The sequence below is a fragment of the Tyto alba genome, unplaced genomic scaffold (genome assembly GCF_018691265.1).
Source record: "Tyto alba isolate M040663 unplaced genomic scaffold, T.alba_DEE_v4.0 Super-Scaffold_45, whole genome shotgun sequence".
NCBI classification, from domain to species: Eukaryota; Metazoa; Chordata; class Aves; order Strigiformes; family Tytonidae; genus Tyto; species Tyto alba.
Window position 1 is genome coordinate 36408089 of NW_024881321.1, and position 144179 is coordinate 36552267.

Consider the following 144179-nt stretch of genomic DNA (forward strand, 5'->3'; position numbering starts at 1 on the left):
AATTAAGTTCAGAGATGAAGAGGAGAGAATGGTCAGGCTGCGGTTTTGTAGGTCTTTCTAGCGCTTTTCATTACAGAAGGTCTTCCTTTGCTGTAAGGTGTATTTGTTAATCAAGACAGGCAGAGTGTCACCAAAGTTCTGTTCTGAGAGGAGCGTGGCGTTAGCTGAAGCAGATCCTGATACTTGTTTAAAGGACAGTGATCTTGCAGAGTCTGACAAGTGTTTGTCAATCTGCCAGAAAAAAATTGCAACCAGTGATAAATGCGATGTGTATATGTGATTGCGAGGTTCTTTTTCAGAGTGCCAGTAATATGCCAAGTTAAATGTGTAGCTAAATTATAATTGAAGAAGTTGGATATGCCACTGCATTTACCCTTTTTCTTGACCTTGTACAAAACCAGATTTGAAAACCTTTTTAACAAAAGACAAAAACATGGTTTCCTTCTTAAAAGCAGAAAAAAAAAAATAAAGACAACACAGATTTGCTGTTTCAAAAAAAGCTCACTGCTAAACCATGTATGGAAAATACATAGCTTGATGGGGATCAGGTTCCTCAGAAAACTGACAGTGTGAAAATTAAGAATTAGTGTGAACTTTTCCAATAATCTTAGCTTTCATTCTTGCCCTAGCAAAAGAGCTGATGTGCACAGAGGCTCTGGTTGGAAATTATCCCTTGTCAGGAAAGCACTCAAGCACATGCTTAAATGTATTCCTGAATGGGATCTAGGCTGTACAAAAGGATAGACTATACGTTCATAAATGGTATTTATAACATTTCTCTTAACTGCCACTTTATGAAACCACTGGTGTTGCCGGGGGCAGAAAAATGTAGAACATGATACAGTGAGCTTGTTTCTTCTTACTGCCTCAAAACAGGAAACATTTGTGGTTGTATTACATGGTAGGTCCTGCTTCACATGCTAACAGTTTTCTCAAAGGTTTGGAACAGGCATTTGAGAATATGTGATCAAAAAACAGTTCCCCAATTTGGGAATACTGTTTTAAGTCAGCTCTCTGTCAGGATAAAAAGTCATCAATGCATCCATTCCTGGCTTAGTCCCTGTAAGGTGACATTTTTATGCAAGTCTTCTCTTGAACTGATACCTCTGTTGTCAAGGTGCTTGATGCTGAGCTCTGTTGGCCAATTTCTGACAGAAGCACTGGTCAAAGGTTAATGTTTGTCACCTCAGATTTGAGAGCTGAGTATGAGACATACAACTTCATCCTGCAAAGAAAGAAATATTCCCCTCTCAGGCACAAAGAACAGATAATTCCTATCTCAGTTTGAAAGCAGAGTTATATTCCTGACATATCAAAAAGGAGAGTAAGAAGGAAATTTATCTTCTTTGGGGACTTTAACAAGTAATCAATACCTTAGGCAGGATCTGGCTAGAGCTGGGTGTAGAGCCCAATCAATAGCAAGAGGAAGGCAAGTCAAAGTCAGGCAACAGAAAAGTAAAGATGTACAAGGCAAGCATCTAGGCAGGAACAGGGATCAGAAGCCAAGCCAAAGGACAGAAAACTGGATACAGCTGTACTGAGCTGAAGGGCAAAACAAGAGGAAGGTCAGAGGCAAAGGTCAGAAAGCCAGGGAATTACAATGCAAAGCAGAGAACAGGAAGGGGAGCAAGACACAAGAAGAGCCCAAGGCAGAATAAGCAGTAAGGGTGTGATTATTCCTTTGACACCCAGGGCAAAGGACCAGCTGAGCTCAGCTGGTTGTGTTCATTGGGTCTTTAGGGGGCAGCAAGGGCTGAAAAAGAGGGGCCTGGCAGGTCTCCTAGCTGGAGCTGGAGCTAGAAGGTCCTCTGCTTTCTAGTACTCAGTCAAACATAAGACTTAGAACATTTCACCCTGCAAATAGACATTTTTTTAAAACTGTTCTGAGACAAGCAAGGAGGGGGCTGAAAAAAGCACTCTGTGCATATGTGCCTGATTTACTCAGATGTACACGTGGAGATGTCAGTGTTGAACTAAGCAGCGTCCTGACCTTGGTCCCCAGACTTCATAGAACATCGCACTCAGAGACATTTGTTTCACTAGTAACTATATCCTAAGTACTTCTATGGTGATACAATACAACAATGAGTATAAAAGAGAGAAAATGGGGTGAGATACCTTGCTCTGTTGGTTTAAGAATTACAAACATAGGTTTTTAAAGTTACAGGAAAGGAGATCCCTTTGGCAGATGGTATAATGATGCGTAGGAAGGCATATATTCATGAAGTCTATTCAAATTTTTCCATGTTTTAGAATACATTTTGAAAGAAAAGTCACACCAAGAAGTTATATTACAGCAATATTGTGATGATGCTTAAATTGTACTTAAATTGATGCTTAAAGTCTGGAAATGATATGGTGATTGATTTTTTCCTAGGGAAGGAGACAGCTAGGGTCCCAGATCTCACTAAAAGTCAAGAGCCGTCAGGCCTTTCTTTCGCAGTTGTGTCTTAATCCCCATTTTCTTTCCTGATCCTGAGGCGCTGATCCTGAGAGGGGCTTCTCATGACCTTATGATCTAAGTTTTTCCTTACCTTCCATACATATTAGAGCACCATCCCTAATTTCATGATTACTTACCTATTCTCAAATCCCACAACATAAACAATATTGTTTCTATAAACACCTTTAATAATACATTGAAATGCTTGGGCATTCTGTTGTCCTTGGTGCTTACAAGTGGAGAGAAATATGAGCATTACAACTGATATGTTGTGGGTTTTTTAAATAGAGGCTTCTTGAAGATGCTCAAACCGGCATGTTACAAGAGGTTCCAAATGCTCTACTAAAATAAAATACACACAACATGGGTGTTGTTGATCATGTGATTAATCAAGAGTTGTATAATAAACTGAAGTCATAACTCCTTTCAGTTTGGAGAAGAGAGCAGGAAGGTGGAAGATGAGTGAAGTTCCACCACAAAGGTGATAGATTATGCAGAACTGTTGCTCACCAAATCCCACAGTATGAAAAGTAGAGTCTACTCAGTAAAAATAGTAGGAGTCTTGATTAAAGCAAAGAAGAGTCAATCCTTTTGCCCACTGGATAGTGAACTTCCAGAACTTGCTGCCACAAGAGGTTGTGGAGGCAGGCCCTAAGAGGGTCTTCAAAACACGAGTCAGAAAAAATCATGGACGGCAAGTCCATAAAGAGATATAAAAGGACTAGACAGGGAGGCGCCCTCTAAAATCCCTAGTATAGTAAGTGTGCTAGAGGAGTACAAAAGAAGTGGACTGCAAATAATGACTAGGCTCACATGCTGTCCCTGATTGATGTCTCCTTTTGCCGTTGAGACAAAATACTGGGCTAAATGGGCAACTGGTACAACCCAGTAGCTTCTCAAGTTCTCGTGCATTTCGCTGCTTGTTTGGGTCACTTTACCAACATGTTTTCTGTTAATCTACTCTTGAAGCAGCTTCAGCAGCCCTTTTCCATCATACACTAGGGATGTCTTTGCTGGCTGGCCATAGAGTATCTCTTGTTGTGAAACAGTTGCTTGGATGTAGGTGATGAAGTAACTATCTGACTAAGCTAATCTGGGAAGATGGAGTGTACATCCAGACTAAATCCTGCTCTATACAAATTAAGTGTGAACAGCTTGTCAGAGAGATAAAGAGATGGAAAGAAAAAGACCATTTAGACTCAACCTTGGGATAACTGCATTAAACCTGATTTTATTCTGTCACCAAGGGCCTTCATTTTCCTTTGTGACTATGTGGTCAAGTCTGGATTGAAAAAAAAAAAAAAAAAAAAAAAGGAAAGAAAAAGTATTTGCTTCTACATTAGCCAGTCTTGTGGTAAAGGTAATGTACAGATTAACTGGTACACAGCAATGTATAACATTCCTAGGAGTAAGGTGATTACAAAAGCTGAAATATTGGAGCATTTCTGAATTTCCCAGCAATGGGAGACCATTTGGTTGCACTGGCTGGCTTGAGCACTGGTGCTGCCAGTATCTGTGTGAAAGAAGCAACACCCTGCAAACATTTTTAGACAAATAAACTCCCTTAGCAATAGTAGGGTAGAGGAATGGTGATTTAACAGGGTTTGTAACAGCAACATGCAAAATCAGTGCAAAGATGTGAATTCCTAATGTTGGACTTAACTGACTGCTTTGTCCCAGTTCAAATTTTCTCATGTTTTTTATCATTCAGAGTGATCCGTATCATCACTTTGGTCATAGATTTCTGGTTGGGAATTATTTGACATTGGTTAACTAAGAGAATTCAGTTGCAGGTCTTCTCTAAGTTGAACAAAGTCTATAAGAGCAAGCTGGGAATGCAGATCACTGCAGATAGTGCCTGAGCAGGAATCTGGGACTCTTTGTCCTTGTTTTCCTACCAGTCTGGCGAGTCACTTCACTACTAGCCTCAGTCTTGCTTATGTTCTCCAGACAAGACGAGGGAGATCATAAAGCAGAACTTGTGATTAGATATTATCATTTTTTCTTTGGAATTTGGCTTAGGCTCTTTTCAAATTCAGAATTCAAATTCCTGTGTTCAGATACATGATTCATGCACTATGCTTCTGTCTCCTGATAGGAATAGGGAGGGATTTAGGAAGCGGTGCACTTCTGCTTACTAAGAACTCACTTCTAGTGAATATTGTGCAATATATATTTAAATAGTCCTGTTTGTTTGATATTCTTATCAATAACCTTAATTATTTGAACGTTTTTAGAAGAAAAAGTATATAAGCCTAGAAACAGCAAAATGAAGATGGCTTAAAACATTATTATTTGTGGGCATCTTCTTTAGATATGATGTTTAGTTTTCATTATTATCCCATTCTTGGCAAGCATACAAAGTTTAGGACTACAGACTTTGAAATGAGAAAAGCTTCCTGTTAAAGCGATGTCTGTAGGATGGAGCCCATGGTCTGGTGTGCTTTACAGGCAGGTGTGCACCGCTGGACCGGTCTGCACAGAGTGTTGTGGCCAGTTTCATCTAGTGAGTCAGAACCTTTTATTTGTGTAACACTGACTCCCATTTTTTGATGTGGGTCTGACTACCATTTTTTTATTAAACAGAGTTCTGTGATATCCAACACAATATAAACTGTTTCTTAGAGCCACAGTAAAAGCATCCTGAGCTACTTAATGTAGATGTTGTCCTTGTATGTTTTATTTTATTAGAATTTTATATAAGTTTAATATTAAACATTTATCAGAAGACTATGCAGTTTACATAAAAAGTATATCCTCTTACTAAGACCTTCATTCACCTGAAGAGTTCTGATAACATGTATAAACCACTCAAGTTCCCTTTTTGTTTGGTTATTACAATATCAGATCCTCAGTTGAACCAAACCTGCTTCTGCATTATCCCATATTAAATTTTTAAGCTTCCAACTTAATATTGTTCCTTCTTACTATTCATCAAGTAGATAACTGAAAAAGTGTTCCTGTTTTTATTGTGACTTATATGCACAGTAAGTACTTCAATCCATTTTCTCTTAGTTTCCTGAAATACTATGTTGAAAGCCAATTGAAATTCACTCACTGAAGGCCTGTGCTGAACTGCCTCAGCTCTCTCCCCAAACCATGTGTTGCTTTTTTTTTAAATCACTGCACCAAATTTTGTTAGGGCTCATCTGCAAGTGCTATGCACAATAAACTGGCAAAGCTGAGAAAAGCAAGGAGAGGAACTTAAGGTCATCTGATGGAGCACAGCAATTTCTCTTCTTACTCAGAGATCACTTTAACCATTCCCCTCGCTACCGTACATTGCACGTGGTAGCCTTGGCTCTGGCCTTCCGTCACTCTTTTGCACACACTCCCTTACCATGTCAGGTTCTTTGTTGGTGGTTTTTTTTTTTGCCTATAATTAGTAGTTGCAGACATTTTCTGTAGTCATTGGTTGTGCTGCGAAAGTGTAATTTGGTGAAGGGGCATTTGCACAAAAGAGAAAATGGAAGGCTGATTTCAGTAGTAGGGGGCCGAGTGATTAGGAGGCAGAAAGAGTTTATGTCAGTTCCAAAGAAGTGTAAGGTCTACTGACAAAAAAAAAGACTTTTATTCCAGAATAGTGTCTGTGGAGGAACACAGAGAGTTACACAAGCAGTAGCTGCTGCAGCATTATAATTATACTGCCATAGTTCTGCCAGTTAATTTTCTCACATGGACAAACCCTCAATTTTTTACTTGCAAGGTCTCACCAAGAATTCTTATTCTGGATAACGTTCACAAATTCCTGGCCTCTTTTTAAAAAATTATTGCTTTTTAAAACTTCAGTTGTTGGAAGAGCTGTGAAGTCTCTCCCAGCCATCACAATGTTTGTGATGCCCTGTGCAGATTTTATCATGTCCAGAAAACACCCTCTGGATTGCACTTTGTCATTGAAATGGTGTGCAGACATTATAAACCCCTGAGATGGGTGGATGGACCTGACAGCATTAATAATAACAGCAAGTCCCCTTTGCAAAAATTGGTGAGGCTGCTAATTGCTCTTTAGGCATTAGGCCCATTAAAGTAACAAAGTAAGGGGTATGCAACAGCAAAATGAAGGTGTAAGTTAAGAATGGGAGTGTGAAGGCTGAAGCAATGCTTGGATGGACAGACTGGCAGTTCCTTGGAAAAAAACAAAGGAACATTGCATTCATGCCTTCCTCAGCCCAGAGGGAGGGAAGGAGTAGGGAAGCACCACATTACCAGTCTTTTATCTACACAGAGATTTACTGTTCTTCCAGATAGGGCAGCAATACACACTCCACCCCTGAAGGGGTAAGCTGTCTCTCGCGCAAACCACTGGCTAGGAGACTGACGATATTGATGTAGGTGCCCAAAAGAGTAAATTTGACTTAGATAGTAGTACGCTATGACTGGAATTATTGGAAGAGAGCACCTTTCTAGGAGCATATGCAAACTTTTTAATGAAACTCTGGATTTGTTTATGCTATACAGCCAGGGCAACCTCATCTCCTTGTTGCTGCTAGACATTTTGTTTGCTTGGATATTTAGATATTGTGAGTGTTTTGTTCTGTTAGTGTAAGAAAGACAGATAATGACCTTGATAAAAGCATATTTCATTTAAAATATAGGATTTACTATGGAAGAAAATTGTTAAAAACCTGGACCCAGAAAGGAAAGCCAGGAAGTTCTACAGTCAACATCCTAAATAAACTTGAGTAAATGCCCATATAACCTTGTCAGTACAGCTGTACAAGGTGTTTTCACACTACTCTCAGGGGAGTTCACAGGCAACAGAGTGCCTCCCTTTTTTCTGCTTTACTGTATTTTGTTACATTTCAATGACAAATGTGCATTTGCTCCAACATAAAGCTCTGATGTGTTCTCCTGTTACATTAGGAGTGTATTTTCAAATGGGAACAGCCTTTACACTGGATACAACCAGCTTGAGAGCCTTCAGGGATCTTCACTGTCAGAGGGTGAGCTCTCAGGCTCCTTCAGGCGCCTCACCTACCAGCTACCAGCATCTGGTGTCACTGCAAGTGGAAGCCATATTTGGGCTTTTAGACTTATTTTTCAGAAATAGCTTTATAAAAAAGACTCTGTCTGCTTCAGCCAGCCCCCTTGGTAAGCAGAGATTCATTGCATTAATGACCACTTAACCCATCCTGATCCACTAGTTATTGCTGTGGACCTGGGCACAGCAGAAAAAGAAGCCACTTCTTTGAAATAGTGTAACGCTATCTTTATGAATAGGATCATATGCGTGGGGTCAGCTATACAACGTAATGAACCTGATGATAAACCAAAAGGTCACTTCCAGTGCTGTAACTAGCAAGAGAATCAAAAGATACACCTAGAATAACGCTAGCTTCAATCCATGGTCCCCAAAAAAGGGCTGAGGACACACTAGTCTGTAAGAAAAGTAATGTTTCAATAATGTTGCTTTTATTAGTCTGAAATAAGCTCTGTAAGGTGCATTGACTTTGGAGTCCGTTTTGCCTGTCTTGATTAAAAGGTTTTGCACTGTCTCCTTTGTTGGGTGAGCAGAGGGTGTTTCCCCAACTGCTTTGTCTGATTTTTCTGGGTAAAATTCAGAACAATTTAAGATATTTTGTAATTTGTCTGTCACAAAATATTTGGCAGTGGGAAATACAGTTTTCCATTATAAATTCACAGATAACAAAGTCAGAGCAACCACTGCAGTTGCTCACTGCCTTGGAGAAGCAGACCACAGAGTGTCCTGGAATTGTTCTATGTTTAATCAACATCCACTCTATTTAAAATTGCCGGTCTTGAGCAACCTGTCAGAATCCCTGGGCCAATAGGATACTTGCATCTGCTTCACCTCATTGAAAGAGAGAGGTAAAAAATGACTTAGTTTTGTGTTTTGTAGACCTGCTAAAAAAACTGTTTGTTTGGTTGGTTTTTTTTTAATCTTTAACAGTAGCATTGGGAGGGAAGTTGATTTTCTTTCTTGTGGTTTTACCATGGGGGAGGGGAGATAAGGTTGCATAAATAAAACAAATAGGAAACTACTTATTTTTTAAGTTCTGGTTTCAGACCCACAACTCCTTGATTTGGTGGGAGTTGTGGTGCCAGAGCTAAAGCTTGAGTTTGACAGTTTGCATTTGTTTTACTTGCAGTCGATGTTCCAGATAAAGACTTCTGGGAAGACAAAAAAATCCCACAATGTGGTGTAAAGATGACAAAACAAGAGAAAATGAGAGGAGAATAGTATCAGAGCTCATAGGCCTCCAGTTCTAACAGCTCTGCTCCTAGTGCTTTCTTCCTTCATTTAAGCTTCCAGTAAAGTCTCCCTGTATTTACCTCTAATTTAAGAAACTGTCCCTTAATCACATCCCTTCCTATTCCCTGTCATCCTCTTGTTACTTCCTTCCTCTTATCTTTTAAAAGCTTGCTCACTCGTTCTCCACCCCCACCTTGGCTTATTTCTTCCATATTAATAATAATCTTAGTACTGAGCACTTATATCGCTCTCTACATGTTCAAAGTGCTGTACAAACCTTAGCTAATTAATCCTCACAACACACTCCCCTCCCTCTGTAAGATAGGTAAGTATTATTATCTCAGTTTTACAGATGGGGAAATTGTCGCAATGACTCAGTGGCAGAGACACAAGCACAGTAACCTTGTTCTTGCAACCTGTATTTTGAAAATACCTTCTCCAACCCTTCTTGCCTCTATAAATACCTTCCCATCTCCTTTGTCTCCTAAATCGTCAAGACAAATCCGCTGCCTACTCCTGCCGCCACAGCTCCCTTAATTGTTGCCATCTCTTTCGCTCCCTCAGACACCTCCCGCAGGAGCTTTGCCAGTGCATTGCTCTCCTGGCTCTTTGAATACCTTCCTCTTACATCTGCAGTTTGTTTTCATCTCACTTCCACCTTGACAGCCTCACCAGTTTGTGGCTTGTCATGGTTTAATCCCAGCCAGCAACTAAGAACCACACAGCCGCTCGCTCACTGTCCCACCTCAGTGGGATAGGGGAGAGAATCAGGGAAACGAATGAAAAAAATAAAACTAACGGGTTGAGATTGACAGTTTAATAGGACATAAAAGGGAGGGGAAATAATAAGAGAATATACAAAACAAGTGATGCACAATGCAATTGCTCACCACCTGCTGACTGATGCGCAGCCAGTCCCCGAGCCAGCCAGCTCCCCCCAGTTTATATACTGGGCATGATGTCATATGGTATGGGATACCTCTTTGGCTCATTTGGGTCAGCTGTTCTGGTTGCGTACACTCCCAGCTTCTTGTGCACCCCAGCCTCCACTGTCAGGGCAGTTTGAGAAGTTCCAAAGTCCTTGACTTACTATGAGCACTGCTTAGCAACAACTAGAACATCGCTGTGTTATCAACATATTCCCATCCAAAATCCAAACCACAGCACTATACCAGCTACTAGGAGGAAAGTTAACTTCATTCCAGCTGAAAGCAGGACATAGCTCTTCTTTGCTTCTGTCCCCGGATCACATCAAAATCAAGGCATAGGTGCCTGACACAAGGCTGCACGTTAGGGATCTGGATCAAGATGGCTTGAATTCCCTCCACGTCTTTTCCTAGTACCTCATCATTTCAGAAGGCGTCCTTTACCAGCAGGAAAAGAGCAGGCATAGGTTTGTCATTGGGATTTATGCCCACTGTATACATGCAGCTCCTGCTCAGGGCCACGTGTTGGTTCAGGTGCAATCCACTGCTTTGTGTTTTCTGTCGCTGAGCTGCGACTCGCCCTGTAGGCCAGGATGCTGCTTGATGCCAACTTCTCCCACCTGACAGCTTTGTGTGCCTTAAACCACACGCCCAGGATATGGCATTTTTGATGCTTAAATAACCTTCTTAAAGTTGATGTCCTGAATGTGACCCTGAGAGCAAGTGGATTGACAAAGGACATTCTTAAATTTAGGAAAGAAGTGTCCACAGTTATTAGTAAGCACACCCGGGACTTAACTGCCTCTGCGGCTCCCTGAGGTAAGGCTTCCTTGTTCCTGTATGTTGTAGATGGGTGATCCTTGCTGTCACATCCCTGTGATCACAGGATATGTGTGTCACTTGAAACACTGGATCCAACTACTAATTACTCAGATATTACCCTTTACTTTTTCTCTCTGGAGTGGTGCTCTTGGTCTTATCTGACCAACGAGCAATGGTAGATTCTGACTAACTGTGTGTGTGGCTAACTGAGGATCTTGCTTAGCTGCAACCGTAAGTGTTGTCAGTCTCTTGTTTCAGACCAATTAATTAGACATGATTACATGAATTTGCTCTTTAAAAGACTCTGCCATAATGTCGTGCCCTGTCAGGAAAAATCTATTTAATGGATCAGTGCTCATTTTGTCATTTTCTATTCTGTCATATGACATGGTATCATACCTCTGCAGGTGAGCTATCAGTCTCTATGGTGCTGTACTGCGGATTTTTTTTTTTTTAAGATATCTTCGAAGACTTGTTTTGATGAGACTACACAGCAAGTTCTTACTCACACTCATGCTGATGAGAGGCTAACCACAATGAACTGAACTCAAAGGCACATCTCTGTTTTCATCTTGTATATGCATCAGTGTCATAGAGGTCAGAGACGTGGCCAAGGAAATTTCTGGCTTCTTGCAACTAAGTTTTGCTGACCCATACCCACTTGTACTGTTGCTTTTTTCATTATTTTATATCAGTTTAGTTTGTTCATGTGTTATCAGTCCATTACTTTGTTGTGGCTTGGGTCTTCACCTTCTGCGAAGAGTGGGCGAGGAAAGTGGCCTGCCTCAGCAGTGTTCTTCAGGAGTCTTGTCTCAGTGTCAAATGTTATTTACTCCGTGTTTGGCTTGATGCCCACAGCTGAGGTAACGGGGCCAGTGTGCACCTGAATGGCCTGCTTATGCATTTGTTCAGGTCTAATAAGGTCTCTGTTGTGCAAGGTTTCTGGGCCACAAAACCTGGCATGTCTGCATAATTCTGCGTGACTGTTCTCAAAAACACAAGAAACTTTGAGTGTCCCTTTCCTATGCTGTGCCCTCCTCTTTCTGCATAAAGTGAACGCTAGAGGGTGTAACCCACAAACCTCACAGCTCTCCAGGGGCCATTCGCTGTGGTGAGGATTGGCATCACTTTCGTACATGAGTGGTCTTACCAGTTTACCACCTGTACACTTTTGTGGGTGCTCTGCTTCCTCCTCAGCAGCAGCAGCACCCTCTGCATAGAGACCTCCATGCCTCACTTTACCTGCCAGACCAAGTGACCTTGACTACTAGCTCTAACGACATCTCTCCTCCTGTTCCCCCACTCTAGCCTGTTTTCTGACTCTAACTCTTCTCAATAAAAATGGAAACCAGCTACTTAGGCTAACAAATAGCTGGGTTGTTTGCCTGAGGGGTGGTGGGCTGTTTTTTCCTAAGGACCACAGGTTATTTGTTGGCCTTAGAGCCTCTTAAACCTGAGGCTGGAAGTCTCTGCATTATTATCTGGGAGCTGGGGCAACTGTTTGTGGCTCTAGGAGGTTGTTCTGCCCAGTAGCAAGTGCAAAGGTCCTTGGTCGTTTCTAAGCCTGCCTCTGACCTCAACATTCAATATTTTCATTGTGCTCTCTGACTACTCCGTGGAAAACCTTAATATGAAAAGAGCAATCAGGAATCAAACGAGCTCAGCGCAAGGCACAGGGAGAGAGTGCTACGAGCATTTGAACACCGGCTCTGGCATCAGCCCCCATGCCTTCAGTCAGTTCAATTGATTTTTATTTTTTTTTTGCCTTTCTTTCCTACCTGCCAGAGAATAATGAACAGAGCTGTGGCATTAGCCCATGTATATGTGCTTACTCATACCTATTTACCATGAGTATAGTTACTGCTGTCTGCTAGAGTGGGCCCAGGGCTTTCTAGATGCTCATTCAGCTGGGCAGCTGTCAAAACCTGTTGGAAAACAATGACTGGGTGAAACCTGTTCATTGCTGGGTTTTTTCAACTGTGTTTTCACAAGGAGTTTTATTCGGTCTTTCACTGAAGGTCTGTGTTCTCTAAAGTAGAGTTTTGATGGGAAATTTAGTTTATCTCTAAAATTCTTCCCTTTTCCCATTTCCAAGGGGTATTTTCCTATTTTGAAATTCCTTTATTTCCATTTTCTAAATTCAAATGCTATTTATTTTCCTTATGAAAAGTGTTAATTTAAGAAAAACCTACATTTAAATAAATTTTTTTATTATTATTATTTCAAATATTTCTATGCTTCTTTCTAGTTATCTCTTTAAAATGATAACAAGTTCTATCAGGCCTCCACATAAACAGTTTCAGCAGAAAGAATTGACTGTTTAGAAGTATTTTGTTACCTTCCTGAAGATGCTCCAAGAATAGTCTTGCTGACTCCACCAAAGCCCACAATGTCCTTTTGGAGCAGGCCTTGAATGAGCGTACCACACAGCCCACCGTACAGATTTGGCATTGATGTCTTGCTGAAGGTCTAAGGTGCTACTTCAGAGAAGCATACAGGCAGGTGCTTCATGTTAAAGTTAGGTCTCCCAGAGTTCAGGCAGAGGCTTTAAGCTGTCTAGCTCACGTGCCGACAGCAGCAAAGATGCAGCCACAGTGGCTGCAACTGCTCAGGACTGTGCTTTGCGCTTGGACGATTACGCTGTATTGCAAACCACATTACTAGATCTTCATTGCTCCCAGGGTCAGGTTGTTGTGTTTGTGTGTGTTGTAGTCAGACTTCTGCCTTCCTATAATCATGCTCTCCACGCCCACCATCCCAAAGCTGAGCTTCTGGGCCAGTCCAACCACAGGCTGCCCAGTGGGGCAGTACTGACACTCAGCCCTCCCTCCCAGAGCGATGCTCAGAGCGTTCCTCGGCACGATGTCCTCACGTGCAGTGTAGCCACAGCCATGAAGACCCATCAGATTCTTTCCAAGCCATGTCCATTATTAAGTACTTTGCTGGATCAGAGCTCAATGTTTAATAAAACCCACTATGAAATAACAAGGAGAATCACATGCTTTCGGGGCTACTTTAGACTACCTGCATTCAAAGAATAATGACAGTAACTACATCTCCTTATTCCACCCATATTCTGCCAGGGTATCTAAAAGCGCCATGGGCATTGCTGGTCTTTATACTGATTTCTCATCCCCAGTATTTACCTCTCAAAGTACTGAATATTTTATTCAAATAAGCTTTTTAATAAACATTGCTGTGGTAGAGGATTTTGGTCTTTTCCAGATTCTTGTATAACAGAAATAATTTCTGACGTAATTGGCTGGCAAAATAGAAAGTCTCTACAATTTATTTAAAGAGAATTTCTCCAAAAAGTTATCTGATATGACCAAAACATTAACATTTCATTCAGATAATTTGTTAACCTGAGTAAGCTGTCTTTCAGACTACAAATTCACGTTTAAATAGCAAACAAAGGGAAAAAAAAAAAAAGTCTAGAGAGGTCAGTGTTTTGTATCTAATATGCTTTTGCAGTTTACTTTTGTTCTGGTAAGCAGATGCTTTGAAAACTATTCAGCTGCAGTTCAGACAAAGGTCAGCATCGGGCCAGTCAATATATCATACAAAGCTTCAAATCAATATCCTATGAAAGGAGTCTCAGCACCTTCTGCCTAACAAAGTGTCTAAAATAGAACTTACTTCTCAGACTCAAGCTGTCCTGCGGGATTTCCTTCTTCGTGTTTCCACTGGAGGAGCCCATTATGATATTGCAGCAATTGGTAATCTTTTAACCATCTATCCATGTACTGAATTTTGTGATTTAAGTGAGCATATTGATAACCAACCTTTGCTTTTTTGTACATAAATGTTAAGGTGCCAGGCTTATATTTTCCACATAAAAGATCAGCAACTTTATTACCCGCAAAAGGTGGTTATTAGGGTCTAAGACTAGAATTCATCATAGTAAGTATGGTTATTTACTTTATACATTTATGCAGTATATCAGCCACAGCTTTGACAGTGCTCTGCAATTTTTTTCATGCGAAGGCATTCAAATCCAAGAAATATATTCATACCTGCTGTCAACAAGTGCAACTCCCTTGGAAAGCTCTGAGCCAATTTCAGCGGTGACGTGAACAGCAGCATAAATTTTAGGTCTAAATTGGTCAGAAAATATGTGAAAGTGGGCATAATTTGCATGCTGAGGACTGAAAGAGGAAAAGTAGCTAGCAAAAAAGAGTGCAATTAAGTGGGGGGGGGAATAGAGGATCTACTGGCATGAGTGTAGTGCATCGAATTTGGTTCTGAATTCAGACAACTACAGGCAAATGTAAATGTTATACTTAATGCAACTAGCTATTTATAGTGGAGCGAACACACTTTCTCTACCTGTTATGCTCATTGCTATGCTAAAGGATGGACTAGAGTATGCCATGCCTCGTCTGGCAAACATCCAGCACATACCTGTATGTATGTGCTGAGTATATGTTTCCTGGTTCCCCAACGGCTCTCCAGTATGATCAGAGATACACAGACTCTTTATGGAAGGGAAATCTTGAGAAAAAAAAAAAAATAAAAAATCTTTATTGCCTTGAATATATTTCAGGGGTCTTTTGCTTAAAGCAGCCTTTCCTGTATTCCAAGCTGCTGTGATAGATCATGGAAGGTGAGTGATATTTGTTGCAGAAGCATCACTTCCTTGGTACCTGCTGAAGGGAAATAGCTAAGAACTGTGTAATGAAATGAAGGCAGCATTCAAACTGCCAACAGGAACTGCTCAGTTTGGATGCCGCCGTGCTTCCAGGCAGCTCCTGGCCCAGCAGGATGATTCAGTGCATCTGAGGTAGACATCTCAATTCCATATACGATGGGTGGGGAAAGGTGGCCACCTCTGAAATCACTCAAAGTGGCTAGGACCCCATCTCTCTCCACTGCCTGAGCAGGTCACTGAAACTCCCACCTACCAATCACCTGGAAAACCTCTCAGTTTAGATCTGAACAAGTGTTGAACCTCAGTCACCTTCATCCACTTGAAATCCAGAGCACTGAGTCCTCTCTTGAGAGCAAGCAGCTAATGATGGAGGAGGAAGAGGCAGCAGCCACTTCAGAATAACTTCATTGTTTGCACACTCTTACAAGAAGTGGGAAACATGGATTTTAAGCCTTTCTCAGACTGAAGGGGTTTGAACCGCAATTCCCTTTTCCTCAGAGCTTATCCTACCCATCAAGCTAGAGAAGTTCTTAATTCTGCTCACTGTGCGAGGCCACGGAGCAGAGAGAGAATAGGTAAGAGGGAGCTTGATTTTGCAGCCCATTGGTAAGGGCAGGCATGAGAGAATCCTGAGGTTTGGTCCCAGCTGTCATTGCTGTTTAAGTATTCTCTACTGTTAATTTTTAATACGGGCACTCATAGTCGAGCAGCCACGGTTAACAGACTGTAGACACTGTAGTGTTTAATTCTGCCTGAATTTGTATTAAGCACCAGAAACACATGAACCAGATACTGCCCTAAGCCCTGAACTTCTCACACCCAATGATAAGCACCTAACTGAGACTGTAGCAGCATAGTTGCCTAATTAGGAGCAGAGTTGTTCAAGGCCTTCTGCAAAGGTAACTGAGAGAGGAAGGAAACCTCTGGAGGAAAAGTGAGACCATTCTTCATCTGAGTCATGTTCTGGAAGTGCCTGTTCTTCTCTGTTGATTACAAAGGGAGCCTGGGATGACAGTGTTCCCCAAATAAACCTCTCGGTTTAATTTAGCATGCCTAAATCGCAGGAATATAATTTCTTTCTTTGGTTGTTTTGCAGTTCATTGCTGTTAGTTTCCTTTGTGTCCACCTCAGAATGGTGTGCAACTCTGGAGATACAGTGGAGTTGTCTAGACACAATCTAAGTGCCAAGATTTCTACCTAGCACCAGCCTTTCAGGGTGAAGCGTGGGAGGTTTTTAACCTTCCCTTTGCCCCATGGAATTTGTGCTTAGCATAACCCTCACTCTTTCATGAAACCAGCATACCAAGACCAGATCCCATTGGAAAGATATGTTGCATCGTCAGTCCTGAGGTGTAATGTCAGTCAGCTAATCTACCCGGTTTTATATCATTAAATGCATCTTCTCCATCAAAGCATTGTGCAGTTTCAAAGTGTGAAATGCATTCATCGTGCTCTTTTTTTTTCACCTGATAATATTTTCATTATTCCAAACAGTAGCTCTCCTAAAAGTGAGAGGTCCTAGAAGGGTAGCAACAAGGTATGTAACACTGCTGGACTGCTGGTGTAGCTTGTGGAGTGATGTGCAGTGGAGAACTCCAGAAATCCCTTTTGAGGTTCTGTCTTGCTTATTTTCAGTATTTTATGACCTAGAAAAAACAAACTTCATATTATTAATGCGCTTATTTAAGAAAAGTTGCCAATACAAGAGAGGAAAAAACTAATTGCTCTGAGAGTATAAACTGGTAGAGTACCATTTAGCCAAATACATAGAGGAAAGATACCCTCAAATGCAGGTAATTCAAAGGCATAGCTGTATTACAAACTGAGCCCCCTGGATAATTCTGGGACCATAAGGTCTTTTATGGCAGACAATGCATCATTCTATATGCTTCCAAAAGCCCTCGTTTCTGGCTGGGGCCTCAAGTCATTATTGTAGTAGTAATGACAGCAAAACCAGTAACAGGCCACTATTTGTTTGTTTATTTATTTATTTATTTATTTTTGAGATGAGCCTTTTAGGAGCTTTGGGTGGAAGAACAACATTTTGTAACTGTAATCCAGAATATATACAGCTAGACACTGTCCCAAGCAAAAGACTTTTCTAAATCATACAGATGTCTTCAGTCCTCACCACCAGTGTAACTGGCCTGTCCTTCCACCAGTGGACCTGAAGGGCTGAAGGGAAACTCTGGCTATGTGGGGGTATTTTTCTTTTTCCTAAATAACAGGGGAAATAACAATTGTAGGGGAAATGGTGGTTGATGGTGAAAACCATATTAAATTTGGGTTATCCGACTTCAGCAAACTAGCAGAGACAGTGAGAAGGCTTGCCATTTTTGTTTGGGAAAGGTTTCAGTAATAATGTCACAGAAGTGACTCATCAGCCTTTATATCTCTCTGTGCAGCATTTTTCACCTTTCTCATTCAAAGGGGGATGTTAACCTGTTAGGGAGAACTGAATAAAGGTCAGGTAACTTGAGTTCTCTGATGGTCTCCATGTATTCATCACCGTCTTTCATGACCATAATGATCCTGTCATCTGGAGTAAATTATGCATGACCTAGCTGGCCCAGGGAGGCTTCTGGAGGAGCTGGTTACAACACAGATACCATGTCCCTGCAGGTAGTCGGCCATGTACCAGCACTTTTACTACAGTCTGAACACAAAATTTGAGGCTTTTTCATCTCGAGTGCCTTTGGGATTTAGGAGTTGTGCTTTCAAGAAATTTTCCTAGGATGTTATATACCTTTGCAACATTTAGATAAGAAAACTGACTGTATATCTTCCCCAAACCATTCACAGGGCTTGAAAGTGAACCATCCCTTTTGCTGATCAGTTCAAGAGCCATGGCAACAGTGTTTGCCTGCTCATTTCACTATATCACTTGACTTTACTCCAAAAATAAGTAGCACTGATTAGGGAGGAAGTACTAGGGAAGAAATGAGAATGTACTTATTTAATCTGTAACACAGATACCTCTTGTTACAGATAAAGAAAACACAGACTGTCTCTGATTTTCCTTAAACCTCCTCCTTCTTCTATGTTACCTTTAAAACCCTTCAAAACTATGACGGTAAAATACTGGGGCCAATGTGTTCCCTCCTGTACGATCTAATTTAAGTGTGAGTTTGAACAACTATTCATATTAATAACTTCAGGTTAAATCTACCAGCCTGGCCAGAAAGCTCAGATAGAGAAGCAGCAAAGGTACCAGTTAAATGCTAGTCTACATGGGGAATTTCCCCCCAGGGCACAGCTTTCCCCTCATTTGAGATCTCTTCCATACTGGTAGGGGTGATTTTGTCTACGGATTCTGGCAGCTTCCCTCCTCAACGTTTTGTTGTGCCAGTGTATTATGGGAATGCTTAATTTCCTTTAGCAGTTCTTGTTTCCTGTTTCAAATTTTCAGATTGTTTCACCAGCATTATGTAGTAATTAACACATCACCTTCTGTGTGGAGAGCTGAAAAGGTGACACTTTAACTGATAGGATCAATTCAGGAAGAGACTCTTTCTCTCTCTAAAAGTACCTGTTTCGAAAAAGTGTACTGAAGTTATCAATAATTTAATAATCTGTGTGCTAATTTAGTCTGTGGTTTCATCCTTATTATTCCTGCTGTTACTGTTGTTGTGAATCACTGCGGTTGCTTTCTACTGCTTTCCTTACTGTACTTCGGTGTCGTTACCTCTTGCACCTGGGCGAATAAACTTCGCCCTCCCCATCCCGTAAACCTCAGTGTCTCTGCCTCCGCTACCCTGTGCCGTGCTGTGCCGGGACAGCCGTAAGCACCCATGGTTGGGCCTCCTGCCAGCTTTCCGCCCCCCGGGCTGCTCCAGGCGGGGCCGGCGGCGGGGCCGTGCCCGCCCCGCGGTGCCCGGGCACCGGGGAGGATGCTGAGCAGTGCCAGGCTGCACTCGCAGGTTCGGGAATCGGAGAGCCTGGGGGGGAGGGGGGTGTTATGCCAGCAGCCTCAGGATCCCTGGAAAGGCAGGAAAATCCTAAAGCCACCGATGTGCTCCTTGGCGGCAGGATTTAATCCAAAGCCTCTTCCTCCTGATGAAAAAGCCAGGGTGGCTTCTGCACCGCGGTTCTGAAGGCAGAGGTCTGTACTCAGGCAGGATCTGCCACGTGATCCTTCCTATTCGGAAATTTTGGCTTATTCTAATCTACGGGTTTTTTCCAGGCGTGAGGTCGCTCCCACACCTCTTCTCTCACAGCGTCTGTTCTCTCCGTATGGCTACGTGCGTGACTGACAGTGTCCCATTGCTTTGTGACTCCACCGTGCTTCAGTAATGCAGATTATAGGTTCTCCTCCAACGCCTGGCAACCTGCTTTTTGTTTTTAGGCTTCCTGTAATGGTACGTACACATTTACAGGAATTTTATCTTTATCTACATAGCAGTGTTTATGTAGCTCCTTTATACTTTGATACTATTATTTTTATACAACCTTCCCTCTATGATCTTATCCATATTGCATGCATTTTTGTTGTTTTATGAGCTTTAGAGGGTTACATTTGTATTCCTCAATCTATCTGTAACTGTTGCAGCTTTTATCCTTGGGTGTTACCATTTCTAAAAAGTGCCATTACTTTTGAATCTCCAACAGATGTCTTAACAGGACTTCAGTGCTTCTCAGCACCTGTTTCTTCCCACTCCTGGTTTAAGTAAACGCACATAATAATTAGTTTTCCAAGCCAGTAATCTGTTTTCATTTCAGTTAGGCAAAAACCTACCCTTTCGGTACAGGTGTTCTCTTTTGAAGAGGAGCCAACATATCTTACAAATATGTTCTCTTTCTACCACTTTCCCTTCTAAAGTGAGGACCTTGACATCTCCTGTCTTTGCCAGCCCATTTATGGGGTCCTCTGCAAAGAACTGTCAGAGAAGACTACCTGGAGACCTGCAGCATCAGTGTTTGATAATATGAGCATAACTCTTAGATTTCTGCCTTTCTCTCTGTCACCAGTATCAATCTATACCTAAGAGCACAGACACTTGCTCTGTTTCCAAATCTAGACATTAAATGAGATCCATGTCCTGCATAGCATAAATCATGGAAATACTGATATTTCTACATGACTTAAAACACTTTTGCAAAAACTCATCTGTACCAGGACACTTTCTTGGAAAGTCCTCTTTGAGATAGAATGCACATTTGCTTTCCTCTGCTTGTCCAGTGAAGTGGGCTTGTTTCACTTGTATGTTTATGGTCCTCTTTCGTGATGAAAAAAAAAAAGGAATCTTTAGGATCAGCAAATCGAGAACCCTTGTTTTGCAAGCACTGCATCATGCAGCACCCTTGTTGACCTTCCAGGGACTTTTTACAAAGTCAAGGTTGCCAGACTGTGTGGGAATAAATGCCTAGAGTGTGAAGATTCAGTAGATTAAACTGTAAGTTTGACATATCAAGAAGAGGTAGGAACCAGTCATTTTTACACGGACGACTTTTTTAAAGATTCTTTGGCCCAAACAGAGCATCAGATCAATTCAAATGTCTTAGACTTGGTTGGAACAATTTCAGTGACCATATCAAGAGCTCAATACTTTCCCAACCTGGTTAAATTTGCAACAGTTTTATAACCGTTCTGTGGCGTTAGATCCAGCAACAACATTAGTGTATGACAAACTTAAAAATTAATTGAGATAGACAATAAATGAGCTAGATGAAAAATGTTTCAAGAGCTGGGATTCAAGATTCCCAAAAGTATCCTAGATACCTTCTACCGTGACATATAGTTAAGATACCATAATACAGGTAAGACATATGCCAAAACTGAATCTACTTTGTGTACTTAAGTAGAAGCAGAGAAGAGGGGAACTTTACTTACATTACTGTCAGCATAAAGAAGTATTACATTTATAAACAGTTGTTCACTAGAGAAAATAAAAATAAGAAGTATTCATGCCCCAAGATAGCTCTGGAGAATAAAATCATAGGAAAAAAGGTAAGAGTTGGGTTTTACTGCACACTGGAGATCAAAGCTTCATTCATGTTAGTGGTTTGATGGGGTGCTTTCTGTAATTGGTATTCCATTACAGAATATTAGAGATTTACATTAGCTACAAGTATGTAGAAAAGAAAGAGCTACTGAAGGGAGGAGGATGAGATATGTTGTTCAGCTGAAGAGAGGCCTAACCTTTTTTGTACTTGTGAAAGAGCCTTTTCAAATTTATGATCACATAATAAATACATTAATATATATTTGAACAGTTACAATTTTAACTACCTGTTTGCTGATGGCCATATCCCAGGAAAAGAGGCTGGTACCCAGAGTTGAATTGTGAGTGCAAAACATGAATGTTTCAAATGTCCAAATCACTGAAAAATGCAGTGGAGATATATTGAGGTAGTAATGCAGATTACAAAGCATAACATTACAGTGCATTCCCCAGATCAAAAGGAGACGTGCAATAAAACCAGCAGGACATAAACGCTTCTAAATAAACACCTACAAAATCTAACTTTAAAAAAGCTGAAGGTGTTTGAGAGCCTGTGAAATAGATTTCTCTTCAAGGAAGCCTATCACCAGCCCTAGCTACAGATAATGGCTTCATCTCAGTCCATATTTTTGAGTCAACAGTAAAAGCAAATCTAAGGCTTCTTAAGGCTAAAGATTTATGGGTCCTGCTCTGGTTGCTTCATGCATCACTAAGCAATGTAAGAGCATATTGCTCCCTGAGGATTTCTCTGTTCAAGACTACTTTGATATATACTGCCAATTTAGCAGTTCATACAGCAGGTTTGATCTAGGAACAAGATCAGGAAACACGAGTCCTCTTTCTGACTTTGGGACCACAGTATAAATCCTGGATATAGTCTACAAAACCAGCGGCTGGCGCAGTTGCTAAGTTTATGTAGTGTTGCTGAACTCTTGAACTTCCCAGCTGAAGAGCTGGTGTGGCAGCACCTGGCACGTGTCCAGGGTTGTTACTCCCTGGTCTTCCCTTGTTCCACCTACACTGGTGATGGTTTTCCAGCATCAGTTTCCTCTAGTGGGATTTACATCATCTGATTTTACATGTCCACATCTGAACTTGTTACCTCCTTGTCTCTTCATATCCAGGGAAGAAAAATAAGTTAATTTCTAGAGAACTACGTTTCAGACATGTACTTTAGGAAGAAACTAGTCTTGCCCTTGAAAAAAATCACTCAATTGAGTTTACAGAGGGTTCAGATCACCAGCTCAGATACAGACTTTGAGAACACAGACTTTTGGTGAGGTGCATCCTGCTCACTTTATCTGTATGTATTTTCAATCACAGAACCATCTTCAACTCGATTCTGATTATCTGAAAATAAGAAAATGGTATGTAATTTTTCAGTTTCTTCAATGCAGGTCATTGCAATGGCCATTCTTTGCCAGCTATTTCACTTCCCAGCATTGCTTGCAGTGCTACTGTTAAATTAAGCCCAGCTGCTTCCTTTTCTCTTCATTGACCTTCTAGCAATTACCATGTTCTCTTTATTACACCTTATTTTAACGTCAACAGTTTTATGCCAGAGCTCAATCATTTGGACGCTCAAATGACTTCACAGAAGACTGAGAAAAACGTCCCTTTAATATATTTAGATGGAAATTATAGTAGATAATTAACTTTAAAACACATTTGTATAAGTGAAATTTACTGAGTCCATACACCCAAACCAAACATAATTAAACATATTCCATTCATTACTTGGACTGTGGTTTTACTTTCTGTGTTCTCTAAGATATGCCATTGATTCTCATAAGATAACTTTTCAGCTTTTATTTCCAAGACAGGCCAACAGAAAAAAGGCATTCAGTGTGAGGGACTCTGAGTTCCTAAAGATTCTCTATGGACACCCATGTCTTTAGGAAATAACCTGGTTTCACTTTGAGATGCAGAGCTTAACACATAAACTATCTTTGGGAGGGGAGAGAGAGATAGATGAAGTAGAGATGGAGGTTAAGAATGGCCATATTTTGAACAAGATTCCTTTCTCTGTTCTGGGTATCAGACATCCTAGATTAGCCACTTCTGACTGCTCAGAGGAATCACAAACTTTTTGTTATCACAGGGATTTCAGAAAAGTACAATGCAAAGAGCCTTATCATTTATTTCAGTGTCTTTAAATAAATAGCATTAAAATCATGAACAACCATAGTGTTCCCCATAATGAATCTAATATCCTTGCCTGCATTTGTATTTTTTTCTGGTATTTGTTGGACATAGATGGAATAAGGGGAATCTTTATTTATAAATTTTTGCATGGAGTTTGCCTGAAATTAAGCACCCAAACAGAAATGCATAAGGACCAAAACAAACAAAGAAACAAAAAAACAGTCTAAAAACATTTTTTGTGGACCAACAGTATATTACACTATCTCTAGTACTGATTTTCACCTTCTCCTCAAGAGAACTTTAACTCAATTCTATGTGTATTCTAGTATACTCCACTTCATCTCCTCACACAGTTGTTTTCTCCCATTGAACTCTGTGTTGCATACAGCAGGAGCTCTTTGGAAGAAAGGGCTGGTGAATCAGGACCGTAAAATCCATTTTAGGGTTTGGGAGATATCTTTTTTTCTGAGACATCTATTTCAGTTCCTGTCCACAAACATTTGTTTGGGCTTGTGTTTCTCTCTGCCTCCTGGGTGAAAGCCAAACTTAGTGAAAGTGGCAGCAGCAGCATTTTACAGGCACAGCGAGAGATGGTATTTACTGCAGAGGTAATGTCTGGAGGGCATGAAGAATACCTCTTGGACTTGTTAGAAGTTCAGTTACATTGGTCGTCTATGCAGCAGTTATCATTGCTGGCCTTCAGAAAGAAATAGAGTCTCCTTGATTTACAGTACAACAGCAAAAAAACTTCAGTGAGTTTTTTGTGGTCTTGGTTGAGCAAACAATGTCAATGTTGATACAAAACCATATTGATACTTTCTTTTATTACTAAACCACCGTGGGTACATTCACATACATTCACTGACTTCCTTATGGAAACCAAGCATGAAATTATGTATCTGTTCTTCCACCACTGACAAGAAATAGAATATTGTCCCTTGCTCCCAAACAGAGCAGATGTGAGCCCTCGATCAAGGTGCTTCCACCTAAGCCTCACCTGAGAGACTGTATTTCATCTGAAAAGAACAGGAATCATACACGTAACAAGGATGAACCTCAATGGCAGCACACGGGGTTTTTATACAGCAAAGCCCAGCTGAAGAGTTGTTGCCAGAAATCTGTACATTCTATAAAGAATCCACAGTTCATAAAATTAATTGGTATTTGTCTCTGGGAAATCAGGACTTGCAGAGCCCAGTGGGGAAAAAGGTTAATCAAGCCTCCTGTAACTTTGCCAGCCACAGAAAGAACCCCTTTAGCTTCAAGACAAACCTGCCATCAGCTATCTGCTGCTGTTTTCTTTTAAAAGCATATGTACACATCTCACTGAGATCCATACATTCTGTCATCCAGTAAAGATTTCAATAAACAGAAATATGTATCCTCCCTCTAAAAATTTTAAGAATACGTTATTAAAATGCACAGAAAGCTGCACAATAGATGTTCTAGACTTTTGTAATAAAATATATTCCAGGAGAGATAAAATATAATGTAATTAGTTTTCTTTGTGGTAGTTTGGGGGTTTTTTTTAGAGAGTGCAACTAAGCTGAGATAGTAAAATTCTCAAAATCTTGTGTAATCACTTATACTTTTTGCCATTGTGTTCATTTCTACATTTAAAAATTATTTTTATGTACATTTTTATTTGTCCAAGTAAAGGTATGGATATTCTCTGCCAATAACTGCTCATACCCCTGCTGAGCAACAGGCAAGTTGCTTTTCTCATGTGAAGAAACACTTAGACATATAAAATATATATCCTAACATGGTAAAGCACACACTTAAAGCACTGCCCTTTTACAAGGACACAAGACAAAATATTATTTAAATGTTAAGACTCAAATAAGGAACCGGGAGTGAGATGACAACTCTGTAGCTTGTATTTCATAAACTCAATGAAAACAGCAGGGCTGTGTGGAGGGGGGAAAAAAAAAAAAAAAAAAAAAAAAAAAAAGAGGGAGAAAAAAAAAAAAAAACAACCAAACAAAGCAACACAGAAAAAAAGGTTGCCAGTAGGTACACAGGGTAGAACTGTCACTGTTTGTGACTGTAAAAGTCTTAACTGATGAGAGCTTAATTTGTGTTTTTCGTGTTGCACACGGGTATGTGAGTAGCTTGTTAGCCACCATAATGAACAGAACTGGAGAGCTGGTTGCTTTGTGGAAAATAACAGTCCGATGCAGCAACACCAGTGACAGGGAGGGGGGGGGAGATCCCCCAGCCCTTGCGATACCTCGGGAGCCAGCACTGCAGAGGGTTGGGCTGCAGCATCAACATCGAACCCCCCCCAAAACCTGCCTCTGGGGGAGACCTGGCCAGCGCAGCCCATTGCAGGGAAAGGGTGAGCTGCAGGCGGCTGTTCGCAGAATTCCCAAATCTTTGATTTCCTGTGATCAGTGGTGTGATTAGGCTGGATGTTGTTGAGTGGTGATTATCTAGTGAGGGCACCGTCATCTCTGTTACAAAGAAATGGCTGGGGAGGGAAGATTCGCATGAGACATCAATATGCATTTATACAAAATACCTCAGGGCATCCTTGCAACCAACAGGCTATAAGTTAATAGAGCTTTTTCTCTAAGTCAGTGGAAGGAAACACGCTTGCATTAAATCTATGTCATAAAGTGAACCTTAGTGTTAGCAGTTTTCTTTCAGCTAATGCATTTAGCAACACTAAGGTATGAACTTAATCGCTGAGCTATTCAGGAGGTATCAAGCACAGACATTAAATAGGATTATGCAACAGCCGTCTGCTCTTGCTAATTAAAATGTGGAAAACAGCCAGTATCAAATCATTTTGTTTAGACAATTCGTGGCTGGTTTAGTTACTTCAGCAGGTACTGCAGAGGTTTACACAATTTGGTAAGACTTTTATGATTTCACAATGACCTGTGTCATTCTAATATATAGATTTTAAGTACAGCCAATATCATTTTTCCCAAAAGGAACTTCAATTTTTTTTATCAAATTAGGATTTTTATTAATTAATTGGCATTTTATTTTTTATTTTGGAAAATATATTCTTAGGCCTGCACTCTGTAAATGATATTCACCAGTAGATTCACCTACCAATTTCACCTACATTTCAATTACATTATGGGCAAGCTGTGCGTTTAGAAGACTGTTATTTAGTTAAAAAAAAAAAAAAAAATTGAGCTATGATTTTGCTTTTAAATGGACTCACATGAATCCTATAGGTTTTTCTTTCTAACAGTCCCTTCTACCAACAGAATTCACTTTTGCAAGGCTGAGTTATATTAATGAGTTATACCAACGCGCTTCACATGTGTCCAGCAGGCAAGATCCTGTCCAGAAAAAGGCTCATTCAAACCTGTAGCCTCTCCCTTGTGACCCACCGCTTTGCGGCAGGGAGGGAGCTGCAGTCTGGGTGAATTGTTCTGGCAGTTTGTGTCCTGTAACCCTCTTTCCCAAGTGCCCCAGCACACACCCCTGCCCCGACAACACCACCGAAAGTTCACCCCTTGCGTGCACACACCGCACGCAGCCCCTGCTAAATGCCATGGACCCGTGGGAATGTGGGTGTCCGCAACGTGGTACGGGGACCACCTTCCTTTATGTTTTTTTTGTCGAACGTTCTCCCGCCACCTTAGGTGACTGCAGGTGTGTCCCCCGTTGCAGGGTGCACGTGCTCAGCAGCACACCCAGCAGCCGTAAGTCTAGATGTTTTAGATCAGGGAACCCCTCGGCACGCGTGTGCCACAGCTCTTTGCCAGTGCATCCAGTGAAAAGCTGAATATAAGGAGAGGATGGTGGATACCTCAGTCCCCCTCCACCATGGAGGTAGGCCATGCCTGAGTTGTTTCTCCATAGCAAAGGGCTGGGAAAGCACACCTGTGTTCTACAGCATGTAGGTACAGCTCATGTGGGCCACTGCAGCCAAAAGGTTGGGCATCACTTTGTTGCTGCTTGAGAGCTCAGTAGGTGCCATCTCTCAGGGACTTGTCAGGTAAATAAAATCCCCAAAAAAGCCATAGTGCAAAAATATATGTGATCATAGGCAGGGTTATGGTGACTACTGTGCTAACTTCAGTGGCCAGTGTAATAGGCCTGGCAGATCTGTTCTTCTCACGGTCATTTTGTTGGGCCCTGAGTTCCTCGTTCCTCTGAAGAAACTATCCATAGTAATTAGTTTTCTGTCAGACATACCACCCTTTGTCTACCTCAGCATTCAACCAGGCTAAGTAGGTTTGTATATTCATTAGACACGTCAGTGAAATGGTCAGCAGGAACACAGCTTCAAAAATAAAACTTATGTCGTCACCATTACAGCCTAGAGTCAATGTCTGCTACAGATTAAGACAACTCCTGCCGCTGTTAGGCTTGTATCTGCCCTACTATCCATAGGTGGTTTTGCATCCTCTTCACATTTGGAGTTACCATTATCAACCCAAGTATTAAAAACTTTTTAAATGAAATCTTGAATTTCACTGCACAGTTCTGTGGCAGAGTCAATTCAGTGACAAATCTGCAGCCCCTAAAAGGAAGTAAAAGGAAGCTGGATTTCTTGAAACTTAGGAGTTAGAAGAAAAGATGGTTTGAATAACCCTTCTAACAAAACAAGCTGGTTTTTAAGCAACATAGATTCAGTAGAGAGTCTTAAAATCAATGAGCAGAAAGCTTTAATAACTTCCCCAACCACTGTTTTCCTCCTTGCATGAAAATGACTCATTAAAAGGACACATCAAATTGCTCTCCATGTCTGTGAAAGTGAACACCAACTCAATTGGAGAATTTGCTAAACTATTACATTGAATGTGATATATAACAAGAGGGCTAGGAAGCTGCTACATTAACATATGGGAGATGTTAAGAGAAAAACACAAATGTTGATGTAAGAATGGGGAGGAAATTTGAAATTGCAATTATGCTTTAGATTTTTTGAAACAAACGTTGCAGTTTGTAAAACAGAAGGAAGCCTAGTTTGGTAGTTCATGCTCCAAATTTTCAGTATAATTTTAATGTATGTATACAGAATGTTTGGTTTCGCGCTTTTGGTTTGTTTAGGTTTTGTTCTAGTATTTTTGCCCACTGTTCTACACAGAGCACTCATTACATTCATCTATCAACTCAGCTGTTGTGGGAAACAGAACCACATTTTTAGGCCCATATATAGATACAGAGTAAGGCTTGACGTTTACATTCAGTGATTATAGACTGTTAAATATAGAGGTTTCACAGCAAAGAAGTCCTTCAAATTATCATATTAATCACAGAAAATAACAAAATAACTTCTACCAATCCTATTGTAGTCAAACCCCTAACAGGTCCAAGAGTGAGAAAACTGGGCTGTAAAAGGAAGAAAAATCTGCCTCTCTCACAAAATCACAAAGTCCCAAAACCACAATGGTCTTTTTTTTTTTTGTCTGAAAAGGGAAGTCCCACCGTGCTTGTGCTTGAGGCATGGGTAGGAGCATGACAAGCACATCCAGGAATGCTGTTACTTGACAGTCCAATGCTATCAGAGAACGCACATAAAACTGCATGCATGGTGCTTCTCTGTCCTTTAAAAAACTGTCGTCTAAATCATCTAGCAGTGGATCAAGCTGAAGTTTCACTTTCTCAAGCCCCATATATGTTTCCCCTTCAAGCATGCAGAACTCACACAACACCATTTATTTGAAAGAACCACAAAATACTCATATTGCTCCACAAACTAACAGGAAGAGCATCCCCTAGAGTCTGCTCCAACAGACTGCAGAAGTCTGGAGACTTCTCCAGCCCTCCTCCTTGCCACCTACCCTCTTGGGGACTTCTGTTTCAGGCTTTTGGTCAGGGAGAGGTGGGTGAGCTCCCAAGGACCTGAAGACAGCTGTGATCGATAGGAAATTGTGCAAGGGCGTCTCCTCTTGAGAGCACTGAAAGAGTGTATTTATGGACATTATTTCACACTCCATTAGAAAGGTGTAAACTTTGTGAAACTCAGCGCACTTATTCCTTATTAATATGTCTAGCTGAAAGCAGCAGTTGAATCAATGTTTTAACCAAACAGGCTGGTTACTCTGTTAATTAAGGGGAGTCAAACACTTAGCCTATCAATAAGAGTTGTCTCAGACAATTCAATAGAAGATCTCATTTTCATAAGGAATCCAGGTGGAAGACTCTGCATGCTTCTCTGTTTCAGGAAAGAATCTAGTAATACTGCATTAAATATATATATATATATAGTTATTGTTTGAAGCAAATATTTCATTAATTTGACCTATCTGTGATAACATTTTTTGTGACATAATAATACCAGTGAATTTTACGACTTGCTGAGGGAGGCATGTTGCTATCAGAATGTGTCCTGAATATGTTCAGCTAGTTCAGCTCAAAGGAAACAATGGAGCTTATAGACGCAGTAAGCTACCATTCCAATTGGCAAGGTTCCCGTTACAAATATTCCTTCCTTTGAATATGTCTTGCCATCCAAGTCCTACATGATGCATATAATTTAAGCGTTCGCCTTAACGAATCACAAATGGAGAGCAGTGTCTACAAGGGAATTTCAGGGGAGGCGAGGGTTGGATCCTGTGTTACACTGAGCATCTCCAGAGGAGGCAGTGGGAGTAGAGGCCCTGATCCAGAGACTCTTGGAGGGAATATGACCATAGAAAGCTTTGGATCTAGCCCAGAGAGAACACAGCACCTCTCTAGCAGTATTCAGCTACTAGCAGGATAAAACCTCAGCTAAGTGTATATAAAAAGTGTATATAAAGTGGCCTTTATGCCATTTTTGACATTTAAGGGTAGTCCTGCAGAGCTTGACAAGCCGAGATTTGTCTGATTTAAGAGTGTGGCGTGGGACCCTAAATTACTAAAAATAAAATGTGTATTGTTATATATTGCTACTATATGTTTTCTACAGTTTGTATATGAGAAAGTATGATTAAAAGTCGATGAGAGACTGTTTATAAATTTTGATTGCTTCATAATTTTAACTCTGAGCAACATTTTTATCATAATTATAGGCTTTCTTAAAGCATTTATGCAGATTGTTTTATTCAAAAGGGGTTTATTCCATATAAACTCCACTCTTTTATCTCTCCATAAAATCAGTGTGTGAATTCCCAGCAACCACAACTCCACTAGACAGTCATCACATTAGTGATATAGCAGAGATATTTTCAAACAAGGCAACGTTCCTCTGATACTCTGAATATTACTTTCCGCTTTCCCATCCCAGTGAGTGCCATGGTGGTAAGTGGTAATAAAAATCCTTAGCACATTTGTTACCTCTTTTTCTCTCTTTATAAGTACTAGCAAGTTCATCCTCATAATTCCTCTGTGATGTTCCTGTGTGTTATGGTAGCCAGTGTATCTATGGTTCAGTGGAGGCTTGGGGAGATAAAGTCAGTTATCTCATGTCTTCATCTGGGGGAGATTTAAATCCAGGGCTTTAGATGCAGAGCTTCTGTTCATTTCAGTGAGAGTCTTGTGTCTAAATATCCTGGATCCCTACAAATGCTGAAGTCTAAAGGACTTACCCAAGGACCTCAGGCTGTTTCTCAATCATTGTTAACATTTAGTTGATTGCACTTTTTCATTGCGTGTGAACTGCTTTTGTGGTCTGCAGCGGGGAGTGAATCCATGGCTCCCAGTTCAGATCGGCTCACACGTACATTGCCTGTGAGGAGAGGGCTCTGGAGAGCAAACCGCCCTCTCTCCTTCCTCCAGGTTTCCTCACAAAGGATATGAGATGTCCATCCCAGCCAAAAGCCCGGGATTTCTGCAGTGGGGACAACCCGGGCGTCAGGACACTTGGGTGAAGCTTGAGGCAATAAATTGATAGCACAGGTGGACCTAATGTAACCGAAAAGCAATTTAACTCACTGGGTGAACCAGTGGCAGTCCTGGTAATACAAGTGAGGAGCCCAGCTCCCCAGGCAGAGGAGCTGAAAGGTTCAAATAGCAGTCACTGTCTCAGCAAGCTATGCCTCATTACGATCTTCTCATCCTGATGATCTGAGAAGGCAGTTCTCCAGCACTGGAACATCAATGGAGTTAATAGAATTAAATATATACCCTCTATTTGCATGTACAGCTAGGGCATCAAAGGGACAATGTTCTATCACCTCCCCCATGAAATACAAATATATAATGTTAAACGTATATAAAATATGTGCCAACATTTTTGCCATTGCAGAAGAAGTCTGACCTCTTGGTACATGTGCTTGGATGCTCAGAAAGAAGCTGTCTTCTTAAAGCTGTAACACGTTCTGGTGGGCTCATGACAGGGATGACAGCATCTAAACGCTTCATTCCTCAATGAGAAGTGTTAGTTTACCTCAGTCTCTTTGGTAAGCCACAAGGCCTGATGCTAAGCCACGCTCCATTTTACAGCACTACCTTCAGTTTTAATGATTTCCTCAAATGACTGGATCGTGGTGCCATGGGATGACCTGACCCCCACCCTGTACTTTCTACTCACAAGCCACTTGAAAAACTGATTCGCACCTCAGTCTTGGAATGTATATTCTTCACTTGAACAGTGTGGTTCAGCTTTCAGACCCTATTCAAAGGGAAGACAAATCTAAGTCCTACCAAAAAAAAAAAAAAAAAAAAAAATGCTAGGAAAACAATTAAATTACTATCTGCTGCTCTGAAATGAAATAAGAGAATCAACACGAACAGTGTAAGTGCTGCGTTCTGTGCAGCAATGCAATTAGATTTCACCTGTTGATTTTTATAGCATGCAGCCTTTGTGTTACAGGTCTTGTAGCTTCCCTCTGATTTCACCCCAGTGTAGCTCGGGCATAATTCCACCACAGTCACGGGAACTGAGGCCATGGAAGACAGGATTTTAGCCATATCTGTGGTTCCTATCTACAGCACTAACCCCCTTTAATCCTTAAACAGTAAAATCATTGACATCGTTATTTCCGTTTCTCATGTTATTTTAGTCATTTTTCCAGATCTATCATTGGCATTTGTGCCACAATATTTCCACCCTGAAAGCATACTAATATTAATGTTTGAAGTACAGGAATAAATATAAGTGAAGTGCCCGGATTTCTGATGACACTGCAGTTAGCGAGGGTGCAGATCTGTATTTCAGGGCAATTTTGGGACAGTCAGATTGTCACTGGACTTAATTGCAAGACTTAATAAAAGCGCTGCGTTTCAGGAAACAATATTTATCTATGTCAATTATATTCTGACTTCTGAAGTTCAGAACTGCTTCATGGCAGAATGCTGGAAAAGGGACAGCTATGTCTATGTTGGAAAGTGATAAAATACAAATACACTGGTAAAAAAGCAATCACGTTAGAGGTAACAGAATGTCCATTTTCAGGTGGCAAGAGGAGTTTTTTAATATCTACCAAGGTGCCGTGGTTTGAGCTCAGAGGGCAACTGAGCAATATCAATAAATATTTTTACCATATTTGTTGGCGGGTTTCTTGTTTGCAAATAAGGGCCAGGGGTTTACCAGAGCCTTTCTTCGCAGGCAAATGGGCTGGCTCACAGCTCCAGGCAATTTTTCTGCCTGAGGGGATGGAATAGAGTGTCCACGGCTCCACTCGAGAGCCAGGGAGCGGCGGCAGAGCCAGCCCGGGTGTTTTCACAAGCTGCTGCTCACCGAAGTGGCAGCTACAACTGCCTTCGAACAACTCGGAGGCAATTGCTCCAGAATAAAACCTGATTTCTTCTTCGACGATTTTACCCGATGCTAGGCTGTAGTTGGCGTTGGCAAGGCGTGGAAGAGAGCTTATCTCGGGGCTGTGACTGGTGGCCCGAGGAGCCCCCAGAAACCTCAGCCTGGAGCCCTCTAGGCACCGCTGGGCGCTTTTTTACATATTTTTAAAAATCGGGGCGGGGGGGGGGGGGGGGGGGGGGAGGTTCTGAAGCAGCAACTCGCGGGTCTGTCCCGACAGCAGCGTGTCGGCTGTGCTGACCCAAGAGCCCTGGCAAAGGCTGGGGGGGGCTCCGAGCCCCGATCCGAAAGCCCCGGGGTGCGTTTTGCCGCCCGCCGCCCCCAGAGAAAGGGGGGGGGGGGACACGACACCTGCCCCCAGCACCGGCCGAGGGGTCTGCGGGCACCCCCCCCACACACACACACACTCCCCCTGTTTCCTGAGCACCTCAGGCAGGGTTAGCTGGGGTCTCAAGGTGTTGGTCGTCGTTGTGCCAAAGCAAAGGGTTGCGAGCCCCTGCAAAACAACACGCAAACGGAAACCTGCAAAGAGGAAAACGCTGTGATCAGGCAGCAAGAGCTTTCGGGCTTTGGGGGGGAGGGAGGGAGGGGGGAAATGGGGGGGGGCGGGAGGAGAGTTCAGATCAAATGGTACTTAAGGATAGCAGACAGTAGTAACTGCATATGATCAATAATCGTCCCGTGCGCATTCCTCTACTCATTTAACATCAGCTGGAGGGGTGCAAATGTTGCAACTGAGTACTCGACAAGGAAATCAGCTGAGCGTGTGTTTAACCTGTGGTTAATTATTAATATGAACAAATCTTCTCACTCAAATGTTTCATTTAATCACCTCATGTCGATTTGTTTAGGAAGCTACATGCTGAGCTTCCAAAACGATAATGTGGGTGCAGATTTATTCTAGGGAATTTGATACCATCCATATAATATCATTCGTGTGATGAATTATCATCTTTTCTCTTCTTGCTTCATTCTAGCCAGCTGAAGCAACGAACAATTTTTGGTATAAATATTTATGACAGTTTTTAAATGTTCAAAGGAAATTTGTCAGGGAGGTCCCTCAAAACACGGGGGGAAAAATCACATCTTGGTGAAGCTACGAGTCTTGGAAATACGAGCTCAAAAAAGAAAAGCAGCTCATATTTCGAATACTAACTTCAGAAGAAACTAACCGTGACTAGTATTTGTTCCTGCCACCGCTCCTGATCTCTTGCCATGTCCTCGGAGGGGACCTGCCACCCTTTGCAGTGGCACTACCACCTCCCTGCACTGTCCCTCGCTCATCCGACAGAGTCTGTGCTTCTGCAGCTGCCTCCTCCCTTCCTCCCTTCCTCCCTTCCTCCCTTCCTCCCTTCCTCCCTTCCTCCCTGCCTTCCTTCTCCTGCCTTCCTGCCTTCCCTCCTTCATTTTCCTTCCTTCCTTCCTTCCTTCCTTCCTTCCTTCCTTCCTTCCTTCCTTCCTTCCTTCCTTCCTTCCTTCCTTCCTTCCTTCCTTCCTTCCTTCCTTCCTTCCTTCCTTCCTTCCTTCCTTCCTTCCTTCCTTCCTTCCTTCCTTCCTTCCTTCCTTCCTTCATTTTCCTTCCTTCCTTCCTTCCTTCCTTCCTTCCTTCCTTCCTTCCTTCCTTCCTTCCTTCCTTCCTTCCTTCCTTCCTTCCTTCCTTCCTTCCTTCCTTCCTTCCTTCCTTCCTTCCTTCCTTCCTTCCTTCCTTCCTCCCTCCCTCCCTCCCTCCCTCCCTCCCTTCCTCCCTCCCTCCCTCCCTTCCTTTTTCTTCCTTGCTTCCTGCCTTCCCTCCTGCCTGCCTTCCAGCACTTCAGATTTGGAAGAGCAACGGCGAGTTGAGGAAATGAAGAGCCCTGGTTTTTCAGTATATACGGCAATCAGCCCCTTTCAATGAGCCATCATATTTGTCCTTAATTTCGACTTTCCCAAGCCCTGTTCTCATATTCTACTGTTTGAAATGTAGGAAGATTTAGCATAATTTGGAGGTCAGATTTCTAAATAAGCCTACTTTAAATAACAAGCCCACACGGGAGATTGTCAGTATATCTATTTTGTATACAGTTTACACACTGGCACCGCTTTTTAAAACCCTATATGTGGGTTAAAACTCAATTTTACAACCCCCATTTATATGAGATGTAGGTTTGACATCTGTTTGCCAGAGTGTTTTGCACTTAGCCTAACACCCACTATTAAATGACAAAATTGTGGCAGGCTGTCAAAGCCAGCTGACTGACAGCTGCTCTACTTTACAAAAAAGCCCCATTCAAATATTTGCAGGGTTTGAAGCTTTCTGTAACGCTGTCGCCATTCTCCCCGTTATTTAGCATGTAAAATACAAGTCAAAGTTTTAAAGCTGCTTTCCAAAATGTTGCCATTTTTCCATATAAAAAGAGCGAGCGGTGGTTGCTGGCGGGGATCCAGCGCCAAACGCATTGGATGGGTATTTCGCTGGGTCCCCGCGTTCCTCCTATCTGCAGAAACCCGATAAAACTGTCATTTAGCAGCGTTTCTTAATATTGCAGCTAATTAGAGCCGGCGTGTTATTGAAGTGAGAGCAAAAATCCACTTAAAAGAGAGGGGAGGGGAAAAAAAAAAAAAAAAAAAAAAAAGGGAGTGGAGGGGGGGGGGAGCTAAAATGTTTCCGCGCAGGCGGAGGAGCGCGGCCGGGCACGGCGCGCAGCGAGACCCCCCCGGGGAACCGGCCGGGCCCCGGGGAAGGGACACGGAGCGCACCCTTGCACCCCCGGTGCCGCACCCCTTCTGCCCCCACCTCCGGGGGGTGCCCCTGGGCGTTCGCCAGCCCCGGGCGAAGGACGGCGCTGCTGGGGGGCGAGCGCTGTGCCTTGGGCGGGGTGGCTCCTTCTTCCAGCCCCACTGGTGGGGATATAACATTTAATTCATGTCGTTAATACGCGCCCGCCCGTTCCCCTGCTCCCCCTCCAAACGCGAATACGAGTCCGTCAACGGCAACGGTGGTTTAAACTCAAAAGCCAACTGCTTTTTATTCCAACATCTCTAATGATTGTATGTGGCTGAGCAACGCAAAATAGCTGGCGAGGTAACCTCTGCATACTAAGAAGTCTTTGCAGCAATTGCTGGGGTTTATTTGAACCTCGGGTGCTTCCCGCAGCCTCTGCGAGACAAGCAGGGCTCTAGCTGTCAAGCGAATCGGAGGTTAATGTTTGGGGGGGGGGGGGGGGGGGGGGCAGGGGAAGTATTTCTTAATTTATTTTTTGAATGAGGACCAGATGCACACACCCCCCCACTCCCGTAAAAGAAGGCGGCACTCCGGCCGTGGGAAGGCGGCCGTCACCAGTGTCCGTCCCAAACGCTCTGGCCCCGGCACGGCTGGTCCCCACGACCAGCCGGCAGCAGCAAAACCATCCTCCTTGTGCCCCCCTCCCTCCCTCCCCGGCACACACCTCCCTCCCCCCGGCACCCACGGGCAGGCACCCACCCCTCGCACAGCCGGAGCGGAACAGAAAACGGGTTACTCTCAGCTTTACCTGGAAATCTTTAGCTGATTTGTGTCCATTTTAATAACCTCTATCGACTGTCTTTCCTACAGCGGTTGTCACGTTGATAGAAAGGGACTAGAAAAGAGTATCGGGGCGGGGGGGGGGGGGGGGGGGGGGGATGCTGTTGAGGATTGCAGGAGCAAAACTAAGGGCGCTGTCTAAGAAAGGAGAGATTATGGCAGTGAGCGGTACAGGGAGGAGAAGGTGCGGACCCTCCGCAGCGATCCCGGGTGGAGAAGGGGGCGGCTGCCAAAGCCCGGCTCCATCCCGGGGGGAAGCGAGGGGAGGCAGGGAGAGAGGGGCAGGGAGAGGAAGGGGGGGGGGGGGGGCGCTCGGAACCTCCCGGGGAAATCCAAGTTTATTGTCAACAAAGGAGGGTCTGGCCGGGCTCGGAGCCTCCGCCGTCCCGAGCTGGCGGGGAGCGGCGGGGTGGGGAGGGGGGGACGGGAGCGGGGGGACGGCGGGGGGGACCCCGCGGAGGTCACGGCGCCGCACAGGTACGGGGAGCAGCACCTGGGGGTGGCTCTTCCCTTCCCGGAGGCATCTCCCCCGGAGAGAGGGGCAGGGGCGAGCGGCCCAGCGGGGGCCCGGAGGGAGAAAGGCGAGGTTAGAGGAGAAAGTGCGTGTGAGAGAGGGAAAGGGGAAGAGAAAGAGGAGGAAGGCTCCGGGCTCCACCTCCCCGCTCGGCGCGGCGCTCCAGCTGCTCTCAAACCAACTGCTCAATTCTATTCACTGCCGCGACGGAACAAAAAAGTGGCTATTTATTAGAATACTTGTTTGGTATTGTTCGGTGCCACACAAAAGGCGTTTCATTATGTTGGGGTGGGGAGAAAAAGCCCCTCTTTCTTTTTTTTTTTTTTTTTTCCCTTTCCTTTTCTTTCTTTTTTTTTTTTTTTTTCCTTTTCTCTCCAGACCGAAACAATAACTTGAAATTGTCTTTAAAGTCTTTTCTATCAATAATAAATTTCATTTTCTTCTCTCTCGCCCGCTCTCCCTCTCTCCCCCTCTCCCTTGCGGGGTGTGCGTGTGCGTGTGTGTGTGTGTGTGTGTGTGTGTGTGAGGGAGAGAGAGAGCGAGCGAGCGAGAGAGCGCGGCTGGTGAGTGTGCGTGTCGCCGGGCACTCGTGGCTCGGGCACAGCCGCCTGGGAGCTGCGGCTGGGCGAGGGGCGAGGAGGAGGAGGAGGAGGAGGAGGAGGAGGAGAAGCCGCAGGCGGAAGGCTCGCCGGCCCCGCCGCACCCGTCCGGGTCGCGCTGCCCTGCGCCTGCCCGAGCACGGCCGGAGGAAGGTGTGAGCTAGGCTAGAGGAGAGGGAAAAAAAAAAAAAAAAAACAAAACAACAACAACAACAAAAAAAACAACAACAACAACAACCAAACCAACAACAAACAAACAATCCAAAAGCAAACAAAATAATAATAATTAATAATCATAATAATAAGGCTGCCCCTTGAGCTGATATGTTGGGAGGAGGCTGGAGCTGGAAGAGCAACTGTAAGTGTGCCTCTATAACTTTTGAGGGGGTCTTCACCCTGTCTTGGGAAGGGAGGAGGGGAAGCCGGCGAGGGGAGGGCTTCCGAGTTACTTTTGCTGCAAGGAGGGAAGAGCCGTTTGCAATCACTGGGTTATCGGCTGTGACACGGATTGGGGGGGGGGGGGGGGGGGTGGTGGAAGAAGAGAGGGAGAGAGGGGGGGTGACAGTGTTTTGGGCTGTCCCCCTCCGCCTTCCCGGGGCAGACGCCTCAGTGGGTTTTGAGGCGGGGGAGGGAAGCGGCGGCCGGGGCCGGGGGCTGCGGGCGGGCCGGGGCGGGGAGGGCGCCGGGGGCGGCGGGGGCCCGGCGCTGCCTTCCGAGCGCCGCGGTCGCCCCGCTTACACGTTCCAAAATTAACATGTCGGTGCGCGGGTGCCATTTAGTGAAAGGTGTCTCGGGCAAAGAATCAATTTCGCCGTGACTGACCGACGGGCTTGGCTGTATTAATACTGCCAAAAAAAAAAAAAAAAAAAAAAAAAAAAAAAGGGGAAATCAATAGGCATAGCAGCCTTCAGCTATTACAACTAATGCCTGCTTAATCTCTGCCCCTCGGAGCGAGCATTCACATGGGCTCTTAGCATTGTTAATGCGGCCGAGCGGAGCCCGGCTCCATCTTCCCAGGGAGCGAGGGATCCCCGGATCCCGTCCCCTGTGAAGGTGACAGCTTGCCGGGACCTTCCGACGGGGAGGCTGTGCCCAGCCTCTCCAAGCGGAGTCCCGGCGAAAAGAAACTCCCGGGGATTAGGGCTACCCGGGGCGGTCCGACCCGGGGGTCTTACCCTCCCTCCCCAGCTCCAAGGTGGTTGTACAGCTTCCCCCTTTCGCCATAAAGTATCGGGATGTTTAAAAAGTGGAATGGATTTTTTCCTCTCTTATTTGCCGGTGGTGTTTGAGGTCGATCAACAGGCAATGGAGCAAGGCTGTGCATCTATCGATCAGGGAGGGGACGGGTTTTGGCTGAATCTCTTTTCAGAAACAGGTGTTTAAACATGATAGCGGCTCCAGTCAATTAACCCATTAAAAACCCGTTTTATCGCATTGATTCCCGCAGGCTGCCATAAAGGGTTGTGGTTTGAAAGCCTCTTTGTTAAGGGGGGGGTGGGCGTATATGGGTGGATGGATGGATGGATGGATGGGGGGGGGGGGGGGGAAAGGATGCAAATTGTCCCCAAATGTACAGTATCGAGCAGTCAGAAAGATGCCAAACTACCGGGGATAACGTTCGTCCTTCCCACCAAGCCAGGCTGCCCCGGCACCTCAGCGCGCCCCGGCTCCGCGGAGGGAGCCGAGGGGCGGCCGCCCGCCCCACTCCCCCCCCACCCCGTGCCCGCCGTGGGCCGCCCGGCTGCGCAGCCCCGCTCGCAACAGTTGACACAACCCCCTCGGGAAAGGGGGCTCCCGTGGCGGGGGCAGGGAGACACCCCACCCCTACCCCCCCCACCCCCGGGGAGGAGGGGTCGGGCCGGGGGCGGGGGCTGCAGCCCTGAACAGGCTGCGGGGCGGGGGGGGGGGCTGGGGGTGCAACTGAACGGTAGCCCTAGAAAGTTGCAAGCGCTGTTTGAACAGGCTGCCCACCCTTCCACCCCCCAACACCCCCCACCCCAGCACCTTTTTCAGGTTTGGCAGTGAGAGCGCTAGAAAAGATGGATTTGCTACAGGCGTCAGTAGCTGGGCTGTTATCCCGCCCTACGGTGACTTCCAGGGAATCCGTGTAAGGAGAAGGTGAAGTCTCAGTCAGGGGTCTGGTGAAAAACAGATCTGTGAAAATCGTCCCTCTTCCAAAAGGCACATAAGCGCTGGGTCCCGGCTCCGGCCAAGCAACCGGGATCTCCGGTCGCTGGGAAGGAAACTTTTTTTTTTTTTTTTTTTTTTTTCTTCTCTCCTCACTTCCCGGGGGTTGGTTATCCGCCTTCCCATGGCCAGAGTGCTGCACTGGATGGAGCAAGAGGATCATGTATTTCCTCTGGTACCTTTAATTTCCAGACTAGCGGTCTGAGATTGTTTAGATGTTTCTAGTTTTCCCCTTGTTTGCTGTTTTCTGAAGTAAGCATTGGATGCGACTGAAAAGGTTTGAAATCGTGTCAAAGTGATGTTTTAATCTCATTGAAAAGTGTATTAAAGGAGAAGATGTAATTTGTGTGGGATGTTTCGATGAAAGGAGAGATTGGAGTGGATGATACTTTCGCTCTCCTGTGAACCTCATGTCATGTTTATATTGAAGCTTGTGTAGCTAATCTAATTTGCAATAACAGGATGGCCTGCAAGAAAGAAGCTTCTATATGATTTAATTTCTTTCTTTCTTCGTTTATTTTTTACACAAATTCATTCTGACTTGCCCTGAATGATGCCTCGGCAATTTGGGGATAATTGGCGGGGATGCAAACCAGAAATGTTTCCTTTATGCTGTCCTAAACCTCACTTCTCCAAGCGATGCGCCGCAGACACAAACAGCCAGGTTGCCCTGCTGTAAATGGGATGCCGCACTTTGGCTTACGAAGCTTTTTTTTTTTTTTTTTTTTTTTTTTTTTTTTCCCCGTGACTGACATTTCAACAGCGCAATTTTAAAGATTAACTTCGTAATAACTCCTCTGTCAGTATCAGTCCAAAGAGCTCCGCGTCCCCGCAGCTCTTCATTTTCCTTTAAAAGTTTACCGTTACAAAATTATACTTTCAAAATATTCTCCTTATGGTAGAAAGTAAATTGCTGGGAGATATTTTTTTGTCTACAGGGGCTCTCGGTTAACACATCTTGTAAAAAGTAAGAAGTCTGGCCATCCCTTTAGATGGAAAACCCGAACCCTAAAAAATAAGAGAGTTCAAATCCTCATCTCCCGCGAGATGTTTTGCCTTAGCACATATTCACGGCATGTGCCTTAATAATAATTTTAAAAATATATATATAAAAAATCTGAACAGACTTGAAAATTACAACTTTTGTGTAATGTAAAAAGGTGTATTCAGCCTGTTAATTACAGGGGATTGTGTCATTGGAATGTTATCAATGACCCGTTTAATTTTACTGTAATTACTGACAAAATAAGACAAGGATAGAGCACAATACAGGATATTCCTCTTTCGGAACAACATTGCGCTGGAAGTCGTGCTAATACGTAACATAAACAAACATTTTAGAAAATGCTCCTGGCTGGCGAAACTTCGTTAAGACCCGATTCTGCTTTCTCTACCCACTGGTAACTCCCACCGGGCTAAGGATCGGGCCCGTTTCAAGGCGAGGGGGCACCCAGCGCATCTTGCGAGGGGGAGGAGGGAGGGAGGAAGGAAATCTCTTCTTAGGCGGGGGCTGCCCGTCCCGCCGTCCCACCGAGGTGTCCCCCGCCGTTTGTCCCGCAGTGCCGGCCCCGGGAGCCGTGCTGGCGGGGTGACACCCCCCCCCCCCCCCCGGGCACAGCCGGCCCCCCCACCGCCAACCGGGCCCCGATGTCGCCTTGGGGCGGCCGGCGGCTGCCGCGGGGATCAAACGGGCGGGAGATCGATGCTGCTTCTTTTGGGCGCAACGAAAACATAAAGCTCATTTTCAAAGCCGGTAAAAACTCGAAAGGAAGAAGCGAAAACAAAAAGGCTGGGATATTGAAACTCTTCGGAAAGGGGCGATTTAGCGATACTGGGGAGCCGGGGGGGGGGGGGGGGGCGATGCAGAATTCCTTTAGAAAAATGGCTCCGGCCGTCCTTTTCTCTGACACAATAAATAAATAAATGGAAATACCTACGGGGAGCAGCCGGACGCTTTGATTTTGCCCAGAGCAGGCTGGCCCTGAGCGCAGCCCTGTGCTCCCCGTCGCGCCCCCTCCCCAGCGCCCGCTCCCCGAGTGGGGCCGGCTCTCGGGCGCGGGGGGCACCTGCCTGTCCTCACTAAAACTTCAGAAACCTCCCGGCCCCGTCCCGTCCCCTCCCTCGGTGTTCCCCCGCCGTGCCCCCCCGCCGTTTTCCCGGGGGGCACCCCCTCAGGACAGAGTCTCAGCGTCGGTAACCAGGGCTGCCCCTTTCCCCGCGTGTTCCCAGCGCGGCGGTGGGCGACCCGTCGGTTGAGGGCGGGGTGGGGGGGGGGACGACAGGAGGTAAGAAATACAGGGATAACGGCCTGGGAGCCGAGCTGCCCCCCCCGCCCCTCTCCGAGCCGCCCCGGGGAGCCGCAGCGAGGTCCCGCAGAGGGGCCGCTGCTCGGGTCGCGCTATGTCGCGACAGCCCCGGGCTGGCCGGGAGCGGGGCGCGGCGGGGCGGCGGCAGGACAGCCCTTACCCTCCTCACGCTTCCCGTTGGTTGGCACGGCTCTCCCGGGCGAAGGAGGGGGAGACATTTCTCGTCAGGGGATTTTAGCCCTTTCCTCCCCACCACCCCCCTTTCCTTTTTCCCCCCTTCCCTTTCATTCATAAACCTGGTGGCTATAGACGCAGCTTGAATATTGACGTCTCTTCCCCCAACCGCTCCTCCGTTAACCCAATTACAGAATTCATCAAGAACTGTGTTGAATTATCTCTTTCCATACAGTATCAGCATTAGCCTAATTAAAAGCTATAATGTCTGATATAATGATTAAATCGTTAGCTCTGCTGTAGGGAAGCAATATTTTGTTTTCCCTTCAATTAGAAGCTGATTGAGGTTTTCAGAGCAGGTCAGCTGTGAAATTTGAATTATATGTGTGAGTACCGTTCACAGGGTGAGCCCCTACTCGAAAGCTCCAGAGATTCTCCAAACGCTTTTACCCAGCAAGCTGGGAAAAGACAACAAAACGCACAGAGAAGCCTGTAGCTGATTTGGGACTGGGGCTGTAGGTTCCCCCGGAACAGTTGTTAGTGCTGGAAAAGAAAGCGGGACTTTATTCAGGCGCCTTTTTTCCCTCCAGCCCATCCCCGCCTGGGCAACTGTCCGTGTTCAAAACCGTCAGCCCCGAGTCGCCAAGTCACGGAGGCAGGAAGGGGCTTCCCCCGCCCCCCGTCCCTTGCCTGCCTTCCTTGCTCCTTCCCGGTTCCTCGCCTTGGCCCGGGCCCCGACGGAGCGGTTCGCGTTTCGCGCTGGCCCGGCGGGTTTTGCAGCAAAGGGCCAGAGGAGATCCAAGCGATTCCCCCCCCCTCCCACCCCTACGCACACACACCCACACACACACCCCGCGTGTCCCACGGGGCTGGCGAGGGATCAGCCATCATCTTCCCCCCCCCAGCACCGCCCCCCTCCCACGGGCATCTCGCCGCGGGGAAGCCTGGAGCTCGCCGGCCCCGGCCCGTGGCGAGGGAGTCACGGCGGCAGCCAGCAGACGGCGATCGCCGCCCGCTCCGGGGCTCCCGCCTCGGCCCCGCCGCCCCTCCGCCCCCTCCTCGGCCCCGGGGGGGGGGGGGGGGGCGCAGTGCCGGCGACCCCCGCCCCGAGGGGGCGGCCCTCCCGCCGCAGCCGGTACCGGGGGGAGGCGCCACCCGCCGAGGCGCGTCCCGCGGCGTGGCGTGGACGCGGACTCGAGGCGGGGGGAGAGGTGGCCCCGGGGGGAGGCACTCGTCGCTCCAGCCGGCCTGCGAGCGGGCCACGCCGGCTCCTGGCCCCTACGGGGGCCCGTGGGGGAGGGGGGCGGCCAGGGCCGCTGCCGCACCTTTAGCCCTCCCCGGCCCCGCTCCCAGCTCAGGATCTCCCCCCCCCCCCCGCCTCCCCTTTGGCTTCCCTGCAGCGTTCACCCACGCATACACCCCTTCCCCCCACCCACCCCCGCCGGGTCCCCCCTCATCCCCACTACCACCCGACTCCTGGCTGTTTGCAGCTCCATTTTGCTCCGGGGGGAAGTCCAAGGGCCTCTTATCTCTGGGTGCAGCCTCCCCCCCTGCACCACCACTCTCTCCCCCCTCCCCCCCCCCCCGCAGACCACTCCTGTCTTGTCGCCTCTGTCAACCAACACTCGCAAAACTGCTTTTGACCTCGTCCGGGTCCCGCGAGTCGGGGTCTGCACCACCCTCACCACGGAAGAAATGTCCCTGTTTGGCTCCCGAGCTGCTGGTTTTTAACCCCCACCCGCACCCCCTTTCCTTTCCCTCTCCCGTCGATGCCCTCTGGCCGCCGGGGCGCGGGGTGCACCTGGGGCAGAAGCAAGGGGCCTCACGCCGACAGCATTTTCTCACCCCCCCCACCACCCCCCCCCACCGGTCCCCGTTCGCATTTACCCACGCTAAAGGACCGTGATCACGGCAGTTTGACTGCTTTTAGGAGAGGGAGGGGACGCTCGGTGTTTATTTGCCGGCGGGGGGGCGGGGGGGAGAAGAGGGGGAACCCCCCACGGAGAAAAAGCCCCGGAGGGGGGCAGCTCCCGTGGGGGTGCGAGCGAAGGGCTGCCCCCGCAGCGGCACAGGGTCAGCCTCGGCCGCGGTTTCCCTGAGGGGGCCGGGGGGGGGGGGGTGGGGAAGCAGAGGTGTAGTCCCCATTCACAGGGATGAGAGTGTGCTCCCACGGGGTCCACCGGCTGGCAGGTAAAGGTTGTCCCACACCGATTTGTCCCATCTATTTGTCAGGAGGCCTTCAGGTACCTTTATATCAAATTTCAGGGAGAAATACCGCTAGGGCTTTGGGTGGATAATGTGCAAACCATGTCATTTCTCTCACGGTTTTTACTCCTAGTATCTTCGTTTGGCCATCCAAGTGGAAATTCGCCTTTCTGCAATAACCTTCTCTCCCCTTCCCCGCCTCTCCTACCCCAACCAATTGTATTTTTAATACATCATTTAGCAATCACGGCGGCCTCACTTGCTTTGCCCCTGCAGATGTGGCAACCCATCAGCTCGGGAAAATACCAGCAGGAGCAGTGCGGGCGCAATCCCGCACCACCTCCCCTCCCCTCTTTGCACCCTTAGGGCTGACTGGAAGGGAACAGAGCCCCCCCGCTCCCCCCCAAAGCATCCCCCACCCGAGCAAACAGCAACACCCTGGCAGAGCCTAAAGGGCCCAGAAGCAGGCCAAGCCCTCAGCCAGCAGAAACGGAGAGGTGCTTTTCTCTCCTCAGCAACGCCAGGTTATTGTGATGAGATCACTATTTCATGACGAGTTGTTGGAAATGGGGGGGGGGGGGGGTGTTGGAAAAAAAAAGTCTAATCTTAGCCCCGTGCTTAAGGCTGGTGCTCTGTGCATGGTGTGCGCTCCTCCTGCAGAAAACTTCTGGAGGTAATAGCAGTGGTTGGGGGAGCTGCGGCGTGATTCCAGCCTTGGATGGCCACTAGCGTCAGGGAAATGAACGCTCCCAGACGGAGAAAAGAGCTGGGGTGCCCCGTGTCCCCTTCCCCCCCTGCCGAAAGGCGCCGGGGGTGGCGGTTTGTGCGTGGGCATTTGTGCGAGGGAGCAGCCAGCATTCCGGTGGCTGCAGGTGAAGGTTGTGGCGCGGGTGTCGGTGTGGATCGGTTCCTCCCCCTCTATAAAATAACGATGATCAGGCTCACAGGACAGCCAAAAGATAGCCTTTTAATATTTTCAGGTTAAAAAAAAAAAAAAAAAAGCCGTATGCCCGTACTTTTTACACCTATAACATGTTTCCGTGTACCTTCGTTAGGCTGAGATGCTTTTAACTCCCCCGGGGACTAAGTGCGTAACGACCGCGTCCAACCCCCGCCTTGCGCCCGGGTTTAGGCCTGGGAGCAGTTTTAACGCTGGGGAGAGCCGTCTGCGCCCCCCCCCCCCCCCCCCAGCCCCCCATCCCGCCTCCCGAAAGCTCCAGAACGGGCGCAGTCCTGGGGAAGAGCCGTATTCCGGTACCGCTCGCACCGCTGCGGCACCGACGGGGCGGGGGGTGCCTGCCGGGCTCGGGGGGCGCCTCAGCCTCCCCAAATACCGCCCCGCCGCCGTCGAAGCGCCGGCCGCTCCCGGGGCAGCCCTGCCTGCAGTGGGGCTGGGGGGGGGGGGGGGGAACACACCGACCCCCCTTTCCCACCTTCCTGGGGGCGCGCCGTGACCCCAACCTCCTGTGTGTGTGTGTGTGTGTGTGCGTGTGTGTGTGTGCGTGTGCGCGCGTGTGTGTGCGTCTTCCCCCCCCCCCCCCCCTTCAGCCTCCACCGGGCGCGGCGCGCCCCGCCGGACGTCACAGCTCAGCGCGCGCCATGCAAATCGCCGCCCGCCGGCGCGCCCCCATTGGCCGCCGCCAGGCGATTTAAGGCGGGCTCCGCGCGCCCTGTATGGCTGCAGCGCCGCTCGCCCGCGCGCCCGCCGGCTCCTCCTCTCCCGCCCCGGCCCGGCCCGGCCCGCCCGGGCCGCGGGAGGGAGACCACCGCCAGCAAATTACCGTGCCCCGGCTCCGCTTGTTTTGGTTGGGTTCTTCCCCCCCCACCCCCCTCCCTCCCTCCCTCCCTCTCCCCCCCCCGATCCTCCTCCCGCTTTTTTTCCTTTTTTTTTTTTTTTTTTTAATTAACGTTTAAATACTTTTTTTTTTTTTTTTTTTTTTTTTTCTTGTTGCCTCCTTTTTGCGTGGCGGTGGGTTCTCCTCTCTCTTCTGCTCCGTTCACCTGCGATCAGCGGATGCAAGTCACACACGCTCCCTCCCTCCCTCCCTCTCTCCCTCCCTCTCTCTCTCCAAGTTAGCAAAGAACAAAAAAAAAAAAAAAAAAAAAAAAAAAAATAGCTCCGTTAAGGATAAGAGCGGGAGCGGAGGGGTGTGCGCGCGTGTGCCGGGGAGCGCCGGGAGCGGAGGACACCGCCGACGGCTCCGCACACTCCTCCCTCCGCGCCAAGTGAAGCAGCAAGTTTGCCGTGCACCTGTTTGAGCAGCTCGAATCCCCGCCGCCGCCGAGCCCCGAAAGTGATTTGCAAAAAAAAAAAGGGAGAAAGTTTTTCGCCGGCGGGGTCGCCGATCGCTCTCCTCACGGTTTTCTTCTCCTCCTCCTCCTCTTTTTTTTTTTTTTTTTTTTTTTTTTTTTCGTGGTGGTTTGGTTTTTGTTTTTTTGTTTTTCTTTTTTGTTTTTTTTGTTTTTTTTTTTCTCCCCCCTCGCACGGCGGTCGCTACCGAGGTACTAACGGGTTTTGCCTCGCTCGCTCCCCGTCCTCCCGGGCTCCTCTATGTTTGATTCTTTTTTCACGCCTGGCGCCGGTGGAAAATAAAAAAGCTACTTGAATGTACAGCATGATGATGGAGACGGACTTGCACTCCCCCGGCGGAGCCCAGGCCCCCACGAACCTCTCGGGGCAGACCGGAGCGGGAGGCGGCGGCGGCGGCGGCGGCGGCGGCGGCGGCGGCGGGGGGAACAAAGCGAACCAGGACCGGGTCAAGAGACCCATGAACGCCTTCATGGTGTGGTCGCGGGGCCAGCGGCGGAAGATGGCCCAGGAGAACCCCAAAATGCACAACTCGGAGATCAGCAAGCGCCTGGGGGCCGAGTGGAAAGTCATGTCAGAGGCCGAGAAGAGACCGTTCATCGACGAGGCGAAGCGGCTGCGGGCGCTGCACATGAAGGAGCACCCGGATTATAAATACCGGCCCCGGCGGAAGACCAAGACCCTGCTCAAGAAGGACAAGTACTCGCTGGCCGGGGGGCTGCTGAGCGCCGGCTCGGCCGGGGGGGGCCCGGCCGGCGTCGGCGTGGGGATGGGCGTCGGTGTGAGCCCCGGCGGCGTCGGGCAGCGGCTGGAGAGCCCCGGCGGCACGGCCAGCGGCGGCTACGCGCACATGAACGGCTGGGCCAACGGCGCCTACCCGGGCTCGGTGGCGGCGGCGGCGGCGGCGGCGGCGATGATGCAGGAGGCGCAGCTCGCCTACAGCCAGCACCCGGGCAGCGGGGGGCACCCGCACCACCCGCACCCCCACCACCCGCACCACCCGCACAACCCGCAGCCCATGCACCGCTACGACATGGGCGCCCTGCAGTACAGCCCCATCTCCAACTCGCAGGGCTACATGAGCGCCTCGCCCTCGGGCTACGGCGCCCTGCCCTACGGCTCCCAGCCCCACCAGAACTCGGCGGCGGCGGCGGCGGCGGCGGCGGCGGCGGCGGCCGCCTCCTCGGGGGCGCTGGGCGCCCTGGGCTCGCTGGTGAAGTCGGAGCCCAGCGTGAGCCCGCCCGTCACCTCGCACTCGCGGGCCCCGTGCCCCGGGGACCTGCGGGAGATGATCAGCATGTACTTACCGGCGGGGGAAGGCGGGGATCCGGCGGCCGCCGCCGCCCAGAGCCGGCTCCACTCCCTGCCCCAGCACTACCAGAGCGCCAGCACGGGGGTCAACGGCACCGTCCCCTTGACGCATATCTGAGCCCCCGCCGGCAGCGCCGCCGGGAGCGGCGGCGGCGGGCGCGACCGCGGCCACCGGCCCCGGCCCCGGCTCGGCCACCGGCCCCGGCTCGGCCAACGTCCCCGGTCACGGCTCGGCCACCGGCCCCGGCTCGGCCACCGGCCCCGGCCCCGGCTCGGCCACCGGCCCCGGCTCGGCCACCGGCCCCGGCCCCGGCTCGGCCACCGGCCCCGGTCACGGTTCGGCCACCGGCACCGGCTACGGCCCCGCCGCTGCCACCGCACGCTCAGCCCCCGGCCGCCCGCCGCGCCCCGGCCCCGCGTCGCTCCTGCCCCGCTCCCGGGAACCCCCCAACCCCCTTCTTATTTTTGCCTCTTGCTCCCCTTCCCTCCCGCCCTCCCCCGCCTCTCTCCCCCCCCCCCCTTTTTTTTTTTTTCTTTTTTCTTTCTTCCTTCCTTTTTGTACAGAAATGTTTTGATGTTCTTGTAATAATAATAATAAATAATAATAATAATAACGAGAGAGAAAAAAAGGTAACGGTTGCTTTACTTACCTTTTTTTTTTTTTTTTTTTTAGAAGGACTAGTTTATGAAACTAGTTTTAGACTGAACTTTTGTGTTTTATCGAGACTTTTTGTACAGTATTTATCATTCACCCAAGAGACATAGAGCGTTTATTTGCAAAAGAGAGAGAGAGAGAGAGAGAGAGAGAGAGAGAGAGAGAAAGCAAAAAAAAAAAAAAAAAGAAAAAAAAAAAAACTGACGGCGAAAAGACAAAAAATATCAATAATAACCACACAAAGTTGTAGGCGATGCCAACTTTTATACCGCGCGGAACCGCTACGATTTCAGTCACGGATCGCTTCTTTCGAAGTCTTTTTATTGCCTAATTAACTCGAAGTTGATGGGGAAACAGTTCTCATTTATTACTCATGTACTAAGGCAAATCCAAAACAACACTTAAAAGTTTTTTGTAGATGTTTTCGCGCTTTGTTTTTTTCTTTTGTTTTGTTTGTTTTTCTTTTTGTTGTTATTTGATTATTTATAAAACTTTTTTTTTTTTTTGACACTGTAATGTTTTGTTGTTTTTTGTTTTGGTTTGGTTTGTTTTTTTTCCCTGGGTTTTGTAAAACTTTATTGTATCCGGCTATTTTTTGTTTGTTTGTTTGTTTTCTCTTTGATTTTGTTTTCTTTTTGTATCATTTCTTGTAAATGCATTGTGAAATAATTTTTATTTAGGAGTTACGAGGGAATTCAGATTGTGTATATAGTTTACTAAAAAGCCTTTCTGCTAAACAGGAATCCTAAGGACGCGTTCGATTTTGAGTTAAATAAATTTCAAAGCGGAAAAAGTCAACTGTTTTTTTTTTTAAAAAAAAAAAAACAAAAAACAAAAACAAAAAACAAAACAAAACGGAGAACGTAGTAATGTTGACCATGGTATGCCTGGAAATACAGCAGGTAAACCTAGGCGGTGGGGAGGAAGTTTTAAAGCGGAGCGGCAAAGAGAACGAAGCGCAATCCCGCGGTACGTGTCGATGTCTCCTACTCGGTATCAGTCAGGAGGGGGGAAGGTAGATCGCTTTTAATTCTCGTTCCGTCTTGCGAGGGAAGGCGACTCGCTGCCCGGCTCTTCCCGGCCGCCAACGCTCCTTGGGCGGATTTGAGGGCCGGGCTGGCGGGCCGGGACCCTGCCCGGGGCCGCAGCTTCCCCCCTGCCTCCCTTTTTGCCCCCCGCTTGGCCGGGAGTCCCCGCCGGCCCGGGGGGGGGGGGGCACCGACCTCGCCGGGGGACGGACAGACGGACGGACGCGGAGGCACCTGCGAGCGCGCCACTTCCCCTCTAATTAACGCCCTGAAAAGCGAAAACGCTTCGGTTGGAGCGTCCCGAAAAAAAAAAACAAAACAAAACAAAACAAAACAAAACGACCTCTAAACCCCAAGCCCGAAAAGCAGCCCCGTCCCTGCCGGGCATCCCGGGGGGCGAGTGGGGAGCGGCGGGGTCCCACGCTCCCACCCCGCGCCAACTCGGGCGGCCAGTTTCAGCCACCGGTGCGGAAGCTCTGCGGCAAAACGACGCGTGTCTGTTCGTTGCAGAATGTTGTTCAATGCTTTGAAATTTAATTTGAGTTTGTTTTTTTTTTTTTTTCGCCCCCCCTTAGCTGGGGATCGGTACCTTTCGGTATGCTGGAATTAAAAGTTTGCTGTAAACTTCGTCTGATAGTAATAACAGCATTGAGCGTTGTATTTAAATATCCTACTGTGACAAATATATATTTTTTTCAATTAGTCAGAACTGCTTAAACAAAAGGAAAAAAAATACTTTTAACTTTCAGGGCAGTGTTGTCGGTCGCAGCAGGCTGTAGGGCTTTTAAAACCATCTTTTAGCGCTGGCGAATGAGTGCTTCTTCCCTCCGCGAGTGAAGTGTTAGCTGGATAATGAGGAGCGGTTTCGGTCCGTGTTAGAGATTGCACTTTACCTATAATGCTGACATGTCAATTGACATATATAACTCTTCGGAGTAATTTTGGTAATTTTGTTTAAATCACTCATTCGTTAAAGAGAACGCAAAATTTTCATGGAAGCTGTCTATCGATTTCAAACCAAAATTTTCTTTCCCCCTTCTCTTTCTTTTTTTTTTTTTTTTTTTTTTTTAAAAAAAAAAAATCCAAAACCAAAACAACTATTTGAGCCTTTACTAAAGCGAGGTGTGTGCGGGTTCAGACAGTCGGCAGCCCAGTTTTGGAAATGCTCAGCGTACAAACGGCGCACACAGAAAGCAGGAGCCTGTGAGAAACCTTCTGTGGCTTGGGTTACCTCCAGCCAAGCACGGTCCTGTATGTAATTTAATATATTAATAGGCGTACCTTTAAATATGCAGAATAAGCTGAGTACCTGTTGAACTGTTTCTTGAAACGCGTTATCCATCATGCGGATACGTACTCACACATATCTATACACACTATAGACAGCATCATGACCGAAGAGAAGCGTGTGTGTCTGTGTGTGTGTACGTGTGCACATGCAGGCGCATATACATCTGATGCAACCTTGTTACGTGCCTTTTCTTTAAGGGTCATAGCTATTGAAAATCACATTTACTGACAATGCGGAAGAGAAAAATCCCGGCGAGACGATCCGGTAGCGCTGAACGCGACTGATGGAACAAGCGGGTTGGGGCGGGCAAGGGAGAAAAGCAAATAAACATCTGTACGCGTCCAAACAACAGAAATACTAGGGGAAGTGCTTAAAAGAGAAATATTACGGCTCTCTAAATGAGTTCCTTTTAACGAGTCTTCCCTCCTCCCCCCACAATTTAGCGGCTCGATGGCGTTATGCCTAGAATAATAGGAATACCTGCACTTTCAACACAAGGGGATTAAACAGACCCAATCTCGGCTATATTCAAATAAGCTTCGAATATTCTCAGCCCGCCTTTCAAAGAAATACAGTCCCCTCTGCGAATGGCCACCCTGCCCCCCCCCTCAAAAAAAACCAAAACAAACAAAAAAAAAAACCAACCCCCCAAGCACCGTAAGGGTAGAATTTTTTGCTGTTCGTGGTTTACTGGTTTGGATGTTTAGTTTAATTTGAGTTAAACTTCACGTTTGGGTATACAAACAAAGTTAAAACAACTTCGCTACGGAGGCAAGATGGGCTTAGGTACAGTAAAATAATTCGGTCTTCGGGCTTTTTACTTTGCGGGTTATATATAAGAGAGTAATTGAATATGCAAAACTAAGAATAGGTTTAAGCGATTTATGATTTAAGTACATTATATCTAAAATTGTATGAAATGTTCCTCCTATAACATGATTGACAGAGCTATTAAAATCACCTATGTGGAAGAATTAAATAATAAAAAAAAAAAAGTCATATCTTTTTCAGTAAAAGGAAGGAAAATCCAGTGAGTGAGGAGAAGGGGAGCGGGGCGGAGGTGCCCTCTCTACAGAATTAGGCTGCGTGTAGCTTGGGGAGGTTGGGGTCAGGGTGTGCCCCCCCCCTTCCCGGTCACCGCTCTGCCGGCGGGTCCCTCTGTCCCGGGCGGGGGGCGGCAGCGGAGGGGACAGGAGGACAGGAGTCACAGTGCGATAACAGGTTCGATCCGCTCCAAACTTCGAGCCGAAACGCAAACTGGGCCTAAACTCCCAGCTCTTTTCCCAACGATTCTCCTTTTTTTTTTTTTTTTTTTTTCCCCTTTTTTTTTTTTTTTTTTTTTTTCCCCTCCTTCCCCACCTCCCTCCTTTTGCCGTGCGTGGCTCGCTGAGCTCGTAGGAGTGGCGCTGGGCCCTGGGGAAAAGCCTTTTCCTCCAGCTCCACTCCTCCGCGCCTTCAACCGGAGTCACACCGCAGCAAGTCGGGGGGGGGGGGGGTGGGGGGGGGGGTGGGGAGCACCGATGGGACCCCTCCGGGCCTCTGGGAGCAACGGAGCCGGGGGAGGGGGGGAAGCACATGAAATTGTCCATGAAGATAAAAAGTGGAACGGCTCTAGAAATCTGCGCAGGAGGCCGTGAGGTCGCAGCCCCAATGCGCTCGGGGGTTGGGGGGGCCACAGCGGGGCAAGAAGCCCCCCGAGATGCCCCGTGGCGGGGCTGGAGGGGGGGTGGGGAGGATCCTCCCTCCCAGCTGCGCCACATGCAGGCAGCAGCAGGCCGGAGGCACCTGAACGCCTGACGCGGTTACAGCACTTTATTATCATGCGTAAACTGCGACGGAAGGGGGGGGGGGGGGGAAAAAATCTATTAAAAAAAAAAAAAAAATCCCACGCACAACACCACCCCCCACAGCCGAAACCCAAAGCAAACAGCTAATCTAAGCGTTGCTGTAAGAGTAAAACGCAGCTAAAACACGCGAGCTGGCAGCTGCCCGTGGGTTTGACGCGTTAGCCGGAGGGGACCGACCCTCTCCCGCTCCCCGCGCTGCCCCCGCCTTTCCCGGGGACTCCTTGACACCCTCCCCGGGCCCTTTTCTGCCCGCTCCCCCCGGCTGGCACTGGGTTTCCCCTTCCCGCCTTCTCTCAGCAACACGCGGGGGAGCGCCGGGAAGGGGTAGCCCCGTGGGGGCGGGCAGCGTCCGAGTGTTTGTGTGTCTGTCTCTGTGTCTGTGTGTCCGTGTGAGCGTGCAGGAGGCTGATCTTGCGGGGAGGACCCTCCTCGCTAAGCAAGTCGTGTCCCCCCCCCCCCGGAGTCGTGGAGCAGTGGGCCCGGGGGCGTGTTGTTTGCGGGGTGTGCGTGGGTGTCTGCGAGCTGCAGCCCCACGGAGCGAGGTGCCCCCCAGTGCCATCGGAAGGGCTGCAGATGAATGATGCAAGAGGAAGACGGGGGTGGAAGGAGGGGGGGTGTGGGGTGTGGGAGAGTGGGAGGGAGGGCGCGGGGAGGAGGAGAAGGGGGGGGGCCGGTGTTTGGAGAGTGAGGGATTAGCGAGGAGAGTCCTGACCCCGAGATCAACGGCCAGTCAAACCCGTTTACAATCACCCAGCGGAACACCGACGGCTCCCGCCGCAAGCCAGCGGCCGGCCGGGCAGCCAGCGAAACCAGAGCCCCCCGCGGAGTGGGAGGCTGGTGGGGGCATGTCTCGGCCCGAATCCGAGGAGAAGGGAGACGCCACAGCCGGGGGGGGCGTGGGGTGGGAAGAGAGGTCCCAGCGGGAGGTCGGGGTGGGCTGCAGCGGGTGGGGATTGGGGGAGGATGCTGCGGTGCGCCTCGTCTCCCGGCCGCAGCTTTCTGGCCCCTCACCGGCGACCAAGGAGGGGAAGGGAAGGGGTGGGAGTGGGGGGGGGGGGGGGGGCCGAGATAGCTGAGAAAAACAAGCGCGTTGCTGTCAGCCGGGAAAAACCGCTCGTGAACTCCACCCGGGCTCCTCCCGGCCTGGGCCGCGGGGCTCCCGGCGACACCAAAGCCCGGCTCCAGTCAGGCGTTGAGCGGCGGGCGGGCTCGGGCCGCCCTCCCGGACCGCCGGCCATCTGCTGCACGGCTACCGGGGTTTGGGGGGGGGGTGGGGGGGTGGGGGTGAAGGGGGCTGCCCCACACACCCCCCCGACGGGCCGCCGAGCGGGGGCCGGCAGCCGCGGGTGGGCGCCTGAGCCGCCGCTCCGCGCCCCGCGGGACACCGGCGCCGCCGCTCCGCCGTGCTGCTCACACCCCACGCACGCAGACACTGCACGGGGTGGGGTGGGGGGGCGGGGGGGGGGGGCGATACACGCTGGGTTTTGGGGGTTTTTTTGTTTTTTTTTTTTTTTTTTTTTGAGGTGGGGAAGCAAGAGGTCCCTTCACCCCGCAGGATTTTGGCGCTTCCTCTTCCAAGACAACACATTACCCCCCCCCCAAGCAAGGATGCTCGGTGGCTGGGCGCTACCCCACGACCCACACTGAGCCCCTGTGTGCATGTCGTCCGAGCCAAAGGGGAGTTAAAGCAGATGAGCCCCTTGGAAAGACTCCCCCTAAAAGTGTGGTGAGAAGCCCCAGGCACCTGCTGCCATGCCTGGTCCCGCTCTACCAAACGCGGGGCTGTCCCACCCTGCTGCCCCTCTGTCTCCCCAGCACCATGGAGACCCACTCAACTCTGGAGTGGGTGGGCACCTGGGGGGTGGCAGGCAGGGAGCGGGAGGTACTGGTCAAGATTAAGCAAGTCTTTGTGGGTTTGTGCTGAGGTTAGGGATGGATGCTGCTTCCTGGAGGGGGATACTGAGGTCTTGGGCGAGTGGTTTCAGATGGCTGAGGGGGAGAGGAGTCGGACAGCAAAGCTTTTGGCTTGGCCGAGAAGTCACTTCTGGAGAGGCAGGGCCAGACGAGAGACAGAGGGGACAAAACAGAAAATGTGGCAGGACATGGTCTTGCAGAGCCCTGAGCTGGGCATGGGGAGGAAAGCTGGCGTGAACAGGAGAGGATGCAGCAAGGGGCGTGAGGGAGCAATGAGCATCGACCTCCGCTGCCCGGGCGGCAGGAGGGAAAGCTGAGATGATACATACGGGGCTGGCAGGGCCTTGCCTGCCTGCCTGCCTGCCTCCTTGCCTGCCTCCTTACCACCCTGCCTGCCTCCTTACCTCCCTCCCTACCTCCTTACCTCCCTGCCTGCCTCCCTGCCTGCCTCCTTACCTCCCTGCCTGCCTCCTTACCTCCCTGCCTGCCTCCCTGCCTGCCTCCTTACCTCCCTGCCTGCCTCCTTACCTCCCTGCCTGCCTCCTTACTTCCCTGCCTGCTGCCCTGCCTGCCTCCCTGTCCTGCCCACCTTCCTGCCCACCCTGCCTGCTTGCTGGCTCCTGCCTGCCGCACCTCTGCCGAGTAATGTGAAGAGGAGCCATGAGACAGGGGCAGCCCCGAAGGGGAAGGCAGCTGGCGAAGGAGCCTTTGCTGGCTGTGCAGGTACAGACTGTAACGAGAAGCTTTCATTAGCAGAGGACAAAGGGAAAGCCTGTTGACTTTTACATGCAGTGAGGCATTCTACTGCTGGAGGAAACTTTGTGAGAGTGAAGAGTGGCAAAATAAAGTTTGGAGACTCTGGAGGAGCTCTGCTGTAGCAGAGGTGCAGTGTATGGGGCCTGCATACACTGCATGCCCAACACGGTGACGGGTGCTAGCAGGAGACATGCAAGTCCTTCCTAGTCCTCATACCTGAAATCTGGACACCCCTGGCAATGCCTGCGCAGGATGCGCCAGAAGTCAGTAGGAGCTGGTTGAACTGACTTGCACCACTGTATGTGCCACCAAAAAAAAGTCTGGTGGTACCAAAGGCAAAGGGCCAGAGGAAACCCCAACCTTTAAACCCCCCAGAGCTGGTGTAGAGTAAGGAGCAGCCGCCCAGGGAAAGCGCAGCGGGGGTTCTTTGTCCCACGTTTACAAAGCCTTGGGGTGCCCCTGTGCAGTTTCATGCCTATCTTCCCTGGACGGTGTAATTCCCTGACAGGAGGAGCCTTCAGAAAGGTCTCGTTTCAAGAAAGTCATTCAAGTGCTTTAGCATGGCCTGTCAGGATGGGTTTGGGGGTAATATGTTTCATGCTCGGTAAAATCCCATTGTCCACGCTTTCAGCCCAGGCACCTCTCATTGATTTGGAGAAGACGTGTGCCACGGTTAACTGCGGCTCTCAGATAGAGGGACTATCCTTCAGAAACCTTCAAAAAAAAGGGACAATGAAACCGAGGAGAAGCAGGAGAGCATCTGGCGGTGGTCAAACAATTGGGCAAGTGCTAGAGGGCGAGCTGAGCTCCGAAGAGTGGGAAAACACGGCTTCAGCCCGGGGCAGATCAGCATGGGCTGAGGAAGTGCAGCCGACACGGGGGAAGGACCAGAGTCTGCAGCATGCGTTTAGGAAAAGAATAGCTTTCACCGGGAGGAGGTGAAATATAGTTTACCAAGGCGGAAAACTCTCCATAGCAACTAGGAACTAGTGGTGAACAAAGGCACCATACATTTTGGGCAGTATAATTTATCCACAGGGAGGGGAGGGTGTGTGTGAGGGTGCAGGGGGAGTAGGGAGATGTAGATTTCCTACCCAAAAATTGTCTTATACAAATTTCAGAAGTATTGAATCCAACACTCCTTTTTTTTTTTTTTTTTTTTTTTTTTTTTTTAACTCCAGTGCAAATGAAAGTGTATAGGAAGATTGCCTTGCAAAAACTGTTGGACCGTGGATAGTTCAATCCTAATCAGATTAACAGAATGAAGTAACAGGCTCTTCAGGCTTGGAGCTGCAAACACAAGCTGCCCAAGGCAGGAGGAGAAACCCAAAACTCCAGGCATGGGAGTTCAAAATGAAGTATTGACACAAAACCATAATTCTGACCCGGTAAAGAAAGCTGGGGGCTCTGAAACCATCTCTGGTACCTCAGAGTTACATACACCTCATCCATGGTCTCCCTCTCCTCCCTTACACACACGTCAATACCTTTATCTTTTGGAAAAATCTTGAGTATTCACTTGATCAAGTTATCGTATTACCTTTCATTTTACCTGGGCAGAGCAGAAGAGAGAAAGGGGCTTTACTTTGGTTAAGGGTTTGTTTGGGGATTTATTACCTGTGCCTTTGTGCATTACCTGTCCTACCATCCTCTAAATTGCTTTTCAGTCACAAGGCAGGTGAGGGCTGCGTGGTTCCACCCCGATGTCAGACTGCAGGAAATAATGTGAAAAACAAGATGCTTGTGTCATCGAGTCACTGTGAACATGTGTATTTCCTACCTTGCAGGACAGTAAAAAAGACAAGAAAACTCGGTGGGAAACGCCTTTGAAATTACACAGCTGTAGGGGATCTGAAGCCTACATGCTTCAGGGCGGAGAGGTCTGGAAAACTGTGAATCTCAGATTCCAGAAAATATCTCAGGAAGAATAAAATAAAATAAAATAAAAATAATAATAATAATAATTAAAAAGAGCTGAACGTGAAGTTTAGCCTAACAAACTTCTCAGTGGTGTGTCTTGAACTGCCATAAGGGTGAAAGGGAAGGGATACAGGCATGCAGGGAATTTTCCAAATGGGGACTTTCCACGTTCTGGTGTTCTGGTGTCACATCATTACTTATGTGTCTTGTGGAATAGCCGAAAGAATGAAGAAATGGGACCAGAACATGCATTTCTCCCCCAAAAGACCTTCATCTGTTAATGTTCCTCTCAATTTCTAATTTGCTAGCAAGGATGAGGAAGGTTCTGCTAACTGTCCATCCAAAAGGTCCATTTAGGAGACCAACCTTTGGGTCATAACATAGGAACAATTAGTCTCCTCTTTGTTTTGCTTTGAGCAGGCAGCTTCAGGGAAAAGCCCTGCGTGGTTTTCTCGAATATAGCAACATCTGCTCAGTTTTAGGAGTCACAGACCAAAGCTCACTAGATAAGTGGGACAATCTCATCGTGATAAACGTGCCACAGATCCAGATATTTAAGATAAGCAAAGCAATGAGATGGCGTTATTGCGAAAGACATCCTTGGGCGGCCAAATGATCTATTCAGAACAATTTGGTAGACCTTGCTGTTTAATTGTATTATTTAGTAGCCAGTTCCAGGTAGATAAACTAAATGTGTTTGTGTGTCTCAGACATGTTTTAAATGTTTCATAATGCCTAAATCATGTGTTCATGTATTCACAGTTACGATGGGTTTCCTATTTAGATGGCTGATTTATCATCAGTTGTAGAGTAGCCTTAGATGCTGAATAAGAGGAGAAGATGCTGAGTAAGAGGAGAAAGGTAAACTTATTTTTATGAGAAGGGCCAAACTTGGCATCTCTTGCTCAAAACACAGTCTCTGCTCCTCAGGATATTCTTACTGACCTCCTGGAACCAGCAAAAGCTATTACAATATATATATATATTTTTTTTTTTTAAAGTCACTCATCTTTAATAAAAATCTGCCAGGGTGTGGGTAGCAACTGCTTCCAAAATATACGTCATGTCATCATTTACTTGGAAACACCACATCATGATTTCCTGACGTTTGCTGGAGAATGTAAATCTCTCTCCATATGCACGTGGTTGCGCACCAGGTTCAGATAGAGGCGAGCCGAGGTGTCTTGTCGTACCTTTTAGTTTTAGTATCCCATGCCCATTGCCTAACAGGTAGAGGACTTGCTTCAGACGTGAAAACTGAATGACGAATGGAAGTATGGAAGCGGAAAATCAGAGCTAAAATTCACAGAGGGTCGGGCTTGGCTTTTGTGGTACGAGAGGTAATAATACAAAGCTGAGGAAAGGTCAGAAAATGCATTACAGAAGCTCCGTTCCTATTCTGTGAAACAGCTGGGCAACATCTGGAATGGAGTCCTTGCCCTCAGCGGATATCGCACAGTGAGAACAGCCACAAAACACTGGAAGGGGGGGAAATTTTGGCGCTGCCCCCGCCTCGGTTAGCAAGGTCCCCCGGATTCCAGGGACTTCCAGTCTCTCGCTGGGGATGACAAACGGACAAGTGGAATATCGTTAAAAAAAAAAAAAAAAAAAGAACTCTTCGAGTTTTCGGTGGGAGACGGCTGCTTTTTTCCTACGAGCAGGGAGAGAGGCAAATCCGTCGCCCGGAGAGCAGGGGAGCTGCGGGGGGAGGAGCTTCCCCCCCCCCTCCCCGGCAGCGTGGGTTGTGCCCCCCGTGGAACGGGCTGCTGTTTAACGCGGGGTCAGGCTTTAGCGTCCGTTACTTGCTCTGAAAATCAACCCGATTCGTCAAACTAGTCGCCAAACGACATTTAATGAAGTCCCGGACCCGGCTACCTCATGCGCCCACCCCCGGCCCGCCCCGACGGCGCCGAGTAGTTTCGCCCAGAAAACGGTGTGAGTGGCCCCATTCCCGCCCCGCCGTGCCACTGCCACCCGGGGGGACAGAGTTCCGGGATCCCCCCTCACCCCACGCGGGATGGGGGTGGGGAGTGGGAGACTGGAACCTGCTCAAGCAAAAGAGCCGCGGGCTGCGGGGCCCGGCCGGGGGGGGGGGGGTGTGGGGGGTGTGTGTGCCGTGCGTTGGCAGCGTGAGGGGGGTGCGGGGAGCCCCACGTCCCCGGGGAGCAGCTCCGGGGTCCGTCTGTCACGTCGCAGCGGGGCCCAACCGCTTCTTGCCCCCCGGAGTGGGGACACGGGACAAAGCCGCGCCCCGGGTCCAGGTCGGGGAACCAGCGGCAGCCAGCCTGCGAGGGGCTCCACGCTGCCCTTTCCCGAGTGGGAGAGGCGGGTCTGGCCCCCGGCTGGTTTCAGTGGGGCCCCCGGGGCACCGACGGCGCCCGGCAGCCCCAGGGCCAGAGGCCTTCGTGCTCCACAGGCTTTTTTCTCTGCTGTTCCCCTTGCTTTTCGGCCACTAGTGACCAAATGGCCACTTCCATGACCTAAGGTGCAGCCCGCCTGCTTGCCTACCTTCTTTCTCTCAAGATGTGGTTTGGGTCATTTTGAGGGAAGCCGGCTACTTCTGGGAATTTGAAAAAGCACGACTGCTTTGAAGAAACCATTTTAGGAAACCTGTTAAAACGTTAAGCTTGGGACTGCAGTGTTTTTGTCCGTGCACAAGACACAAAATGTGAACCAGTTTAAGGGAATACCTCAGAGAGGGAGAGAAACAAACCCAGAGTCATTCAGCAGTAAAACAAAAGGCCAGAAAAATTTCCTGTCGTAAACAAGTAGTCACCGAAGAAATACCTTTCCTTATTTCAAATGGGAGATATTTTGAAGAGTTTTCCTAAACGAAGCGCCTCCGAGATGTGTATTTTCTGCTTCGGCAGCAAGGTTCTGTGTTTTGCTGAGTATTGTCGTGCCACCAACATAAGAAAAATACAGCCGGAGAAGCAAGGAGTGTTGACATACAATTTAATAGTTAGCGACTTTCTCGAAGAACAGGTTATCTCCACCCAACAGCAAGATGATAGTAGGAAATAACAGCAAGAATTTTGTCACTGTACAGAATACTTTCTAAACTTGTAAATAAACAGAAACTCAACAAATATTATTCTCAATTTTGGAAACTTTACAATACAATTAACTGCAGACTACTCAGATCACTCCACTGACCCTCAACCATACTACACAGATTTTGCCAAACTGAATTCCCTTATCATTTCTCAGAGCCAGCACTTGCTAAAAGGAGACCGCAGCATCCCTAATTTAAATGTTAGTTTCCGGGGGGGAGGGGGGGGGGGTGTGGGGGGGAAGCAAGCAAGAAAAAATGGTGGTAAGCTGTCTTCTAAAGGGAAAGAAATCCAAGAAGTCTGTAGGAAAATGCTCTAAAGGTGACTAGAGTAGTGTTGTCTCTTGTCCAACCGACAAGTCTTCTGCAGGTTATTTTCCTCTAGTACAAATGTAATTTAATAGCCGAGATGGATATTGTTTCACTTTCAGCTATCTGCTCTAGACTCCGGTCTCAGTCTACACTAGATGATTACCTTACTGTCCTATATGCACAATTTAAAGGGAATTACCTATTACTTCAATTATTTGTTTCTTATCAACTGATGTTACACTACAAGGATTTGCATTGAAAGGACACAAAGAAAGAGCAAGTCATGGCACATTGCCAAATAAAAGAGTAATGTTCTGGTGAATTTAGCCCAAATAATTTACTGCTATATAAAAGTGGAAAAGTGGAAGGTGAACCCTTTGACCAATAAATCTCTTCTGCATGTGAAACCCTTATCTTGTCCCCTCCAATATATTCCACACTAGGAAGCCATCATCATTGGCTCTGGTTTGTTATTTGTAAACCTTGATCTTCTGCACTCGGTGTCCTAAATATGGATAATTAGCATCAGTTTATCACGCCTCTGCATATTTTCTCTTCTCTCCAAACATGCATGCTTCTATTGGCTGCCATTCTGTCACAGAAGATTATGGAGACAGATTGCAGAGAATGAATGTGCTAAACGAGATTAGGAAGGAATAGAAATAGCAACTTGGCCAATAAATTCCTCGTGAGAGCCTTATCATACAATTACACGTTGACTTGTTTCACACTCTCCCAGCCTCTTAATCCAACGCCCCCACCAAGAATAAAATTTCGCTAATTTCTGAATTACTGCATATCCTCATGACTTGTCACTGAGAATGGTTGGAAGGAGCAACACGGTCGAAAATAGCACAACAAACTCCCCAGAAGAAAAGAAACTTTACAGATGGATGTGGCTTTAAACCATTTGTGGCCATCCATAGAAGCTTTTGTGCCACCGCAGTTTGACGGGTTGAGATTTCACCATCAGCCGTGGTCCTCTACGCTTTTACCCCCTAACTCTTGACGTTGGGGGCTACGTCATCCTTTAGAGGGGCTTGGGGATCAGAATGCGGGGCGGTGGTGCTGCTAAACTGTCCTACATCATCGTCTGCTGTGCGATTGGCTCTCACCGCTGAGCCCTTACAAACTCATCAGCCAGCAATGGGGAAAACACCTCCTGACGTCATCCACCCCTGGGACACTCCTGAAAATGCGGTAACTGAGAAGATGCCAAAAGCATGACAGCAAAGTGAGAACAAACACTGCTGAACTTACAAGAAACATCTAGCAACTTCGTGGAATTGGTTTTGTCCGTTCCGCCGTGGTTGTTTCAATGTGGACGTCAAGAAAATATGATTTCCATGACGCAATGAAGAGGCATGGCAAAACCCTTCAGGAGACATCACCTCAGGAAATGCTGGAAGTCTCCGTTTTCCCCCTTATACTAGCCCAAGAGGAAGACTTCCAAAAATATTAATGTTGTGATAATGTTGTTTTAGATCCGTGTAGAAGAAGGACATAAGCGGACTAAAAAGTCCCAAGATCTGACGATAAAGCCTTGCTCAGTAGATCTATACTCGTAGTTCTGATGCCACAGGGCACTTGTTTTACAATTTTAGTAGATTTCAGGATCTTTTACAGCGTTTAATACCGCGAAAGGACTGCTTTAGAAAGCAAGGTGTTTGTACAACTCGAGTAATTGTTTCCCCTAATAAATGTGAGTCTTCAACCACATACAGACTTTCAGAACCCGGATGAAAAGTATGACGAAGTCGTGCTACGTATTCCGGCGTTGCTTAACGTCACTCCTGCTTGTGCAATCAGATGCCGGGAAAATTTTAACGTGGCAGTGAAGCGGTACATGTCGCAAGTGTTAAGGATGCTCGAAATAAGAGGATTCCCTCGAGTGGGACCTTCCCTGCGTGCTTTTCCCCGGAAAGGCAGAAGGGATCCAGGTGGCAGCGGAGCATCCCCAGCTCGGGGGATGTGGGGGGCGGCCACGACCCACGGGTATGGCAAACCCATCCTGCGGGTACCACAGAGCCCGAAGTGCCCTGTGAAAACTTCACTCCTGGGCCTTCTGAGTTATCTTATCACGAAGTGGGTTTATTTGGTGGTGGTGATAACGTTGTTTATTTATTTTAAAAAAACTTTTCCATTCATTTTCTCTTACTGTCCCATGGAGTTTTGCTTGGTATTCACCTCCGCATGAAAAAAAAACGACTGCCGTTCAGAGTCACCTTCACCCCGAGCCTTAAAACCATACCGTTGCAGGAAAGATTGAGATGATATAAGCGTGACCTTGGGAGACAGCGGGACAGCCCCGCTACCTGTTTGCTGCCACGAGAGTCTTTGCGGTCACATAAAGTAAAAAATTAGTAACGCTCCCGTATTTCCTTCTTCCTTTTCTTGTTATATGTGTAGGCATGCATATGTATTCGTGTATCTATATGTATACACACACTCATATATATACATATGTGTATATATACACACGCACACACACATCTCCCGAGTGAATTGGTTAGCTGCATCAGGGACAGAGGCGTTTGCCATTAATCTGGGAACAAACCGCTAACCTCGGTGACTGGTATTTTAGCTTTTCTTTTTTTTTCGCTTCTCTCAGTGCGGGGAGAGCAGTAAAGCTTGTGTGGACTGATTGTGAGGGGCTCTGCTGGAATTTGGCAGGCCAGGGGCTTGGAGAGAAGCCCCATGCTGACTCCTATTCAGCGGGCCAGTTTTCTGCGAGCTTTGGAAGTTTCACTCAGCCGTGCACTCAATGGCTTCACAAAGCTGATTACAAGCTTCAGCGCATTCCTGAAGGAGCCAAAAGCGACGCAGGTGCAAACGAGCCGAGGGAGCCCCTTATCCCGGTGACAGAATGGGACAAGCTGGGAAAGGCTTGGACCACACAAATCCAGGGCTCACCAGGCAGCAGCGAGCCTGCCTTGGGAACCGGGGATCATTATCCGCTCCATTCAGCGGGGACCCAGCGGCGGCAGCGGCACGTCCCGGGGCTCTCCGTCCCGGGTGGGAGCGGCGCCGCTTCACCTGACATCCCCTCCCCGCTCCCTGCGCGCCTGCTTCACGCGTGGACCTGGGGTGGCCCCGCTCCCCCCGGCTGATTCCTCTACCCCAGCGTCTGTTCGGCTTCAGCCCGACGCCTAGAAGTACCTCGCCGGTTTTTGCCCTATTGCCCCCTCGCACACACGAAAAGCCTTCCCCCCACCCCCCACCCCCCCCCCCCTCCCCCGCGTCCCTCTTGCCTTCCCCATATAAACACGGTGCTTAAGGGTCTGCCGGGAAATCCAGCACAGAAAACGCACTGATCCGAAATGGCAGGTTTCCTCCCGCCTGAAGTTCTCTAACAAACACCCTATTTTGAAGACTGTCTTTAATTCCAGAGAGAAACCAGCCGAGAGTGCACCCGCTCCTCTCCCCGCCCCCCCCCCCCCCCCCCCCCCCCCCCCCCCCCAAATAACCCGAGCCACCCGATTCCCACAGAAACCTCCCGCGACACAACCCCCTGGTGAATGCTTTCTGACTTGGTGAAAGCAGCCCACGGTCCCTGCCCTTCCTGCCTCCCCCGGGGAGCGAGGGGGTGGCGAGGAGCCGAGAAGGGTCTCGGGGCCGGAGAGGGTGATTTCCTTTAATTGGGGGTTCTCGGGGGGGCCTTCCTCTCGCCTCTGCTGCTTTGCCCCCTTTCCTCTCTCCTAGCCCTTCCCCTCCAGCCGGGAGAAGAAGCTGCACTTTACTTCGTTGGAAATTAATTACGGCCCTTCCCCGCTATCAATTACGGAGGAATCAGCCTTTCCTAGGGAGAAGAGAAATAATCAAAAGGCTTTTCAGTCTTGGGGGGGGGGGACCTCGGACCGCCGAGCACATAATGCGGCAAGGGGATTGCCGCGCTTTTGGCCGCTGGTTTCATATGCAAATGGCGAGCTGCCTCCAAGTTATCAGTATGGTTTTATTATAGATATATTTTTAATGTTATTATTGTGTCGGGGGTTTAATAGCCACATGCTCTCCCTCTTCCCTTTCAGCGAGGTTTCCTTGGCGATCAGCCACGCCGCTCCTTCCCCGGGCGCGGTGTCGTGTCCCGTGTGTGTGTGTCCCGTCCCCCCCGCCCAGCGCCTGCCCCACGCCCGTGTTCATTTCGCCCTGTGGAAATGAAAGCGGCCCGGCCGGGCAGCTGATATTAAAGCGATCCCCCAGCCCCGGGGCTCGCCCTCCCCGCTCCTCGCCGCGGCCGTGCCTCTGCATCAGCGTGGCGTGTCGATGCCGTGAAACCCCCCCACACCCCCCCCCCCCCCCCTCTCCCCCCTTCCCCAACCCCTGTCACCCCTTTCATGCTTGCGAGCTGCTGGGGAGGCAGCGGTGCGTTTGCTTGTGCGGAGCACACCGCCTGCGAGCGGTTGCCTTGGCAGAAAGGTGCAGCTTTCTGATGTTCTTTTGTCTGATAACTAATTCAAGTTAATGCGATCTTTATGTAAAGCTAACAGCGGATAATTGTCTATTTTCTCGCCAACAATCTCCATCACAATCACTTATCTGGAAACCTGCGGTTGTATTAATCGTTATATTCCCCGAGATAAGCGTCTCTCGAATTATCAGTAAACACTGGAGGGAAATTAAACAAACTCCAGAGCCACTTAAGTTTCCTCGGCAGCTTTAACCCCCTTCTCTGGCCGGGGAGTTGGGGGAGGGAGGGGGGGAAACCCAAACCAACCTGGGACCGGAGCACAAAATGAAAGGGGTGTCTGTGAAACAGTGGAGAAGGGCCTGAACTTTGGGATAATTTTGAAGAGTCGAGTCCTGCTCAACGCGCCTTCCCTCCGAGGTGTAAGGCTCGCACCTTACGCCCCGCTCACCGGGCGGGGGTCAGTCTTCAGCAGCCCCTGGGACCTTGTTGGCAATCATGTAATTAAGTGTATTAGTCGCTGCAGGGGAAAGACGAGCAGCTAGGAGAGAATACACGGAGAGATTAAGCAGAAGTCGCATGGCTTTAGGTCTGCTATTCGAGAAGGAGAGAGTTCTGCTTCCTTCTGAGAATCACCGTATTAGCACAATTATTGGCAATATTTATACTAGAGAGTGATCCGAACCCCAGGAGGGTAACAGAGAGTGCGAGAGAGCGAAACTACTGTGGGAATATGTTTTACTGCTCAGATCCCATCAGTTCCGTTAGGTGTAAAGAAATTATAGCAAATTGTGCTGGAAACCCCTCCAGGGAAAACATACTTGTATGACAAAGATTTTGTCTTTTTGAGATGAAGTCAAAACATCGGTGTCAAATGAAACTCATTTTAGGGGCGCTGCCTTGTGTGTGTTTACTCGAATACCTGGACGGGGGAGGGGGGGAGGGAGGAGGGGGCGGGGGAGGGGAAAAAAGAAAAAAAAAAAAGAAAAAAAAAAAAAAAAAAGAAGCCCAAACCGTGACATTTCAGTCACGGGAATGTGGGACAGCGGGGAGTTTGCAAGTTCTCCGGGGACAAGGAGGCGTGCTCCAGCCTCCCCGGGCTCCCCGGCGCTGCCCGCCCGCCTTGTGCGGGGCCGGCCGGCAGCTCCCTCCGCCCTTCGCCGTTCCAGGAGGGTTTTCCACGTCGAAAGCGCTTTTTGAACATTAACTAATTAATCCTGGCACTTAGCTACGGAGCAGGCACCAAGGAATTTCCAAACTCGCCTCTGTGATGAGCTTTATTTAGCGGCGCCTTATGATTTTTAGCAAGCAAACTTTCATTCGGCAAGGTTTGCAGTGGCACGGCTCCCATTTTAGCCGGGGGAGGGTGAGGTCTGGGATGGAAAAAAAAAAAAACACAAACAACCAAACAACAACAAAACAAACAAACAAACAAACAAACAACAAACAAAAAAACACAACAAAACCCACACCACAACTAAACAAAATACCGTAACGGAACACACGCACACCCCCCCTTCCTGTTACTAGTTTGTGTGTCAAGGCAGAGTATTTTCAAATACGATCAGTTTCTTAAGAAAAAAAAAAATCCTTTAGCTGCTTCAATTCTCGAACTATTTCTCTTGCGTTAAAAGTTCCCAGGGTAGCTTTTTCATATGGCATTTGAGAATCATCCCACTTCATCTCTCACCTGAATCTTGTCATCTGTGCCATCTTGAAGTGATCTGTGAACAATGCTGGTCCCTTGGACAGCCCAAGCTGGTCAATCAGGCAGAACAGACTATGCAAATGGAATGGAAAGGCGAAGCGATGGAGAACAGTGGCCCCCATTGTCTTGGGCATTTCAAAGCGAAGCCCAGCTGCAGCAGGCGTTGCTGTCTCGGACCCTTGGTTGCTACTCTAATGTCATCATTGCGAAACATCACATTTTGAAAACTCTACAGTCTGAATGCATGAGCAGCCCTCCGCAAAGATTTCACTTTGCCGTGACATCTTTCGAAGTCACAAAAAAAAAAAAAAAAAAAAAAAAAAAAAAAAAAGGGGGGGGGGGGAGAGAAAGGGGAAAAAAAAAAAAACAAACCAAACCAAACCCCACAACCCCACAACAACTGGGGGCTGGGATCCCTGCCACTTTGCCCACTCACATCCCTCAGCCCCTTTCCCTGCGCTCCTAATAACTGCAGTGCAGCTGACACTAAACGCCTTTTGCAACCTTTTGGTGAACGCCTTGCCTTTCTTGCTGATTTTAGTGTCGAATTGGATGATTTAAGTTGCATTTAACTTATTTTCTGTCGGGTCTCTTTTCAGGCACTCTAATGAGCTAACGCCGAGGAAACGTCGCTGTGAGCAGGCAGTGAAGTATTTATTCACAATCGCTTCCAAAACTTCAGATTCGTGGGGCTTAAGAGTTAGGCAGTGTCTTTGCGAGTGATTAAACCGACAGCTAAGCTGGCTATTTATGGGTCCGCTAGGAGGTTTTTTTTTGAATGCTCCGTTTCTTAATACACTCATGCAGTTGCCGCTCCTGAATATTGCTGCCAGCCCTGCTCCAGCCCCGCTTCCCAGCACTGGTCCCAAAGTCAGCCATGAGAAATGAACTTTCACTGCAGCAAAGCTGAGGGCTGTCGGATGATTAATGTACGTTTTCAGGGGACTAAATCATTGCCCATGTTTCACTTATCGTTCCTTTTCATTTTCTTTTGTCTGTAGGTGACATTTGTGATCACCATGTGGTGAGCAGAGGAAATTCCCCTCTCTTCCACCCTCATGTCAGGAGCCTGCGCTCAGGGAGCAAAGGTCTGTGCTACCGGTATCTTAAAATGTTGGGGGGTTACCTTTCCCTCCTTCCCATCTCTTATCTCACAGGAATTAGTGAATCCCAAGCTTCTTCTCCAACAGCAGCCTTACAACACTGAGCCTACAAAGATGGATTATGCCATAGCCAGCCTCAGATGCTGCCTAGCTCATAGACACACGTTTTAGTGGTCACCCATGAATGCAGACTATGTTTAGCGTTCGTGCAGGAACAGAGAAGAAAGTTTCATCGGACTAAGAGAGCTGAGCTAAGAAACTCTTAATTACATTCTTTGCAGGACCAAGAATAATTCAGTGCTTCTTTCCCGCTCCTTAAACTGACTCTTTTTCTTTTGCTTGGGTAATGCGTTCTGTAATATCAGCATGTAAATTACAAAGGAAGCAGAGGATGGAATTATTTAAAACTAAATAGTTACCTACTGCGATTTGATTAACTTCCTAAATTTAAGTTTGCCCCTTTCAGAATGCAGGGTGTTTGTAAGAAGGAAAAGATGAGGGTAACAAACAAAAGCATAGGGAGGTTTAAGTGAATGGGAAAAATAAATTACTGAATAGATGCCATTTCATCTTCTGGTTGGAAGTTTCTTTCCCGTCACTGAAGAGTTTTCCAAGGACAAGTACTGGGTTAAAAGAAAACACTGGCCTCTTGGTCGAATGAGTAGGAGCAAGAACTCAGGCTGCTACCTGTTTCATGCAAATCTTTCAACAGAGATGATATGCACTGTGATCACCCATCCCTACCAGGTATTTGCTAGTGAATGTCCCCAAGACTCTTTCCCCTCTCAGTTCACCACCTTAAAACTTTACCTACTAGACCAATGGATCCCCCCAAATCTATGTCCTAGGAGGTCTTGGGCATGCTTCAGGTACTCTCCGGGCCCCTCACTTGCTAACTTGAATGCAGAAATCCAGAGAAAAAGCAATGTTGTGCAGCCAATGCCTACACAGAGGCCAACGGCAGTGCATGTGGCCGGGGGCCGAAGTCCCTGTTGCTGTAAGTGGGAGCATCCTCATTTGGATCTCTGCTGAGGTACTTCCAGAAAGAGGTCGTGAGGGAGAGGGAGTACGCTGCAGCTTTCAGGAAGGAGCAGCTGCTCCTCACGCCTCCCGTGGAGGTGTTGCCGTGGGGTAGCTCCCGCTCAGCAGTGGGAGGGACGATGCCCTCAGGGCCCAGGCCACGGGTGGGGGACAGGGGCCCACAAGGTCATCCCACCGCCCTTGACCCAGCCATGTCCCTCTCCCCCCCAGCAGCCCTATTCCCAATCCGTGTTACCAGCCGGACCTCACCCCTTCCCAGCAGCCCGCCGGCCTCACACCCCGGGGGCGAGGGCCCGGGGGTGGGTTAGCCTCACCCCCCCACCTCAGACCCCAGACCCTCTGTCCCTCCACAGCGACAAACACGTTCCCGACACCCCAGGTTAATGGGGGGAGGGAAACGGCCCCAAAGCTGCCCCTTGGGCAGGGTGCTGGGATAACCAGGGGCAACCTCCTTTCCCAGTGGCCCCACGTCCCCCTGCCAACGGGAGCTAATTGGAAACAAGAGCAGCTCCTCCCTCGAGGAGCTGAACTTTGCTTTTCTCTCACAGCTGGAACTTCTGTCCCTTCCCCCTACCAGCCCAGCCCTGGTACATTCAGCCACAGTTATCTCTGCTCGTGCACTGACTGTATTTTTCATGTTTATTATCATCCAGCCCAGTGTAGTGCCATCTGGCACATGCACACATGGGGGGAAGAAAACCATATATTCAGCAAATGGAGCATACAGGGTTTAGGTTTTGTTTTGTCTTGTTTTTTCTTATTCTTCCAGTTTCTGTTTAAAATTATGCGGGAGGGATAACTGAGCAATTCACTCTCATGAAAAATGATCAAAACCCCTGGCTATGAAATTTAAAATTACAGGAGAGCGTTGACTCCAGGAAGGGGCAAGAACACTCCCTCTGCTGAAATACATTTTCTTCTTTTCTTCCTTCTGTGTTTCATTTCACCTCATCCTCAGAAAAGGAACAGATTTATTTTACAATGTTTGTGTTAACTTTTTACCCAGGATTTGTTCTGGTCTTTCAGATCATTATTTTACTGTAAGACATGTATTTTAAACAAGTGATATGTAACAAATCACACTCCTCTGAAGCACTAGAGCACTGCGAGCCACTCTGCAGTCCCCGAAACCTTTGCTATTTTCACTGCTACAATAAAAATGGATGTAAAAATATGTCTGCAGAATAGATGTAAAAAATGCAGGTAGTATTTTCAGTGAAAGCTAGCGCCTATCGCATTGCTGACTTAATTCAAAGAGTTTTGTAACAGAGTTGTATAATCAAAGCATTTTTCTTCCCTGATAATTCATGCACTGTAAGATTATCAGTGGAGCTGCCCGTGGAAAAAAGTACTACATAATGTATTGTATTACTTCATTCATTTTATTACAATTTTTACTTTAATTTTGTCTAATTACTGTATTGTGATCTCAGTCAGTGATCTTAAATTAACTATCAACTTAACTTTTGAAGAAACCCTACAAATGCATGCTAATGATGAAATTTAAATTACTGTCGGTTATTGTGTAATGTCTACACCATGGAAAAGCAAACCTTCAGGTATTTTCATTCCCTTTGCATATATAACATTGTGTTTTTCCTGCCTAATTTTTCAGAGTAGAATTCTCTGCCATTTCCAAACTATAAAAATACTATGAAAAAATCCTGTTTGGGGTAGTTGTTTGGGTTCTTTAATTTTTTTTTTTTTTTTTTTTTTTTTCCTTCTAAATTGAACAATAGCTTTGATGAAAATGTGAAAGAAAATAGTTGTTGGGACTAATTTGTCAGCTACTCAGATTTCTTCAGAAAAATAATTTGTTTTACAGATATAGATTCAAAGTGGTAAAACTGTTCTCTGATCCTGCTAAAATAGAGAAAGACATTTCAGTGCAATTGATACAGTGTCTGTATATTGAGTTAGATTCTGGTCTCACATCTACTTAAAATTCAGTATCCTTGATCCAAGGCTAAGTAATGTCACTGTAATGACTTCAAGTGGGTTGTGGATCAAGGTCTTTTACACCACTATACCTCATGCCACTAGGCTGAGAAAGGCTATTTTTACTACATCTTTCTTTTCCTGTGAAATCAGATTAATTTGGAATGGATTAGAAATCTTTGAACAGAGATTCTCACTGTTACTATTTATGATGATACTTTTAATTTTAAATATTTCTTACATATACAGTTTTATAGCAAAATAAGGATTTACGCTTCCCAGTATATTTTTGATTTTTGAGTGAATCGCACTTCACTTTTACATGCATATGTTCATTGCTTTATTTCTGGCTACAGAGCATTGCAATTTTTATGTAAATAACAAGCGAAAAGAGAATCTATTGTAAAATACAATGTATGACAAATTCATTGAAACAAGCAAAATAATTTAAATAATGGTTATTCAATAAATGTCAGGAAAGCAATCCCACACCTTCGCTGATCGAGGCTGCTATGTAACTTGGAAGAAAGCGATCAAGAGAGACTTTTTATGCAGTAATATATGGAGCCTGTTCCAGTTGTTAAGCACATAATTAGAAATTCAGCAAGTCCTACCAAAGAGGGTCATAAACAACCACAATTAAAAACTCAAATCTCTCTCAGCTTTGTATGGCAATGTGTATAGGGAAAAAAAAAAAAAAGTGATTTTTTTGGTGATGACTCAGATTAGCTCCAATTAAACTTGGCTTTAACTCTGAGAGCTGCAAAGCAAAGCAAGCAGAACTTTGCTGCTTACTGTTGGAGGTTATTTTACTTACAAACTGGTAGAATTGCTTTTCAGCATCTCCAATAAAAGTGGTATAAAAGATAAAGTGGAAGAGACAGTCAAAATGCTACAAGTATAATGCAAAATCCTTATGTAACGTAAGCATTAATAGGTAACAAACCAAACCTGAGTCTACCCATTGCTTTTCTTCATCCTGTATGCATTGAATAGGTTGAGTTATAACAGAATCTTGTCAGAAATTACCTTCGTTTTCAGAATTTTCAGTGTTCCCATAATTATTATTAATTCAAACATCCAGAATCTAGACAGCTTGGTTAAATGATCTCTAATCAGTAAAATTTTAGCAGTAATCAGGCAGAAGCATAATGATATTTCCGTATGTTGAAACTATCTCATGCCATTTACGTGAACTGAAACGGCAGAACAGACTTTTAAACCATGTTTGGGAAGACAATATGTGGGGAAAGAAACCCCATCACAATTAAATGTCCCATCTAGATTATCATATTAGTGTTAGGTCATTATAAAGGGTGGGTAGGTGAAGCAATGTTTCTTTTCAACGGTAAGTGCTTTGAAAATTTTAAGGAATTTAAATGCTCAAAAACATTTTCCAGCTCACCTACTTTCAACGTCAAGTTTAGCCCCTGATTTCCCCATTTATTCCTCTAGCTCTCCTGAAGTGGCCTTCAAAATGCATAAGCGTGAATTTATTGTAAACTTCGCTGGTGCAGCTTCACTGTGGTTGTTCTGATCATTTCAGGACAAATGTGACAGTTTAAACTAATGACTGAACATCTATTGTGTTAGTGCTATTTCCTGGTTATCTAGTTATTATTTATTTCCTGCTTGTTCTATTGTTTCTTGCCTTACGAAGACTCCTGTTCGCTGTGATAAAATTCCTTATAACATGGCTGCAACACCAAGGGTTGGGTAAGAGGGGTCCTCTGAACGATAACACAAAGAGCATATAAAGAATCCATCACAGCAGTCAGTAGTATAATGCAATTTATTTTCACTAGACATCCTCTTCACTACTGGATTAGTCACTTCACTAATGAGCAAATGACCCATAACTCACTGGAGTGGGAACTTAATGTGCAGGTCTTGCCTTCACCAGTGCAGATGAACTACAGCCTGCTCACCATTATACAATCACTTAGTATTTATGGCTCCTTCCCATCTTTCTTGGGCGTTCCATACACTGTGGGAGTTTCAGGTGGGTGAAAAATGCAAGTCTCAGTGGCAAAACAAATACTGGGCTTTATATTTTCGACTATTCCAGAAAACGTTAATAAAAGATGCCTCTTGCATCTATATTCCACCAGGAGCCCATAAGCAGACAATGAACTGGTTTTAAAAAGTGATTTTTGTATGTGCTAATACATTCAAGATGCTATTTTCTACCACTATACGCTAGGCATCTTTCAAATTTATTGTCCAGATCTCACTTTAGCATGACTTAAAGTTTAAAAAGAATTTATCAGGTCGTTCACTGTGTGAATGCACGTTGTCTCCTTGTGCTAGGAAAAGTTGACACTGCGAAATCTAAAAAATTCCAAGTTTGGCAGTAAAAGAAGAGTTTGCAGCTTCAGTGGAATCAAAAAACTTGTGAGATCTTGCTTTTAAATGTTGGGTTCTTCTCCCTTTCCTTAATTTCACATATTGGTTATATATATTTACAGAGCCCAGAAATCTGAGTCTATGATTACTAATTATTAAAACTTGGAGTTCAAAACAAAATTCAATCAAAAGTATAAAACACTAAAAATTTTTAAGTTGGTGGATCACCCTGTGTGACCAGGGAAGCAGAAATGGAAGCAGAAATAAATTCTGTACCTCATTTGGTAAAGAAAGATAACAAGATTTCCATACCCAGCATTATTTTTAACATTTTAAAGTAAATTCTAGGACTCATTTTGTACACTTCATCCAGAAATAGTTTCCTAGATACAAAATAGCTTTTAGCTTTGATGATAGAATTTTACTGAATCTCTTCTGCTGAAATCCCCAAGATAAGTTTATCCCCAACTTTATAGCCAGCAAATCACAGAAAATTTACCTGCCTGACACAATAAAAACCATGATAATTAGAAGGATTTTAAGCCTTTATAAATATTCTAAGCCCTTACCCACTTACATGTAAGTCCAGAAAACAAAATAGTTTCTGTTTTCTTAAATCCTAAATAAGACCCTGGACCAAATCCCACTGAAGTCAACTGTACTCTTTCCGACTGACTACCGTAGATCTGAAATCAGGACGTACCTGCAATTCTCTTCTGTTGTTCTGCATCAGTGATGGCTTTGTGCAAAACCGTGGATAAAATATTGCCAAAGACTCTCAGGATAGAATTAGCTGAGCAGTAAAATGGAACGATTGGCCCGCTGCTGTGGTATGTATTACATTTTATGGATGTAGCAAGTACTACAGGCGTTAGGTCTATGAATACTTCTCATCTTTCCTGAATTAATTCCTCTTTCAGATCAAAAGCCTGTGGTTAAACTGGCATATACTTTAAAAACATGTTTTATTTGGAGAATTTTCAAGAATGAAAAATCCACCACAGCCTTCAGTAGACAATTTCAGTGGTTAGTTGCCATCACCATTTACTGTTTAAGCCTTTTTTTTTAGTCAAAATTTGTCTAAAATTTGAACTTCCAGGTGTCATGTAACATGTATTCCTTTGTGTGCTAGACTGAAAAGTCCTCTACAGCCATCCTTCTGCTCCCATATAGATACTTACTTGAACAAGTCACCCTTTAACCTAGGCTTTAATATGACTTATCTAGACTGAGTACCTTCCCTTTCTTCTACATACACTGTCAGTAACACTTTCCAGTCTTTTATCCGTGCTCCTTGCTCTCCTCTGAAATCTTTCCAGCATCCTCTAGGTTTATAGCAAGGAGTCCTCAAGCAGTTACGTAGAAATAAGACTATTTTAAACCTGGAGTAGTGGCTTGTGTTAAGTTCATATTAGAATTATATTAGTCATAAAGGCATTAGGAATAAATAGCAACAGCTGTAAAAAAAAAAAAAAAAGTGACATATCAGCTGGTACTTCAGGATTAGAGCTTTAGGGGCAGGGCCTTAATGGGAAAATAAAAGGTATTTGTGCCTTCAACACTTACAAACGTCAGCCTCTTCATTTGGGTTTCTAAATATAGGTGTAGGAGCCTGACAAGAGGCACTGTTTCCTAACCTAGAAAACTCCTCCTTTTATTTATTTGTAAATGTGGTTTAACATCCTAAAATTTTCCATGTTGCTTTGGGGGAGGGCACCATTCTTCATCTTGCTCTTGGAGGGTTGCTTAGTATTTGTGTCCACTGTTAAGGTCACTGCAGAAACACCACTGGAGGTCTGATGCTGTGCAAAACAATGAGCCTGGTAAAGTTTGCAAAGCACTTTTCTTGGGTGCGAAAGTAACACATTAAACTTTATCATAATTTTATTTTCTTTGGAAAATTATGTTGTTATAATTCATACCTGATATAAGATCTCCAGTGCCACTGCTCCATGAAAATGTTGCTGTATCATGTGAAGAGGCTTATAAAACTTACTTTAGATATTTCAGCCAGTAATTGACAGTTGTTAGACTGGTCTATCACATAGATATTTCATGCAGTGAACATTTGGCATTTCTTACCCAATCATGCTGGTATTTGATGCAGTTTCTCTAGCAAAAAAAAAAAAAAATCCTGTCAAATTTGGAGGAGTGAAATATTCTACTTTCCTCTGTTTTGCTGAGATATGTCCTACCAGTAAACCAAGCAATACCCCTGTAAAACTGTCTAACTGGTAAAACAAACAAACAAATAGTTCAACGTGTTATTTAAGCAAAAAATCTCAGTTGCTTAGTATTCCCATGATAGGGTTTTTCTTCTAGCCTTTTCTGTCAGGCTTTTTAGTTCTAGCTTCTGTTGATTCTGTTCATGCTTGTAGTCTGTTGCTGTTTCTTACACCTCTCCCATTTTTCTTTCTCTTCTCTTTCCTTCTGCCTTACCAAGTCCATGCGGGATGAGCAGAAACACAGACTCCTCTGACTACCCTGATTTTTGAACATGGGGGTTTTGTGCTCTAAACAGATGTAAACTGGGGAACAGCTGAGATCAGGGCTACATTGTTGGTTCAGAGAATTGAAAATGAGACTACAGGGAGAAAGAAGGGAGGACTGTAAAAAAAATCCTGATGAGAGGGTTTAAGAAAACCCTCTCTGTTGTGCAACTCTACAGCCAGTTTCTGCGGGAGGGCTATATATCTGTGTGGTCCTCCTAAACCCTGGTCCTGTCAGGGTAATTTCTCCCGTTTTACAACTTCAGCACCACACTAAAATTGTGACACAGTTTCATAAGTCAGTTCAGCTCACAGCCATTTCACCTTCCCTCATCCCCCCTCGCTCCTGCAAGATGAGTCTAGGGTGCAGCGACAGCCACGAGTCAATCAAGGATAGTTCTGATTGTAAATGCCTGCAATGGTATAAATGACAGTGCCGAAGGAGATTATATTCAGAGCCACATACATGCCGCAGAGGTCCCACCTCGAGATTAGCCTAAAATACCACCCAGATCTCTAGGTCCCTCCCAATTAGCACAGCCAGGCAATCTTCCTGGCACTACAGAGGCAAAGACATATTTTTAGCTCAGTGCTGTGCTCTCTCCCCTGAACTCTTGGAGCCCCGCTGAGCCAATGGAGTCCCAATCAGTGGGCTAGCTTTGATGCTGCCCCTTCACAAAATTGCCTGTAAAGCCAGTTCAGCGAAGGGATCTGTAATGAGCTCAGCAGCTTGGGGCTCTCAGTAAACTGCAGTGGTGAAGGGAGTTCATGGCTGAAATTCCAGCTCTTTTATTCATCAGTAGAACATCAATTAGTACTTTAACAGGCAGAGGAAAGATACAGTGAGTGTTTATTTAATATTAGGCTGATCATAGTCTGTATTTGTGCTGATTCTGGCAAGTTTTCTGCATTTTGGCACTTGAGGAGAGCTGTTTTGTTAATTTTATTTCTCCATTCCCCATGCTACAAAGAACCTGCCAGCTAAGTTCAGTTGCAATGTATAGACTCAACATGTAAAGATTAGTAAATAAGATGTTAAAACATTTCTTCTTACAGATTGAACGATTCATGAAGAAAGAGAAATGTCCTAGGATCCTGTAGGATTCATATATGATTTGTGATATTGTTATACTTATGGTTCTGGTTTATTATTCTCAGAGAACATTAAGCATTAATGATTTGCATTATACAGGAAACACTTGTGAGTTAATCAGTGCCTCAAGTTCTTCAGTGGTCCCACCCTTTCTTTCTTCCTGTCTTACAAAGAGCTGATTTTATTACTTAATTAGTTCCTCTGGTCAAGGACTGCGGACCCAAGTGTTGTCAAAGTTGGCAGAAATAAACATCTGTCCACTCAGCCAGAGCTCTCTCCCATCAGTGGGAGGGATGGACAAACAGTTGATGGCAAACAATATGTTCACCAAATGATGGGCTATTATTATTTAACAAATTGATTGGAACATTTTTTTTTTCTTTTTTTTTTTTTTTTTTTTAATTTTTAAAAATTTTGTTGTTATTAATAAGCATTCAAGAAATACTTGCCGGGAACATATTTCAGCCAATTTCAGTCTATTGCACGTTGGATCTGTGCCTTCGCTATTCATGCTTGCTGCTTTCCCAGAGTAACTAGTCCCCCAAGTCACATGGGGTTGTTTCTTATCTGTTGCTGGTGAGTGCAACTAATAAATAGTGAGGTGGAATTATGAATTGATTTCTGCTTTCTCACTGGGAAATAAAATTCCCTTTTCTTTCTAGGCAAGCACAAACCTACCCAGCTCAAGCTTAATATGTGATACTGGATGTTCAAGATTCTCAAGCCCTTGATTTCCTCAGAAAAAGAGAAGATTTGTTTGAAAGTCACAAGGTATAATGGAGATTTCAGGTTTTAAGGTTTTTTTCTGATGTGCTGTTTCTAGGACTCTGTGATGTGAAGTCACAAGCTTAGGACAAATTTAATATTCATTCTCATTCATTAGTATTGCAAAGAATCTTATACTCAAATATTTCTTTGCTCTGTTCTCAGCTAGAAAAAGCACAAAACAGTCCAGAACTTTCTGCTATCCCTATTCTTTAATATACCTGCATAATCACTGCTTTTTCTGTTATCTTAAAATATATTCTGGGGATCAACTTTGGTTCTCCTGACATCTGCTGCATGACAGAATGCTGACACCTTTTTCTGCTGAGAACCCCTCATCCCCCCAGCAGTCTCTATTATAGCCCACCAGTCAGTTTTACTGGGCTATACAAGCATCTCTGTGTCTCTGCCATGTGCTGGGGCTTGCTAGAAATGCGGCTTGGTCTCCCCACCTCGTTCACCTTTTAATGGCTCAGATTTTCAACAGACGCTGATGTATTTCTCATAGTCCCACTTACCTATTTTCTGAGACTAAAGTAGTCCTTTCCAACAAGGCAATATTATATTCCATGCTATGATGTTTTCTTTAATGTATTACATGCCTTCTACTTTGATAGTTACATATTTTGTGCTTTCTGGAACTCCTCTTTCACAGTTGCTTCACCTATCTGACCCATTCTTCAGTCCACATGTCTTGCCCCATGATGTGTCTGTTGCCTGTAAATTCAAAGCTTTTCTCCTTGTGCCTTCAAGGATCTGCATCACTTGACTCCTGCCTTTTCCCTAACATCCCTGCTAAGGCTGGTCAGAATGATTGTCACGCAAGGGGTTTTTCATCAGAATACGTTCTTTTTTTTTTGTGAAGATAGCTGAGTTATTGCCAGTGAGAACAAAACTGAATGTTATAACCTTGGAAACTATCAGAATATAAAACTGTTGCCAATGGCCATGTCTGTTTCCACCCATTGTCCCTGTTGTCTCCTTCCTTCTCTGCTCCCCAGCAGATGTCAGGTCCAATATCCATTTTATCTTCCTTCTTCATAAACACCTATACTCAGTCCCCCAGACTAGCCTTTATACCAGGAATATTATTTCCTAGATGCTCTAAGTACTTTACTCTGTGTTTTTTCCTAATTCTCTTCCATTTTAAGAGGAACAAGTAAGGAGGAACAGCTGAGAAAGCAGTCAATGTCTCATTGATAGGACTCATCATATGGCTTTCTTATTAGATCCATGGTCCCAATGCTCCTTTTCCCCTCTGATTCAGTCTTCACGCTGTTCTGGAGAAGGAACATATTGTGACTTCTTTGGGATCTTTCTGGCACATCATTCACATTTTTGAGTCATTAAAATATTAATAAATATTATAAATTATATAATTTACAATATAAAGCATAGTAATATAAACGCATGACAAAGGCATCTACTAAAGCAATTAATTGCATGTGACACGTATATGTAAGTCCTCTCTCTAAATGGCATGACCAGATCTTTGTTTGCTCCACAAGCCTCTTGGGAGGGCTTCTGAGGGAATTCATCGTTATGAAAATGATGCCTATAGAGTTTTGTTGGTTTTGCACCAATGCAGAGCTACCAAGGCTTTGCTTGGTTCTTAGTAGGATCTTTGCTCCATGGTGCTGTTCCTCACTGCACTCCCTTCTGAACTAAAACCATACATTTACAAACTGAGTTACGCTGGGTCCAGTCACCAATTTATGTACAGGCAATAGGAACAACTGTGTGGAATCCCAGGCCAGGGAAGGAAGAAGATGTTGAGGTGACCACAGCAAAATTCACCCTATTTGGGGAGGATCTGTGCCTTGCACCCTCAGAAGCTTGATGCTGGCTGCACTGCTGAGATTGCCGCAAACATTTGCCACCCACTGTCGGTCCCTCTACATTTTCTGGTTTAGGAAAGACACATCTAGGTCCTTGCAAGTGCCTTCCCATCACAGTTCCAGCTGCGACCATAAGGAGCAACTCCACAAGGTTCTTCTGGTGCTGTAGTATTGACAAGTGAACAAGAAGCAGCAGCAAATTCAGAAGGCCACAAGGTCTCATGGTTTTCTCATAGGTACTGTCAGCACAGCTCTCCCTTTCTCTTTCTCCTTCTTTGCTGCCCAGAAATGAAAGCAATAGGTGAGCTTGTCTGTGGGATGGAATGGTCAGGGAGAGAGGCAAGTTTCTTTAAGTAGTCAAGATGCTGTATGATTTGTTGAGCTATTACAGGGTGCTAGTGGATACAAATTCAATATAACTGGGGGAAAAGTGGTTATGTGTAGGAGATACCGGTAATATGTCTTTTTCTGAGGGAGCAAGAATAATGTCTGTTCCCTCTGTGGAGATGGGATAGGGAGAGATTTCAGGTCACTGTCTTCAAAATCAGGGCATGCAGGGGAACAACAGGCTATGGGCTACTAAATATATCCCCATATAAGACCGAGAAAGAAAATCTACAAGTAATTGCCTTCATTAAAATGCAGACTTGTGGTTCTTTTACTGATGACAACTTTGCATCAGTAAGTGACAGGAGTGCAGGGATGAGTATCCTTTGCAGAGCCCTCAGGAACCGAAGTGTCGGTGCCAACCTCCCACCAGAAAGGGTGCAGAGGGTCCGACCTAAGCCTGGCAGTCAGCTCCCTGTAACTGTCTTTCTCAGAGCCTGCAATTGGTATTCAAAAGTTGCATTCATGCACTAGCTGGTGAGCATCCAGCAGATTCTGAAAGGCAGATGAAGCATGTTTTCATTTTATAGTTTATTCATGATTTTAGAGGGTGCTTTAAATAGCATATGATACAAGAGAAGAAAACCTGATGCTATTCCTGAGATTTCTGTGATTTAAAGATGAATGGGGTGATTCTTTGGCCCAGCAGACTAGGTCTTACCCTGAAAGTGTTTCTGGGAAAAACCGAGAGGATAAGTGGTCTTGCCATCTGAGCTACACTACACCCATGAGCCTGAAGTGAATTATATACAGGAAAACCAACGAGTGTTTTGCTTTCCTCAGAGTTTATAAAAAGTAGCAGAAAAGAGGTTTAGATTTTAAAATAATCTAAATATTTTAAATCTGAGTTTAGATAAAAGTTCAATTTCTGCTTTTCTCAGTTGTTGCTCCTGGAGTCTTCCCATTATATTTTCAATTTCTGATCAGCAGCTTAGTTTTCAGAGTTATATAACTTTAACATTTCAAGGAAATGTATTAGCCACCAGCCTCAAATTAACAACCACATTTTTTTCTGGTATGCTGTCTTGTAAATATGACTAGGTCTAATAATCTTCTGCATTACATCTTGTGAAGCTCCATTGACATCCAAAGGTCTGTACAGGTGGAAAATTTGACTCATTGTCATTTAAGACATTTTTATATTCTTTCTAGGCCTTTCTGGGGTTTTTGGCATTATTGTGCATTAGTAGTATAGCACAATAATAGTAGGACCTACATATTTAGGAAAACTTGTTAGCAACTTTTTAAAACATGTTTAAAATCATCAACACTTTTGAAATTATGATTCCACTTACTTTGACCTTGATACAGAGTGCATTTATCTTCCCTTCTGTATCTGTATAAACTTGTCAATGCCTTATCTGGAATAGAAAAAAATGCAATGCATCTTTTTTAGTTCATACGTAGGAAACCTCTCTCTTTATACAGCAATGAAAGTGGGAAACTGTACACTATAATACTAATAAAATATGTATCATAAAATACCACTTCAAGTTTTCAGTGAAAAAAAAAGTAAATCTGTCTTAAATATATTATGTTAACAAAAAAATACTTGACAACAGATTGTCAAGATAAGTAGCTACGACCTCATTTGGACATGGTTTTTTACTCGTTAGAGATGTTACCGGTTTTTAGAACATATATTACAATGGCAGCTATTCTGTAATGGCATTATAAATACTGTGTGAATACAGCAGAAGTACTGGTCTGAATGTGATAGCTGATGAAATTCTTGACACCACCTAGTAATGACAAGGGATATCTTTGTTTTAGATTGAGAGACAGTCAGAGTTTAAACTCATCACAGCACTTCAGTGACTGTCACCTAATGCTTTAGACAAAGTCCTGGGGTGTCCAAGGTTACTTTTCCTCTACTCCCCAGTAACTGTCCAAAACACTGGGTGCCTCACTGCTCAGCCTGGGTTTGGTAGGTGCCCAAAGTTAGCTTTCAAACTCCTTCAGAAACCCTGAGCCTGGAAATTTTGGTGACTAGTCTCTTGCCTGGGATACTTTATGATCTAAATGCATTTAAACGGATCTAAATGCCTTCTGAGTCCTGGAAGAGGAATTCTCTTTCTTTCACAAAGATAAACAAAAACATTTTTGCCAGGACTGTCTACTCCTCAACGAGATCCTAATCATGAAGCTGAAGTCCTTCACCTTCTTGTCTACCCTGTTGCTGGGAACCATGTAGTGGTACTCCTCTTCCAGCATCAGCAAGATCGATGAAGAATGTGTCCACTGAGGTGATCCAAGGATCTAATATTAGGGGGCTACCGTGTGGGTACTATAGGTTCATGCCTTGTCAGGGTCACTGCAGAAAAGGGAGAGAGAGTGCTTTCACCTGTGCTTCAGACTGAATGTTGTTTGAATCTGTCGTTTCATCTTTTGTTTGTGTGGTGTGAGCCAAAGGATCACATCGTCTTTTGGCTCGCGCTCCACCAAAGTTGACTGGGCACCCTTGAACCGAGCAGACTGGGGTCGTTCACGTGCAGTGCAGAGCCGGGCCCTACTGCCTGCAGAAGTGTTGAGGAGCTCGGGCAGACCTCTGCTTCTGCAGCAGCTTTGGGCAGTTGACTTTGCAGTCTTTGGAGGTCAGCTCTCTTCCCTCCGCTCAGTTCACAGGGATCTCACACAGCACCTAACTGGGTGGGTTCATGTCTCTTTTTTCAATGTCGGGTGCCTGCAATTGCAGTGCTCCACAGTAGGAGCTTCCCTCTTGCGAACCCACAGGACAACGTGTGAGTTTTCTTTGGTGATGTTTTTGTTGCTGTTTTTCTTCTTCTTACGGTTGTTTTTATTTTCAATTAGAAAACCAGTATAAAATAAAATGTGAAGATACAGAGACTATGTTTTATGCTACATCCACACCTGGGGGGTGCACTGGGGAGATACCCTGGGGTCCTTGCACCATGTGGGGCTGGTCAGTGTCCCCCCTGCCCCGAGATGTCTGACAGGCTCCCTGTGGCTCTGAGACACCGCTCTTCACAGATTTTTGTGGGCTTTCAGTGTAAAGTGACTAAAATCACGAGGAGCTGGATCAGACTCTGCTGGAGAGGGATTCTCTAGCATGGTGCTGACAGTGTGTGCTGTGTGACATGGGAGGGGGCATGATGGCATGTGGATGCCAGGTCATGCAAGGACCTCTGTGAGAGTTTTACAGGATGACTCAAAGGCAGAATGAGCCACAGTCAGTGCATTCCACAGCCAAGTGCTTTATTTGTTGTGTGTCCCTCAGCAAGCTGTCCTATCAGCTGGGCTCAGATTTATGTCCACAAGAAAACAAGTGACAATACTGGAGAAGGGATTTGGGTGTGAACTAGCATATGTGCAGTAACCATGTCAGAGTGACCATGTTTGTTCTGGGAGTAAAACCAGATTACTAGTGTGGACACAGCCTTTGTTGCAGAGTCAAACCCAGCTCCTACATTGTTAATATCCCTCCCATCTATCCCAACAAGCTGTCGCCTGAATCTGGTGGTGCTTTCAGCCCAGGCTAACAATCCTGCCACAGTGTTTGGGTAGCAGCACTAGCAGTCACTTTCCCTTCAGCTGATGCTCAGCCTGTTCTGCAGTTAGAGAAGATGACAGGGAGTATCATCTCCTGGGCACTGATGTTTGTCTAACACTTCATCACAATTTTCCCCTCTGCTGCAGAAATCCAATATGTTTTCCCAGGATTCTGTGGAAAAGAGTCACAGTCAAATTTACCAGAATTCAGTGCGGTAAAGGATGTCAAAGACAACAGAAGCACTTCTCTAAGTACATAGGTGACAAAAGAAAGGCTAAGGAAAATGTAGGCCCACTGCTGGAGGAGATGGGGGACCTAGTTATGAAGAACATTAAATACTGCATGCTTTCTTTGCATCAGTCTTTACTAACTAGACTGGCCTTCAGGAATTCCAGATCCCAGAGACCAGGGGGAAAGGCTGAAGCAAGAAAGATGTACCCTTGGTAGAAGAGAATCAGGTTATGGAGTACTTAAATAAACTGGACATACATAAGTCTATGGGTCCTGATGGTATGCACCCACAAGTGCTGAGGGAGCTGGCAGTTGTCACTGTGAGGAAACTCTCAGTGATCTTTGATCAATCATGGTGACTGGGAGAAGTGTCCAAAGACAGAAGAAAATCAAATATCACCCCAATCTTCAAAAAGGGCAAGAAGGAGGACCCAGGGAACTACGACTGGTCAGCCTCAGCTCGATCCCTTGGAAGGTGATGCAACCATCCTGGAAACCATTTCCAGGCACTTAAAAGACAAGAAAATCATCAGGAGTCGTCAGCATGGCTTCACCAAAGGGAAGTCATACTTGATCAACCTAATAGCCTTCTGTGGTGAAATGTGTGGTAGATGAGGGAAGACAAGTGGATATTGTCTACCTGTATTTCAGTAAGTCTTTTGACACTTTCCTGTAAAATCCACATAGAGTTTTGGGCTGGATGAGTAGACAGTGTGGTGGATTGAAAACTGGCTAAATGGCTGGGCCCAGAGGTCAGTCTCATGAAGTCTAGCTGGAGTCCAGAACTAGAAATGTACCCCAGTGGTCTAATCCTGTTTAACATCTTCATTAATGATCTGGAGGATGGTGCAGAGTGCACCCTCAGCAAATCTGCAGATGACACAAAACTGCAAAGAGTGTTGATAGTCCAGACGGCCGTGCTGTGATCCAGAGGGACCTTGACAGACTGGAGAAAGGGGCTAACAGGAACCTCATGAATTTCACAAGGGGAGGTGCAAAGTCCTGCACCTGGGGAGGAACAATCCCAGGCACCAGTACATGCTGGGGCTGCCCAGCTGAAAAGCAGCTCTGTCTGGTGGACACCAGGTTGAGCTTGAGCCACCAATGTGTCCTTGTCACAAAGAAGTTTAATAATATCTTGGGCTGCATTAGCAAGTATTGCCAGCAAGTGGAGGGAGGCAATGGGAACAACCTGAAACACAGTAGGGTCTTTTTAAATGTAAGAAAAGAATTTTTCTTACAGGGAGGATGATTGAGCACTGGCACAGCTTGCCCAGAGAGGTTGTGGAATCTCCATCCTTGGAGATAGGCTTGTTGCTCTGGCATGGTCCTGGGCACCTGGCTCCAGGTGTCCCTGCTTGAGCAGGACGGTTGGACCAGATGACTTCTGGAGGTTCCTTACAACCTCAACCATTCTGTGATTCTGTGAAGTTTATGGAGCTAAAAGAACCATGTTCCCCAAGGAATCGTAATGGTATGAGGAGCCTCAAGCCAATGAAGATGACATGCCACAAGTACATCTGTGCAGCACGGTTACGTACATGCTGGGTCAGCTACCCAGCTACACTGGCCTGGTGAGAGGAAGCTTTAAGAGAGCCATGGACCATCAAGTGAGGGCAAATCTCACATCCAAGGCAGGTTGACGTTTGTCACAACAATGACAAAGAGCAGTGTTTTTGAAGACTATTAACCAGAGTTAATGTTTACAGTGACATGCTTTTTCATAAAGAAAGGGGTCAAATTAGGAGCATGGGCTACTGTATTTTCTTTCTTCAGCAGTTGGGGATCACAACACGCTCTTACCATGTAAATGAGGGGTGAAATAACAGATCCTTTTACACTGTTTTTTGAGCAGACAGGATTACAGCGCAGATTGTGTTGCAAAACAAAGAATAGCTCCACAGGAGCCATGACTCTTCCTATGAATCATTCTGTCCCCCTCTCCCCTTCCCATATACCCTTTCTTTTTGTAATTTTTCTTAAAGGTAAATATCTTCTAGATGGGAATGCCATGCTAACTGAATGGCTGGACTTAAAAATGGCTAAAGTTGGCTGTTTACTAGCTACAATTTTATTTAATAAGTAGTGACTGATAATGGTTATTTGCCTTCCTACTCAGAGACAGAAAACACACTTTAAACATAAGCATATGCATTGTCAAAATTATAAACATACCTTTCCCCTAAAGTGCCAAGTAGAAATAAAAGTCATAATACACCTCCAATAAAGGAGAGAAATTGGGGTGGAGGGACTGGCGTATATGTTTTTCTGCATATTGTTATGTTAACAACAGCTATGAGTGAAGAGAAATTACATACAGAGCCATGTTGACATTTACAGGAACTGTTGTGGAGAATGTGAAATATATAACAGAGAAAATAAGAGATTTGGAGTTAAAAGGTTACATCACATTTAGAAATCAAAGGAAGCAAGTGTTGCAGTTCATAATAATACAGGTGGAGAAAGGATTACAGGTGCATCTAAGGACTGCTTGGAGAGCATTAATGGACATTGTTTCCCCGTGACTTTCAATGGATGATTCGTCAAATACTCCCTGATGTGTGCTTCGAAGTGAGTGCTTCTTTTTGTGTATCCAAGGTGCTCCGTTCATATTCCCAAGGGCTGGTTTTGCTCCCTGGAGCAAAGCAGGAACAGTCGTGACTCTGCCCTGACTTACACTGACTGGAGTAACCTTTTTGGTCTGAGCCTAACGTCCAGGGATTTACAACATAAAGTAACGACAAAACCTTCGTTTTCCTGTCCTTTTATCCTAGGAACAGGGACACAGCAGTATAGCACAGAAAGATAATATTAAGCAAGAAAAATTCTATCTAGCTGCTGAAGCTGACTCTGTCTCTCTGACAGTGCTCAGTGTCTGGCCATGATCTGGCCTGAAGTACATTCACTTGCAGTAACACTGACAGACATTATGCGTCACATATCATTTCGCAGTAAATTCCTGGATTCAGCAATTATTTCACTAATGTTTTGTTTCAAGTCTTCAAAAGTGTCTAAGTGTCCAAATTTGATTTTTTTATGCATATAAGTAGTCTTAAGTAGCTGTGGCACTTTTGTACAGAAAATGATGCTTCAGGAGCTCACTGCAGGATGAATATCTACTATAAATATTATTTCTGTGTTTGTGCTCATTAAGATGTGAAAAGATAACACTTGAATGCACATACATATTCCACGTATTTTTCTGGGAAAGTGTTTTTTCAAATTATTCTTGCTGGCTTACGGAGATGCTGTTGACTTACAAATCAGCAGCAAACAAGTGCAGATTCCTATGAAAAAGGAAAAGGAAAAAGGGAAAGAAGGAAGGAGAGGGGAGATGAGTTGAAGAAAGGGAAAAGGAGAAGAAAAAGAAGAAAAAGGGATCTAACACACAGAGGGGTGAATATGAGCTTTTAAAACAGTCTAAGGACTGGTCACAGAAAAAACACAAAGTAGATATGGCTTTATGTAGGAGATACAGTCATAAACAAGACACTCAACTCGTTAAAAGACATTTCACTCAACTCGTTAAAAGACATTTCTAAGTGCTTACGCTTCTAAAGTACCAACTCCAAAAGAAAACAAGATTTTCCTTTTAGTAAGTACATAACACATCAAGGCTGATCAATTTGTTAACGTGAACGTTGGAGAGAAGAGAGATTACAGCAATAAAGGTTCTGACATGTAAATTAAAGTAGCTGGATTAGACTAAAAGAATATTGTAAAACGCCATGCGTGCCCGATTTTGTACACAAAATCTGTATGATTTCGGGGGTGGTGGTGGTGGTGTGTGTGATCACATAATTAAGGACTGCGAGGGTGTGAGCACACCCGGGTTAGAATGAGTTTTGTCGCTGGTTTTGTTAAGGCAGGCTTAACTGCACACGCAGCCCCAGGAACCCCGTGTTCCTGGGCAGACTGGGGATGGAAGCTTTGCCTTTATGTAAGTTTTAACTGTTTCACTAAGAAAATCCCGTGAGTGATTTTGGACAGGAAAATTGCAGGATTTAGCCCAAATGTGAGGAATCCTTGGGTCCCTGGTTAATTGTGATCCCCTTTGTTACAGTAGCAGAAACAGTGCTAGAGAAAAAGAGGCAGTTCTTGTCTTGAAGAGTATGCACTCTTACTATTATTTCATTTGTATTCTTCCTCCTTAAAATTAGCCACTGCTTATAAAGTAGCCACAATAAATCCAAACAGTGGGATGGAGGCAGAGATTGACTAAGTGAAACCTGCCCTAAATGTGCACCCATCAACAGAAATCAATTTGTCTTGCAGAGGTAGGTGGTTATACATAAAAGCTGAGAAAAATCATACTGGAAGCCACGGGAACACTTTCAAGTGGGAAAATTGGGGGTTGCCTACTGCATATGCCCTTGCTACTGGGGAGTGTGTGTATGTGTGTGCATGCCTGTGAGTCATAGAGAGAGATACTGAGAGACAGAGAGTAGAAGAGAGAGAACAAGAGAAAGGGAGGAAAAGAAAAAGGGAGGAAAAAAGAAATCAGTAGAGACACGTAGATGCAAAAGAACAATGGTTATATTAAATTATTTTGAGCTTTTAGTACAACTTACATAATTCTCAAGTGGAAGAAAATAAAGCCATAATTTATGCACAGTTCTTTCTAGCAAGCAAAAAAAAAAAAAAAAAAAAGAAGTTATTTTTACAACCCCCTATATTGATTGTATTTTTAGAACACTTTCTAAAATAAGTGGAGAATTCAATCCTACTCTCTGAGGCATGTCAATTTGTGCCCACATAGTCGATGGAAAGATTGAACCCTAAGTGCAGATCATGACATTCTGCTGTGATAAAAGCTGTTTCTGTTTGCTTTAACACTCATGCATAGTGGTAAATGCCACCTGTGACACATTGGGATAAGTATAACTATCTCTATTGCATCTAGTGATTGCAATACACTGAAAGTTGTTTCTGAAAGTTACCTGGCTCTCTTTACTTAGATAACTTAATTTTCTTTAAGCGTTTTAAGGCAGAAGAAGACAGTCAAGATACAGATACAAATAAATTTCACTTGCCAGGAGATTTTTGAGAACATGATACCAATTAACAAAAAATAATGCACGTCTTAACATAAAATCAGTCTGTGATCTACTTAGGCATGTGCCTGTTTCTAACCCTGTTCAGGAAAAACCTTGAACTTTTGCTTAGATCCTTCTTAATCGTGCCTGTAGGCATTGTTTAATCAGCTCTACGGTAAATATCCATTCACCCAACCACTGCCCACTGTACGTTTTTATGCATGTAAGGATGTGTATATATTCATAATCAAGATCCAGGCAGAAAAGCTACCTTCAGCCTACTCTTTTCATTGCCTCCCAGACACTGGCCTCTTCTCATACCATCAAACGAACTTGTTTCCACTGGTATTTAAGTTGCTGTGGCTACGAAAGCAGAACCAGAAACTGCCAGAACCATCCAAATCAATGAAAATCTATTGCTCAGGAAACTTGAACGTGTCTTACAACACTGTCTTCCCAGAGATATGGGCTACAAGATTGCTATGCTGCCAGCGGCGTGTTTCTTTTCGTAGGGTGTGAAAGCTCCGAGAGGGCGGCAGGGTGGCAGACTGACTTCCCGTGAAAACTTGTACAACTTTTCCAACTGTCTCTTCATCCTCCAGGTGCCTCCCGCTTCAGAAAGCTGTTCACTGCCACAGACCTCCCAAGGAAGACTGTGTACATGCTTTTGATTGACTTTGGTGGCTACTATAACTGTTATTTATTAATCAGCTTTTTAGGTGGGACACCAGCAGTCCTATTTGTCTGGGAACTCATGTGCCGAGGTTCTGGTCCATGTGTGGGTGTCCTGGACATGGTACCAGCCCATCTATTATGAACTACATGTCAGCAACAAATTCTCTTCTCTAGCTGTCTCGGCTGTCCGGGTCCTTGTCTGCCATAAGGATGAAGAACTGTCAGGTTCCGACTCCAAAAATCCTTTCTGTTCCCTCCTCTGTGCTGCAACCCACACTGGCCTAGTTTTGAAGCGTGCTGGATAATGGATGTGAGCAGCTAAAAATCCCTTCCTGTGTAAGATAATGTGTCCTTTCTAATGTTAATTTCTAGAGGACCCCAAGCTCTTTAGCAATTTAATAAATCCAGGTGGGCATTAAAAAAATAGTGAGTGTTGACAAGCCCTCTGATAATAATAAATAAGTGAAAATGGCTGTTTGTTAAAATTTTGCTGAGAAACTATTTTTGTCCTTGGGCAGCATTTTGTTACTCTGCTTGCATGCCTCGGTGTGTTTCCTACTGCGCTGGTTATATAGTTCTATAGATATAACAATACATATGCAAGCACGCATTATGTATATATCTCTTGTTTGCTAAACCTGAAGTAATTTATGTAATTATACACATAATGTATTTTATCCAAATACACAAAGAAGTTTTTTTTTTAAATGCCACTTAGAATCTAGATTTAACTTAAACCACTACTTAGTCTATCTTCCTTAATAGGATACTAAAAAGGAATTTTATGACAACATTATCAGTAGCATTTTGCTGATAATTAGAATAACAATAATAATACTGAGATATTTTTTCAGTAATAATGGTGTTATTAATGAGATTTTTATGAAAGACAGACTTCTTTAGTATAATTATGAAAATTGATCTTTTGCATTTTACTTATTCACTGAAATCAGATAAGTGGCTTAACTACATGTATTATTTCTAATAAATATTCAAAAGAATGCATTTAAACAAGGCACCTCATTCTATTCTTGCTCATATTCCTTGCATTTAAATAAAAGTGTAATTGCTCTGCTTTTTTAAACTGCTAGTTTGGATTAGCTGTCTAACCTGTACAGTGTAGCTGTTTGCTGTTTGCATTTTTAATAGCTTTATTACCATTTGGTGAAGCCTTAATTTCTCACTCCCTTGAAGAGTCCTGCCTTTAAGTCAGCTCTACAATTTTACCAGCAATAATCTGTCAAGATAAGATAAAGACCTACACCAGATGAAATGCAGTATTTTTGTGTAGCATTCTGTCATTGTTAAAGGAAAGATCTGAGTATGTCAAAATGTAACACCTGAAAGTTTAATAAACTTTGTAGCATAATTTTACAGTTCACATTTTAAAATAAATTGTTCTAGAATACATTAGCTTGTTCACTAGTGCAATCAGTTAAATATCTATATAAATATGTTTGGGTGAAGGGCGCCAGCAGTTTTTCAACAAGGATAAAAGTTCTTTCAGTTTTCAAGCCTCAGATTAAGTCATTTCTGAAAATCCTTGCTCCAATTCAGTTCTATTAACTCTGCAGTTTCCTCATAACTCCTTCATAATATTTGGCCATAACATCACTGCAGAGGTTCATTAAATATTGCAAACATTCTTTTTTTTTAGAGTTGTTAATACTGAGGTAATTGAAGTGAAGCGTACTTAACTACTCACGTTCAGGACTGGGGCTGCTCTTCGAGTATTCCCGTTTCTTTTCACATTCCTGTTTCACTTATTCACTCAAGGTTTTTTTTTGCTTTTTTTTTTTTTTTAAATAAATTTATGAAGCTGAGGTCCTAAATCCATGTTAGGGTAAATAATAACTGAACTGTTTCAGGTATGTATGAACCACTATATTTACAGGACAAAAGAATGCAGAATAAGTTTCTCAGTTCTACCTTAGCAGAACCTGCTATTTCACATGCAAATGGACATTGGTGTTTTATATATAACCAGACATATTCAGGAAAAGTGGCAGAAGTGCAGGCTCTGTGAGTTACTCCTGAGTAGCATGTGCATAGGAGTGTCTGGGCAGCCTTCTGTCCAAATCCTGCACCCATATGCCCTCTGGACAGCTTGGGCTATGCTGTGGTCTTTCTCTGCACAACCTAGGAAGGGAGGAAGCTTTAGGATTTTGGACACAAGGGGTTTTTTTTTTGTTTTTTTTTTTAAGAGTAACTGAACTCTTATGAATAGTGCTTTTTCCTTCTATTTTTTCTTTTTTAAATAAAAACGTGAACTAAGACAAAAAGCCAGTGGTACTAACTGCTTGCAGACATTCAGCCGAGCTCACTCCTTGGGGTCAAGCTGTTGTCTCTCTCCACTAAGACAAGCCTTTCCTCTTAGGTCGGTTAAACTTTCCCAGGGCAGCTTTGCTGAAACATACACTTCCATGAAATGGTTCCATTTTGATGAACCATCATTTTGCAGTGAAAAAAATCTGATTTGCTGCCAAATTCCCCAATCTGTTTAACTTCAGTATTCCATCTTCCTGGTCTAGTTCTGTACTGAACTATATTAAGAGCAGCCTGAAATGCTCTTTTGGAGGACTCTGAAGGTTTGGCACCACAGACCCTGTATTAATTACAAATACCATAGTACAGTGTATTTCAATTTCTCAGTCAGTGATTTATGAACTGCAAAGCCATCACTGAATAGACTTCGACTTATGAGAACCAGGCCCTGCCTGAAACTGCAAAGGTTGCTAATAATTTAGCTCTGCTTTGGCATAAACTTGGTAGTTCTGTGGGCCTTGGTTATTAATTATGAGGAACAGAATCTGATTTTTAGAACGGGAAAGATAGATCTGCAATATATGCATCCACTGTGTGCTTCATCAAATGCACTGCTGTCAGAAAATCTGTTCAATTTTAAGGTTAAGCAAACAGGACTATTGTGTATTGCTCACATGAGACAGGCCCATAGGATATGACCTTTCCAGCAGAAGGACTGATACACAAAATTCACATTTAAGAAACATGTCCATGTGAAATCAGGATCCTAAGTCCATTGTTAAGGACTTAAAAAATATTTAGTAGTGGTTGCTACTTCATGGCAACCATGGAAGGCAGCTCAGTGAGTCATTATCCCTACTCCATAAACAATAGCATGTGATATGTCAATAGTAATTCTAGCACTGATGAGTGTTGGACAATTTTCCCATGATAGTGGTGCTGATTACTGGCCTGGTGTATAGCTGCTAAAATATATTCTAAAGGAACTTCAAAATATTTAAATATTTTCTGATTTGACTTTGCAGGGTGAACAATGTTTCTTTTCCTACATGGATATCTGGGAGTTGAAAATGGGAATAAAGACAGCTTATGAACTGTGTCACAAGCCCATAGTCTATGAAAAAACATGAGAGAGCCTGCAGTGGGTGCAGCCCTTAACAAATGCTGAATGTTTGTGTGTCTGCTTGAAATATACTTGCTACAAGCACAGGTCTCAATTGAATGAAGCATTTAATCACGTTCCTAAGTCTATACTTGTGCTTAGGGCCTGTGTCTCAAGGACTTTTTGGAATTGCAAACTGACATTGCTATGCTCTGACTCCCTCTGGGAGATACAGTTTAGACCAGGGGAAAGGGTTCTTCAGAGGCTGAATTAGATCAGATCACAAGACCACAAAACACACAGGAGCAAAAGAGCTCGTCTGCCAGCATCAAGGGCCAGGAGACCAGCACCTCTTGCACGGAGGCTTGCAGCTGTCTGAGATGTCCCCTCTTCCAGCACACTAAGTGGAAGCGGTACTGGGCTGTGATGCTGATCCCTGACCACCACAGGAGGTTACTGCTCCAGCAGCTCTGGCTGCGTGAAGAATCCTGCAGAGCACTTTGGCAGAAAGCAGGTTAATGCCAGGTGCCCAACTCATCCAGGCTGACCCAGGCAGTTTTGTCCACAGAACGGCAACGCTGGCGACCTCCAGGAACAGGCTGGTGACACCCTTGTCTGACACAGGTCTTTGCGCAGTAAATACCAACTTTTAACCTGATTACTTTCTTCTCAGTCTGAAATGAGGCATGGGTACAAACATCTCTTCATACTAGCAGCCTGAGCCTACATCAACATGGAAAAGCATTTATACAAGTGTGAATCAAGACAGAAGGAAGGGCTGATAGAGCCTCCCACCGAGCAGGAGGAAGATCTTTAAGGAGATGATCTTTAAGGTCCCTTCCAATTCAAACCAGTCTATGATTTTATGGTCCCTTCCGATTCAAACCAATCTATGATTTTATGATTCTATAAATGATGTGCCTGACAGAGCTGAAGCCACATGGTCTACAAACATGACTAAAAGACATCCTGAACCACAACCTTACAGCTGCTATCTCAAAACAATCTCAAAACAGGATCTCACATCCCATGCTTTAGACAATTCTTTCCACACCAAAACAACCTGAGTTTGAGTCCAGGCTGGAAACATACATTTGAGGATAATGTATGTAATGGACTCCTTATCTCTGTATCTCATGACATCTTTTATTTAAAAAAAAATAGAAACACTACCCCACATGTGTGTGATATGAAGACGTGTCAATTTAAGGTGTGATAAATGATTACAGCAAAAAGCTCTGACTAGAATAACCACAGGGAAGCCAAGAGGCTCATGGTTAAGTAACGAGTTCATTCAGAAAATGACAAGGCAGTGTGACAGCTGGAGTGAGGAAAGACTTGTGGCAATATTTTTAAAGAATTGTATGATGAAAAAATAATAATAAATATTAACAAAGTTTGAGGGGGGGGGTTGTGTTTGTGTGTGTTTTTTTTTTTTTTTTTTCTTTCCCATGGCATAAACAATAGTACTCTGGTCATAAGCCAAAACCTGACAAAGGTCCAAGGTTGAAAAGGGTTTCTCTGAGCCTGTCTTCCTGGTATAATTATTGTAGGTTCAGAGGAACCAGATCTGGAGTGTTGTAAAACTCAACACAATGAACTTGACAGACAGCCAGATTTCTGTTTTCAGCCAGTTTAGGGTTACTATAATCTCATTATTATGCTTGAAAGACGACAAGTAATAGAATCTCAGGTAGCCGTTCTGTCTTTACTCAGCCGCATCTTCTCTTTTATGCCGATTTCCCTTGATTACCTGAACTAGTGAGGCTCGGTTTTCAACCACTTATCTTCCAGAAATAATCATCTGATCAGCCTTACAAGGTTCTCACTGCACTCAACGGTTTTAATGGGTCAAGCGTTAAATTAACCCTTTAACCATATCCCAGGAGAATACAAAACTTATTAAAAAACAATTTACTATTCAGTCATTGTTAACTTTGCAGAGGAGAAGGAGTTCCTTAGCCAGCCTTGCTTGTTGTTCTCTTCACTTGTGTCTTGTTTTACTGCATCTTTGCCCTTACTAATACACGAAATCTTTTTAAAGCTTCTGCCTAAGGAAAAATTCTTCTGGTTTCTTACTTCTACAAAAGCATAAAATGAAGCCACAGGAAAAGTGGTATGTATCTGACATTGTATTTTAAGGCGACTTTTTACAAAAGTTAAATGATTTTTTCCATGAACAGAAAAACACATCTGCAAATACGTGACTGATGTCAGTTGATGTTGTGTCACACACAGAATTGTAAGGCTCATGAAACTCTTATGGACCCATCTATGCGAAGGAAAGGGTTTGCAGCTCACTCTGCCACAGGAGAGTATTTGTACAAGCCTCAGCTGCACCAGGGAAGCAGCCAAACAAGAGGTCACTTACTGGCTTAGATCTGTGCTGGTGTGCAGAGCAGCCAGCAGCTGTGTTGCCGCTCCCAACCTCCCCAGAAAACTCCTGAATCTCCTCTGGGAGGAGGCTAGAGGCAGGAGCCCAAGCAATGCTATTTGGCTTCATCCTTCCCCAGGAGGATGCACAGCCAGCAGAAATATGCCTTCTGCCCTGACTCGTCCCAAAGCTGGGGAAATTGAGGGAGGGGTGAGGTAGCTCTGAAGAAGAAGCCTCAGCAAAGATGCTTTTAGGAGTAGGGAACGGCACCATCAGGGAACGGCACCATCAGGAGGGGCTTGAACAAGAGGCGGGTGACGCCAGTGGCTGTACTAGACCTCAGTTGCTCTTGTGAAGCCAAGGCCCTCTGCACACAGGAACCACCTTAGCAGAGAAGTCTATCCATTCCACAAAGGGCCAGGTTCCTCCTTTCAGCAATACTCCAACAGCAAAAAGAGACCAGAGCAGAAATATTTCATACAAGCCAAAGCCAGAAAGAGCCTCAGTTTCCTAACTATTATGAAAGAAAGGCGTGATCCATCCCAGCACTGCTTCTTACAACGATAGCATAGTAGAGATGCCCAGGGTGTAGATCTAGCATTGCTATCTTCAACCAATTCTTGCTCACACAACATTCTCACTGCCGCTCACAGGAGTATTGCCAGGAAATGACTTGAATGAAAGACGGGGTTTTTTACAGAGAAATCTCATACAACACTTTCATCACCTTTAGTTCGTACAATCCCAAATCTGATCTTTGATGACAACTGGAACTGCTTACGGGGCTTTACTAGCTCAGGCTAGTAGTCATCAAAGGAATGTTAGGACTATAAAATCTACTATGTGTGTTTTTCCTTACTGTGTATGTTAGTCATTATGTGTTCATAGAAAAATAACACGTTGATTTCAGTCTGTTCATAATAGTTTGGTCCTTTACAATAGAGGAATGGAAAGAAAGAATAAACAGTGTCTAAAAGTCAGATGGAATAATGATTTTGGCTATATGGCCTTGTAAGAGGAATCTAGGATGAACCCCCAGGCCCTTACAGAGAAGAGGGAAGAGACAGTGCCATGGGCATTGAGCACAGCTGGCCGGCTGGGCAGGGCACTGCTGATAGTTAGACAAGAGAAACACTAAAAAGAGGAACGTATCTTGGGGCTCAGACCTCTGCAAAACTTTGACATCCTACTAGAGTCTACAGTGAAAGTGCCTTGTTGTGTCCAGAATCCTCCCACAGTGAGGCATGTTTCTTCTAAAAATATTGCTCTATTCTGTTATAGGTCATTGCTACTTCCTTCAAAATACAGCCATTAGAGAAGACAGGGTGGTGACCTTCAAGTATCATTCCTTGTGGGCACCATCCTCCCCCAGGACACTAAGTGAGATCAGTGACAACCTCAGCTTGCCAGTGTATAGGCTCTGATCTCCTTCCTATTAGTTCTCTAATCATCAGTCTGCAAACAGGTGTCCTTCAAGCAGAATAAGTTTTCTCAAGAGACATTTTCTGCCAGTAATTACTAAAAGAATGTGTATTCCCAGAGCTTTACATGTGAGTGGTGTTTGTGAGTTACAACTTTTGCCAGTTTCTGTGTAAACTCTACCAACAAATATCTGAGACAAAACAATAGTGTACATATGTTGAAGATGGGATTTCACTGAAGAAAAACAATAATGTAAACATCAGATTAGATGTTAAGAAAGGCAAGATGACAAATTTCCACAAATGGAACTAAAAAGAAAAGGCAAGATTCAGTTTCTAAACAAAGACACACAGTGTCACTTCAAGGTTTTTCCCCTAGCCTTTGGTCAATTATTTTAGATGCCAGTGTCAGATGTTGGCAGACATGCTAGAAAGCCTCTCAGATACCTATAGTTCTCTGTAGCAGCAGATTAAGGCAACTAAAGAGATACCCTACATGACTAAAATAGTTCTAAATGTTTCCATTTAGGCAACTGAATCACATGCCTTGATTTTTTCACCTTTGATCCCAGAGCCTTGATTATTTTATTATTAAATTAATGCCTTTTTAAAAAAATATATTTTCCATCAGTTTCCATTTGAGAAAAAAAAGTATTGCTTCTTCTTCATCAGTAGTACTGCTGCAATCCTCCCACAAAAAAAATGAGCACGTTCTTGTAAAATCAGCAGGGAGTAGAAGTTTGTACAGAGTCCACATCAGTATATGGGAAAAGAGGAAAAGAATAATGTGAAATTTAAACTAGTTCTGAAGGGAAATGAAATCCATCTAGATTTAAGAGGAAAACCAGAAAATTTCCATTTATACTCTTGGATATATGAATGATTGATAAAGCTATAAGACAGATTCAGGACAAAACTTAATAAAAGAAGAATAAACCACAGTTTACAAACCTTTATCAAAACATGTGTCTTAACAGCCATTCAATATAACAGAAAGATACACAAAAATCATATCCAACTTCTCCTCAAGGAGCTAACATCTTTCCAAGATTTCTGGAAGATTTTTGGGAGCATCTTGTTCTCTGTGTGTGGCCTGTATTCATCTGACCCAACCTGAGCATCTGCAGCTCTTCCTCCAAGGCTATCCAGACTAAACTACTTGCCTAAGCTCTTTCTACGACCAATGGACCTTGGAGGGCAATTCACCCCAGTGTCTAAAATATTTGGTCCTGTTTGTCTCCATTGACTATAGCAGATACGTAGACATCTGGCTTTGGCCATCTAGATTGCTGAAGACATCATCTAGATGGCCGAACAGATAAGAGGAAGCCTGCTTCTCATGAGGGTACCATTTGCTGCTAAGCTAATGTGGGTAAAGAACAATTTCAAAAACCTTCAGTAAAGTTAGTCCTTCTTTGGATGATGCTGGATTTTTTATGTATTTGTCAGTTTCTTACAACCTTTAATACATCAGAGAAAACTCTACACAGTCTTCCCATGTTCTCCCAGACACAAACACCCAATGACACTGCTCATGGAGGAGTGGCAGTGGAGGAAACAGATGGAGTTTTGCCTAGACTTTAGGTCTGTTTATCCTTAATAAAGTCCTACTGGGCAATGGGCTCAGGAGATGAATCATTGTTGTGGGACATAGGGATGTCTGCTCCACTCCTGCTTCTCCTGCTGACCTCCTGTGTGGCCTTGGGCAAACTGCTTCACCATCTGTTTCTTCACCCTGTTTTTGTTTGTGCAGGGGATGGCTACAGGGCATTTTGCAATCAGATGCAAGCAAGCTCTCTCCACACCCTGACCCAAAATGGCATGATCAAGGTGGTGTGGTGCCAAGCCTGAGGTAACACACCCAGAGCCTTAGAAAGGCTCTTCAGCTCCATCTTTCTGCTTTGTTAGCAGTAGTGACACAACTGCTGCTCACCTTGTGGCATCAGCAGAACACAAGTCCAAGTAGACATATCCATAGACTGTGAGCGCCTTCTTGCAGGAGCCTTGTGTCTTTTCTTCTGTGCATGCAGATCAGGGAGCACAAAGGGATCTGTAAACTCTGCCCTAGAGATTAATAACACTGGCTCCATGTGTGAGTCCATTGCTCTGGCTGGCTACCCGGTTCATGCACCCACAGGGTAAGAGCAGATGTTCAGTGAGGATGGTGGTATTTCTAATTAATCCTTCACCTCCTGGAAAGAGCAGAAGTAGGCTTTAATTAACTATGGAGATAGAATTTAAATTGATAATATAAATGGAAAATTGCACATGTGTATACCTGTGTATGTATCTGTGTGTATTTACACAATATATTTAACCTTATTTCCTGAGGTGATCACACAAGAAACTTGTTCCTCTATTTCCTTCTCCCCCTCCTGCTTTTATCTGGAAATTTTTATTCAGTCAAGAAATACAACCATCTTGCCCTTGAAATTAGTGAGTTCACTTACTCCCTGGGATGGGGAGTAAGTGAATAATGATCTGAAGCGCTGCTACAAATAGATACTTAATACACAGGAATATACTCAGAAATGTTATTATAAATAAGGAACAAGCTTATCTTAAAATCCACTAACCATATCAGGGTAGCAACCCATTTTACAACAAAAATGACTGTGCATATTTGCACTGAAGGACCTCATGCAACGCATTACTCTCACACCACACTCCAGGCTTGCAGTCTTCCAACAGAGTTTCAAACGTTCAGAAGAGGATCAAATGAATGTTGCTGGGGAATGTTCATGGACATTACATAAACGGGACATTAAAAGGTAGCAGTTGCTAAGAAACAAGTCTCCCAAACTTCTTTTGGATCAGATGCTCTACATCTCTTGTCAGCGGAGCATGATCTATTACCCCCTTAATACCAAACAGATGTCTGCAGGTGTAAGCTCACAGCAATGAGTTTCGCTTTTATATGTGAGGGAGATTTTGTGTAGGAAAACTGGTCCAGCTCTCTCAGGTGAGAAAAGCTTATAGTTCTCCTTATCAACCTGCCTTGAGCTCCTGCTTCTGGGGGTTCACCTAGTTAGGTCATGGATGATATAAAAGCCAAACTGGGTTTCTCTTGTTCATGGTATGCCACAGTGTGGTTGTTGGTCTGGCAGTCTTAGATCTGAACCAGGACTCTGTGGAAAAAAGGACAAGAGTCTCTTCTGTTTGAAATACAGAGTGAGAGTTTGGAAGTCCATCCTTTGGGTCTGCAACAAGACCTGTTCAGTTCTGGCCCAACATCTCTATTATGAATATTCAGTCTTCCCAAAACCATGCTTGCTTAATAACTGGGCTTGAACTTTGGGCCTGTAAAACTAACTACAAGTCACAGCTTGATCTAAGACTCCATGCTGACAGGTGTAACAAATGCATGTTATTAATGTTACTGTCACCTGTCTAAATGCCAAAGTCTAAGCTTGCTCATTCCTTCCCTTGAAAATATCTGCAGAGGAAGTATTGAAAGCATAGAACCCAGGTAAGAATGAAGCACTTTTTCCTGCAATATCCCTCCTGTTATGTTTGTCCAAGATAATCTAGAAAAATGCATGGAGTTTTGCTTCTCTTGCTTTCAAAGTCTCAGCCCTCTTCTTCTTCCCCCATGACTGACAAGCTATATCTATACCTCAGCTGTGGGATCCAGGAATATGTGCTCAGCACACCTTCAGTATAGGCACCCAGGATAACCTGCTATAAGGTCCTCCTTTTGGAGAGTGAGATATTTTCCCCCAGCACTGTGGTGTGTACCAGAGGGTAAGTATGTGAATTTAGCACAGCCACAAAATTCCCGAGGCTTTGAGCTGTCACCTTGGCTGTATGAGGCTGTCTCCAGGGAGCCCTGGCTTTAGGCTTCCCACCAAGCATCCCATCAACTTCCCATGATGCAAACAGCTGAGGCTGTCCCGGCTTCATATACTCTCAGTATATGTCTTTCACAGGGGATTTCTCTGCACAACAGGGTAGCAGTGTCTCCACCAATCCCAAAATCATAGATGCATGAGCTGAGGACAAACAAGGAACAGCAGAGCATCAGACCTGATTTTGTGCATCACACATGCCTCTACATTTTAACCCACGGACCCAGACAACCAGGTTAGTCAGGCAAGTGTTTGACTAACTAAGTGTCATAGGTGGAGGAGAGACAGCGTAAGGGAGAGAAACCGTATCTCTGTCTGCCCTGAGGTCTGGAGGGGTGGGAAAACACAGCCAAGCAAGCGGTAATCCAGCTATTCAACCACAAACAGCAGTGAAGTCTCAGCAGCATGAATGCAGTGATGCTGTGACTTCACCACCACCACGAGCTGCAAGATTAAAGCAAAGTACATCAGCGTAAGAAGCCTGGGCATGGTCCAGTCGTTCCTCTGGCATGAGCCCCACATGGAGAAAGAGCCCTTTGCAGAGTCTAAGGATGGTGGTAGGGAAATACGGCTCTTGTCTACCCCCTGCACCACTTCTAGAGAGAGATCTGTCCCAGGCTTGACTCAGTGCTCCTAACTAATGAGCATGGCTACAAGTCCCACCCTGTTTTGAAGCAGGTCCTCCTTTCTATCCAAGGGGCTGCAAGGGCTTTGCAACAGGAAAAAGCACCAGGGAACAGATACGTCCTCTGATCAAAATGGTCCTCTGATCAGCTGTCACCTGCCCATCAGCTGGGCCCCGCATCTTTGGCTGTGTCCAGCTGACCGGGTGGCATTTTGTCTTTCCACGTTGCTGATGGAGCACTCTGCAGGGCTTCACACGGGGACTGTGGTGAGACCTGGGGCTATCAAAAAGTTGAGGTGATAAATCATTCAGCTAGTCAACTTCCCCACCATAGGCAAGATTCATCTCCTTTTGCAGCTGGTCTTGCAAATTGTAGTTGTTAGGAAATGAAAGGCAGAAGGAAAGTCTGCTGAGGTAAACGGTGTTGTCACTGCCCTCCCCTGCTCCCACCCCCCTTTTAAACTTAGGTTGCTGTGGTGACAGAAATACTTGCCCTTGCTTGGATAGACCAGCACTATATAAAACCTACAACCTTGAAAGAGTTAAACTTATGAGCTATAACCTTACAATATAAAATCATGTATGTCACTTTTGTAGGGGTGCTTACACTTTCCCTATCAGAAAAAAAAAAAAAAAAAGCCTTTGCAAAGTTGACTCCCTACCCCCACCATTTCCTATCAAAACTTTGTTCTGGTGAAAATTTTGGTTATCAACCATACAGTTTTACTCTTGTAAAATCTGCCCTTCAGCAATCAAATTTCATACAAAGAAAGAGAGATGAATATTATCGAGCGCTCCATTAGGGATCTGAGATTTTACAGCCTTCAGAGCAACATTTCCACACAGCTTAAATTTGTTTGGAAAATAAGTCCATCTTTTGTTTGAAGTAGTTAATTACCTTGCTAGAGGAACCAAATGAAATAAAAGATTTATGGATCCCTCTTTCTCATAGTGAAGGAGAAAGTGATCTGTTTGCAGGAGTTATATTTTCAGGCACTTTGCTGAGACACCCCAACCCCCCTCAGTTGCTGACTGTAAAATAAGAAAACTATTACCCAGCTGGGGTAACAATAGGCTCCCACAGTGCTTTTCTGCTCAGCCCGCAGCTGCCAGTGAAAGTGGAAACTACAGCAGCAGGATAACATTCTTTTCTTACAGCCTGTTTCTATGGGCAAGGAGCCCTCCCACTGCTTCAATGTATTTTCTATGCAAAACTGTAGAAGAAGTGACATTTTAAAAGTTTTGACCTTTGTTTTTTTTTTTTTTTTCTTTTCTCCCCCCCCTTTTTTTTTTCATGAACCAAGGCATAAATTTTTTAAACCTTCTGACAGGGTGTGTGTTAGGAACAGCAATAGCCATTACTATAATAATAAAATGCTTTAAAATTTGAAAATTCTATATTGAATATACAGTACTGATAACCTTTGTGCAGAAAAAGTGATGAGAGATACAGAACTCTTCTGGTTATTGTCACAAGCAAACTGATGATTGTAGCAGATCAATTACACCTTTACAAAATAGTATCTTTGAATGCCACATTTTCATTTAGTAGCTTCATATTTTAAGGCTAAAATTTTAACGGATTTTGCAGGCAAAGATTTTTTTTCCAATCACTCATCAAGAAAAAAATTAAACTAATTTTTTTTAAATTGCCTTTAAAAAAAGTGTTTACAAAAGAAAAATCAGTGGACAGAATAATGCTAGTGAACAATAGTAAATTAGCTACATACACATGTTTCCAAATTATATGGATTAATTTGATAGGGAGTTGGTATAGTTCCCAATTAGATTACAAATACAACAAAAAAAATTTACCCTATTGGTTAACACATAAAATAACACACTATAACTCAGGAAATGAGAAAGGACGTTAGAAACGTGAAACATATTTTCCCAAATGCAAGCAAAATAAATGAAAACTGTTCAAGCGAGACGGGGAGGGGGAAGGGATGCCCATGAGTCACTGAAGTGAATGCAGAACAGATTCCAAAAACGAGGCTGGCAGGTTAATCCATGTGAGACTCTTCCATTCACTACTGATTCCCTCTACTAGTTAAAACCACTAGCTATCACCAGCTCACCCTTACATTCACCAAGGGCACTGGTCCTGCTGTGGGTCCATCTATATGTCTATCTCTCCGTGTCTGACCCCACATTCTTTTCATGCCCAATCCTCTCCCCTCCACACGTGGAAACCGATGGAGATTTGACTGATGCAAATGATGACAAATAGGCTGATAAGGCAGCAGCATCCTGAAATAATGAGGTTTAAAAGCTGTTTTAAAATTTAGTAAGATTTAGAGGAGAAAGCAGAAAAATCCCATGTTTTAAACTGGTGGCTCCACTGGTGGATTGATAAAGAGCTATAAAGACTTCTTGGTAACCTGATTCTTCCATCAGAACAAGATAAAATCATCTCTCACTCTACAACACACACACTGTAACCAAATCCATCTTTAGCAAACTACATCATTCATCATTAGGCAACTATCTACTATAAATTACAATGGGTCCATTAAAAGATTGTGAAACCTAAAAAAAAAAAAAAAACAAACCAAAAGCCGAAAAAAAAAAAGCTCTCCCAGGAGGGTCAAGACAGAAAATTCTTTCAAGTCCCTTCAATCTGTGTCTCAGACACTAGAAATTCTCAGGACACCCCTTGGATTTCACATCCTGTTCAAGACATCCCCAGGTAAACAGGGCAAAAGAAATCCTAGTTTCTACCCAAACTGGCTGTTTTTTTTTGTTTCCTTGGACAGAAGATCTTCTGTAGATTTTAAAACCCAAAGTTGCTCTTTCTGGTCTGTGAATCAACAGCTTAAAAAAACATATTCAGAAATATTTTTATGGCAAGCCTGCCACTGTGGAGCCAGGGGCCAGCAAAGGTTTTAGGGAAGAACCTTTTCTGGGGTCTCCTCCAGGGCTGGGGCACAGGGCTCAGGAGGAGCTGCCAGCCAGACCCTGCACCCGTGGAAGGTCTTCTCCTGGGCTTCGGTGGGGCTGCAACCAAGCTGAACCAAGTTATCATTTCAAAAGTGCATCTCTCGTCATCTGCTGTATTAATAGTTATTTGCATGTTATTTCCTGGTTTCTCTGCTGCGATATGTGGGTGCAGGCAGAAGAATTCTAAAGGATTTTTAGGCTGATAGTACTTCCATTATTGAGGACAATGTGCTATCCAAGGCAGGCAGCTATTTGGGATAAATAGCATATCCCCATTTGTCCAAAATAGCCAAATGTCTGGCATGAGTCATGCCAAACAGGCAGCTGCTCGGCAGGAGTGTAGTACTGGCATACTAAAAAGCAGAAGATATTGGAGGGGGCAGAGAAAGCTAAAGGTGGCACCAGGATATAGTGACAGAGAGTTTGTGGGGTCAGTAATACACAGCTATCCCACTCATTAAAACTGTCAGTTGATGCCATCATAAATGGCAACATTTGTCTGCAGTTTGCACACAACAGCTTCCAAGACACCACTCGTCTCCTTAGTACTTAAAACAGACAACAAACTAATATCTTAGATGTCACTGAGTGGGATATGCTGGCAGGTTTTACCTCTGGAGCACACTTATTGCAAGTACAATATCACTGCCAGAGAAACACACTGAACATGGACAGGAAAGCCTTGAGAAACAATTTCTTTAGTAAAGGTGTTGCTGTGTGATTTCTTCATCTGTCTGAGATGATTTCCTGAGAAGTAAGGGCATTGACAAGGAGCAGGATAGATGTCATTGGGAGGTACATGAATAAATTTCCAGGTGAGTAAAAGTATCTGTGACCTCAGCTGGCTGCTGGGTAAAGCCATGTACGTGCAGACGTGTGAGCACCGTACATACCCATGCTGTGTGCAGGCACCCTTCTGTCCTTTCCAGGCTATAAAGTCCCTTCCTCCCTCAGCATTGCATAAGTACTAATGATTTCAGCTGCAGATACTCCTGTGAAGTAGGTAATGAACTTCATTACACAGAGAAAGAAACCAAAGCTGTAAGTTTTGTGCCATATCCAACACCACAAAGAAAGCATGGAGCAAAGTCTTGAATGAAACCAGCTACCGAGAAAGTCTTCTATGACAAGAATATCCTTTGTCACAGTCACTGCAATGCAAGCTCAGCAGGTGCCATTTCAAATTCAGTATCTTGGCCATCTACTTTCTTTTAAAAGAAATGAAAACAGTCCCTGGCATGTAGTAAACTGCATGCCAGACTTAGGAATTCTTTAGCTTACATTATCTTTAGCACATTTAAGTGCCAAAAAAAAAAAAAAAAGAAAAAAAGAAACTGGGTAAATGTGTAGTTAGTCATGCTTGTAAAAATGTCAACGCTGTCAAAAATATTTGTGTGAAAATCATAAACAAAATCTGCTGCCATGAGAAGTTATTTGGTTCTTAATTATGGGACAAAATGACTTCTTTTTCATGAAGACTTAAAAAAAAAGAGCTAACACTGTGATGGAAATATTGGCACAATCTTGACTCAGCTGCTTCCCTGGGGTAATAAAGTTGCTCCCAGAAAGAAGAGGATTATAATCTTCACAGAGTACCTTAAAAATCCAGATAATATGCCAGGCTAGTTTAGCAGGTTCCTAATAGAATGTGCAATCCTGCACCTCTAAGTGTGTTTGGAAGGGTTCAGGCACTTAAAGGCAAGAGAGTGTGGGTTAGTAGTCCTTTAATTGGCATTTTTGAGTGGATTTCTTGAACTACAACTCTCAGATTTACACACTTGCTTACAGAGGCTGGATAAGCATATTTTATAACCTAAAAAAATAAACAAAAGCAGTAGGTCACGAGACCAAATCATGCAGGTCAGTGGAGAGGAATACCTATAGCTATCTTGAGGTTTGTGTTCACTGACCTGTGGGAACAGTTGGTGGTCTCATTCCATTTCTGAAGGACAGATGTCCTCACCCGCACGCTACCACAGGTGGCAATGCTGTGGCCAGCAGACCTCATGGGAACATCCCAGGAATGAACCCCCACAGAGGGGGTTCACTGGGGCCAGGTACACTGGCAGGGTCTTTGGAGAAGTTGTCCTCTCTTCCCTCTCTCTTCGTTGCAACTTTATAAAATCAGACTCATGCTCTTACAACTTGTGGTTAACTGGGAAACTTTCACTGGTAGTAAAGTCACAGGGAATGGAAGTGAGCTTTCAATGGTATGGCCATTTGGGGACTTAATTTCCAAAATATGCAGTGAATGCAGGTGTTAACATCTTCTCAGAACAGAATCATAAATGTTTGTGCATGATTGTAAAGTATAGGGCTCACCAAACCAATATTGAAACAGAATTGAAGGTATTTAAGAAATTTTTTATGATGAGGGTGGTGAAACACTGGAACAGGTCACCAGAGATGTAGAGATGTCCCATCCCTGGAAACATCCAAGGTCATGTTGAACGGGGCTCTGAGCAGCCTAGTCAAGTTAAAGACGTTCCTGCTTGTTGCAGGGGAGTTAGACTAGATGATCTTTAAAGGTCCCTTCCAATCCAAACCATTCTATGATACTATGATTTCTCTTGCCCTGAACTGCTAATACATCCTGTTAAATTTAATGTCCAACTGTATTGATATGGTCCTACTCAGCAGTGATCAGGTTTCTCAAGAGGGTGGAGAATTGGCACTGAAAGGTCTGTCACAAACATGTCACAAACCAAGTTATTAGCAAGAAGCAAATTCCAAAAAGGGCCGCAACAACTGAAGCAACATTTCCTGCTGAGCTCTGTCGTTCCAAGGCATCTTACAGAAATGGTTTCCCATCCCTTAGTATCCCTGGGAGTTCAGTACCAATGTGTTATATTGCAAACCTACAAAATTTATTGAAAGAGAACAAAGATTCATAAAATTAATCTTTTATTACTCCATTTCATGTCTCTCTCTTGTTATCTTCCCTCCTCATAGAATTTCAGATTACTGTTTGAAAAGGTAAGGGAAAACAATCTTATATTAATACTCACTAGATTTATTCACTAGGGTTTATGTTATCCTCTTTTATAATTGAAAATATCTGCATGGAATCGAGATACAATCCAAACTCAAGAGAAAAGTAACGTTTTTCCTATCACAAAAGGGATAAAACTTGAAGAAGAAAAATATGACATTATATGAACAAAGGACATCTTATGTTGGCTCATTTCAGTCATGTCTACCTTCATTCCTCTTAACAACTCTACTGATAGTCCTGGTCCTTCTGTCTTGCTATCATCAAGAAAACAAGCTTTCTCTGGAAGAAAAAAGGATGAGGCTCTGTTATGCACTGTCTTTAACTCTTACTCTTAATCAGATAGAGGAATTTCTGAAATAGTTACTGCTTCCTGAAAAAAAGAGGTAAAACAAGAGCTAGATAACTGTTCCATCTGCTTCTGGTTTGTCCTGTGAAAAAAAAATACATTGTTTTAACAATAAATAAGAGCAGATTTGTAACAGTATTCAGGGAGTGTGAGGACTAGGGGAAAGACAGATCAGGAATAAATAGATTAAAGAAGAGATGGTCTTCTCAGCAAGAGAAAAAAATATTGCCTGGAGATACTGAAATATTGAGTAACACAAGCACTAGTCTGTGGTCTGCCTTGCACAAAGGACAGTGGGGGATTGAAAAGTGCTTTCTACTTCTGGTCATCCTCGGATGGGGAGAGGGAGGTGTTGAAAGTGCTGCTTCCTGGTCAGGACATTCCTCCCACCAGCGGCTCTGCCCACCCTCTGTAACCCAGTGACTCGGCAGGAGGACGCGTCGTCATCTGGCCAGCACAGGACGTTCCACTTCTGGATTAAGGCAGCAAGACTGTCATGCTCTAAAATGCCATCTGCTTTCCTGCTCCTAGAACAGTACCAAAACATGTTGCCAATGTCTCACTCAAGGGAGCCCCAAAAGTCATCAGAATTTTTTGCTTCTCTTGGGAAATAGGCTCCTCCAAGGCCATCTATTTCCAAGGTCCCTAGAGCACAAAGACAAATAAAGTAGGTTCTTTTACACAACAAGCATTGAGAAGTTTGGCTTAGCCTTGTTCAGAGCATCATCAGAATTCAACCTAAGTGTGATAAACTGTCAAGGTTTGTTTTCTACAGACAGGCTCTCAGCTCATTGTCCTCATGTTGTTGAGAAACAGAAGAGGGAAGTGGATATCCTCAGCTCTCTGAGGCATCACTTAAATATTTCTACAAAACCTTGCCTCCTTCTGTTAGTTTTTCTGGGGTCCTGAAAACCTCAAATCTTCCTTTCTTTACTGCCAACATTTTAGGGTCCAAAAGCTGGGTCCTCTCTACTGGACATGAGCACAGTACCACATCACAAACTTTACCACTAGTTCACACTGATGCAGAGGATGAGCAGGGAAGATGTGTGAGGTAAGATAGTGTGGGTATGTTTCCTGATAGGAAGGGTCAAAGCCATCCCACTAGTGTGTCCAATATTCTAGTGAGCCCAGGAGTAAAGTTCTTGCCTTCATCTTGTCCCATTCTTCCATTGCTATCCAACTTCCAGCCAGGATATCACAATAGGTGCCTGGAGATCCATCCAGACTCTTTGGTCGATCTGAGCCCTACTAACACGGTTCTTCCAGCGCAATCATGTACTACTGGTAAATACAGTTGTCTGACACTTTCCTGATCCTGCCATCAGCTCTGAGAAGCTGTTGGAGGAGTCTGTGAGACAACAGTATGTAACTTCACACTTGGCGGTGTAACTGTCTAAGCAGATATAGAGATGTCTATATCTGAGGCTAAGGTTGAATGAGATCTAAACAGAAGAATTAAAATATAAAATTAAGATGCTGCCATTTTGGGACAGTGTTGCAATCTGCCTATTTGGTAATTCCTGAATCTCTGGTTTGCAGCATCTCTGCTCTATTGACCATTTGATTTGCCACCTTTAGTTTATGTAAGACACTATAACATTAGACATCTACAAAATGTAGATATCTGAATCAAAGATGTTTGGCTTAATTGCAAGTCATGTGACCTATGGTAGCTGTTTAATTCAGGATGAAGCAAATTATTTCTGGGAAGTGTTTATATCTTTCCATTGATTCTAACAGGGCAAAAGAAGAGGTTAACATGCTCAGATGTCTGCACTATAGATGTCTTAATTTCAGTCATTAATATAGATATTTGAGTTGCTTAGCCATATAGCAAGTATCTCCATGCAGTTTAAGAGAGTCCATTAAAACAATAATTTAACATATGGGGCAAACATCAAAGGCAAGGCAATGAGTGAGAGGTGTGCAAATTTTCCACAAACAGGTTCAATCTCACTTCTGTAACAGTTTAGGATGAAAATCAGCCTCAGAACAAAATGCAGAGATTGCTTGTTTGGCATAGCTTTCCCACAGTAAATAATAGATACAAAATTAGCTAGTGAGGGAGGAAGGAAAAAAAAAAAAAACATAGATCATTTGCTTTCACTTGTAAAGCTTTTAAAGCATTCAGAACAATATAAATCCTGAGACAGACAGAGACTGTCCTCTACAGATGGGCACTGGGCATCTGCAACAAAACACAGTCATGACCCTACATATAAGTTTCTGTGAAGGGCCATTAGATGGGAGACAGCTCATTGTGTGCACATGTGTTTGGATGAGAAAAATGAGTCACTCCCAACTCTGGATCAAGCAGGTGATATAAAGGATTGGCAGGGAGAATGATGCAGACAAAGGCTCAGCTTTCTGAAAAGCACTGAGTCACATCCTAGGAAAAAGCATAAAAAAAGAAAGTAAAACTGGATGCAGTGATATCGGTTGAGAGTTGGGAGCAAGGGTGAATGCACCTACTCTGCTACAGAGGACGCACACCTGTATAAACCAAGGAGCCTAAATTATTGGTTTGCAGTGGATTCCGTAAGGCCATAGGATTGAAACTTTCTATCTGTTCAGCAGCAGTTCCATTAGGATCAGTCCTTTTTTCGATTTCACATGTCAGCACAATGTACAACTTCTCTGGAATGACAAATGCTTCACTGCAGAATCCCAGTCATGGGGCTGGTGAGAAGTGGTCTGCTGAGGAGAATCAGGTTCACTATCTTTCCAAAGTTTTGCTGTCCTTCTTAGCAATGTTTCTAACTTGGTCTCAGTGAAAGGGTAACCAGCAGATATGCCATTCTTTTGATAATAAAATAGATTAACTGAACAATGTTATGAACCTTCTAGGACCAAAAAAACACGTATTAATACAGTGAACTCTTAATTTCCCTGCTATGTTTTACCTAGGTTTTAGAGCAGCAGGAAGGCAAGCAGAGTTTTTTAACCCTAGTCTGTGGGCCAGCCTTAGTCGACCTAGCCTGCCTTTGTGTTGAGCTGCCTAGGTATCCTGCTCTCTTCCCCAGTACCTTTATTATCCTAACATCCCAGACATACTCTACTTACTATGGATAGCGGAGATTAAGACTGTTCAGTTCACTGATTTAAAGGAATTCAGCTCACACTGTGACACTTTTTTACTGATTTTATTAACCACTTGTGGCCATTCACAAGAAGGAAAAAAAGGCTGGAGACATCTAAACTAGAGCAGAGGGAGAGTCATCAGCTTTATCATCATCTTCTTGGATGTGACAAGGCAGTAAGTTCCAGTTAGTCCTTCAGGAGACCAGATTCTGATGCGAATAACCAATTCAGAAACCTGATTTCTGAGCTTGGGACCCCTCAAAAGAGGCAGCAGGTGCCTACCCTTTAAGGCACAGCCAGGACAATTCCAAGGGACAGCTCCCCTATTGCTTTACAAGCCTCTTTCACTATACACATGCAACAATTGATATGGCAGGTTCTCCAAGAGGTAGAAGCCACCAGGAAGATGAGTACAAATCAAGTTAAAGATTAAACCAAGAAGTGATGTTCAAGTAGCTTAAAATGACTTAGTTATCTTTTAAATTTTTGAGCATCCAAAACACTGTTTCCTCAAATCTTTACTCAGTTTTCATTAATGCTTCAAGAAGCCCTCAGAAGACCTCATTGCTTTGCATCCACCCTGGCTCTGCTTATGTGAAAGCAATTTTTGGTGTATTCTGAAATAGATTTAGGTAGATTTGAGTATTTCCATTCTCTTGATGTTCTTCTGGAAATTCAAAGAGGTACTTGTCACTCAATGCCGGATTTTGGGAAGAAACATGGGCCAGTTTCAGGACACCACAGATTTTTGCTGGGCTCTCACAGCTGGCTTTTGAAACTTTCTGGAGAGACCAGTCTAAAGCCCAAGACCAGAGCGACACACTAGACAATTAACACGTTAGACCTCCCCATCCCCCAGTGAACTTTTGTTGGCCTCTTCTCTTCCTGAAAGAAAGGGGAAAAAACATCCTTTTTGTAGTGGCTGCTTATTATATAAAGCAAATCAAGAGTGAAGGGAGGGAGCAAAGAGATGGCACAGAGCCCGATAAGTGCACCCTTAAATCTATAATTAAAACCAAAGGCAAGTTCCCAATATAGCCAATTCAGTTACATAAGATCTTACAAAAGCTTCACACTGTTTGCTGGGTTTTGCTTTATTACTGTTCCCTCTCCTCGGAGTTCACTTCAGGTCAGTAGCGGATGAGGTACTGCAGTCAGAGTTTATGGCAGGGTAGAAATCTAACAGTGCCCTGTTTGTAAAGATATGCAAGTGTGCACCCAGAAGGAAAAAATAATCACTGGCTCTACTTAAAAGAGAAAAAGTTAATGGTCACTTTGGAGCTCAGTTTAGGCCACCTCCAGCTCGGGAAATGGATTGCTAGTTACTAAGAAATTACTTTAAATGATGTCCTGAGAGTCTGTAAAAGGCTCTTCCTTGTCCACTGGTCAGATAAATGTGACAAAACTACATGTAAGACAAAAAATCAGTCTGGATGTGGCCTCGCTAGCCAGCCAAACTAAGCCACGAGGATGCAGAAGCCTTCTGAGAAAGCCCATGACAAGTCTATACCACATTTCTTCATGCCTGTTAAAAGCAGCCTTCAAGAAAACATGAGTTCAGCTGGCATTTTTGTAAGTGTAGGCAGCTCACTGTTCTTTGCAACTGTACTGGGAGTACGTATCTCCACGTGGGAGTTGGAAGATGTATCAGAACCACTACATTAAATAGTATGTAAGCTAAATTTCAGAAATATAAATAAAAAGCTGTTACTGTCAGTGATAAAACCCTTCACTGCAGCATCCTCCTCTTGCATTCTTTATAGCAGGGGTAGGCAGTAGCATTCCTAGAAGCAATGGTTTCCTAGGGCTATGCTGAAGCTAAGCTCTTCCTCCATATAAAAAAAAACCCAGACAACTCAAAACACCAAGAATACTGTGTTTAAACACAGTAGAACCACTCAGCATCAATCAGCACTGTGCAGACATCACATCTGTGTATTTCTGAGGTACCAGATTTCAAAGATAAGGAGAACATGGGTGCCAGGGGAAGAAGACACAAGTGTCTTCTCCACTTTCTGTTTAAGTGACAAAGTGTAGACACATGCAACCTCCAATTTCATCAGTTAATGTAATTTGTTGAAGTCCCATATCCCAGGGTGGTAAATGTTCTCAAGAACTTATCTGGAAGAGGCTGATGTTTGCTGAGTGTAGCACCAACATTCACAGATTGAAATATCTTCATGTTCTAAACTCCAATTATGCTTAGATTAATTTGTCCCACAAAATTAAAAGTAAGGGAAAATAGAACACTTTCAAAAAAGGTCCTATAATACTACTCTTTTTTCCTGGTGACAATCAGAAATGTTGCCATTTTTAACCAACATGATAGGTAACATAGAAAGGGGAAGAATTATTTGCAGGAATGTTTGTGAAATCTATGTCCATCTTTTCTTTGCAAAGTGACACCTCAGTGAAATGTACCATTTAAAAATCAGAAGGTCACGTCAATTTAAGGCATATGTTAACTCTGTTGAACTCTAGGGTTGAACTCTGTTGTCTCTTTTGAACCATGATAGCTCCTAGCTTGCAAATGTTGTATGTAAAAGTACAGAGGAAATTACCTTGGGCAAAAATGTGTTGCTGAGGCAGTATACTTAAAATACATCTGATTGCATTCAATCCCAGTTCCTCCTGCCTGCCTCCGTCAGAGGATTTTGGTGATTAATAACTGTCGAGGCAGGCACCGAAATGGTTATCCAAAGATGACTGTTTAAACCGCACTGGTTTGAGAGCTCTGCGAAGAGGTGTGTGGGGAGGAGAGGCGCCGGGGTGCCGCTTTCCTCGTGCACCCGCTGCCCCCCGGGGCAATGGGTGTGCTGGCAGAGCCCCAGCCTCGCGCTGATGGTAGCACAAGGCCCTTCAAAGGCAGATTGGTCTTGCCAGAGCAACGGCTCCGCGGCTGCCACGCAACCCGGCAGGCCCGGTGGCGTGCAGGGGGAACGCCTGCTCACCCTTTCAAAAGCTCACACGGAGTGCAGAGACACGCTGGCTCCCGAAAGGGCCTCCGCACCCAGCATAACTATGGCGTCCTCACAAAGTGCTGTGAGGCCATGTCAGATGTACAGGGCATAAGCGGGGAAGGGGCTCGTTAAGTTTCATCGGGTTGTAATATCAGCCCGGACTGTGTCTGCTGACGCCACTCGAACCGACAACCACCACCAAGTAACTATCTGCAAGAAGGCTGACATCTCTATATTAAAAGGGAGAATTGACACTAAAAATTAATGCTCACGTTGTCAGTATTTTCATCATAAGATTGTGTCATGGGGTGCTGTCTTCTGAGCAAAGGCAATGACCAGACAGGCGTTTGTAATGCTATCACAGAATCACAGAGTGGTCGAGGTTGGAAGACACCTCCAGGGGTCATCTTGTGCAACCCCCCTGCTCAAGCAGGGACACCTAAAGCAGGATCATGTCCCAGACAGCTTTTGAATATCTAGTTATATACAAATAATTTTTAATATCTCCTTGTCTATAAATCCATGTATTCTTCCGGCTGTATATTCAGTATGACGACTGGCATCAGTAAGCAAGCATTATCCATTTACCAGGTAAAGTTCTCAGACAAAACACAATTTTTACCTGGGGAAATAAGAGAAAGATGGATACAACACAGGCTGATAACACTAGACTGTAGCACTTCTTTCTCTCTGGAACGGCACCACACATAGTCTAACAAGAACTTCTGTAAGCAGTCTGAGTCTGAGCAAGAAGCACCACCCGCAGTTCCATGTACACAAGCTCTTCTCTTGTGTCTGTCTAGAACTTTTAAACCATTTCCATCAGCATACTGCTGTCTGTCACATGTTCTCATAGATAGAAGCTCAAGAAAAATGTGCATCTGGCAACTTTTGCACAGGCAAAAGATGGTCAACAACTTCTGTGTAAATCTCACGAGGAAGAATCGATGTTTATGCCAGTCTTACGTTACTTTCTCAACTGACATCTACTCTAACTGAGACCACTGGGAAAAAAATAATTTGATGGCTCAAAGTATCTGTTAGTTTTGTGGTGTTTTTTACCTAATCAAGTCAAGATAATCAAGCTTGAGCTCTAAAATCTAATCAAGTTCTGGATGGGATTGACTTGAATACAGGATCCTATTTCCTTAAACACATTTGATAATCATTACAGTCTATCAACGTTGTAAAATAACCTCATTGTGTCAATGCTAACACTAATAGACTCACTTTCCAGGGCTCAGATAGTCTAACAAGTATTTTATTCCTGATACTTGTTTCAAAACTAATTTACACTGTCTCATAGATTTTCAGCTTCAGGTGCTATGTCTTCTCCCATAATATGCTGAAAAATGAGTTTGATTTCATAGTGTTATGATGACATCTCATTCCCTTTTCATTTCTTTTTTTTTTTTTTTTTTATGTTTTACAGCATGAAACAGCACAACTGATTTCAAGGGACCATTCAAATAAGGTACATAACATGAATATGACAGATCTTAGGTACTGTGTCAGAGGATAGATGTTATAAAACAGCTTTTGATTTCTCAGTATAGTAACAGCCTTTTTCTCATTATAGTCACCTGATAACATACCTTTTTTTGTCTATCCTCTCTTCTGATTTCTCCAAGCCTTCCACCGTTTCTGTTATTTTCATCCCTGAGGTTTTCACTTTAGATAGTCCAACTGATAAAGGAAATACCAAGTGCAGTTTCACTTTCCATTCATGTTATTTTCCTTCCTTAATGTTTTCAGGACACTTCAGTTATCATTACCCTCCCTCCTCAGAATTCACAAGTTCAAACTTAATAACAGTAAACCTAGCTATCACTATGGCAAAGGTAAAGTTCAAAGCCTTTTTCAGTTTCTTTGCTGTTCTTTTTCAGACTTGGAACCTGTAGAAAAATTGTCCATGATTTTCAAGACTTTTCCTGTTCCACCATTTGGAGCTGTTATGTCTAGCAGAGAATCTGCCTCCCACTTCAGTTTCTGAGCATGTTTTGCCCTGAAGACTTCAAACTCTTCTCAGGTGACTTTTTTAAAAAATGCACTGTCATAAAGTACCTGGATGCAAATAAATTGGTCACCAAGATGAGGAGTAAGTAAATGGCTTCTCCTAAATAAGCCAATTAATTTTTTTTTTTTGGTCATAGACTCCTTTTTACTACCAGTGCTGTACACTTTTTCAGAACTGATTTTTAATTTCTATACACTTGTGAAGATGGTTATGAACAAATACTTCAGCAGTGATCCTGCACATAGCATTCTTTTGGAAATAGGCTTGAGAGAAGAGCTACACATTTTCTCCTGCCTTTCAGCTATGACAAGAAAGAAAAAGAAAACTCAGTCCAATCTTTGAAGCAAACAAAACCCACAGAAAGAAATAAAATCTGTGATCCCCTTTTTGTCTTCTTCCCAGGGAAACCACGGCAGATGAGACCCAGGGTGTTAGGAAAGATTTTTCCCAGTGCTTCAGAATTATCCACTCTTCTTGCTTGTGGAGATAAAACAGAAAATGCAGTGATGGGTTCTAGTCAGATCTGCACTTAGACACGGAAACTGCTTCTCTCCAGTGACTGTACAAAGAACCAGGGTCTATCAGTAGCAGTTTGAAACTGAAGATTTTGGATGCAATATTAGTCAGAAAACCTAAATCAGGCACCCCAGGTAGTCAGCTGGAGTCTAAAAATGGGAAAAATATGGAAGACAGAGCACCATTTATTTAGAGGGCAGACATTTTTCTATTCTAAGTGTTCAAATCTGCCTTAAATCTATGCTATGGATGTAGCACATTGGCTGTGGGTAATGAGGCACCTTCTGAAACCATTTGTTAAAAAATTACACAACATCTGAACACAGGATGGGATTATGGCACCTCTCTGCTATTTTAGAATTTCATTTGCAGTCAGCAATTGCTCTTATCTACTCACATGCTGTCAAAAATGTGTGTGTCTTGTGTCTCACAAAAGTTGTGTCATGGGAGGAGGTTCCTTTCTAGAACCCATCCCTTACTTTGCAGGTATTTGAGCTTTCCAGCCTGCTAGTAGCAGGCAGAGATATATTATACATAGTGCCAGCAACTGTTCTCTTGTCTTACCCCAGTGTGAAAAAAATTGCTCAGGGGCCCTGTAACTAATAATTCTTTGGTATTATTTTCCAAAAAAAAAAAAAAAATGCCCCCCAGTACCCATTAAGTTGGCAGTAATTTTGCCATTGCTCCAGACAGTATCCTATTCATTGCTTGACAGATCTTTTTTATTTTAGATTTATACTTCTCCTGTAGCTCTCCTGTTGCAGGTAGACAATAGAATTTAACTGTTTGTGTCCATCACCCATGGCTTTATTTGCTACCAAACTGTTTCAGAAGGATATCTAGCAAAAAGCACAGGCTGTCTCAGGGCTGTCTGTCCTACAGAGACCACAGACATCTTTGGGGAAAAAAAAAAAAAAAAAAGAAAGCTAAAAAGGCCTCACAGTAGCTAGTGTGAAGCCCACCTCATGTGCAAGAGATTGATCTTTAAAAATACATCTGCCTGACTCTGTTCAGGGACACAATACAGCAGATAATGAGGTTGGAGTGGAAGCAATACAGCTCTGAGAAAAACTGCATCCCAGCCTACTGCATTTAAAAAAATGTTTCCAAAGTGATTTTAAGTAATGTAAATTATGCCAGAGAATGGAAAGAATTCATACCTTAACCTGTAGTTCTGGTAACTGAACAGAATCTATTGCCTGGCACCTCTCTAGTGAGCCCTTGGTCCACTTGCATGTGTAACAGGGTGTTTGTTTTGTCGGGGGCAAAGAGGCAGAGATGGAGCAAAAATCAAGTTTCAGAGAGTGTCACTACTAGTGCTACGAGCTCTATGTGGTACAAAAGCAGTTCCTCTGAGGATGAATGGCTTGTCTGTACACAGGGAAGCTACTAGGAAATCAAAGGCAATGTTAGGTCTCTATCAATTAGAATGAACCCCTCTTTCCAGATGTCATAAAATCAATGTATTCCCTCTATGCTTGCCCTGACAACTGTGCCATAATAAACTTCAAGGAGAAGCAATAACCAAGTATTACATGAAGACAGTGATTGTGCCTGACTGAATTGTTCTTCTTGGATATAAATGCTAGTCATAGGTTCCTGAGATTTTTTCTTCTTCCCACAAGAACTGAGATGCAGGTGCGCTTCTCAGAAAAAATTCCTGCCTAGGATATCTGCAGCATGCAGTAGTGTCTGTGCAGGAACAGATGATCCTCATGCTTGTGTCAGCAGACCTGCGTGGCTGGGCAAAATTAGTTTTCAGAGCAACAATTCTGAGGTGCCATCTGTAAAGCACAAGAATGCATCATACCATGAGAGTACAAAATATATGCGTCTTCATCCAAGATGCTGGCCTATCTCCCCCTGCCATATGCTCCAACTGCTAAGCTAAGTTCCCATTCCTGAGTATGTGCCAAACAGTAAAACCAGCATAACCCCTTGAGTTATATCCAGTAATGCAGGGCTACCGGATCTCCAACTGATCATGATTCAGCAGCTGAAAATTCAAATGAAGATGTAATATTCATGGCTGATAGTGAGAAGTGAAGAGAATTAAGAAGTAGGAAGCTGAAGAAAGTAACCGGAGATAGGCTTCATCTGTCATTTTTTTCTTTTCTTTTTTTTTTTTTTTTTTTTTTCCTGTTAGATGCCTGTGTCTCACACAGGGGGACGGAAGTCACAAAGGGATTAATGAAAGAGCATAAACCAAAATCAGATAAGGGGTAAGTTACTGAAAAGTTGTTGAATTTAAACATGATCTAATTCACTGTCAATTCCTTATTGAAAATTTAAGAATTTAAGAATTAAATTGGTAGCAATCAACAGAAATTCAGATAATTGAGTAATCACACAAAATTGTTATAGAATTCATTAGAGAAATAGATGTCCCATGAAATTTTTAAGCCAGCATAAAGAATCTAATAGAGAATCACCGCTCCACTAGCACACTGTACTACCTTTGAAATCTTTCACTCTATTCAGGATCACCAGGTCTGAACTCCATGTTTTCAAACCAGAAAGATTAGAAGTAAGCCAAAGGTACCTATTCCAAAGACTACTGGGGAATTAACGTTGCTTCTCAATCACATTTTATCCAAATTCAATAGTGTGGGGTTACACTTTCACTGGAATGAATGTTTAACAAGCACAAGAAAGAACTTTGGAGCAATAATTAGATAATTACAGAAATGCCATCCCTTTAAGTACCACTGAAATGCTCCCGCAGGGGATTGACAGGAAGACCCTAGTACAAAATGAGTGGAAATTCAGCACCAGTGCTGAGAGATACCGGCCCCGGTTCTACAAGCACTTACTGACATAGATAATCTCACACAACGGAAGTCCAGGCTGTGCTGATTTTTACCTGTGCTCACCCCCTCACATAAAAGCGCATATTCTTCTTTGCTGGAAAAATCCTGCCCTGGTTACTGTCCTTATAGATGCTTCCTTTGCAGAGCAACAAAAGTTGCCTCACTTCACTAGGAAAGTGGGCTGCAGGATTCAGCGAGGGAAGGAAATTTGGGTGGTTTGGAGCACTGGGTGACATGAGTATGAGCTCCACTGAACCATCTTCCCCTTCACGGCAGGCACAAAGAGAGCTGTAAGGGCATGGGGAGAACAAAGTGGAGAAGGAACAAATTCAGAAACACGGCTGCAGTTTGAGCCTTCCTGTGCCTTTCTCTGCTGCTGGCTACAGCCATTGCCACAAAGCAGCTGCTGGCCACCAGGATTCCAGCCAACCCTGTTTATTTGCCCAGTGTCCAGCACGTGATTATTCTGTGGGATCCTGAGCAGGATAATAGCTTGTCCCTTGCACATCAGTGATAGCCAAATATAAAATAAAATGTTGCATATGAGGCAGTACAACTTCTGTAATCACTTAGCTTTGATGAAATCATTAGAAAGAATGTAAAGTCTCAAGCAGGAAAAAACAGATGAACACTTTTCAACACAACTAAATCCCCAAATTATATCACATGTTGCCCGCAGAAGTCAGTTTTATTCTAATAATTTGATTTGTACTTCTTCTGTTTCTAATACGTATTTACCATTTCAGTCACTGTACATGTGTCCTCCTTTTACCATAAATCAAAAAATATGCTTCCATTAGACTTGGCAAGCATTTAATTTTCTCTCAAAGTGTCCTGGGAGCACAAGCCATCTTGGCTTTGCCATCCTTACCTTAGTGCATCTCTGACATCTATGTACAGTCTTGCCTAATTCTCTGAGTTGCGCACATTCCTGGTGCTGCCTGGCAGGACTTGCAACAGCAAGACAAGATGTTGCAATGTGTACATCATCCCCATAGTGACTACTATAAAACAGGGGAAATGGAGGTAAAAGCACTCACAGTAAAAAGTGCTTAATGAAGAGGAAAGCAAGCAAACAGGAATCAGTTACATGCATACAATTCAAAGGACATTATCAGAATCTGGGACATGTTTGATATAGATACACCTACTATTCTTAATCTTATTTAGTTTAATTAAGGCAATTATTGACTTGGCTCTAGATACTGTGCAGAAAAATGGTATCTTCTTCTCTGCAAGAGGGCTCGTTGTACATTACTTCTTTCAGTGTCTGGGTGGTATGGAGTAGACATTTCCCCTTCTCTCTTAAGAAAAAAATGTCATTTTTTTGCATGAGTTTACTGATCATGGATGCTGTCATTCCAACCACTCCAGAAAGATACTTCTACAGAACTGCTTCCTTCAGCCCAAGCCCCCTCACAATGGTTTGTCTGGTACCTCATTCATGGACTGGTGAGCCTGGAGGCAACCAGAGTTTTAGCATCATCTTTTTTAGTGACTGAAAGCCAGGTTTTAGAAGGAAGCTGTGTTTCAGTGTACCACTCGAGCACTTGCTTGATGTCAGGCATATGTGCACCCCTATGCTCATTCAGCAACCAGCTGAGGTCAGGTCTACACTACAGCTTGTGCTTAAATTCCATGGAAGCCTGTTGGGCTCGAGCACATGTTTCAGTTCAAGATCCCCAGTGATTAGGAACCAAGAAAACATCCTGAGTATAACCTGATTCTGACAATTATATTTTACCTGGACTTAATTTACTTGGGCACAGGACTTCAGTAAATAGATTTGAACGCAACCATATCCAAGATGCTTCTTCATTCTGAATTTTCTGAGAGCAAGTACCCTGCATCTACGCATTTTTCCCTTGATATAAACTTTTCTAACAAGTGGTTAAGAGATACTAACCTTTTAATTTTATGCATGAGACCACTGTTCCCAGAGATGTTCATTAACTTAAAAAAGTCTCTAGAGGGATTGCTGCACTGTTTTGGAAAGTGGCTGATTACTCCACTTTATCCAACTATATGACTTTCACAAGGGACACCTGCCCTCAAGTTACTCACCACCACAGACACAGAGTTTAAAGTCATTTAAGTGATCTAGGAAGAAGAAATTCAACTAAATGTTTATTCTCCTCCCAGCACATTCAGATGGGCCAACGGTTGAATGCACTCTGCTTCGTGGCACCATGGAATTTCCTTGGAAGAAATCACTGCTAGTGACCAGCTCAGTCAGAAGGCTTGCTCTCCAGCCTGCTACTAAGATGCCTTAAAAGAGCTCACCACTTTACTCTTTTTACTTATTTTTAAACAACCTAGGTTACTTACCTTACAAAATACGCACATGAGAGTGTTCATGTTACTGTAGGAATTCTTTAGACAGGTAAATGGCTTACCTCAGAAGAATATAGAAAACAAACTCATATAAAAGCAAATGATCCAATTTTACATAAACATCTCATACATCCATGAACATTTCCCAGGACACATTTCCCCTGGCACAGACAGGTCATGGTAGATTGACTGGTCTGACTTTAAACTGTCATCTTCAGTATGCACAGAGGGCAGACCCGCAGCTGGGAAGAACTATTCTTCCAAGGACACTGTTGGAAATGCCTACTTGACCAGATAAAAATGACAATATATGGAGCTGATGACTTTCATCACCTCATCTTTGTGGTTTTATATCTGGCTTAAGAGACGGGTGAATGCTGAGGGAGAGCTGAAGGGTCAGTCCTGCCCCAGGCAGACAGCAGGGGTGTCCGGAGGTTTTCCTCTGGGTGCTGTTTCAGATTGGTGTTGGTTTTGAAGCAGAGGTTGTATCAGAACATGTTCCCCCCCAGCCATTTTTCACAGACACACACACACACACACACACACACACACTGCCCTTCACAAAATGGTACACCTGCAGGACTCAATTCTGATACTCAAGAGGTCAATTTTGTGCTATTTATTCAGGGTTACTACATTCTGTAATGAAACATCTTTCTTCTGTTCCTCACCCACTCTTACTAATATGATCAGAAAGTGAGTATTTCCTGTGAAAGGAATATTGATGATGGTGCACTTAACTACAGTTCCCGCACTGTCACAGCAGATACATGAGAGAGGAGGCTTCTTTAAAGGTCCTCTAATTCTTCAGTTCTCTAGGATTTTCAGCAACTGTAAGAAATAAATTCAGTGCAATATATTATTTTGGCCTATGAAGTACATTCACCATAACACATTTGTAATTCAGAGATTAATTTATATTTTTTTGCGTGAAAAAAAAATATGCTGTGGCAATGATATAAAAAAATCCAAAACAAAAAAAAACCCTATTCAGATCTTACACATGCAAAAATTTCCCCAAGATTATTCCCAGTAAAGCTTCATATTTCCTGGCTCAAGTTCTGTATTTCAAGATTGTCTTTCTTTTTCTCAAACACACACGCATCCCAGTTTTCCCTGGCATCTCTTAAATAACTGCTACATATCTTTTCCTTCCCCCCTCCTCCCCCTTTGCCTTTCTACTGGGTTCTCTTCTCTTTTTTCTTCCTTCGCTCTCTTGTTCTCCTGCCTCCAGGACCTCATAGTTACTACTTCATGCCCAATCGCTCCTATTCAATCCTGTCTCCCTTTCTCTCTCTCCACTGGTAAGGAAAACTTACCAGAATGTGCATTCTCCAAGCACTCTTTTCATGTGAATGTGAAGAAGAGTCATCTGAGCCTCTCTCTTAGCAAAGAATTGGTCATTTGTCAGTTGAAGAAGTTTCTTATATTTATGTACTTTTGAATACCTTGAGAGTTTATTATCTTATATTTTGGTTGTAAAAATAAGCATTTTGTGTGAAACCAAAAGCTAAATGGTATTACTCTGTCTAACACAAGTCACAATCAGATGTCTGAGTGCTCAACCCTCCCCCCCGATATGATTTTGACTGCAAATTGTTTTTTAGTAACTAGTTTATCAGAGGAAACATAAAGTTATGTTTCCCAAAATGTGCAGAAAGTCTGCCTTCGAATTTTGCACTGCTTAACTTTCAGACACGCTTTCCCCAGTGCCGCACACCAATTCCCTCCCACCACGCTTACATGCATATTCAATGGACCATATGCTTGATCTCAAATATCTCCAGGCATTATGGATCCTATTCATCAAGAAGTGGCTTGTACACTCATGAGCAAGGGGGGGAAAAAAAAAAGAGACCTTTTCAAAGAGCATTCAAGAGTTTTCTGAGAAAGAAATCCCAGTACACAGTGACCTGTACGTACCAGGCCGCGGTCCACTTTAAACTAACCCCACATGTTTCTGCCAAAAACACACACAGAGGCATTAAGAAATTCTCATTATTTTGCCATAAAGGAGGCCTGTACAGAGATCTCATGAGGGATTTAAGCAGGAGCTTATTGACAAACACAAACCTAGTGATTCCTTGGAATCCAAAGCGGTTTGTGGGGTGACAAGGCAGTCCCATCACCAAGCCCCAGTACATGACAAAAGCAGAGGCAGCTCCAAAGCCGACACACCAACTGCCCTGGGATCTGCCACACAGCCAGATGCTGTGTTGGGGATTTTTCCCTGACACGGTGGCATATGGGCTTTGCATGGTCATTTGAAGAGCACAAGACGGACAGAAACAATCTGGAGAGGGTGGGAAATGGATGACACGTCATCCCAGTGCTTATGTTTGCTGTTTGGTTATTAGGTGATGCTTAAATGCATCTTTGGCCTTCAGGCGAAAAAAAATCTCCACCCAAAAGAAGCCCTCATGTAACTGTGTTAGTTGCAATACAGTTAGTGTAGTGTGGGGACTAATTTATCATTTTTTTGCCTGTTTGTTGCTTTTTTTTGTTGTTTTTTTTTTTTTTTTGTTGTTGTTGTTGTGGGGTTTTTTTGTTTGTTTGTTTTTGGTTTTTTGTTTGTTTGTTTGGTTTGTTTTTTTGTTTTAAAACAAATTAAAATATTTTTTTTCCCCCTGCATGTTGTCAGAGAAACACATGAGCAATTCAGAATTATATTTAAACAGAAATTATGCCACTGTGTAATTACACTTGTTTCTCAAAGCTGCAGTACTCTGTTCACTGCCTTGTCAAACCTGGATAAGCTAGTCTTTGTAGCCCTGTTACCTACTGCAAACAGGCCTGGCAAAAGCCAGGAGGATTCCACATGTGAGTGACTTACAGGTGCATGGAGGTGTCAGATCCATCCCTTGCTTCTTCATTAAGAGTTGTCTGACATTGCACCCCTGCACTGTTTTTTCCAGTGCTTGAAGAAAACACTATACAGGTAATAGACAAACAGTGGAGACTGGAATTGCCAGTGGGAGAAGGTGACAAGGCAGGAGGTCCAGAGGAGGAGACCACCATGTGCCAAGGAAGCATGTACCAAGGAAAAAACACCAGAGAACAGAGGAACATATGCACAGCAGGAAGAGGATAGAGAAGAACAGGAATGTAAATAGCACTGCAGAAAGTTTGGGACGCTTTAAAAAAAAAAAAAAATAAAAATAAAAGAGAAAGCTAGGTCTCAGGAAAAGGATATAAATTTTCCTGAGTAGGAGGCAGTAATGGGGCACACCAGTGCTGAAGGGACCACATACAGGAGTTTCAACAGAAGCAGTGTGCCATGTCAGCTTTCTTTCGGCCTTTTCAAGAGAGCTTGGTCTGATGGTTGTTAAAAGCAGTTCAAGTAGTAGTAGACTAAATAATGCCCGATGTGACAACTTCCTCCTTCCATCCTCCTCACAGATCCTGCACCCACACACGGGCACACTTGCTTTCTGCACTCACACAACCTCGGTGCACAGGTCAGCCCACGAGCCACCCGCGAGCCCCCCACGAGGTGGGAAACACACTGCCCCTGCCCCTGCGGCTGCTCTGCAAGCTCTGGAGCTTGGAGAGTCATGATCGCCGTGTGTGCATTGCCTCAGCTCCCTCACACAGCAGGTAGCCGTTCCTCCATCCAGCTATTCCTGACCGAGCCAGCACTGTGTGAAAGGAGGGATGGAGGAAGTCCATGTTTCTGCAGCAACCATTCCCAACACCATTTGTAGGAAATGTATTGCTCTCTGAATGCAGTGTATTCTTCTAAAGCTGGTCAAGAAAGTGGTGCTCCTTCCTGTCCTGCTGCCCACCGCATGCCTTCACTGTTTACGTCTCACATTTGGGTTTTTTTCCACCTCAAGCAAGATTTATTTCAGTGGTATTGATGAGCTAGAAAAAAGAAACAAGGAGGGGAAAGTAAAAATAAGTGAAAAGAAGGAACTACATTTTTCACTTCATGTATGTACTCCTTGAACTACAACATTTGTACTTACGAATCTTGAATAAGTGCTTGACCTTCTAATTGTTTCTTCATTTATTGTTCTCTCCATTCCACTTCCCACTCTCTACGCTACTGCATCTCTTTAGATAGTTACTCTTCAGCCTGCTTCATCTGGCTTTCTGAATTCTGACTCTGCAATCAGATGTTTGTGCAAAAGCTCTTACTGCCAGCAGGACTCTGATACAGATTTGGATGCATGAATGTCCCTGTCTTCAGGAGGGTCCTTGACTTTATTTTAAAAAAAGATAAAGACCTAATAGAATAGTACATTTTAATTACACCATGCACAATTCCTGTGGCAAGCACAAGGAAAATCCTACCCTATCTCCACAGCAGTGCTGCATAAAACCAGAGAGCATCTTTTCATACCTGTGGCTTTAATGGCAAGAGTTGTGAGACATACAATATCATTTAAAAACTGCACTGCTTATACTTTCATCCTGTGAGTGGCTCCTTGTTACGGGGTTTACAATGGATTAGTTTCGTCTTAAAAGAGGAGATAGAAAGATAAGTTCTTGAGTACGCTGAATGAGGTACTGTGAGCTTGTTGTGATAAGGACCTGGTATTAGTTGATTGGCATCAAACATCACAGGTTTATTTATAGCATATCAATCATGACGATGACATGGATGCAGGTTGTCAAAGGAAGTCAGTTCTCAGACAGCTAAATATTTAAGGGCCACATTCTCACATATGTTGGAGACTCTAACCTTCCCTCTCATGAAATAGTGGTCTCTGTTGCTTTTAGTCTAGGATATCTCGTCTTTCAAAAGATGAATCATGCTAGTTTTACATCACCTTTTCTCAGAGAGCCTCAGGGAGACAGACCTGCCCCTAAGCATTTTTCACAGTGTACCTTTCTCTGTAAAAGTATAAATGGCACCCAAGATGCTTCTACTTCCAGTTCCTGGTGTGAGTTTGAGCTGTGAGCCTGCCTGTGGGCTTAGACCAGATCTAGAGCAGCCAGAGGTGGGAGCAGCCAGAGGCAGAGCCTTTGGGCTTTTTTTTTTTTTTTGCATGAACTGCAAACGCCCATCCTACTGAGTGGAAGGGATGCGGTGACAGGGAGGACTCATAATTAATTGGCAATCTGGATTGCCTCCCTTCCCTCTCCTTTTACACCCAGGTCGAGTTGTTGCCATACAGTTCAGCAGTTCAGGCCTAATTCGGGTAATACAGGCAGAGGCTGTTTTCCTGGCTCCCTCTGAACACCTGCCTGCAGCTGCGTTACAGAAGCTGTATGGAAGTTAGAAGAAAAAATGTTTTAGTTGAGAAAGATTTTATTCATTGTCTGGTTTTCTGAGGAGTGTTGAGAAAAGATGGTAATTTTTTGGCTCTAAAAGCTGCTTTTTACTTTATTACTTGGGCACTGCATTATAACATTTACTGGAGGGAAAAACTTCATTAAAAATTTCAGAAAGAAAGAACACGGGTTCCTCACCTGAAACAAAGCATCCCCTGGAAACATCCTTATGATTCTTATCATGTTACCTTAGTGTTTGATGACAGTTTAGAACCAAGGTAATATGTGAAGCTGCCATTGCAATCCATATTTCTAACACTCTCAAAAATGGGAAAAATAAATTCAGCAGATTGATCAGAAACCAGAAAGACTATGCTTACAAAGAGCTAACAAAATCCACTCTGCAAGATAACTCTAACTCATTGTTAAGACAGCTCCATTGATTGCAGTCAACTTACAGGAGGAGTTAATGTGTTCCACTAAATTAGAAGCAGTCAGAAGATTACCAGGTAAAAATACATATTTTCATGACAGCTTCTGAAGCCTTTTTTAAAAACTTCTGCTTTAATTCCTTTTTCTGTTTTCAAACATACACTTACAAATTAAAATAGGAGATTTGTATTTGTCAGTCTGGGTCCTCGCTGTTCTGCGCCTCAGCTTTGTAGTTTGGTTTTGCTCAACTAGTAGCAAATGAAGTCTATATACCGAACAACTCATGCTGAAGGAGAAGCAGCTGCTCACTGACACTGCTCTCTGCAGCACACAAATCTTGCACTTTTGCAGAAAGAGAACAAATACTTGCAGAAAATACACATGGAGTTTGATGCTCAAGGGTATAAGATTAGGTCCAGTGTATTGACTAGAGAAATAGCCTGCAGGCCTTAGGCCAGCGAGGCTGCTTGCCAGTGACTTCATTAGGGCTTTTGCCTATGAAAGGGCTGCCTGTTTGGATCCTGGAAACTTGCATCAATACGTCATTTTGTGTGACTAAAGTAAGCAGAATGTGTCCAAAGAGCTGGCCAGTTACGGACCTCAATCTGCCTCCATTTGCAGGCAGTGTCACTCTTAGGAAATCGGGTTTTGATTTGATCCAAGGCTCTTTTCAATAGGACTTTCATCACTGACCTCAACTGACAGAGTGCCTCACGCGAAGGTCCCCATTCTCTCTTATATCTGCCCACAAAAGACAGCGGCAGCTGATCTCCTTCACAGATTTTGTCTAGGAATCCCAGAAACCCCAAAATCTTTGCAAATTTCAGGCAGCACTTTTCATCCTCTCAATAATGCTCCCTGCTCTTCATCCTCACTGCATGGCAGTGGGTCACCCATGGAACCACGATGCCAGGGACTCCCAGAGCTCCTCTGCAGGGAGGGGAGAAAGGAAGGAATAGGGTGTCATAGCAGATGCAAAAACTGTGCATGTCTGGCTGTATAAATTTACATACTTACATTGCAAAATCTTATAAAATGCGGTTCAAGGACAAAAGTCAGGGACAATCCAGCAAATAATCTCCTTCTTGGGCTTCAATGCTCTCTGATACCATCAGGGCAATAGGAGGAGGGATAGACTAGTTAGATGGACTAAATAAATTTGCTTCTGGAGTTGCAAACTTTTGTCAGAGTAGAAAGAGAAAGCAAAAAACTTAAGGACCAACACCCCAACTCCTTGAATTAACACTGCACACAGGTACCTACAGCATCCTCACTCAGGTAGGACAAAACCAGGAAATGGAAGAATGTTGAATTCCTTGCTATATTCTAAAAAGTAAAAATCTAGCAAAGCATTTCACAGGTCTATAAAAAATTATCACCCCTCTGTTTTTTTCACAGACTACACTTTTTTCTTTCCTATTTGTTTTTTTTTGTTTGTTTGTTTTGGTTTTTTTTGTTTGGTTTTGGTTTTTTTTTTTTTCTGAAATTCACTGAGAACATGCATTTTAGTCGCTTCAAGCTAACAGCCTAAAAATCTTTGTTAAAGGACAAATGGAAAGCGATTACCCTACTAACGAAAATAGAAAGCGGGACTGCTTCTGGAGGCTTCATCTACAGCTCACAGTGCATTAGGTCTAATGATTTCTGAGAATTCATTAAGTATTTGTGTCATTATAAACATGTTGTAAGTGCCACACACGTATATTTTTTACTCTGCTGAATCAGTGTTGATTTGATCAGCTTACCTTTGACATCAGCATTTCATAAATTTCTTAGTCATTTCCCCATGATGACCTCACAAAACACGCTCTAAAGCAATGCTAAGCCATTTGAATGTGTCCCATCCTTTCCATTGTGCAGCCATGCTCCTAAAATCTTACTCTTTTTCTTTTCCCATTCCCCCCTTTCCTCCCCATTCCTTTTTCCCGTGACCCTGTGCGCTAAAATTCTGAATTAGCTGCATTTATCAGCTTACCTTTTAAAATACATATCCTCGCGGTGAAGGGAAAGGACAAGCGAAAAGCACAAAATCTATTTTTAGCAGATGAGTCCTAATTGTACCAACTTTAGCAGGGGTTATTTCTCTCTCCCCCTCTCCTCCCTTATTTTTTTTTTTCCTCCCCTCCTCTCCCCCCCCCCCCCCCCCCCCCCCCCCCAGGTTCCTGGGTTGCACTCCCTTCAATCTTGTCAGCTGTAAAATGGGTCTCTTTTTAACCTATAATGGATCAGTGAGATTAAAGGTGAAGTCATGAATTAGTAGCAGTGACAGCCCAGCACGATGGCCCCGGCAGCAGGGGGTCTCCCTTTGTGCTCGTCCACTCTGACCCCCCGTGCCACTCTCCGCCTGTGGGAACCGGACAAGAAGAATGTCGGGGTGGGGCCGGGGGCCGCCAGCCCCAGCTCCTGCGCCCGGCCAGCGCCCCCAACACATTCTTTCCCTGGAAATATTCTGACATCACCCCGTCATACCTCCTCGCAGGCTCCTTCGTTAACTCCTTTATGCCTTGCCGCCGACGGACAATGGGTCCTGCTGCAGGGTGGAGGAGGAGGAGGAGGAGGAGAGGGAGGAGGAGGAGGGAATGGGGGCATCTTTCCCAAGACAACTTTTTCAGAGACTGCGGACCTAAGGCAAACACTTTTTTTAAGATTGAGAGGTGGGTGAATTTTCTAGGCGTTGGGCTGTGTGGCCTGAGGTGCTGCTGCCACTGACAGAAACAGTGAAGCGCGTCCAACGATGCAGAAAGATTTATTTGAGTTTTTAAACTTGAATTCTAAAACAAAACCAAAGGCTATCCCTACTACAAACACAGCTTGTTCAAACATTACATTTTTTCCCTGGGAAGTATGTCAAAACTGCCTGTTAGAACCGTTACAAATGTATGATGCATTTCCAGTCTCTTCCATGAAACACTGCAGCAAGACAACTTCAGAGAGAAACACAAATAACAGGAGCTTCCTCTTGACTTGAGAATTTCTCTTTGGAGAATACCTGAGAGCAGAGGAAAAGCAGCAGAACTACATCTTTCTGCAAATATAAGACAAGCTGGTCTTCCTGCTCACGTTCTCTGGGATATATTTTGTCCTTACTGAAATGTAAATGCAGTGTTGGCTTCAGCCTATCTTCTAGGATAAGCATCTAGACTTTTCATGGTCCTTTTCAACTAGTGCACTAATTAATTAATTATAACAGGACTCCTTATCCTGGCTGATTTACCTTGTTGGTGAAGAAAGTTTCACATTTATGAATTGTTTTTTGACACTTTTAAAGCAATGCTATTGCACATACTGCCAGAACTGTTCCCACTCATAATGCTTCTCTGGGGGATATAACACATGTGCAGGACCCAGATGGAAATGATGGCCCCAGAAAACTTACAGAGGATCTTCACTAGAAAATCATAAGAAGGTCACTAGAAACAATTTCACTGGGTGTAGAGATGCTTCATGTGATGCCATAAAGTCTGGTGAGAATTCTCTATCTCTGTTCCTTGAAGTTCTCCGCAGGAGGGTCCTCCACATACTCTGACAAAATCAGGTAGGTTTTAGGCCCCTGAAGCAGTACAAAGGCATTTTAAGATGCCTAAATTCAAAATTGTAATTCCTGCTTATAGTCTGTCATTTGTAGGATTCTCCCATTTTGCTCTAAATGATACCAGGTCATTTGTTCTTCTGCCCCAGGTGAAGTAGTTTGGCAAATGGCTGCTCTTTTAAATTACTTTGCAGATACTCATGGGGTCCACATGAAGAAAGTCTTGATCCAGTCTTGGAGTAGAGGGCAAAGGGAGCAAAGGCTGTGTTACAGTCGGCTCTGTTTTCCTATCTGACCCCATTTTGTCTCTTCTGTGACTCACTAGCCAAGGACCCCACTAAGAACCCCACAAAACTAGCACAGAGAAATTAATGAATGGCCCAGATGAATACAGGGAATGGACAGAGCCGACACTGTGAGCCTCTTCATCTCTTGAGCCACGTGTGCTCATGCAACCTCCATCTAACTGGAAAGCTCAGCCCAGCCTGACACCAGCCGGCTTAGCCCCAGCCTGCTCCAGCCCACAGCACGGGACGAGTGTGCCATTGCCAAGGGAAAAGCAGCAGCTCAGAGGACTTCAGGAGAAGCAGTCCGGTCTCGGGCCCCCGGCAGCAGCAGGCGCTGGCTGGAAGCAGTCGGCGAGATGCGCAGATGGCATGGTCTGAAACAGGTTTCTGAGTAGATGAGCTGACAGCATTTCCACACCAGTTCATGTCAGCTGTGGGGGTATCCAGTTACGCTTTCCGCAGGTCTGCTGGACCTTTTCCCCAGAACAGCCTCCATCCCCGCTTGGCATCTAGAGAGGCTGCAGTCCATAATGCTACATTTTGAAGACAAAGACGAAAGTGCACTGGAGTTGTACCTAACTGGCAAGCGAAGACTGTAGGATGCACATAGCAAAGTGTCGCTTAGCAACATGGCACGTGAGGAGTACAGCAGGGCACAGTGAGTCCTGGACCAAATGGGACGCTCACAAGTTGCCACTGAAACCCCCTTCCATGTCATGTTCTCCAAGCCCAGGCCATTTTGAGAGAAGAGTTCAGACCACATCCAGCAAAGGGCTTAGCAGGCTGAGCAAGTTGTCTACCTGGTATGTAAGATGTTTTACACACGGGGTAGATCGGAATCCTTGCAAAATGCAGCATCAGTATCTGTTCAGTATCTACACTGCTCTTCTATTTCCCTAGGAAATGAAGCATTTAGGTGCAGTCTTTCCTCTGTTTGAGAGAAATCAAACTCACGTCTCACTCTTCCTGAAGGGAAACCCAAACTCTATGTAGTTGTATGTCCGCAGCGGGAAAGGTGGGAGCAAGACTGATTTTAACCCTCAGATTTCCCCTTGAAACATGAGTAGATCCCAGGTTTCCCCACTCAGTCCTTAGGTTACAGGGTCATGTTCCTTCTCTCTGGCATGACACGGAAAGTGAATGCCTGGATGCCCCGTGGCAATGCTCCAGCAAGCAAGCTCCTAGCCAGGTAGTAGCACACCCTGGGAATGGGAGGATGTCTTCCCAGAAAGGGGAGGGACCAGGGCCTCCTAAATCCTGGGCAAATGCACTGGACAGTAGACATCTATAAAGGATTATATAAAACACTGGCTGTGTCCTACATTTAGAAATGTATGCTATCCAGTTTTTTAGGAAGAAGTGCTTTATCCTCCAGTGATGAGGGAGGTGAACGAGGTGTGCACGCAAGCAGGCAAGGCTGTAACCCAGGGGTCGGAGGGAGGCACCTTGGGGAGCACCCCGCATCGATCCTTCCTCTCTTCCTGCTGGTTACAAGGCGGGGTGTGGGACGTTTTGGGGTCTCCCATACACCCCATGGGGACACAGGGGCATGGCATAAGTCTCAGGACCCCGCTTTGAGGAGGAGTGTGGGGTGGGAAGGGGTTCCCCAAAGAGTTTGTTCCTACCTTTAAAGGCTTCAAAGAGCTTTCCTGGAATTTGGGCCTCACCTCCCACAAACACAAAGAAGAAAAATGGCCTTAAACCTACAGACTGATGGTGTTGCCACAACTTATTATTTCATCAGGTGTAAAGTACTTCTTCTGGAAGTTTGGGCTCTTGGATTCAGATGACTTGGTGGGACTCTCAACATTAAGGAAAAAAAAAATGTAGTGTCCTCAGGATCTAGAGAACAGCTTGGAGACAATCACCTTTTCTACCATCAATATCATATAGCAAACAACAGTTAATAAGTCAACAGCAAAAAGGAGTTAAAAGTACTGTTGATTAAAAAGATTAAAAAACGTTATAAAGAATTGGTTTTTTGGTTTTGTTTTTAGATTTTAGATCCCATCTTAAGTTTTGTGACATTTGACTAGTATTTGCTGAATGGCAGAGCTTGGGAATCATCTCATTTCACCATGGCCAGGAATATTTCATGGGTCTCCCCATTTGGAGCTGAGTGAGGCTCCCTTCAGGGCTGGGGCAGGGGTGGAAGTCTTCAGCTAGGACCTACGAGGAGCTCAAGGGGGAAATCACCTCCCAGAATCACAGAGGCATCAGGCACCTCTGTATTTGCCTTGGATATTTTTTCCCTGTCCCCCGCAGCCCTAAAGTTCTGTTCATCCCTCCACAACCCAGACCCAGGACCCAAGCAGCTGTAGGGACAGCTTGAGTCTCCTTGGTGGCTCATTAGCAGCTGAAGAGGGGACCCTGAGGGAAGCAATCCAGTCTCAAGCCACAGTAATCTCCAGCCCCATTTCTATGCGAAACTCTGCAGCCTCCCTAATTGCTGGTGTCAAACCTACAAGAGTGCATGGGCTGGGGCTTGCACGGAGACTTGGTACCCTGTTGTGCCCCCAGCCTCCCCGTGCAGCCCTGAATCCTCAGAGAGCTGACAGTGGGGCCAGAAAAGCTTCTCTTTCCCATCCCTGCTCTGATCTCACTGGAGATCATGGCTGCGAGTGCGCCAAAGAGACTTGTCTTGCTTCTTTTCTTGGGCCCGGGCAGTTTATAGCAACTAGTGAACGTGAGGAAGGAGAACGTTTGCTGGGCACCACCTGGAAAACGAGAACAATACTCCCTCGTGTCTGTCACCTTCTCTGCTCCTGGCCGTGCAACCCAGCAGCAGCTCCTGCAGGCGTGTAAGGCACCCCAAAACTCCCCCCACAGTTATTACTGTTACCCGCCCCTCTCCCGCCGGCACGGGGGTGAGATGTGCTGCGTGCTGGGAGGCAGGTGGCAGGGCCGGAGCTCTTCCACCTCTTCCCTGGGCTTGTCACTCCCTTCCGTGGGACAAGGGGAAGGTGTGCGTGTGCACGTGCTTACGTGCACACACGCGTGCATGTGCGGGTGTGGGAGCAGGGTCTGTGACACTGCGGCTCTCTCTGTGCAGGGTGGGTCAGGATAGGGCAGGGCATCATTTAGTCCTTCCCTACACACTGGCACGGGAGGGAGGGAGAGAAGAGTTATCTGTGCTGGACGTGGGGCTGACACGAACCACGTTAATCTCCATTTTTGCTGTTCCCTGGAAAAAGAGAAATTAAAGCTAATCCTGAACAACTATGTGGTGTATCCTGCCTTCAAGGGAGTTTATAGCGAAACCACAGTTTAATATCAGCCCTTTAATGAGTCACCTCCAGTAGTTTCTGGAGGAAGGATGGGATTAAAAGTAATTTTAAATTATCGATGCTTCTCCAATATTTCACTATCAGTCCAGTCCTTGATATTCAAGAAGAATCTATCTCTGAAAAAATCTATTTGCAAAAAATATTGCAAGCCAAATTTTTAATTATTATGTGGATGCCCGTTTCGCATACTGCTCACTTAGAAAACAATACAATGAAACATTTTATTCCCCATTACTAGCTGCTGAGAAAATGCTGGAGATACATTGAAACATCAAGCTTTCAGATGACTGCAACTTCTCTCAAATACTATTAAAGACAACCAAAAATGTCTCCATTAGAAATACAAAAGCATTTTGTGACCAATCCTCTCTTAGGAAGGTTTATTATAGTTCTAAAGTCAATTCCAGCTCTGTTTTTTTCAGGTATCTACTAAACTGCATTGTGAGAAAAGTATAAAGAATTTTTATTTCCATTAGATTTTTATTTTAATCACCTAAAAATCTTTCTTATGGAAATGAGAAAGACAAAAAGATTCCCCAGGGACTGAGAAACTTCACTGATTTGCATCATTAACACTGAAAAGAACTTGCCTGGAAATGGCCCCTTCACGTTTTCTTTTATTTACATTTTCAGACAAAAATAAAATTAATTTCAACCAGAAGGTTTCTTCTAGATTCATATCCCATTTTGATGAGTCTAGCTATTAAAACATGAATATAGTTTACTGTGCTTTGACAGACTGATTTACTCTTTGTTATACTGGATTTTTTTTTTTTCCCTAGTTTTTATCGCATTTGTAAAGGGTTTGCAACACGGGGACTCTCAGTGATCATTAATTGTATTAGCATTCATAATTAACAGCAGTAATTGTTAAGACACTTTTTGAACAATTACCATTTGTGGCACAAAATGAGAGAAAAGTGACATTCATTTAACTATATTCTGCAGTTTTCGTTTAACAAGCCTGTCCAATCATAAGCAAAAATGAAAAAACAGAGGACTTTAAATATATATTTAAATGCAGACAAATTTCTATGACAAAGTACTTCTTTCAAGGCTTGAATCAAAATTTTAAACAGTTTACCTTCTTTGTGTCTTATAAAGAGTTTTATGTAACAAACTTTCAGTGTCATCACTAATAGCAGTTCATGCCAAGGATTACTTTCTTAAAACTGCTACTCAAGCCTTGTGATTTGCAGTACACTTCTTATTACAGGATACATTATGCAGAAACCCTCTGCTATGTGATGGGACATGGCAACCCTGCTGTGAGAATGCCTATCAGCGCTTCTTTTAAGGCCCTTTCTCAATTGTCAGCAAAGTATTTTTTAAGGTTAAAAGGTGTAAAATTATTCTGAAATGCTTTTCTGACCTGTCGCCTATCACTGCAAAAAGCTATAGTTCATTTTTTTTTCTAAAATTGTATTTTTTAAATGTGATAATATTATAAGAATAAAAGTAGTAAGAGAAATATAGTTTTCTATGCTTTTCATTATATTTCTTGTAATTTTTTCAGTACTGATACACATTAAGATGGTGGGTCGCTTTTTATTTCTGATTTTCTTCATTATGATTCTTCTTTTCCTGTGAGTCAGTTACAATGTGCAATTAATGAGAAACCAGCAATTTAAAAAAAAAAAAAAACAACATCATTTCATTTATATTTTTGTGGATTCTTCAAATGAATTCTTGAATCATAATCTCTAATGTAAAAGTCAAATGCAGTAGGGTCATGAAGCATAATCTCATTATACTGGTATATAAAGCTCACAAGATCTGTCATTCTTCAAGTGCTACCTGTACTTTGATTGAAACAACACTGAATATCAGCAGGAAAACTAGAAGAAGGCTTCTATTCTTCAGACTGGTGGCTGTCTTTTATCGTTTTGCAAGCTGCTTAACTCTAGATTTCCCAGGCTACATGCATGATTCAAGGTCAATGATCCTATAGTTTTAAATCCTGTGCACAAGAGGTTACCATCTCCCATTGTCCGTAGCCTAGGATTTCCAATGGCAGCTAACTGTTTATGTGCTGGTAAAATGCTGGGAGGTATCTGAAATCACTTTACACCAAGCTTCATGGACTGTTCTATAACACGGTCTTATCAACCTATACCAGAGAACTCAGACTTGTAGTAAAGAAGCATCAGACATGAAGGACCTCATTATCCCATCTGATATGTGATACGTACACACAACAATGTGAGTTGCAGCTGAAGCCAAGAAGACAAGTACAGATAGGTGGTGGAGGGGAAAACAGATGCTGTGCCAGCTTTATGGATTGAGTTGTGTGGCCGGTACCAGAACATCAAGGTGATTATGCCCAGGACTATGGCATGGCTATAGGAAGTGACAGAGGCAGTAAGAAGGCATCAGTGTGTTGCGCTCAGGTGCCTATGAGGATTTGTGTCAGCCCTCTCCAACATGGACTCACCTACTTTTCCTGCCGCCCTACCCATCAGTCAGGGCCTCCAGTAAGGTTTTGTTCCTGCATCCTTCAGCATTGTCAGTGATGAGGAGCAGAGCTCTCCGCACGCAGGTGTGCAAGCTGAGCAACTACTGTGTACCCTACTGCCATTAGCAAAAGAGAGGAGGAGATTGCACAATCTGCTTCACATTGATTTTATCACATCCTCTTTATTAACTAACTGTATCTCATTAGCATAAAGTCTCATCTTAACCTGCTTATTAGTACCGTGATGACCAAACAAGAGAGGGTTGCCATTCATGCACACACAGATGACTGGACCACATGTTTTTGGCACAGCCAAGTGTAGACTGAGGGGACTGCACTGCTCCCCAGCAAGCACCCCCAGGGAGTCTGTACTTCAGGAGGCATGGCCCGGCTCAGCATCCCTTAGAGCCCTTGTCCCCTGGGTCCTGTGCAGGGTAGGAGCTGGGCTTAGCTTCACCCAGCTCCTGGACACGAGGACAGAAAGTGAGTCTTCGCAGCGTGGCATGAAGCACAGGGCAGGGGAGCAGACGTGCCGTGCTCCCAGGGTGATGACCATCCCAGCCAGTGGTGACTCTCCAGCACCCAGAGAGGCTTGCAGCCTCCAGCACACGCAGTCTGAACCTCCCCCCCCCCCACAGGTGGCTGCTTTCAGTAACGCAAGATGGAGTGATTCTTTCAGACAACAGACCAGCAAATTTCTAAAACTATTCCCAAGGATTTTAACCTCTGTATTTAGGAGATACTAATAAATACAAAGTGCGAGCAAAGTCATTGTTACCTAGATCAGATCACAAAAATCTTAATAGTGGACAATTCTAGATGAGATTGTGACAGATGTCACAGGATGATCTTTTAAGTTAGACCCTAAAAAATAGTGTCACTATTTTTTGAAATATAGATATACAAAGTAAAAGAAAAAAAAAAAGCTGTCAAACTGAACAGCTTTTCTTTATTCTCTGTCAGTCCTCCTGCAACTATTCTGAGGACACAGCAACAGACTTCTCTTATTCATCTCCTTAAAACCCTACTTCTTCCACAGGGAAAAACTCAAGGAGCTTGTGAAGTGAAACCCACCTTTGACTCTCTCTAGATAATGTGTCCTTGGAGAAGGTCATTTCTTGTTAATCCTGTGCATTTTTAGAAATGTCCTGAATCCCAAGCACATCCTAGACATGAAGAAATCAGTTTACTGCCTGAGCATATAAACTAAGACCCTCAGGTCTCAGCCCTGCAAAATATATTCATGGATTTAACTGTAAGTATGTGAGTAGTTCCTTGCTTACACTTGAGTGTTTGATTAAATACAAAGAGTGTGTGTGTTTTTTGTCCTAGCTTAGTTTCAACATACAGGGGTTACAAGATCACTTAGGAAGCATAAACTAAAAAATGGAATAGTCAACATGATGTTAGCCAGTTCTCTGGGACCAGACTAAGACACTTTTTAAAATCACTTGACCTTTACAGACTGTCTTCACAGGGGTCTCAGATGTGGTAGGATTAATCCGGTTTCACATTCAAAAGTGATCTGTCTAGATCTAAAATTAGGGTTCCTTTATCATCTTGAAAAGAAATGTGCATACCCAGAGCACTTCATGTCACACTGAGGTGGTCACAATCTAAGATTGTGATCTGCTATCCCTGGTGAGAAGAAACAATTCACAGATCTACAAGACTAGGATTTGGGAAATACTTGCAAGGACCTGTGACTGTGCTTCCAAAGTTCCACATTCAATTCCTTTGGCATCCAAACTGCAACTGTGACCTCTGGATAAGTGAGGAATAAAAGGCAAGGTTACTGTCTTGATTTCATTTTAACACTGTCTTCATATCCCTTTCTGTGCAATCTTTTCCATGAAATTACCAGAATGGAGCAGTCCTCAGGACAGTGAGGATTGTGTTTTTAAAATATTTCAGAGACACTACCCAAATGTCTGCAAAAGAAGGTCCCTTTGTAGAATGGGGACCATCTTGAAGATTCTTCTTTTCAAAGCACCCACTGAAGCCAATGGTTGTTTTTTGCAGGAATTCTGGATCATAGGGAAGCAGTGTTCCACACTATGGAAAGATTAGGAGGATCTGTGTTCACCCATAAGACCCAGAACATGACTATGGCCTTAATCCCAAATAAACAGAAATCCTGCTGCTAATTGCCGCAGGATATGTCATTTAATTATTATCAGTTAATAACAAGGCTGTATTTTGGCCCCTAAGTCAGGATTGTGACCTAGTCATATACAAGACAGTTCACAGCCCTGAAAACCAGCAGATGGGGGCATGGCTGTTCTTCAAAGGTACAGCTACGGCCCATAAACAAGTTGTGTCGGGTTTCCTCATGGACGGTCACAAATACCTGCCAGGGAGCATGGCCCTCCTGCTCTAGTATCTGCCAAGGATGCTGGGGGGGAAGATTTCAGATTAAGCAGGATCCTTTGCTTGCACAGCTTTCACTGTTTGTTGTGCCCAGTCTAACTGGAGTATTGAGTACCAGAGCTCTGTCTTGCCTGATGAAGAGAGAGAGGCTCCAGTTCCAGGTATCATCCTCCAAGGCTGGGCTTCAGCAGGGAAGGAGTGTGACATGTCTCTAAGCATTAGCAGTGGCAGACAGTTGTGAGGAAGAGAAAGTAAGTCAGTAACATCCATTAACAATGTGTCCAAGATGGATATACGCAACTGTTGGTTTTGAAATTAGAGGTGTAAATAAAATAAATGGCCAAATGATTTAAGAAATTAACAGGGTCATTTCAATATCCAAACAGTTAATTTCAGGAGTTAAAAAATAGTGGAAATGCTACAACAATATCCAGACTTTTTTAATTTTCAGATTGCATAATCTAAAATATCACATTTTTTGCTTAGTAAAATACATTGATTTCAACCCAGCGTTTCTCATGCACACTTAGTATGAATACATTGTTTTCACTTTTTGCACAAGACAGTAGATAAGCACCGTGCAATATGAAATAAATATCCCACTTTTTCTGTGTCTTTTCTTCCTTTTGTTCCTCTAGATTTCCTTTTTCAAGGATTTTCATACTTTTCAAAAGAATCTCATATTGCTGGAAATCTAATCCATTTTTTTGCATGCTGCATTAGCGAGTCATTAAAAAAAAAAAAAAAAGCGGCAACTTTACTGTCATTGTTCCAAAAAACTTGAACTAAAGCAGAAGGTAAAAGGAAACTAATGTTTTATCTTGCTTTTAAAATCTCAGTGGGTTTCCGTATACATACGTATGCATGTAAAACATAGATATACATATAAAATACAAAGAAATCAGATGAGGTAATAGCACCCCCTTCTGAGAGTTAGGACCGAAGCTTATACCCTCACTTTAAAGCAAATCAGGACACTTTTCATCATGGTGCTACAGATTCTCGATATGCAGCTCCTACTTCACCCTTTGTCCTACTGCGCTAAACTGGAGAGATGTACACACTATTTACTTGGCATTTATCTGCTCCTCCCTCTGTCACTGCAAGAACTGCTTTACAAGGCAGCAATTATAACTTGGAGCTAGGAAATCCATGAAAAATCATTTTCTTCAGCTCACCTGTTCAAGTATTCCATGTATAATATAGTCCTTGAAGCGATGGTTTCAGATGCAAGAGTTGGCTTCAGCTTTTGCAGTCAGGGGACGGGTGGAAGAAGGTGTGAAGGGCTGATGTAGCTCAGCAGGAATATCAATCCATTCTTCAGTAACTCAGTTTTCCTGGGGATGGAACTTCATCTCTTCCGAAGTGGGCACAACCTCCTCTTCCCCACCGCCTCTGCCGCCCCTAGTCTGTGATTGGGGCAGAAAAGGACCAAGAGCCCATCTCCCTCTTGCAGCAGCAAGGGCTCAAGAAGCAGCAGGGATTGTACCCTTATTCCAGTATCCTCTTTATGAGCCGTCCTTACCATGTATCTACACCAGCAAACATCAGCTTGGTTCCTGCCTTGGCCTGGCAAAAAGGTTGATGCACCTATCAAAAGAAATGCATTTTCCACACTCTAAGGGAAAAAACAGACCAACATGATTTCCTGCCTCATCCATCCTTTCCCAATAGCAACTTTCCCCCCTCATACAATTTCATCTCAGTGGGAACGAGAAGAGGCATTCCCCATTTACTCAACACAACGTGGGCTTGGTTACACAGCACCGTACGGGCAGAGCTCTTGTAACTCAGCAGTCCTGTGAAGGGCTCCGTTCCACCAGGCAAGGCTTTAGCAGCACTGAACCTTCTGGGCAGCCTGCAGGTCACCAGCCCAAAGCCAAAATAAATCATATCCAATAACACTAATCATACCACAAAACCCTCAGAGAGTAATTGAGAAATGTAGCCAGGGTCAAGAGTCAAAAGGAGAATATAACAGTGCTTCTCAAATTCCCACTTCTCACTGAACACTGATTTGTGATATTTCTCAGCACACACTCTGGATAAACAGTAGTTTGCACAGATGTTGCTGCAAAAATCTTCTCTAGGGTTTGCAACAAAGCAGCGAAGGAAAAAGCAGAATGGTATTTACTCTTTTTTGAGCTGCAAAAGAAATAAAAGTGTTTCGTGAAAGGTGCTAGAATCTAAGGAAAATGGTGAAGGAAGTCTGCAACTTAAAGCACAGAAATCCACATGACACTGAGCTATGTATAATTTACCATGACAAATCAGTGCTCTAGCAGAAAGAGTCACAGCATGTGAAGAAAAAAATTAGCACAAGTTGAAGATAAGATAGACACTATTTTCTACTTGTAGTGCCAGAAAGAAAAAAAAAAAAAAAAAGTAAAAATTAAGCCGAACAAATAGAAACAAACCCCAGTAATACTGAAAGGGAAAGAAGCTCTTCCAGGACCTGTGTAAGGGAGTGCACCACAGAAATTCAACATGGGAATACCATAGCGTAATGAGGAAGGTATTACAGCTGAAAAAATTATTAAAGTCCACAAATATCCATGTGATAACGCTGAATATGAAGGAAGACCCCCAGAATAGTTTTCTGCAGCCCAAAACCTGTAGTAAGCAAGATGTCAAGGTAAGTATAAATAAAGTTACTGAGATAAGAACTTATGAAGCAATTACAGTACATAAAATTGGAAATGCCTGAAGCCCAAATTACAATGGTACTTGGTTTTGGCTTAACACAGTTACATGTAGAGCTTTTGCATGTGACCAAGAGCTGCCTCTACACCCAGAGAGAGTGTAAAAATGGAATTGATTTGTGGGAATGAATTCAAATTGTTCCTACACACTGGGGATCTTTCAGGTCAAGGGTAGTAAGCACTCAGGCTAATGTTCATATTCCCCCAAAGACACACCAGCAGATCATGATATTCATAAATTTGTACAGAAAATAAAGTACAGAAACATGAATGGACAATCAGATATATTTTACTATAGGGTTCTTTAAAAATAGGTGTTGGTAAAACAGGATTTCTACTACAAGCAAATAAACATATCTTTAGTAGTCCTTTGTTATTTTCACAAATCTCAACCTCATCAAATAGGAGCTATATCTCCAAGAACTCCTCTTAAAAAGGTGTCCCCCAGTACCTTGAAGATTGTCCAATTACAATTTATAGGAACTTATAGAAAATTATAGAAAAGGATGAGTGACTAAAGACAGAAGCTGTCAAGAGTGTTAGGAAAAGAGAAGAAAGAGTGTGAGAGAGTGTGTGAGAGAGCAAGCAAACTTCACTTGAGATAGAGTGAGGGGAATTATACCTGTCCTTAAGATTTGTGGTGAGTGGAGTCAGTGCCTGGTGTCAGATTTGGTCAGGTTTCCTTGCTTTCCTTCCGTTCTTTTCTTCTACTTTTCTCTTTCTCTCTCGTGCAATGTGGAGAGTCCACATTGATATAAAAAACCTCTATCAGTGCTAGTAGAGGTTGGTTTTTTTTTAGAGTTATCTGTGCTATCAAAAAGGGCCTCTTAACTTAAAAGCTCTGTTAGGGCCAGTACCAGCAGAGAACAGATCATTGTTAACCTTGGGCTGGGTCAGGAGAAGGGTAGATGGCTTCTCCTAGTAACACAAAGGAGGTGGCAGAGCCTTTGCCCTGGAAATCCTACCCTGAGCGGGATCATCAAGAGCTACCAGCTCTGCCGTGCTCTCTCTAGGCACTGGCAGTTGACCACAGAAGGAAACTGTATTATTGTGCCTGGAAGGAGAATTGCACGCTCATGGGTTCCCATCCCCTCCCCGGTATTGCTGATTCAGAAGCATTTGACACTGACTGCCAATCAAGTCCATTTACTCTTCCCCATTGCTAACCGCTCCTGCCCCACTCACTCTTTGGCACGGCTGGGCAAACCTGGCTCTGACCTTCTGCTTCAGCCAGTATGGCTGTGAGTTAGTGGATTACCTGCCCACAAGCCGGGAGCTCTCTGTTGCACCAACTAAATGTTTTGTAGAATCACCTGTAAATAAAAATGGCATCTGACCAGCCACAAAATAATCCTTTAAAACAAACAGCACTTTTCCTTGAGGTGAGAACAAGCACCAAACCCCTTGTATTACCAGTGGTAACACATTTGCTTGGCCCAAACTTTAAGAAAAGACTACTGGATTAGATTTGGACTGAAAATTAAGACAGGACCTTGAAAGTCAGCATAAGAAATTCTGTGATGTAATATGAAGTTGTCATACAAGAAAAGAGACTGCAATTTTTCCTTGGTACTTTTTTACATTTCCGTCATAGTTCTAATCCTTTGGAAGACTTGGAGACCTACCGTTTCCATTGGCTAATTCAAAGACAAAATGTCCATTCAGTATCAGTGATCTGACTTCTCTACTCTTTCAGTGGGATGGCTGCCAAAGATATATACATCTGAAAAGATGGACTCTGGGAAAAAAACCTTGAATCAATCACAGCAAAAGTAATCATAGTAAAAAGGATGCAGAGACTAAGGACATGCAAAATTACACACCTCTCAATAAAGATTTCTGGGAGTTTGAGTCTATAAAAGTGCACAAACATACTATGCCAAGAAAAAAAAAAAGTAGGAAACTTTTTGATGGATTATAATCCAAACAGTTATACCTTACATGCATAAAGCTGAGGCCTCGTTTACCATACTGTTCTGACCGGCATGGAATTTGAAGTGTTGTGGCAGTCTGCAGACAAGCTGAGGACAAGGTTTGTGGTGGCATCAACTGTGGGACAGAACTATGTGCATCTGCCCAGCAACAAACATGCAAAAATAGCTCAATACCACGTGCCAAATCAACCAAAGTAACAAACTGTAACAGATTACTTCCTTTATAGAAATTTATTAACATCCCAGACAAAAATTAAAATGAAAATTCTGTGTACTCTTAGCAATCTCAATAGGATAACACTAGGTTTTGAATTTTGTGTGGGAATATATATGTTACACAAATCCAAGGGACAATCAAGATGCTAAAGTGTCATATGGATGCAATACAAATGATCAGTGACTGACAGCCCAACACAGAACTGTCACCCTTGCAGGTGACTGCGGTGGCACAGTAAAGCCAGAAACATGGCAAACACAGTCTGGGTGGCTGCAAACTGCTGGTTGTTGTGGTTTAGGCCTGGTTGGCAGCCAACCACAATGCAGCAGCTCTCTCTCCCCAAAGGGTACAGGGGGGTCTCTGCTCCGGCACACCTCCCCCCTCCTTTCTTCCTCCGTTCCCCCACTGACCTTGGTGTTCATGCAGCTGCAGCAACTCCTCCTCACAAGTCCCACTGCCCGTCACCACGTCCCTTCTTAAATACGTTATCGCAGAGGCGCAGCTGATGGGCTCAATTTCCCAAACAGAAGTGGAGCTGAGGTGGAGCTGGGGGAGCTTCGAGAAGCTTCTCACAGGGGGCCGCCCCGATAGCCCCCTCCCCTGCCACCAAGAAACTCCACCACTCACTCAACCCAGGACACTGGTGAAAATAGGCAATGGAGAGCACCATCTCATTCGAGCCTGGAGAGTCACAGACAAATGTAAACAAGGTTACAGCATCTTAACAAGCCAGCGTCTCCCAGCTGAGACACAGTATCTGGCACAGCACCCCAAAGGAAGGTGAAATGCTCCAGCCTTCAGCAGGACAGGGCATGTTTGCTGCAG

At 44.4% G+C, this 144179-nt stretch overlaps 1 protein-coding gene and 1 long non-coding RNA gene across 3 annotated transcripts; both read left to right on the plus strand.

Annotated features, from left to right (window-relative positions):
- Window positions 1–37677: 37677 nt before the first annotated feature.
- LOC122154744 lies at window positions 37678–94055 on the plus strand. 2 transcript variants are annotated; one of them, XR_006166811.1, is made up of 3 exons: window positions 37678–37807; window positions 67830–67916; window positions 92572–94055. It is a non-coding gene; the product is annotated as an uncharacterized LOC122154744 (long non-coding RNA). The 2 variants fall into 2 exon arrangements; XR_006166810.1 differs by lacking the exon at window positions 92572–94055 and adding an exon at window positions 77501–77581.
- Window positions 46272–48119, plus strand: SOX1 (SRY-box transcription factor 1). Its single transcript, XM_032997182.2, has one exon. The coding sequence runs from the start codon at window positions 46928–46930 to the stop codon at window positions 48056–48058; it is 1131 nt and encodes a 376-aa protein (XP_032853073.2). The 5' UTR covers window positions 46272–46927; the 3' UTR covers window positions 48059–48119.
- Window positions 94056–144179: the final 50124 nt, after the last annotated feature.

Bases quoted from the DNA above. Each gene is read 5' to 3' on its own strand.
- SOX1 (XM_032997182.2), top strand. From the start codon at position 46,928: ATGTACAGCATGATGATGGAGACGGACTTGCACTCCCCCGGCGGAGCC.